Source organism: Brassica rapa, chromosome A02, assembly GCF_000309985.2.
Source record: "Brassica rapa cultivar Chiifu-401-42 chromosome A02, CAAS_Brap_v3.01, whole genome shotgun sequence".
NCBI classification, from domain to species: Eukaryota; Viridiplantae; Streptophyta; class Magnoliopsida; order Brassicales; family Brassicaceae; genus Brassica; species Brassica rapa.
Genome location: NC_024796.2, coordinates 17,895,566 through 18,039,744, shown reverse-complemented (window position 1 = coordinate 18,039,744; position 144,179 = coordinate 17,895,566). Strand labels below are relative to the sequence as shown.

At 33.7% G+C, this 144,179-nt stretch overlaps 12 protein-coding genes and 2 pseudogenes across 17 annotated transcripts in view; 5 read left to right on the top strand and 9 right to left on the bottom strand.

Moving 5' to 3' along the window:
• Nucleotides 1-4,763, top strand: part of LOC117131872 (protein FAR-RED ELONGATED HYPOCOTYL 3-like) — a 10,087-nt gene extending 5,324 nt beyond the window's left edge. Inside the window, exon 2 of the mRNA XM_033284803.1 lies at nucleotides 1-4,763. This exon is cut by the window's left edge and continues 31 nt beyond it. The gene's annotated coding sequence lies outside the window, so the exon portion shown is untranslated.
• A 17,733-nt stretch (nucleotides 4,764-22,496) lies between these two features.
• On the bottom strand, nucleotides 22,497-24,164 carry LOC103853555 (probable receptor-like protein kinase At4g10390). Its single transcript, XM_009130466.3, is given in 3 exon segments — nucleotides 22,497-22,845; nucleotides 22,848-23,306; nucleotides 23,413-24,164. Coding segments are annotated over 3 exon segments (1,002 nt in total). The 5' UTR covers nucleotides 23,744-24,164; the 3' UTR covers nucleotides 22,497-22,633.
• Nucleotides 24,165-41,365: 17,201 nt separating this feature from the next.
• Nucleotides 41,366-44,498, bottom strand: LOC103853553 (transmembrane protein 120 homolog). 2 transcript variants are annotated; one of them, XM_033284805.1, is made up of 9 exons: nucleotides 44,069-44,498; nucleotides 43,909-44,003; nucleotides 43,714-43,818; nucleotides 43,554-43,633; nucleotides 42,614-42,704; nucleotides 42,434-42,541; nucleotides 42,253-42,339; nucleotides 41,885-42,000; nucleotides 41,366-41,789 (listed from the first exon to the last, which is right to left on the bottom strand). In XM_033284805.1, exons 1-8 carry the CDS (start codon nucleotides 44,331-44,333, stop codon nucleotides 41,926-41,928), a joined length of 906 nt encoding a protein of 301 aa, XP_033140696.1. In that variant the 5' UTR covers nucleotides 44,334-44,498; the 3' UTR covers nucleotides 41,366-41,789; nucleotides 41,885-41,925. The 2 variants fall into 2 exon arrangements, with proteins under 2 accessions (XP_033140696.1, XP_009128713.1); XM_009130465.3 differs by having other exon boundaries at nucleotides 41,403-41,789; nucleotides 41,932-42,000; nucleotides 44,069-44,476.
• Nucleotides 44,499-55,350: 10,852 nt separating this feature from the next.
• On the bottom strand, nucleotides 55,351-58,505 carry LOC103853552 (probable methyltransferase PMT17). The gene is made up of 5 exons (XM_009130464.3): nucleotides 57,111-58,505; nucleotides 56,782-56,992; nucleotides 56,402-56,702; nucleotides 55,869-56,336; nucleotides 55,351-55,766 (listed from the first exon to the last, which is right to left on the bottom strand). The coding sequence occupies exons 1-5, from the start codon at nucleotides 57,756-57,758 to the stop codon at nucleotides 55,532-55,534; spliced, it is 1,863 nt and encodes a 620-aa protein (XP_009128712.1). The 5' UTR covers nucleotides 57,759-58,505; the 3' UTR covers nucleotides 55,351-55,531.
• Nucleotides 58,506-58,751: 246 nt separating this feature from the next.
• On the bottom strand, nucleotides 58,752-59,923 carry LOC103853551 (60S ribosomal protein L9-2). Its single transcript, XM_009130463.3, has 3 exons — nucleotides 59,483-59,923; nucleotides 59,280-59,402; nucleotides 58,752-59,062 (listed from the first exon to the last, which is right to left on the bottom strand). Exons 1-3 carry the CDS (start codon nucleotides 59,855-59,857, stop codon nucleotides 58,976-58,978), a joined length of 585 nt encoding a protein of 194 aa, XP_009128711.1. The 5' UTR covers nucleotides 59,858-59,923; the 3' UTR covers nucleotides 58,752-58,975.
• Nucleotides 59,924-60,161: 238 nt separating this feature from the next.
• LOC103853550 (subtilisin-like protease SBT3.10) lies at nucleotides 60,162-75,188 on the top strand. Of its 2 annotated transcripts, XM_009130462.2 has the most exons (10): nucleotides 71,300-71,392; nucleotides 71,481-71,572; nucleotides 71,673-71,770; nucleotides 71,854-72,009; nucleotides 72,089-72,756; nucleotides 72,854-72,915; nucleotides 73,007-73,252; nucleotides 73,325-73,439; nucleotides 73,510-73,702; nucleotides 73,808-74,379. In XM_009130462.2, exons 1-10 carry the CDS (start codon nucleotides 71,300-71,302, stop codon nucleotides 74,377-74,379), a joined length of 2,295 nt encoding a protein of 764 aa, XP_009128710.1. The 2 variants fall into 2 exon arrangements, with proteins under 2 accessions (XP_033140688.1, XP_009128710.1); XM_033284797.1 differs by having other exon boundaries at nucleotides 60,162-71,392; nucleotides 73,007-73,439; nucleotides 73,808-75,188.
• Nucleotides 75,189-77,995: 2,807 nt separating this feature from the next.
• On the bottom strand, nucleotides 77,996-83,826 carry LOC103853549 (subtilisin-like protease SBT3.6). 2 transcript variants are annotated; one of them, XM_009130456.3, is made up of 10 exons: nucleotides 82,720-83,826; nucleotides 82,534-82,625; nucleotides 82,347-82,444; nucleotides 82,087-82,242; nucleotides 81,306-81,982; nucleotides 81,127-81,215; nucleotides 80,784-81,032; nucleotides 80,569-80,683; nucleotides 80,302-80,494; nucleotides 77,996-80,241 (listed from the first exon to the last, which is right to left on the bottom strand). In XM_009130456.3, exons 1-10 carry the CDS (start codon nucleotides 82,816-82,818, stop codon nucleotides 79,670-79,672), a joined length of 2,340 nt encoding a protein of 779 aa, XP_009128704.1. In that variant the 5' UTR covers nucleotides 82,819-83,826; the 3' UTR covers nucleotides 77,996-79,669. The 2 variants fall into 2 exon arrangements, with proteins under 2 accessions (XP_009128704.1, XP_033140687.1); XM_033284796.1 differs by having other exon boundaries at nucleotides 81,127-81,982.
• Nucleotides 83,827-90,449: 6,623 nt separating this feature from the next.
• Nucleotides 90,450-94,763, bottom strand: LOC103853547 (serine/threonine-protein kinase BLUS1). Of its 2 annotated transcripts, none has more exons than XM_009130455.3 (19): nucleotides 94,174-94,763; nucleotides 93,837-94,091; nucleotides 93,642-93,766; nucleotides 93,508-93,552; nucleotides 93,303-93,384; nucleotides 93,172-93,240; nucleotides 92,911-93,081; nucleotides 92,762-92,827; nucleotides 92,610-92,678; nucleotides 92,241-92,521; nucleotides 91,991-92,112; nucleotides 91,818-91,912; nucleotides 91,689-91,745; nucleotides 91,507-91,605; nucleotides 91,362-91,413; nucleotides 91,229-91,284; nucleotides 91,089-91,156; nucleotides 90,953-91,004; nucleotides 90,450-90,802 (listed from the first exon to the last, which is right to left on the bottom strand). In XM_009130455.3, exons 1-19 carry the CDS (start codon nucleotides 94,342-94,344, stop codon nucleotides 90,764-90,766), a joined length of 1,974 nt encoding a protein of 657 aa, XP_009128703.1. In that variant the 5' UTR covers nucleotides 94,345-94,763; the 3' UTR covers nucleotides 90,450-90,763. The 2 variants fall into 2 exon arrangements, with proteins under 2 accessions (XP_009128703.1, XP_009128702.1); XM_009130454.3 differs by having other exon boundaries at nucleotides 90,464-90,802; nucleotides 91,507-91,611; nucleotides 94,174-94,751.
• Nucleotides 94,764-98,643: 3,880 nt separating this feature from the next.
• Nucleotides 98,644-107,119, top strand: LOC103853591. Its single transcript, XM_033285236.1, is given in 4 exon segments — nucleotides 98,644-98,670; nucleotides 98,779-99,007; nucleotides 99,010-99,361; nucleotides 99,363-107,119. Coding segments are annotated over 4 exon segments (774 nt in total). The 3' UTR covers nucleotides 99,529-107,119.
• Nucleotides 100,866-107,119, top strand: LOC117131876 (annotated as a pseudogene).
• Nucleotides 107,042-119,198, bottom strand: LOC103853546 (annotated as a pseudogene).
• Nucleotides 119,199-120,390: 1,192 nt separating this feature from the next.
• On the bottom strand, nucleotides 120,391-123,399 carry LOC103853545 (DUF724 domain-containing protein 10). Of its 2 annotated transcripts, none has more exons than XM_009130450.3 (5): nucleotides 122,416-123,399; nucleotides 121,850-122,332; nucleotides 121,586-121,678; nucleotides 121,367-121,507; nucleotides 120,391-121,293 (listed from the first exon to the last, which is right to left on the bottom strand). In XM_009130450.3, the coding sequence occupies exons 1-5, from the start codon at nucleotides 122,869-122,871 to the stop codon at nucleotides 120,679-120,681; spliced, it is 1,788 nt and encodes a 595-aa protein (XP_009128698.1). In that variant the 5' UTR covers nucleotides 122,872-123,399; the 3' UTR covers nucleotides 120,391-120,678. The 2 variants fall into 2 exon arrangements, with proteins under 2 accessions (XP_009128698.1, XP_009128699.1); XM_009130451.3 differs by having other exon boundaries at nucleotides 121,850-122,320; nucleotides 122,416-123,397.
• Nucleotides 123,400-125,771: 2,372 nt separating this feature from the next.
• Nucleotides 125,772-126,477, bottom strand: LOC103853544. Its single transcript, XM_009130449.3, has one exon. It carries the CDS (start codon nucleotides 126,402-126,404, stop codon nucleotides 126,030-126,032), a length of 375 nt encoding a protein of 124 aa, XP_009128697.1. The 5' UTR covers nucleotides 126,405-126,477; the 3' UTR covers nucleotides 125,772-126,029.
• A 17,004-nt stretch (nucleotides 126,478-143,481) lies between these two features.
• LOC103853543 overlaps nucleotides 143,482-144,179 on the top strand; it is a 4,227-nt gene continuing 3,529 nt past the window's right edge. Inside the window, exon 1 of the mRNA XM_033284822.1 lies at nucleotides 143,482-144,179. This exon is cut by the window's right edge and continues 3,529 nt beyond it. The gene's annotated coding sequence lies outside the window, so the exon portion shown is untranslated.

Genomic DNA, 144,179 nt, shown 5'->3' with positions numbered 1-144,179 from the left:
CTTTTGGTGTTGAGGATGAAGTGAGGCGCCTAAGGATGGAGGTGAATGATATGGCTGAAGAGATTGCTAAGCTTAAGAGGATTATTACCTCTACCTCTCGTCCATGAGATTCTCAAATCTCAAGTTCTTACTATGGATGTGCTAAAAATAAGAACTTTGCTTTGTATTCCCTATCTATTTCCAGTTTCGGTTACAAGTCTTTTTTTTGTTCTGTTAAGACTTGTATAAGTACTACTAGGTTTGTTCTGTTAAGTCTTTGAATCTTATCTAATGTTAGACTTATTATGTGGTTATGTTAAGAACTTTGTTTGTCTTGAGTGTTAGCTTAGTGGATTTCATTTCAATTGGTAATATGTCATATAATTATCATTCACCTAAAACGAGACAAATCTAATAACAATATTACAACACTAATATAACATAACAACTTAGTCATAACATAGTTAAAGTTGTAAATCCACATCACAATCGAGATAAACATTCAAACTTCGTTTGTCTTTAACAAAAAAAAATGATTTAACATAAAACATCCAGAAACTTTGTTTCACTCAACTCCACTCGACTTCACTTGGTTTTCTGTTTTTTGCCTTTCCCCACAGACTTCTGGGTTTTCTTTCTTTTGCCTTTCCCTTGTGATTCTGCTTCTTCAACCTCTACTACTTTGCCTTGTGCTTCCTTGACAAACTCCTCAAGCGGGGCCAATCTCCCATCCAGCTGGTCAACTTTCTTGTCAATTTTCCTCATCAGTTTCATTGTTTTTTTCAGCATATTCATAACATCTCCCAGCTGAATCGACTGCTCACCTACCTGTACTCCATCCCCTGTTGCATCTTCAATTGGTTCTGGCTGTTTTTCACGCCCAGCTACATCTTCGTCGAACATGTCTTTAAAAAAAACCTTCTGCCCTGCATCCAGACACTTCTCCCAACTGTCCACAGCTATATCAGATTGATCAACATCGTCTTCATCTTCCATAATCTCATCCAAAAGGCTATCTTTTCGTGAAGTTTTGGTGGGGATGATGCTGTCAATATCCTGTCACACACATAAATAATTTTAAAACTTAGCAATTTCTAATGTCTAAAAAGAAAATAAGTACTACCTTACTTCTACCACAGTTTCACTTTATTCCTACCCTAGTTCCCTTTCTAGTACTACCTTACTTCTACCACAGTTTCACTTTATTCCTACCCTAGTTCTACCACAGTTCACAGGAAGACTTACAGTTGTGTTACCCAGTTCCTTGTTTATCACAGAAAGTGACACCCCTGTCATTCCATTTCGTTTAAAGTAGGACTTGCACATCCTCGGACAGTCGCGACCAGCTCCAACCACAGTCTCTCTGAACGCTATTCCTAGCTTCGGAATTGCCTCGAATGCAAGAAGCTGTTACACACAACATTTTTGAATTAGTAAACAACAATGCTGTCAGACTGGTTTAATGGGATTTTGCATACCTCTAATGGAACACAGAAACCTGGTAGCGGCCATAATGTTTTCTCTTTCACCACCCCTCTAAAATGCTTCATTGTGTGAGAGATCTCCTTCAGCATGTAATCATAGGAAAATCTCCCCCACGGAAAGGACTTGCAGTACTCAAGATCATCCACTGCTCTCTGGAACACCTCCAATACATCATTAGCCTTGTGTCCAACCTTCGTTTGCGCACAAACAACCGAAGCTAAGAAGAAGAGAACCGCCATCTTCAGTCTGTCTTTGTGGGATCCCATGTTCACCAGCTTCTTCTTAACATCCTCTAACCTTCTCGGTTCTCCTTCCTTGAAATGACGATCAACGAACCTCGTCCCACCAAGCTCTTTGTAGCCGAGAGGATAGTTCTGGCAGAATAGCCCAGATATCAAACCATGTTCCCTCAGCCTGTAACGGATTGGAACCCCATTCACAATGAACCACACTTCTCTCAGCTTCTCGATACCAGCAGTACGCAACAACAACATCCACATTCCCTGAACCCTGTGGTTAGTCTCTATCTTCATGTGGAAAATGTGTCTGAATTGAGGATGCTCCGTGAACCAGCTCATCTCCGCGTTAGACAGCTTGGGTTTCAGATTTTTTAGCGTCTTAATCGCGCTAGCTATCATACACCTTGTCCCTAGCTTTATTTTTTTTCTGTACTCGGTTGGCTTGAAGAACATGCTGGTTGGTTTGATTGCCTCGATTGCCACATTTCCATTCAAACCCTGCAAGTTATACCAAAGTATTCACCACGTTATACCAAAGTATTCACCACGTTATACCAAAGTTATATCCAAGTCATACTAAAGTTATATCCAAGTTAGCTATATCTAACTTATATCCAAGTTATATCCAAGTTATATCCAAGTTATATCCGTTTACACAATTTCAGTTTACCTCTACCAAAACTAACATGTTATTCCTATACTTCCCCTAGTATTACTAGCATTAACACACTCAATTGAAAATTTGTTACATTTGTTACCTCTGGTTCAGTTGGATTCCCGGGTTCAGGTGGATTCTCATTGTCGTCTACATTTGCTAACTCTTCTCGGTCATTTTCTTCTTCAGAACCTTCATTCTCATTATCCTTTCCTTCTCCGTCTCCATTTCCTTCTCTGTCACCATTTCCTTCTCCAGAACCTTCAGTCTCTTCCTTCTCATCTGCTTCTTCTTGTTCTTCTTCAGCATCTTCATTCTCCTGGCTAGAATCATCGGAACGGTCGTCATGATCATTCTCTTCCTCTCCAGAACCGGCTTTCTGATTCTCTTCATCTCCAGAAGAAGGAGTTTCCTCATTCTCTTCTTCTTCAGATTAAGTCCCAATCGCCGGAGTTGCTGGAGGAGCTGGAGGAGATGGGCCAGCAGGACCTTTGTTCATTGTCACCGGAGCAGTTTCTAAAGCCACATCACTCGGCTCCGTTATCTCTGCTGTACTCTCCCTCGCGTCCTCACTCGTCTTCTCCGCCGAGACATCCGTCGTCTTCTCCGTCGAGACATCCGTCGTCTTCTCCGTCGAGACATCCGTCGTCACCTCCGTCGAGACATCCGTCGTCTTCTCCCTCGAGTCAACAATCTCCGTCGTCTTTGCCGTTCCCGTCGATTCAACATTCTCCGTCGTCGTCTTCTCAATATTATCGGAGGTCGTCTTTACAAACTTCACTTTCCAAACCTCTTCCTTCGTTGGATTATCCTTCCTCTTACCACCTCCTCTCGTTTCGACCACCATATCACAATCGTTGTTGGCTCTTCTGAACTCACCGATTGATTTTCAAAACTAGGGTTTCTTCTCGTTTAAAGTGGAGTGAAAAGAGGGGGAGAAATGGAGTCGAATGAATTAATCAATTGGAGGATTTAGGGAAATTGTAAAGGGTTTGATAAAACCGACAGATTTGGTTTGGTTTCGAAGGATGGGTTCGGTTTTGAGGGATTGGTTTGGTTTCCAGGGATTGGTTAAACGGTTAAACGATTTGGTTCAATTGAATTGACTATACATCCGGGTCGGGTCACTGCGGATAGGTTATACCCTGATACAACTTGTAAATACTTCATTTATTCCAGGGTTTTTTGTCATTTCCGCCTTTTTTTATTTTAAAAATAAATATTTATCTTTCTGTTTATATGGGTGTCTTTCTGAGATTGCCTCTCTAATTCTGGTCAGGATTATAGGTATAAATAGAAAATGATAGATAACAAAACCAGTGAATTGGATTTGGCAAAGTGGTTGAGTGGTGGATGAATTATAGCTCTAACCAAGGTTTGATACTACTTTTAACCAATTTAAAAATAAGTAATTTTATTAACTATTATTCTTTTAAGCAAAAAAAATCATGTATTAATTTCTAATTGACATGTAAACAATCTATTAACTCCACATAAGCATATGTAAGTATGGATATACCCAAATGTTGTTGATGTATGAAATTTGAATATATTCAATGTTGGTGTATGTTTTAGCAAGTGTATGTATTGATCGAGACTACGACTCTATGTTGATGTATGAAATAGCCGATTTCCCGTACATTAGTTTTGAGGTATATTAATATTCTTTTAGAACTTAACATTTCTTGTAGAAGTTGCAATTGGGGTTTATTATAGGTGATACTAGTTTAAGATCCGCGTCCTAGCGGAATGAACATTTTATGTACACATTATTTTACATATTATTATTTGCTTAACGTGTTTTTTACATATTATGAAACAATTAATAAATATATATTAAATAAATGAAAAACTACTGTTACATATAAAATTAAATTGACACAAATTCATAAATTAAAGAAATCACTTTTGTTTATTTACAATTATTTTGTGGTAATGGTTAAGTGGTGGATGAATTATAGCTCTAACCAAGGTTTGATACCCCTTTTAAACAATTTTTTTCCCACTAGAAAGTAATTTATTTCATTCAAAAGAAACACACAAGAGCCCATATGAAAATGGCTACAAGAACCCATACATGAGTGACTCAAAACATAAATTCGGAGATGAATGAACAATCTCCATCCATAAAAGCCCACATAAAGGCGGCTATTTAAACCCACACCGGAGAAGCTTACAGTACCAAGAAACCAAAACTGAAACTAATTTAAAAATAAGTAATTTTATCAACTATTATTCTTTTAAACAAAAAAATCATGTATTAATCTCTAATTGACACGTAAACAATCTATTAACTCCACATAAGCATCTGTAATCTTTGACTAACGGAGACAAAGTATGGATATACCCAAATGTTGTTGTTGATGTATGAAATTTGAATATATTCAATGTTGGTGTATGTTTTAGCAAGTGTATGTATTGACCGAGACCATGACCCTATATTGATGTATGAAATTGGCGATTTCCCGTACATTAGTTTTGAGGTATATTAATATTCTTTTAGAACTTAAAATTTCTTGTAGAAGTTGCAATTGGGTTTTATTATAGGTGACACTAGTTTAAGATCCGCGTCCTAGCAGAATGAACATTTTATGTACACATTATTTTACATATTATTATATGCTTAACGTTTTTTACATATTATGAAACAATTAATAAATATATATTAAATAATTGAAAAACTACTGTTACATATAAAATTAAACTGACACAAATTCATAAATTAAAGAAATTACTTTTATTTATTTACAATTAATTTTTGGTAATCTCCATTTTGTATTGTATGTAACTAAATTTAAATAATTTTAACATAGATATATAATATATTTTTAATATGAATATCTATTAAATGAAACTTCCTCATTATATAGTTTTATGATCATCTGAATTTAAAAAAAAAAATATTTAAACCATTAATAACAAAACTTTGAGTATGGGATTTTCAATACCTTATAATCTTTCTTGAATATTTAATGAAATTTTTAAAAAATTAAAAATATTAATTTTACAATACTTGTTCAATGCAAAATTTATAAATTGAAAATTTAATATATTTTTATATGTTATATAGTTTATATATATATATATATATATATATATATATATATATATATTAATCTTAAAATATATTAAATGTGATATTTTCTCATATGATTTTATGATCATTTATATCTTATTATAACAAAATATTTAAATCATTGATCAAAAAAGTTTCAATGTTAGACTTTTAAAAATTATTCGTAATTTATAGTCATTTTGAAAAATTCATAATATAACTGATATTACTCAAATTATACTAAAGACTGATTTGTACTCTCATAAATAAGATGTCAAATTGCAGTACTTAGGGATCAAATCCACAAGGAGCCATGATACACAATAGATCTAAACAATTTATGATTAAGCTAGGTGACTAATGTAAATAATAATATATAGGAAGAACAAGGCAGTTGTTCAATTGGTTGGTTTTGAGGTTTGTAAACAATATGAGAAAGTGTTAAATAATACACCGATAGGGTTGTCGATCGATGTTCCTTCCAGCAAGCTTTAGCGAGCGGGTTTGAATATGTTCACTAGGTTTCCTAGATCAACTTCCATCTGTTTCTAGCAATCCTAGCACAATAGAAATCATTTCAGGTAAAAGACCAGGCTTCCGCTTGCGGCTAATTATCCTAATATCAAGGTTCTAGTTAGCTACTCTAGAACACAAGCAATAAGAGAAACTTAATTGATTGATATCATTAACAACTCATAAATTATATATCTGAGGCTAATCCTTCATAATCCTATTCGAACCCTAAACCTAAAAAGGCGAACTACTCAGACATAGCAAATCAATTCATAACAAGATGTAAATAAAACTGCATATAATAAAATAGAGTAAGAAAACTGGAGTCTAATACAAAGCTCTGAAGGGTATTGGATATTCTCTTCAAATCTACTAAAATTCTAAAGGTTGTCTGCCGTTGAAAACTAGAAAGTAAGAAAGCGTATGTTGCCTAGAACAATGACATAGCACATAAGTATTAGGTTAAAACTTGGCTAGGCGTATTTCTGTAAATATGTCTTGACTTGGGTTTTACGTCGGCTAGAAACCTAGCTGAGCGCGCTTCGCTGTCGATCGATGTTTAGCTCTGATCATCGACTTTGAGACATGTTCGATGGTCAGCTACGAGCTTCCTCTCATTTTATCTCTAAAATTCACCCAAATCATCACTTTTCTCCCAAACACTCGTGGACATGTAAATATGCTAAAACAAATCCAATATATAATAAACTAGGTGTTTACCTGCACCATGTGCAATAATAAAAATTTTAAATTTAAATTATATTGAATTTTTTTTTATAATATTCTGGAAATTATAATTTCTACCAATGTTTAATATAAATTTGCATTTAGTTTAGCATAAAATAAAGATAAAATAAACATTTTGATTTATTTAAAATTAAATTTAAGAAATTATATATGTATATATATATATATTCTAATTATAATTTTAGATAGACTTTCATTTATTTATTTTAGTGCATATAAATTAATTGAATTTGTATAAATTTTTTTTTAAATGATATGAAATATTTATAATTATAAAAAAAAACTAAATAGAATTTCTAAAATTTTAAACTTATGTATACAAAATTTTGAAAATATTTTTTAGTAATAAAAGTTGTATGATCATAAAAATAAACTAACTAACATTTTGAAATTTAAATATTTTATACTTATTATATTATTTAATGTCAGATTTAAATATATTTATTTAATGATGATTATGAGTTATTTTCATATTTTAAAAAGTTTAACAAAAATAGAAATCAACATTAAATGCAATTGCCATCTCATATTTTGCCGTTAGCCATGTCATCAATTCTAGTATGACATGTCATCTTTTTTTAGTGAAATTGATTGTAGAGATGATATATGTCAAATCACTTCTCAAATAATATGTTTAGGGAATAGTTCCTTAAACACCTATATACCATGGCTAAAAGTGGGTAAAATCCATGCTATATCAACTTCCCAGAGTAGTCTTTATGAAAGAAGTTTGAAAACATCAGGGATTCACACAATTTTAGAACTCACTGTCATCACCTCTACAATGTTGCAAGCAACATCAAATCAATTCTAACTCTAGAGGTATTCTATATACCATATTCTAGCTTAGCAACCAAATCCATCTAACCAGCAACTTAGCTAATACTGTCTGACTCGCCTCTCTACTGATCTCATTTAGTACATATATAAAAAGGTGTAGGCTTTACCTTGGAAGTATCGATCAAAAGACACATAGACTCTTACTCAAACAAGTTTCTGAACACACATGTAGTCTTTTCTTGTTCCTTTCCTTTCTCTCTTCTCACTTCTCTCAGTCAATGTCTCCCTTCTTTAAAGGGTATCATTTATTTTTTTAATTGACTTAGATATTTGGACAGGTTTCCATGAATCAAACTCTAATGGTTGTAACCACAAGATCATGTTCACTTCTTTTTGACATTTTTCTCTTTTTAGAACTTTTTATGAATCAAGCCTTAATGGTTGTAGTCATCAAGTCATGTTAAAATCCTTTTTAAAGATGAAGGGGAGATAGAGGAGAACTAACACACAGACTTTTACCTTCCAGACTTACAAGAGGAATACGATCTAATGTATACCAAGCCATAAGACAAGCCGATTAAGCTCATTTTGGTTGGAGATCAGCTTTAGTTCCTTCAAACATTTTCATCAAGTGTGGATAATTGGCAGGTGATCCACTTTAGTATTTCTAATACACTCTGCAGTCAATAAATCTAAGAGTGATGCTAGAGAGTGGTTAGATAATAAGTGAAATTGTAAAGTTCATTATCTCTTTCTTGACTCCATAAAAACTTTTTTAAAAATATTTTATAAAACTCATAAAATAAACTAGATATCAGTAAACTTCCCTCATACGTAAATTACATTTTTCCTAGTGTATATCTAGTCGAAGGTTGGTGAGAAATAAATCATAAGTGCATAATTAACAAGGTAGAACGATATATCTGCCCGTTGGTGTTTGATGTCAATCGACAAAATAAATCATAAGTGCATAATTAACAAGGTAGAACAATATACCTGCCTGTTGGTGTTTGATGTCGATCGACACAATAAAGTGTCCGTCGATCGGTGCTGGTGTTGTACTGTCGATTGATGTCGACTAGGTCTCATCAGTCGATAGGCTGGGCAATCGTCTCCTCGGGTCTCTTTTTGTTTTTTTTTGACCTGCAATAGATTAAATGCAAAAATCGGTAATAATTTGAAGTAAAACTAAGAAACAATTACCTAATAGGGGGTTTGCCTCTCACTCAGCGCTTTGTTATAGTCATTTAGCTTGACTCTGGAAGTATGTTGGCTAGTAAGGAGGTGGATGACTACTTGTTGGGAAACAAGTGTGTACATCTTCTTTGCTCATCTAAAACCATGTACCAATGAATCTTCTTATGGCTTCATCTCCTCTGGTCCACTTATTTTTCAGTATATATCTCCTTATCAACCTCATTGACATGCATCCGGTTCTGAAGGTTTCCCATACAGCCTTGCTGCATTCTATGTCTAGCGTGAATTGTCTCTTTGACATCCTCCAATCTCTGGGAAAAGTCTTCTCTCATCGAGTTTTGAGAAAAATTAATCTCATCAAGCTTGTCCTCTAACAACTTCACTGTTACCAGTCTTCCCCGCGAAGATGTGTGCATATCGTCGATCGATGGTCGAGTGTAACCGTCGATCGATGCTTCTGGTCCGACTGCATTCTGCATCCGAATCATGTCCATCTCCTCTTTTAGCCCATCCATGCGTGTAGTCAGTCTATCAATGCTGTCATTGAGTGGGTAATAGACATCATCGAGCCTCTTGTAGGTGTCATCCAGTGACATCTCCTGGGCTCTGTAGATCTCATGTATTATATCATCAATGTCTGCTCTGCTGTAACTTCTTAGCTTTGGCAAGGTTCGGGTGAACTTCTCTGCATGTTCTGGTAAACAGATTTGAGCTTGTCCATGCATTGTAGCTCTTACCAGAATGTCTCTGATGTCTTTCCTAGACACATGAATGATTCTGCCATCTGGCGCTCATGCATATTCATGCTCGTCTCTGTATACGCCGTACTCATATTTTCTTTCCCACATGAATATTTTGTTGCTACTAGAATCATAGGCTCTATGTCCAAACTCGAAGTGACCATCGATCGATGGTTTACCTCTCCTATCGATCGATGTTGACTTTTCTGCTCTAGCGTCTGGCTGTATTCCGTGATGAGTTTTGATCAATGTCTTGTTGTTTCCGTCGATCAATGTTTTCCCTCTAGTCTCATGGGAAATCCTGAAAACTCTTGCTTCTTGCATGGCAAGGCCACAGTATTCAATGATCTCTTCTTCTATGTAGTCCTCATCATACTCATCTGGCTCCATTGCGCAGATCTTTCTCTTTGAAGGTGTAATAGTGTGAATTGTGAAGCTAGGTTGGTAGTAATCATTCTCCAAACTGTTGATAGATCCTTATGGAAAATTTTCTATCTCATTCGCAGGCTCACTATCGATCGGTGCTTCGAACTCTTTGTCGATCGTCGCTACAAGCTGAGCGTAGATCGATATGTCAGGTTGAGTGTCGATCGATGTTTTAACCTCCGATTCCTGTTCAGCTTCATGGTCGCAGTGGCATACTGCAATGAATCATAGATCATCTCCAATCTCCATGTAGCCCATCTGTTGCTTGACAACTCTCACTGGATCATAGTAGACAATAGGGTCTACGAGTGTCAGGCACAACTTGTTGGTATGCATGTTGCATACTGCTCATATAATAGCCATGAAGCCTCTCCCAAGTAATAGAGAAGAATTTCAGTTGAGCTTGATGTCCAGGACATGAAAGTCTACTAGAACTACTGCATTACCAATCTGCACCTCAAGGTTTCTGATGAACCCTCTTGAGTTCCTCTGAGAACAATCCACAAAAGTGAATGAAACCTCTGAAGGCTCTATCTTCAAACCTAGATGGTCTGCCATCACCTTAGGTAGAATGCTGACTAAGATTCTGTGTCGCAGAGCGCACTAGGGTAGTCAGTGCCTCCTATCAAGCATGGTACCACAAACTTTTCAGGATCACTCTTCCTCTTCAGTGTAATCCTCTGTCTCATCTTTTCTCTGACCTAGTGGAACATTCTCCTAATGTCTTCTTCCGTTTCTTTGGTCTCTCTGAAGAACATCCACAACCTGTGGGTAAAGTAAACCTCTTCAAATGGCTTATCCAATGGGATCCTTAGAATCCTCTTTGTGAAACTATCCATCCCCTTATCATTAGCTCCTCTCTTCAGATGCTTAGGAACCCTTTCTTTCCTCTTCCTCAAGGTCCTTCCCACAGTAGTCTGATCAACTTGCATAGGCTCTGGTGCATCTTTAGATTGCTCACTGATGTTTTTTATTGATGTCTATGAAGGTTGAGATGGGTTTCTGAGTGCATTTAATCGTGTTACAACGATTATTTGAAAGTTTCACTTGGTACCAGAGAGGTGTTCGTCGATCAATAACTGGAGTTGACTGTCAATCGCCGGTTGATTCTCTCCGTCGATCGGTGACTTACTCGCATCGATGTTTACAATAAATGGTCTGGGTGGATGAGGGTTCTTAGCTGTCAATTCTTCATGGGTCAGGATTCTCACTGTCTCGCATGATGCAACTGACTCCGTCGATCGATGATGAATAGAAGGTATCGATCAGTGTTTGTATGTGTCCATCGATCGATGTTCAACTCATGGCTTTGGTCGACGCCAATGTGACTTGCCGAAGCTCATAGAGCTTTCAACTTAGAATTTTCTCTCCTGAAGCTTCACCTCCTTAACCACTTGCCATAAATTATCTTATATGATGGCACTCACGTGGTACTTCAGTGCTTCATCTACTTTACCCTTGATGAAGGTCTCTTTCTTCTTAACATCTTCTCATGTTTGAACCACTTGTGTCTCCAACTTCTTCACATGTGTATTCAAAGTTTCAAACTTTGCATTCAGCTCTGTGTAGACATCATCTATCTCCCCATTGACATTCACCATAAGCTTCTGCTGACACTCAAGAACTTGATCAATCATTGCTTCTATCGCTTTCTCGAGTCTCTGGTGGCACGTTCTCATAGGAAGAGTTTCCATAGTTTATGTTGCTGTTGTTGTTGAAGTTATTATTGTTGTAGGGTTTCTGAAACTATGAACTCTGGTTGAAGTTACTCCTCTGTCTATTTCCATAGGAATTTCTGTTCCCACTATGATTCCCAGGTTTCTGATTCTGAAAACCAATACCACTGATGAAATTCACATCCTCTTCCAAATCTCCATCACTGTTGACATCTACAGCTTCTATATCCTTTGCAAAGCTAACGTGCTTCTTGAGAAGCTTGTGAACATTGTCCAGCTTAGCCTTAACATCGTCCAACTCCTCTTTTCCTAGGGTGGCCAATTTTCTCCTCTCAAAATCAGTATTCTTGGTGCTCTTACTAGACGCCAAGTTCTCAATTAGCCTCACAGCCTTTTCTGGATTCCTAGTGTTGAAGTTCCCTTTGCTAGCGGTCTCTGAAGAACATGCTGAGCAGCTGCACTTTATTGAATCGATGGTGTGGACAGTCTCTTTGATAGGACTTGAATCTCATCCAAGAGCTTCTAAATGACTTTGTAGGCTCATGAGTGAATATAGCAATCTTTCTTCTTAAGTCCTCTGCTCGTGACTCATCAAAGAAATTGCGCACGAACGCATTCTTGATTTCAGCTTAGGATGTGAGAGATCCTGGTGGTAACTGCTTAAGCCAACGCGAAGCTTCTCCAGCCAGTGAGTACATGAAGAGTTTGCATAAAAGATAGTCCTCAGAGACTCCATTGGCTTTAACGGCAGAAACCAGATCCTCGAACCGCTGCAGATGGTCTATAGGATGCTCGTGTGATAGAACACATGATGGTGTCTGCGCCACGAGTGTAAAGTATTGACATTTCAGCTCGAAATTGTTCCTATGAATAGCAGGATGACGAATAGCAGATCTGTTGGCGTAGTACTGATCTAGGTCGAGCAGCCTCATCTACAGCTTGAGCAACTGCATGGGCTTTAGCATCTTGATCAGGAATTACAGCCCTATGATCATCTAACCTCTGGCCTGCTGCATTACGCAGATAACCTTCCTGGTCATGCAAGTCTTCATTCTCATCCCGCTATAGGATTAAAGTCGCAACCATGTCTTGTGGAAGAATGCCGATCGATGTTCTGATGGAAGTGTCGATCGGCGATTGATACCACTCAAATTATCGTAAGGAGTGATTTATACTCTCTCAAATAAGAGGTCGAGTTGTAGTACTTAGAGATCGAATTCACATGGAGCTATGGAACCTAAGAAATCTAATATGATTTGTTAAGCTAGATGGTTTCATAGATTTAAATGTAAATTGCAGTTTTATATTGAACAAGTGTTTCTTCAATAGATTGATTGAGGTTTTGGTGCTTAAAAAGGAAATAGTTAGATTTAGGATTTTTATTCAAGATATTTGGGATTATAATCCTACAGATGCCTAATGAGTTGCATGCATGATAATGTAAAGCTCAACTACTTAGTTAACAAGTCCAACAGCATTCGTAATGTTTGGACTTGTCTATTAACTAGATCTAATGATCTCAACTATCGTATGTCGACCAATAAAAAGTATCGATCGGTAATCCTATAGGGATATCGATCGATACATCTTTCGCTCCGTCAATCAATTATTCAATGATGATATCGATCGACGCGCTTCTAGTTAAGCTTTATGTGCGGGTTGAATGAATGCTTACTAAGCTCACTAGATCAACTCTCGCCTTACTCATAGCAAGAAAATTAGCTCAGTTAAAATGTTTTCAGGATGAGAATGAAGCTCTCGCTTTTATCTATCAATCCTAGCGCATGTTCTAGGTAGCTAATCTAAAGACATGTATTAATGAACAATCCTAATGACAATTACCACAACTCAGCAATCTATAGTTGGGGTTAATCTCTCCTAACCTATTTAAACCTTAAAATCTAACAATGAAACTACTCAGACATGGCTAAGCGATTCATAACATCAATTAGATAAGAAAACTTTATTAGAATAGTAAATAGATAATAATGAAGTTCCAATCACAAATTATAACTTTGGATCTTCTCTCCATTCTACCAAAATCCTAGAAAACATTGCTGTGAAAATAACAAAACAAGAAAATCACATTTTGCCTCTAACATGGTAGTAAAGCTTATATAATTAGGTTAAAACTCGTTAGGGGTAATCTTGTAAATTGGTGAAGACTTGGGCTTAAAGATGGTTGTGACCAAATGGGGTTTATGCGCCTTCACTGTCGATCGATGTCAAGATATGAACATCGATCGATTATTCCTCTCCAATATCGACCGATGGTCGAGGTTGATGGTCTTCTCGGGTGCTTACTCCAAATATCTCCAAAATGCTCCAAAATCATCAATTATCTCCAAATCACTCCTGATCTTATAAATATAATAAATAGACTGTATAATATAATAATTATTAGTAAAAACACCTATAAACCATGGATGAAAATTGGTCAAATCCATGGTCTATCCACTCCCTCAGACTTACCTTTTTGCTTGTCCTTAAGCAAAACAAACAGGCAGTCTCTCGGAAAGAAGTTTTAAAACAGCAGAGACTCACATGATTTAAAACTTAGAATCATAACCTCTACAATATTGCAATCCACATATAAAAGGTCTTAATCATAAAAGCACATTTTACCATATCCTAGCTTAGCAACCAAATTCATCTAGCCAACAACTTAGCAAATCTTGTCTGACATTCCTCTCTACCAACCTTATTTTTTTGCATAAATAAAAGTGTAGGTTTTACCTTGGGGGTATCGATCATAGGATGCAAGGACTTTCAAACAAGTATCTTGACCTGCAGGTAAACATTAGTTCATATCTTCTCTCTCTACTAATTTTCTCTCTTAGTCAAAATCTGCTTATTTAGCAAGATCATTGACCAAAATTGAACAGGCTTCCATGAATCAAGCCTTAATGGTGGTTGCCACCAAGTCATGTTCACTTCTTTTTGACCTATATCGTAGGATTATTTGTGAAGCAAGCCTTAATGGTTGTAACCACCAAGTCTTGTTCTAATCCTTTCCCTATAGAATTCTTATGAAGCAAGCGTTAATGGTTGTAGCCATCAAGTCATATTTGAATTCCTTCTTAATAAATCTCTAATAGATATAATAATAATTTTTTTTCTATCTATCTATAATTTCAAAAATAGAGAGACAAAGGGTGATTATTGTATCTACACAATAAGGCTTTACCTTCCAGACTTGTTTGAAGAATCCGATCTCATGCATACCAAGCCCCAAGACAAGTAGTTGTGTCAAGTATAGTGTTGGGAGTCAGCTTTGGTTCCTTCAAACAATCTTAGCAAGTGTGAATAGTTGATAGGTTGATCCACTTTAGTATCTTTAGTACTATCTTCAATCCGTAAGTCTAGAATGGTGCTAAAGAGTGGTTAGATAACAAGCAAAATCTATAAGTTCATTATCCCCTTCTTGACTCAATAAAACTTTTTGAATTTTTTTTAAATAAAACTCATAAATAAATTACTATCAGTAAACCTCCCCCAGACTTAAACTACACTATCCCCAGTGTAAATTCAGTCGGAGTTATGGTGATATCTAAATCATAAGGACTCAATGTAACAAGTTAGAACGATATACCAGATCAGAATGGATGTCGAATGATGTAGGGATGTTGATATCGGTCGCGGTAGGTTAGACAATGTCAATCGATGTCGACAGCTTCTCGTCGGTCGATATTCACGGCAATCGTCTACTTGGATCTCTCTTTTTTTTTTCTTTTTAACCTTCAATAATTAAAAACCAAAATAAATAGTATATCAATAAAAACTAAATAAATATTACCTAATAGTGGGTTGCCTCCCACTCAGCGCTTTGTTATAGTCATTTAGCTTGACATTGGAGGTGATTGGTCTAGTAGTGTTGAATGCTGGAACTTGTTGGAAAACAAGTATCCATCTCTTCTTTCCTCTTGTTGAACCATGTACCAGTGAAGTCTCTCATAGCGTCATCCTCTCTACGCCATTTTTCTTTCATTTTGCAGTTGTGTTTTCCATCCTCTGCAATCTTTCTTCAAGACTCTCAAGGTTGAACTGATTTCTTATAAGTGTGGCGTAAATGTCTGCTGACATCTCCTCTCCATGGTAATGTGTGTCGGACTTGTCTGATGTCATCTTTGGTACTAGCCGGCCTCGGTTTGTAGTGTTGTCAACCGATGTTCGATGATGAATGTTGGTCGATTTGTTGTTGTGTCTGTCGATGGATGACGATGCTTCTGGCCGACGGGCAATGTAGCTCTGAATCTCCACCAATTCCCCTTGCATAGTGATACCACTCAGATTACCCTAAGGAGTGTTACTCTCATCAAAAGAGGTTCAGATGTAGTACTTAGGGATCGAATCCACAAGGAGTTAGGGCACAATTAAATCTAGTGTTTATTAATTCTAAGAGTTGTAAATGTTTAAATGAAATAGCAATAGTAACAAGCGAAGTATATAGTAAATGTAACTTGGTTGGAAATGATATTAGATGCATGGCCACTATTCAGGTGTTGGAGATTATAATACCTATAGATGCCTATTTGTTGCATGCATGATATGTTAGAGCTCAATCGCATAACTCAGTGATCAGCTGTCGCATGTTTCACTGGTTAACAGGCTAGATCTCGTGTCTCAACGGTTAGTATGTTGACAACGAAAGAGTGTGGATCGATGGTCCTATTGGGACATCGACCGATACACCTTTGCCTACGTCGACCGATAGTCAGTTGAGGACATCGATCGATGGGTTCTAGCCAGGCCTATGCGCGAGTATGATATGCCCTATTAAGATACTAAATTGGCGGTTAACCCTCTCTAACAGTCCTAATATGATAGATAGATGTCAAGATGGGATAACAAGGGTGCTTGAGTATGCAATCCTATGATCAAGTTCTAGTTAGCTAGGCTAAAAAAGCAATGAATACAAATCCATCATGAATATCACAACAAGGCATATCTATAGTTTAGGGCTAATCCCACAAACCTATAGTTTGGGGCAATTCATAACAATGAAATGAGAATTCATAGAATAGATGAAAAGAAATAGAAACAAGGAGTTCCAATCACAAGTGATCTTCTCTCCAAAACTCTCTCTTCTCTCTCAAAGTAAAACTGTAACTAAAAAGCTCTTCTGCCGTCAAAACACTTAGGCAGTATATAATCTACTAGGTTAAAAACTCGTCAGGGCATTTTCGTAATTTGGCTTGGCCTTGGGTTTTAAGTCCGCTTGATCCAAAATGTCGCGTGTCTGATGTCTCGACATCGATCGATGGTACTTGTGTACATCGAGCGATATTAATCTTCATCTGTCGAGGCATCTCCTGGTATCGATCGTCAGCACTGGATGCGCATCGATCGATTGTTCTTCCTCTCGTCGACCTCTACATGGTCAGCTCGGGTGAAACGTCCTTTAAGCTCCAAAATGCTCCAAAGTCATAGCTTTACCCGAAATGCACCTGAACCTGAAAACATACCTAGAAGAGTAGAAAACGTAGATATATATATAGTAAAACACTTATATACCATGGATGAAAACGGGTCAAATCCAAGGTATATCAACTCCCCTAGACTTACCTTTTTGTTTGTCCTCAAGCAAAACATAAAGACAATCTCTCTGAAAGAGGTTTGAAAATATTAGGGACTTAAGATTTTAAAGCACATAAATCTTTTCCTCAACAATTTTGCAACCACATTTAAAAAGTTCTAATCACAGAAGCACACTATGCAATATCCTAGCTTAGCAACCATCTCTAACACAACTCATCAATTCACGTCTGACATCCCCTCTACTGATTTCATTTCTTAGCATAAATATAAAGTGAATGCTTTACCTTGGGAGTATCGATCATAGGATGCAAGGATTTTAGACAAGTATCTGGAGCTGCAGGTAAAATTTAGTTCCTAGTTTTTCTCTCTCTAATTTTCTCTCTTGAGTCAAAGTCTGCTTCCATTGCAGGATCAGTGACCAAGATCTGACAGGCTTCCATGAATCAAAACTTAATGGTGGTTTCCACCAAGCTCTGTTCACTTCTTTTTGACTTATATCCAAGAGTTCTTTGCGAAAGCGAGTCTTGAAGATTGCCGCCTCCAAGTCCCGTTTCGAACTCTTTTATTGGAGTCTTTATGAATCAATCCTTAATGGTTTTAGCCATCAAGTCTTGTTCAGACTCATCCTAAGTAAACAATAGATCTTATTTTTTATTTATTTATTTTTATTTATTTATAACTCACTAACTATTCTAGGGTCGAACTTTAGAGAGAGAAAATGTGATAAATAATCTACACAAGGCGTTACCTTCCAGACTTTTCTGAAGAATCCGATCCATATATACCAAGCCCCAAGACAAGCGGTTATGTCAGGTTTAGTGTTGGAAATCAGCTTTGGTTACTTCATACAGTCAAGGCAAGTGTGCAGTTGATACGTTGATCTGCTTTAGCATCTATAGTGCTATCTGCAATCAATAAATCTAAAATGGTGCTAAAAATTGGTTAGATATTCAAGCTTAAATCAATATAAGATATAGTCCTTATTTTCAATAGCTTAGCATAATTTATTAAAATTTCTTTTATATAAGAATAAAATAAATTATATCAGTAAATCTCTCCCTAGACTTAAATTACACTGTCCCAGTGTAACTCAGCCGGAGTTATGATGGAATAGTTCATGATGTACAAAATGTAATAAGTAAGGAAGATACATCTGACCGGATTAGATATCGATCGGTGGGTAAATATTACATCGATCGTCGTGTGGTTGTCTATGTCGAGCGATGTCGACGTCCCATCGGCGGTCGATATTCAGGTCCTCCTACTTGGTTCTCCTAAATCTGAAAGAAATAAAACGAAAGTAAATAAATGCTAGCTAATAAAACCAAAATAAAATACCTAATAGTGGGTTGCCTCCCACACAGTGCTTGGTTATAGTCATTTAGCTTGACTGTGGTAGTGATTGGCTATTGGGTGGAGAAGCAGCTGCTTGTTGGAAAACAAGCATCCACATCATCTATGTACATTCTGAACCAAGATGCAATGAAACTTCTTGTGGCCTCATCATTTCTTTTCCATTTTGTCATCCATCTTCTCAAGTATATTGGAGATGTTCTGTAGCCTATCTTGAACGTTGTCAATGCTGACCTTGTGAACGTACATCCCCTATGACAACTTAGGCTGGCACCAGGTCATGCGACAACGGATCACTGAGTTAAGGGGTTGAGCTCTAACATATCATGCATGCAACAAATAGGCATCTATAGGTATTATAATCTCCAACACCTGAATAGTGGCCCTGCATCTAATATCATTTCCAATCAAGTTACATTTACTATTTACTTCGCTTGTTACTATTGCTATTTCATTTAAACATTTACAACTCTTAGAATTAATAAACACTAGATTTAATTATTCCCTAGCTCCTTGTGGATTCGATCCCTAAGTACTACATCTGAGACTCTTTTGATGAGAGTAACACTCCTTAGGGTAATTTGAGTGGTATCAGCTCTCTCAAGTAGTAGAGAAGAATTTCAGTTTACCTTGATGTCCAAGACATGAAAATCAACTGGAACTAGGACATTACCAATCTACACCTCTAGGTGTCTTACAATTCCTCTTGAGTTCTTCTGGGAACAATCCACAAAAGTGAACAATTCCTGCGAAGGCTCTACCTGCAGAGCCAGATGGTCTGCCATAACCCTAGGTAGGATGCAGACTGATGGTCCTATGTAGCACATGGCATGTGAAAATTCAATACCCTTCACCGTGCATGGTATTGCAAATTTCCCAAGATCACTCTTCTTCTTCAATGTAATCCTCATCCTCATCTTTTCTCTAGCTTCACATAACATTCTCTTGATGTCTTCTTCTTTCTCTCTATTTTACATCCACAATCTGTGGGTAATAATAGGCATCTTCGGATGGCTTATCTAGAGGAATCCTGAAGACTCTTTTTAGGAAATTTTCTTTTTCTTTTTCATTAGCCCCCCTCTTCATATGTTTCGCCACTTTATCCTTTCTTCTCCTTAGGGTTCTTCCAGTAAGAACCCTATCCTCTTCCATATGATCTTCTCCATCATCTAAAGGTGTCATGACGGTCTCTGGTGGGTTTTCTGAAGGTTTGGGTTTGGTCCTGAGTGCATTAAGACGTGCCACATCTATCTATGGCATCTGCATTCGGTAGGTAATAGGTGCTCGTCGATCGATAGGCGCTGGAGGTTGTCGATCGATGGCGGCCTCTGTTTGTCGAGCGATAATAGATTCTCCATGTCGACCGATGGAGGTATCAGCTTGTCAAGCGATTCTTACGTTATCAGGGCTGGGCAGATGTGGGTGTTTTGCTGCGAACTCCTCGTGAGTCAGGATCCTCATGGCATTGCACGATGCGGATGACTCCGTTGGTGAGTCATCGGTCGATGCTCTGGAGATCTTATCGATCGATTCGGACTGCACGACGTCGATCGATGTTCAAAGTCTGGCGTCGATCGACACCAATGCAATCCACCGAAACTCATTAGACTTTCCACTTCGAAATCTCCTTCCTGCAGCTTCTCTTCCTTCACCACTTGCCAAAAATCATCCTCAATGATAGCATTCACGTGGTATTTCATTACATCATTCGAGGCTTCCTGCCTCTTGACAGCATCTCCTGTATGCACAACCTGCGTCTCCAGCTTCTTCACATGAGTGCTCAAAGTCTCAAACTTTGTGTTCATGGTGGTGTAGAAAGAATCAATCTTCCCATCGAAGTCCACTGTCATTCGCTGATGTGCCTCAAGAACCCTATTAAGCATCTCTTCAATCTTTCTCTCTTGAGTAGGTGGCGGTGGCTTCTGGTAGTAGAAACTTCCATAATTCTTGTTGTTGTAGGGTTTCTGATACTGCGAACTCTGGTTGAAATTATCCCTATTTCCATAGGAGTTTATGTTTCCACCCTGGTTCCTAGAACCTTGGATATCCAGTTCCACCAATGTAGTTCACCTCTTCTTCTTCCTCTGCTTTACCAAGTAGACATGCTTTCTGAGAAGCTTGTGAACACTGTCCAGCTTTGCCTTCACCTCATCCATCTGATCATTCCCAATGATGGTGGCAGACTTCTTCCTCTCAAAATCAGTGTTCTTGGTGATGTTGCTAGATGCTAGGTTTTCAATGACCTTCATTGCCTCTCCTGGATTCCTGGTGTTGAAGTTCCCATTGCTGGAAGCATCAAGAGCCATCTAGTATTGCACCGCGATGCCTCTGTAGAAAGTACTGAGCAGATGTACTTCGTTGAATCCATGGTGTGGACAGTCTCTCTGATAAGACTTGAATCTAATCCAAGAACCTTTGAATGATTATGCAGGCTCCTGAGTGAATGTAACAATCTTGCTCCTCAAGTCTTCAACACGTGCTTCATCAAAGAAATTGCATAAGAATGCATTCTTGATGCCGTTCCAGGATGTGAGAGATCCTGGTGGTAGTTGCTTAAGCCAATGCGAAGCTTCTCCAGCAAGAGAGAACTTGAAGAGCCATAGGAGATAATCCTCAAGGACTCCTTTGAATTTTATAGCAGATATCAGATCCTCGAACCTCTCCAGATGGTCCATAGGATGCTCGTGAGACAATCCATGGTAGGGTATTTGTCCCACGAGTGTGTAGTATTGTGCCTTCAACTCAAAATCCCTCTGAATAGTGGGAGGACGAATGGCTGATCTGTTGGTCTAGAACTGATCTGGACGGTTGTAGTCAGCCAACGTGTTGGGTCGCAGTCTCATCTACAGGTAAAGTAGTTCTTGTAGCATTAGCATCAGACTCAGGGATTGCAGCCCCATGAGCATCTATTCTCTGACCTACTGCATTACGCAGATGACCATCTTGGTCATGCAGGTCACCATTATCATCTCGAACAAGTATCAGTGTGGCAACCATGTCGCGTGGCTCAGTATCGATCGATGTCTGGGATAGAGTATCGATCGATGTCGGATGGATGATGTCGGTCGATGGAAGATGAGTGTCTTCGGTCGACGGTGGTGAACGAGTATTGGTCAACGGGACTAGTGTATGGGTTGACGGTGGTTGAACGAAATCGAGTGACGAACCGGTGTTGTTGTCGATCGATGAGGAGAGCACTTCTTTGCGGATTGAACGCTCTAAACTTGCAGGATCTGGTGAGAATAGTAGTTGGGTTTCCTTGTTGCTTCTAGTACTGCTGGGCATGTACCTGAAAATCCAAAAGAAAAAAAAATTGTTTCAGAAACTTAACAAAAATTAGATCGAATAGGCGATCAAAGCTCCCTGGCAATGGCGCCAAATTTGATACCACTCAAATTATCCTAAGGAGTGATTTTTACTCTCTCAAATAAGAGGTCGAGTTGTAGTACTTAGGGATCGAATTCACAGGGAGCTAGAAAACCTAAGAAATCTAATATGATTTGTTAAGCTAGATGGTTTCAGAGATTTAAATGTAAATTGCAGTTTTATATTGTACAAGTGTTTGTTCAATAGATTGATTGAGGTTTTGGTACTTAAAAAGGAAATTGTTAGACTTAGGGTTTTTATTCAGGAAACTTGGAATTATAATTCTACAATTGCCTAATGAGTTGCATGCATGATAATGTAAAGCTTAACTACTTAGTTAACAAGTCCATCAGCGTTCGCAATGTTTGGACTTGTCTATTAACTATATTTAATGATCTCAACATTTGTCATTTCTAGTTTTGACCTCGTTCGCACATTATCGCAAATAATTTCTGATAGGTCATCCATCCTTCTATTATTCCAGGTCAAGTATGTTTAACTTTAGAGTTTTAAACTATGCACTTTTGGTGACATAGATACCAAATTCAATTTCTCTTAAACATATTTCCATATACCACAATCACATTGACATGAAAACAATATCTCTTTCTCTGATTTTCAGACAGCAATCACAAAGAAGACCCAGAGGCTGATCCATTAAGGATAGACTCCCTTTAAATTTGTATAATTAGTTTTTGTATGTAAAAGTTGCAAGAAGTGTTTGGCGTTTATGGTAAAATTCAGCTATTGACACCCCTCAATACAAGTTCGAATCCATCCTATTCACATCAGAAAACAAAGAGTATTTAGTTATTTACATAGTTTCACACAGCCCTATTCAAACAAAAATTTAAACGCCATCCAAATCATTGGATGCCTTCAAATTACACTCTTTTACCAGAACCAAGGAAACTCAAAGATGGGATCTTCTGTATGAGAGTTTCCGTCACTTGAGAAGCTGAAGGTCTTAGAGATGGTGGGCTGCTGATACAGAGCGCAGCCACACCAAGCATTGTCTTCACTTCATCGATATCAATGCTATCTCTTAACATCCTCGGATCCAAAAACCCTCTCACACTGTCTTCTGTAATGTCTATACATGAACCAGCATCTCGCCATTGCCAGCAGAAAGCGCTTCTTTTCCGGAAATCAACTCAAGAACTACAACTCCAAACCCATACATATCCATCTTCTTAGAAGCAACCCCGGTTCTTAAGTAGTGAGGGTCTGTGTAGCCCGGAGATCCCACCATCGTAACATGTCTGGATCTTGGTGAGATCGCAGAAGGCTGAACCATTGAAGAGAACCCGACTTTAGCTGACCCGAAATCACAGAGCTTAGAGTTGAAGTTTTTGTCTAGAAGTACGTTGGAAGATTTGATGTCCCCGTGCACGATCTGAGGGATACATTTCTCGTGAATGTGTTCAATGGCTTGAACTAGCTGAAACGCAATGGCGACGCGGTTCCTCCATGGCAAGACTTGTTTGCTGTTGCTATGTAGATTCTCCTGTAGGTTTCCTTGAGGAAGATATTCGAGAAGAAGAGCCCCATTTTCCTCTGATATACGAAAAAGAAGAACATCAATTCATATGCAAAAGATTCTAAGACAGGCTTAATCACTTGTGGTCTTGATCAAACCACAAACTGGTTTCAGAAGCGGTACCTGAATCGTCGAAATAGCCGAGAAGCTTGACGATATTGGGATGCTGAAGACGGAGCAAGATATCAAGCTCGAGTCTGAAGATCTTGTAAAGACGGTGGCTGCTAACGTGAACCTTGAGAGCAGCTTTGGCTGAGCTAGACAAGCGAGCCATGTAGATACTGCTGTAGCCACCAGAGCCAATCAGTCTAGAGAAATTGGAAGTGAGAGCCTCAACGTCATCCCAGCTGTAACGGGTGACGCTGGAGACGGCTACAGATCCTTCTTTGCTTGTGGGCTTGTCCGTGATCGTCTTGGTGACATCGAAGCGCACGCAGTTCAAAAAACAAGCCATTTGGAAATCGGAGGATGAAGATTATGATCGGAGGATGAAGATTATGTAGGTTTAGGGAATTGTGGACAATGGGTCTGTTAGATTTGTAATAAAGAAGAAGACTTTGGATCGGAAGGCAAAGTTTGACCGATTTTTAAATCTGCCATTTTTGAAGAATGTTGAAAGCTTCCTCTGAAGCGACGCTCTGAGTTCTGACGTTCTAACTACTACTACTCTTCCTTTTTAACTTTTTCTAATCATTCTTTTTCTTTGCTTTTGGTTTTCGCTCTATACACCGCATTTCTCACATTTTTGGCATTTTGGTAAATTTGTAAGCTTTATTAATAAATATCTCAAAAATAGTAATATCTATATATAAAAATTAATTTTATTTAATATATTTTCATTTTTAAAATAGTATATATAAATTTTATGTAAATTTTGTTAAATTATACATAGAAATAATTAAAAACATTATATATGTTTTTTTTATTTTTAAATTAATGTTTATATTTTATATAGAGAAAAAGACCAAAATAGCACTAAATCAAGTTTTTGTTCCCAAACTAGCACTCAAGACCAAAAGTCACAAAAATAGCACTCAAGGGGTGAGATTTAGGGTTTAGAATTTAAGGTTTAGGGTTTAGAGTTTAGGTTTTAGGGTTTAGAGTTGAGAAGTGAGGTTTTGGGGATAAGATTTCAAATTTTAAAAAATAAAAAAAAAAACTTAAATTTTTCAAAAGATAAAATGCTATTTTGGTCATTTTAGTTTTAGAGTGCTATTTTGTGATATAAACTTAGAAAGGTGCTATTTTGGAGATTTGCCCTTTTATATATATTAATATCTTTTTATTTATTTTAAGACTCCAAATCCGGATCCGGATATTCGCCAGATATTACAATTTTTAAAAGGATATCCGACACCAAGATATCCGAGAATCCCGGATCCGAATAAGGATATTAAAATTTTAGATCCGCTGGATAATGATCCGGATCTGGATATTTTAAAATAGTCCGGATACCCGATCCATCTCAGACCTACTATACACCACATTTCTCACATTTTTTGGCATTTTTGTAAATTTGTTAATAGGGGGAAATAGTTGAAAATAGTTAAATATAAAAGGTGATCGCGTCACCTTCGTTCAGATATGAAACCAATTTCAATAATCTTCAATGGGTACTTCCCTTTGGATATATTGTATACTAGGACAAGACATGCGCATAGCGAATGATGAATTTATAGAAAAATTATTTTAAAAATATCCTATGAAAAAGTGAAATTTATATTCTTAATCGAATAAATATTGTTGGCCCTTATACAATTTTTTGAAAACTTTTTTGTTAATTATGTAATTTGTTTACTAATGATCTGAATCCCATTTTAAAAAATATTTTAGGTCAAAAAATCACTTATCGCATAAGAACCTAACGTTTTGGCCAAAAATCTCAGATTTGCTATTTGGTTACAATGAAACTATGGCAGCTCGGTTTTATATCATGATTTAGCAATTTATAAGTTGTTGTTCAAAAAAAAAACAATTTATAAGTTAATTATGGTTATGAAAAGTTTACGTTCAAGTGCCAATCCTATCTATCTTCAATATTTTTTTCTTTTTTGTGCCGCTTTTTTATTTTGGTTATAGTTCGATATAAATAATGATTTTTGAGATTATTTTCATTTTATTATTTTGTTTTGGCCTGAGATTTAGAAAATGTTTAAGATTTGAAATTATTAAAGAGATACATACTTAGGTTAAGATAAGCGCATTGAGCAGAATAAATATTTTATATCTATTACTTATTTTATGTTTTTCTACATATTATGAAATAAGAAAATAATAATTATATATTAAATAACTAAGAAATCATTTCTATTATGTAATAAATGGGTGTTCTCATATAAATCAAACGACCGCTCTTGTTTATTCGCAATTATTTTAGGGTAAATAAATCAAAACAATCAATCTTATATATCATATATGATATTAATATAGATATATAGTATACTTTTAATATCCTCATTTATTAAATGAGGTTTCAACTTATATGATTTTATGATTAGTTGCATATTTGTGTAACAAAATTTTACACGGACGATTTTTTTTTAATCTTGTCACTTTGGGAAGAAGACATCTTGATAAGAAGATTCGAGGAGAGAGGGAAGAGAGAATTTTGAAAGATGGAGAAGTGTGGAGAGAATGGAGAATGAAGGCTTGCTGCTTATAGAAATAGGCAAGGTGACTTTCCGCAATAAAATAATCTTAGAAAAAGGTTTTCTCGAGAGAAAAAGGAAAACAAATTCCTAACCGTAGATTCCGATTAACAAAAAGTAAAATAACTCGCCCGCAAGGATCGTATCCGAAACTTGCAGGCTGGAGGGCTAATTGTTGGGGTCAAAAACAGTAATCTCGAAAACAACGTCCCGGATCTTCGTTTGAAACAACTAAAGTTCGGGAAAAATAAATCTTTATAAAAAGAAAGCCGCCAAAGGCAATTCGCGGCCAGAAACATCGCAAACAGTTTTCCCGAGTAAACTCTGGTCGCCCCCGGCGACCGGCATGACGTGAGGACAGGTCGCCCCCGGCGACCGGCTCATGCCTTCTCGGGTCTCCCCCGGCGACCAGCGCGTGAGGACAGGTCGACCCCGGCGACCGGCACGACGCGAGGACAGGTCGCCCCTGGCGACCAGAACGACGCAAGGACAGGTCGCCCCCGGCGATCGGCTCATGCATTCCCAGGTCGCCCCGCGGCGACCAGCTTGGCGTGAGCCCGGCTCGCCGTATCACTTCTGGTCCATTCTCTTCCGACTCTCCTAGCATCGAATCCAATCGAATTTACGGATAAGTTCAACGATAAAGGACCATCCAGGAACCGGTTCTAACCGGTTACGAACAACGGGAACGACCAGACCGGATGATAGTCGTCTTAGCTGTACGAGTGACCCAAACGGCCCAAAAACTATCCGGATAAGAACAGGCCTGCCAAGGATTTGTTCTTAGCCCATGAGGAAAGATGAACGATAAGTCCCCGAAGGTGATTTCAAAGATCCGAAGGTATACTCCCGTCAAAAGGGGCCGAGAATTAGGCCCAAAAGCGAGATGAACCGGCTTTGGAAGCATATATAGGGAGAGCCGAAGCAGGAGGCGCCAAAAAAAAAGAGAAAAGAAATAAACCTAGAGAACCCATGTTAGCTAGGACCTAGGACGTTTAGATGAGGGTGATTTCGACTCCAAACATTTGGGGCGTACTTCGATTCTACAATTCTCTTTGTCGATTTTTTTTGGCTAATAAGATTTTGGGTGATATCTTGTAACTTTATTCTTTGAAATCAATAAAACACTTTCATATATGTTTACGTCGATATTTTGGTCTATCTCCTTTTCGTTTTGTGTGGTTTTCGCAGAGATCCGAGACGTTTGGAAATTAGGGTTTTCCCGACTTTATTCATCAAACAAAAATCTACGGTGTGAATTTCGTTTCCCATAATAACTATCTAACACAGAATGAGTTTGGTATTTTCAGGGACCAAGAAGGCTATGCAAGAGCAATGGATGAATGACTGCTACAAATATCCATAGAGGACATTGCAGACATCCTTCAGATGGCTAATGGAGCAGAATATCTCTTCATGCAACAACGCAACACTCTAGAGTACCAGCAGAGATTTAGAAACGGGTAATATGACACAGCTGGTGGAGTAGATGATCGTTTCAAGCCAAAGTATCGACAACAATCGACATGAGAGTCTCACCATCGATCGACATATGTCATAAGTTTGGAAAAATAGCCTACGACCATGATGAAATAAGGATATTTCACTGAGAATAGAAGGATGAGTGTGGAGTCTACAGATATGAGCATGTACGCGCACAAGGTGTAGATGGACACATCATCCATGTATCCAAGGATGATATCATAAATCTTCAGGAAAGAGCCTCAATGGATGAGCACAACTACATATGTCTTCTAGAACATGCAAGGTCATTCACACAGACCAAGCTAGTACCAGAAATCTACACCAAGGATGAGATAGATGAAATGCTTTATGGAATCTGTGGAGCTCACGGAAAGAACGAAGATGACTTCCAGATGAAGCTTGATGGTTTCTACTACCCATTGAATGATATCATTAGTTGGTTGACTACATGCATGCAAGAGATGAGGCAAGACATAGCCAGAATGCAGACACATCGTGCGGCCGAAGCCACTACACCAGCATCGATTGACATAAACATCTCGCCGTCAATCGACGATGACCCATCACCATCAAATCCGACGAATTCTAAACCAGATTCTTACACCATAGTAGAGATTGATGGTAGAACAGATCTACGGGACACTGTGAGCATCAGAAGACAGACTTGATAGGAGAGATGTGATGACATCTATTTCCCATGGGACATCACCATCAGTTCTTTGACTTCTCAGACAGGAGCAATCCAGAGGGTGATAGTTGAGATTCAGAGATACATCGCGAGTCGTCCAGAGGCATCGACATCGATCGACAGACGCATCAAAATATCGACCGACAGTCACAGTAGAACATCGATCGACGAAGCAACACCAACAGACCGAGGAAAGCTAGTAACAAAGGTGACATCATACACGTATAATACAATCCACCATGAAGAGGAGCTCTTGGATGACACATACGCCACACTTGTAAGACATCAGTTCAAACTTGAATGTCTTGAAGACAGACTACAGAAGATAGAGAATACAACTGCAACAATGAAAGACAAATGACGCAGAGGAGATAAGGCAATAAGAGACTTCACTGGTACATGGTTCAACAAGATCAGAGAAGAGATAGAGACTTGCTTACCAGCAAGTACCTGCTTTCCACATTATTAACCAAATCCCCTCCAAAGTCAAACTAAATGACTATAACAAAGAGCTGAGTGGGAGGCAACCTACTATTAGGTAATTTTAATTGGTTTTCATTAGTTTAGTACTTATGTTTGTTTTTGAATTTTTGCAGGTCATTAAAAAAAGCAAAAAACAAAAAACAGATCCGAGTAGACGATTGTCACGAATATCGACCGATGAAACCCTGCTGATATCGATCGACAGAACAACACCTGCCGAGACTGATGACAACATCCTCACATCGATCGACATCTATTCCGGTCTGGTATATCGTTCTTACTTGTTAAATTGAGTCATTTTGCTTTATCACCATAACTCCAACTGAACTTACACTGGGGACAGTGTAGTTTAAGTCTGGGGGGAGGTTTACGGATATTGATTTATTTCATGAGTCTTATTAAAATGTTTTCAAGAAAAAAAAGTTTTTATTGAGTCAAGAAGGGGACAATGAACTTATTGATTTTGCTTGTTATCTAACCACACCATTCTAGACTTACTAGTTGCAGATAGCACTAAACATACTAAAGTGGATCAACCTATCAACTATGTTACATTTTCTGAGAATGCCTGAAGGAACCAAAGTTCACCTCCAACCTAACTGAGCTCAACTTTGCTTGTCTTGGGAATTGGTATACATGGGATCGGATACTTCAAACAAGTCTGGAAGGTAAAACCTTGTGTAGATATGTCACCCTTTCTCTCTATATTTCAAAAAAATTTAAAAAAATAATAGTAATAATAAATAATATATATATATATAACTATAGATGATAATTTAGGAAAAGAATTCGAACAGGACTTGGTGGCTACAACCATTAAGGCTTGATTCATAAGAAATCTATAGGTAAAGGATTCTAACAGGATTTGGTGGCTACACCCATTAAGGCTTGATTCACAAAGAATCCTAGGATATATGTCAAAAAGAAGTGAACAGGATTTGGTGGCCAAAACCATTAAAGTTTGATTCATGGAAGTCTGTCCAATCTTGGTCAATGATCTTGCAATGAAAGCAGACTTTGAATGAGAGAGAAACTATAAGAGAGAGAGAAAAAAACTCCCATTCACCTGCAGGTCCAGATACTTGTTTGAGAATCCTTGCATAATGTGATCGATACTCTCAAGGTAAAGCCTACACTTTTATTTATGCAAGAAATGATGTTGGTAGAGGGGATTGTCAGACATGATTTTGCTAAGTTGTTGACTAGGTAAATTTGGTTGGTAAACTAAAATATGGTATAATATGCTTCTGAGATTAGGATTTCCTAAGGTGATGATTCTGAGTTTTAAATATATGAGTATCTGCTATTTTCAAATCTCTTTTAGAGAGACTGTATGTATGTTTTGCTTGAGGACAAGCAAAAGGATATGCCTGGTGGAGTTGATAGGCCATGAATTTTACTCATTTTTAGCCATGGTTTATAAATGTTTTAATAATTAATTACTATATTTCAGAGTCTATTTAGTATATTTATAGGTTCATGAGTGATTTGGAAGAAAGTGATGATTTTGGAGCATTTTGGAGATAAAAAGAGAGAACATCCGAGCTGACCATCGAGCAAGACCAGAGGTCGACATTCAAAGGAAATAATCAATCGATGCACGCCTTGTGACATCGATTGACAGCGAAGCGCGCAGAAGCCCGTTTGGTTTCAGCCGACTTAGAGCCCAAGATTTCACGAAATTACAAGATTTCCCCTGATGAGTTTTTAACATAATATTTATAGCTTGCCAATGTGTTTTAGGCAAAGTGTGCTTTCTTGTTCTCTTGTTTTCACATGAAAAGGTTTTCTAGGATTTAGTAGATTTGGAGAGAAGATCCAAAGAGATTTGTGATTGGAACTCCATTATTATCTATTCTATATCTATGCAGTTTTTATACCTTATTATTTCTATGAATTGTTTAGCTATGTCTGAGTAGTTCTACCGTTAGGATTAGGGTTCAAATAGGTTATGAGGGATTAACCCCAACTATAGATTGCTAGTTGTGATATTCATCAATAGGATTGTCATTAATGTATGTTTCTACCTTAGCTAACTAGAACCTTGACCTAGGAATTGTAGGCACAAGTTAACACTTGAATCTCATCCTGAATCCGTGCTAATTGAGCTAGGATTGTTAGATTAAGTCGAAAGCTGATCTAGTAAGTCTAGTGAAAATTATTCAACCTGCGCGTAAAGCTTGACTAAGAGCGTGTCGATCGATATTCCAATAGAATAATGGATCTACAGTACAAAAGGTGTATCGATCAATATTCCTCTAGAATCATCGATCGACACTTTCTAATTGGTCTGACCTACTGCTGAGACCATTAGATCTGGTAAATTGACAAACCTAGAAAGCGAACGCCGATCGGTTTGTTTTCAAGTGATTGAGCTCTATAATATCATGCATACAACTCTTAAGCATCTGTAGAATTATAATCATGATTACCTGAATAGAAACCCTAAGTCTAGTTATTTCATTTAAGTGTCAAACACCCAATCAAACCAACCGAGCAACTACATTGCTCACAACTTGCTATTTACGTTTAAACATAATCAACCAAGCTTAATCACTCTGATTAGATTTATTAGGTTCCCTAGCTCCTTGTGGATTTGATCCCTAAGTACAATAATTGAACATCTTATTTGAGAGAGTAATTTACTCCTTAGGGTAATTTGAGTGAGATCAGTTAACATTTGTTGCTTCTGCAGCACGCCTAGTATAAAACCATCTCATTAGCATGATTCGAATGTACTCGATCAGTGCCATTATTGGATACTCCCTGGCTCTAGAACGAGCGGAGTCGAGAAACTCAGCTAGGTTTCTAGTCATTATGTTGTATCCTGCTCCTGAGAATTGGGACCTAGCTCAGTGCTCAAACCCAATACTGCCGCAGCAGCACACTTAGTATAAAACCATCTCATTAGCATGGTCCGAATGTACTCGATCAGTGCCATTATTGGATACTCCATGGCGCTAGAAAGTGCGGAGTTCAGATACTCATCTAGGTTGCTAGTAATTATGTTGTATCGTGCTCCTCAGAATTGCGAGCTAGCTCAGTGCTCAAACCCAATCCTCATCAAGTAATATGCACAGACAATCTCAATAACCTTAATCTCGTTGAAGTGAATGTAGAAGTCTTCCAACCGGTAAGCCTTTGCTATCAGGTAAATCAGGCAATTCTTCTTGAAGATGGTTTGAACGTTTCTTTGTACATCAGGCACGCACAGTGATGTGTCTTTGGTACACCTGCCAGATAACCATTGTCAATTTCAATATTATAAACAGTAATACATTCGATATTGAAGCTAAGTGAATGTGTATAGTCCAAGCGATCATGTTTATGATATGTTATAACTTAGCGACTAATAGTTTTATTTACCATAATACAATTGTATCACAATATGATTGTCATCTATATTTATCATGTTAAGACATTAGATAATGGCGTAGTTCTCATTACTTACCCATTTTATGCCAGAGTAAATCACAGTGTGGCGATCAGAGACGAAAACCAATTCTTCAGAGTCCGGAACGACACTCATAAGCTTGTCGGAAAAACAAATCCAAGACTGGTCATTCTTTCTGTCTACAATCCCAAATCCTATTGGGAATATATGGTGAGGAGGCATCCTGCGAACTTCCCCTTGAGGTGTGTTCCGTCTATAATAACAACCTTTCTCATGTAAGGGAATCCCTTGATACTCGCACCAAATGCGAGAAACAAATATTTAAAGCTCTACGCTCAATCTGGTGTGGGACTGTTTCAAATGCTATTATAGACCACGGGTTTTCATTAGCAACCTGCTCTAAGTATGATGGTAACGACAGGTATGCTGTCTCAGCGCTTCCCACACCTTGGTCAATAGCCGACTCTCTTGACCTCCAAGCCTTCCAATACGAGATTGGAACTTTATGGTCATTTCTCATGATCACCCCAAGTGTCCATGGTCTTTGACCTCTTCCACCTCATGTCCCATATTTGTGCCCCATCATATCTCCAATAACGGTTGAAGTTGCATGGCTCTGGAATGCCCAACGATCATCAACTGAGCAGGTGTGCACGTTCTCCATTGTATTTATCTCAAACTTTGGAAATCCTCCAATCTTAGTGGCATACACCCTCCACCCGCAGCTTGCTCCTTCTACACACTCGAGCAGTATTTTTCTCGGCTCCAACTTCTTCACTAAGTATCTTAACTTGTTGGATATGGCGTACAGAGTCATATGAAATTTGAAAGCCTCCTTTCTTGGAAACACCTGTCCAACATATAGCTGATCCTTGGAAAACATGTGTGCACCTTCTGCAGATGTTAAAATATTTCACAATATGATGTTTTGTCGGTTCATTAATAATTTAATTGATAACATATAATGTAAAGGATAATTTAGATGTTACAAATTCAAAAGTATTGCTCAGTTGTAGTTGCGTATACTTACCCAGAATTTGACAGTCATCTGATGCCTCTTTTAAAGGCAATCCACTTAGATGCCTCTTCAAAAGGTAACGGATAATTTAGATGTTACAAATGCAAAAGCATTGCTCAGTTGTAGTTGCGTATACTTACCCAGAATTTGACAGTCATCTGATGCCTCTTCTAAAGAGAATCCACTTACAATCGGAGGCACTCTTGCCTGGGAGGTGACATCGAACTCCATGTTTAGATTTCTGATGACGTTAACTTCTACTATGATATACCATGGATTTTACCAGGTTTTACCCATGGTATATAAGGGGATTATTGGTAAGCGTTGTAGCTTTATATTTTTTGCTGTATAATTTAATATGTAGATTTATTTGTTGTAACTTTCATTGTTGTAACTTTCGAAACCACTAATTTTTTGCTCTGAATATAAAGCTCTATACAGCCATATTTTGATTTTGCAGAGAATTTTTGCTGTAAGTTTTATAAATAAAGAAAAGCTCGATTGGTTGACATATATAGCTCTAGACTAAATTTTGGCTGTCCAGAGCATCTACAGTCACAACCAATCATCTCCTAAGTGTTTTAGAATATATATATATTATTAGAAATGAAGTACACATTGGAATTGTTTGGAAACATGAATATCAGTATAAATGAGAATTGTTTGGAAACATAGATAGCAATATAAAAAGAAGTATATTTTCCTTTTAGTAATTTCATTAATATAATTAAATTAATTATATTTCCATATTTCACTCAGTTTAACAATTTCATTAATTAAATTAGCTTAACAATACATAACATCGTTAATTATATTACCATAATAATAATAGTGCAGATTTTTATATATTAGTTTTTAATATTAATTTTGTGCCAATTATAAAATCAAAAAATTAAAATAATTGGGTTTTTCATATAGTTAAACGTTCGGTTTAGTTTACTTTACTAAAAAATTATTTTAGTTTCAATCGGTTAAAAAAATATATATCCAAATATGTAGTCACGTAATTTTTCACTCCATATAATTGTTTTACTAAATAGAAAAAATCTTTATGTTTCACTTAATTTAGTCAAACACATAGAAAGAGTCATTTTTATTAGTTTATAAAATCATTTAGGCATAACCATTGGCTTTCCATTTAGGTACGGGTTTTTCCTTTCAGTTATCTTTTTTTGTTTTTTTTGAAATTAGGTCCTACTTGAATATTTTAAATTTATATGTGGGTTTTTAGTTGGGTTCTTCTGTGTCTGGATGAGTTCGGTTCTGATGTATAGGAACCTAAAAATATCTAAATAACAAATGTATCTGCAACGGGTACGGATATTTGTACCAAAAATAACTATATTACGCGATTCGGTCCAGGTCTTATGAATACAATTAATTATATTACGACACATCTAAAATATATGACACTAATGATGAAAAACAAATATCAATGTATAAAAATGAAATAACCAATACCTACGCGGATGCACAGATCAATCTCAAGTATTTATTGTCTTTTGGATTCTTTTTAGAGTATTTACAGATTTAAGTATTTTTTGGAGTAATGTGATGATTTTGAAGTATTTTGGAAATAAAGATAGGAGAAACTCGTAGTTGTTCATAGTACAGCCAAAGATGATATTCAGAATCAACCGTCGATCGACAAACACTACTTGTCGTTGTCGTAGAAGAGGGCAACTTGTTTAACAGACAACATTTAATCAAAATATACTTTAATGAATAAATACAATTTTTTAACAAAAATTGAGATTTTTATAATAGCACGTAAATTTTATAATTAATTAAAATTGCTATTATTAGTAGATATGCAATAAAAAGAATAGAAAGCAAGGAAAAAAAAATGTCCCACCAAATCAACAACCGAGTCGTTTGCATAGAAGCATGGGTTCATGTATGTGCAGTCGATGATCTCATATGTATTTATAAATACTAATTTATTACACATGCGGTGATCACAGCGAATAGTCTAAGAATCATTGTCCCAATACTTTTCTTCTTTTTCTTTCTCTTTAAAAAGAATACAATTTTGGCTCTTCCATTAATAAATATTGTCGTCAAATCCGAATGTTAGATTCTCTGTCCCTTTCTTTCTTCCAAGACAAACGTAAAAGATGCCACTGTAAATTCAGTCCCCTCCCCCACATATACTACTACCAAGCACCAACCAATCACCGACAGTCTACTCATATAATTTAGTGATGAGATTATAACACTGAAGGTCACTTTATGAGTTTATATTACACTTGAAAACATTTTCAACTATTAGGATAGTTTTTCAGAGTGGAATAACCAGACTACTCTTAGTATCAACTTCTTCTTTTTTTTGTTACAACTTCATTTCTCTAATTTCTCTCCCGACAAAGAATAGCTAACCCTTTACCCATCAAAATATTTTTAATCGGAGGAAACTCCTCCCAGTGTGCCTCCATTGTCTGAAAATCAATACTTCCCAACCTCGTATTTACCACAATCTTAAGTGGTTCGTTTCGATGTAGTAATGAATCCTTTGAATTCAGATGAAACTCTAATCTATCAAAAATTGGGGAAAATCATTTTCGATGGTGAAGACTCACCAGTGGCTGTCAAAAATACCATAACCTCGCCGTAAATCTCCACTTTGGCGGAAGACGGAGCACTAAATCGAGGATTTTATCTTCTGTTGTGTCAAGAGGAAGAGTGATATGAAGAAAGAGGTGAACTTTTTGTCCCTTTGAATGTTGTTCCCAAAATTTCTGTAATTTAAGTGGAGCAACATATTAACAGAGGTGAGATGTAAACCACTTTTGGAGGCAAATAAGATCGAAGGTTCTTGATTAACTAGTTTTTATATTTTTTTTGGTATTTGAACATTTAATTGCTTTACGGAGGTGAAATGTGTCTGTAAGAAGATCAAAAGATAACTCAAGAACAAAGGTTCCAAGAAACAAAATGAGGTCGTTTCTTAAGAATCCGATAACAACGGGATATGTTGCTTGTGTTGAGATGTTAAGCAGTGGTTGGAGAATGATATCAAAATTTGATTCAATACGAGCACATGATTTTATATTTAAAACATACCTGATGCTTCTTGCTCTAGATTTCAAGGTTTACTTGGTGTACACGTAGATATATGTAATCTTGTGTACATGTGGATAGAGTTTCGAAGATGTACATGTGGATTGTGTGTGGACTGTACATGTGGACACAATATATTTTCATCTTTATAAAGATTTCTCTTTTTATTTACAAACACATGTCCATAATAACCCGTACACAAGTGGATATCTATATGGATGTGTATATTCATATCAGTTAGTATCCATAACCCATTGTCTATTTTAATTTGTTAATATGGCTATGTTTTCATAAAGAAACAAACATTAAGACTTTGATAATATGTGATAACCTACCAACTACGCAGTACTTGATACTTTGCTCGATCCTTTCTCAACATAAACACGAGTAATGGCTTCAAAATATTCAACCCTTTATTTAAATAAAATTTTATCTTTACAGAGTTTTAAGGAGTAAAAAACAGCAACATCAATTGAGAGCTTGCACTTGATCAGTTAAGAAAATATTGGTGATTCGTAACTAATTCATAAGTCAAACTGCTACACATTGGTGTAGTCACTAATATTCATTCACAAGTATAATATTCGGTAAGGGTGTTACCTTGTAACTCTCTCCGCTCAAACAATGTGAACTACATTCAACAACCGAGACATGAGATTTCGTGGTGACACCAGTTGATTAAAACTGCTCTTACAAACAAAAAACTCCTATGCCATTTATATCACTTTGAAGTTTACACTACTATCTTAGCGACCAGAAATATCCATTCATATTCTCAAGGTATATGTTTGTACATGTGTACAATCATTATTATGTACAATTGTTTTTGTTGGTGTACACATGTACAAAACTATATTTTTTTTGGTGTATATACATACAATACATTTTTGTTGCAGGTTTCTACTTTCTTTCTTTTTGGTCAACTGGACGATCATAGTAGTTCCGCTGCTGCTCATGAAAAGCGGTGGTGGAGGTGGAGGCTTGTGTGATGGTGAAGATGGAGGCTTATATTGCACTCTTCTTTATTACCATGTATATGTTGCTTTCTTCATTAAACGCTATTAAGCTTAAGAGATAATTCAGAGGAATTGATGTAGCTGTTGTAACATAAACATACTACTCAAACTACTGTGATAAGGTCGTACATCATAATCCCAACATCTGCTAGAGAAATACTGGACACAATATCACAACAGGGAGGTCACCAGCAATGTAATACAATTCGATAACATCAAAATATGCCAAACAACAATCCTCTAATAACATGCAACAATTTATATCCAAAACTGAACTCCAGAAAACCAGTAAGCAAATTCATACGCTTCCGTAGCATTATTATACTTTTTAAAAGAAGTAGGATAGCATTTGACTATTGTTGAAACTGTTAGAAAGTACAGAGGTATGAGACTTAGTGTCTCCAGATTCAAGCACCAGTGCAAAAACATTGCAAAAAAAAATTGAAACTTTATAACAAATTAAGATTAATTTCAAAAAAAATTTCAATTCTCTAACAAGCTAATACCTTTGGAATTCGGAAGAGGTGGGGAGGAGCATAGTAAGCATCTTCTTCGATTCTTCTTACAAGGAAGACAAACCAGAGTCACTATCACAAGAAAATGACTCCTCAGATGGCTTTACAAAACACAACCCCTGTTGATAACCCATCTGAAGAAGGAGACGACGAAGATGGAGTCCGAGGAGATCTTCCTCCGCTGCTTCTCAACGGATTCGACGGTGGTTCTGAGATTGAAGTTGGAGAGTTTCGAGTAAGGGATTCAGGAGGAGTAATAGGTGCTGGAGAATACGGCTGAGGAGGAGGAGGAGGAACAGAAGACGGAAGAGGAGAAGTGGGAGTAGTGGTTGGCGGCCGATGAGTAGAAGAGGTGTGGTTTTCTTTCTGAGTAACGTAGAGAAAACATATGTTTTTTTTTCTTAATTGCTGAGAGGAAGAAGGGTAAAATTGGAAGTTCATGTTTCCCTTTGTGTTGAAAGCTTGGACAAAGTGTCTGAGTAGCATAATGTGTCCTATTATGATATTAAAAGATGAAAACTGACTCTGGATGTAATTGTTTCTTTAGTGATATATGATGTATCTGTAACTTAGATAAAGAGGTTCGTAAATTGATGCATATCAAACAAATAGTAATACATATCATCCCGAACAAATACAGATCAAGTACAAATTCATCTAATCAAATTAATATATCAAATTATCATATTTAACTGAATGTCAAAATATAAAGAATGTAAATTAAAGATCTAAAACAAAAAAAAAAAGAAGAAGATAAAACTTGAGGTACCATTCTGATTAAATTATGTGATTTTATTGTTGCTGGTACCATTTTTTCTCAACATACATATCATACATTAGGTAAATTAATATATCAGATTATCATATTTAACTGAATGTCAAAATACAAAGAATGTAAATTAAAGATCTAAAACAAAAAAGGTAAAACTAGAGGTACCATTCTAATAAAATTATGTGATTTTATTGTTGTTACCATTCTTTTCTGAACATATATATTGTACACTGGGAACTCACAAAAAAAAAATTAAAACTTTGAATGTCCTCTCAATAACAAAAGTCAAAGATGCTTCATACCGATTTAATAAATTTTGTTTGTTTCTAGAAAGAGGACCTATTTCAAATTGGAAGATATGATGTCCAACCGTCACAATCTATGAAGATCTATAAGGAGTCAAATTGTAAAATTTTATTTATTTGGATAACCATAATCGACTAGATAATACTTATCGACTTGAGGTAAAGAAGATAATAAATGCAGTTCCATCTTCTTCTTATTTTATTATCAGCATAAATAGACTCAATTAAGACTCTGTAAACCAAAGAAGGGACTCCGTGTCTATGAAGACAAATTGGGTCGGTTGATTGTGAGCACCGCGTGCTAAACTATATGCCCTTGTGTTTTGATTCTGGGATACATATGTGATTGCAAAAGTTGAGAAACTTTCTTTGATCCGTTGTATTTCTTCGAGATAAGATGCAAAAGCAGACCATTCTCCTGGTTCATAAACTATCTTCACCAAATTAAAACAATTTGTCGCAAACATCACATAGAATTGTCGTAGATTTTTCATGCATTGCATTACCCAAATAAATGTGTGATCCGCCTGTAAAGGAGAACAGTTGTTCCTTATATTTCTCGCCCACTTCAATCCATCAAAACTAGCCATGGGCATTCGGGTATTCTGTTCAACCATTCAGTTCCGGGAATATTGGATAAATCACTCTTATACCCAATAGGTACTTATGAAATTTTAGTTCGGTTTCGGTTAGGTTTCAGTTCGGTTTCATTTTGGTTTTGGTTCGGTTTTGGGTACCCGTTTAATATATGAATCAAATCTATTTATATATATATATATATATACAAAATACATTAGTTAACATGTTAATTTAAGTGGTTTAATGGTTAAACACTTATATAATCGTGAATTTGACCGGCGGTCAAGTCACTAAAGTGTTGTTTTATAAGTATTTATTGTATTTTAATATAGAAATACCATATATATATATATATATATATATATATATATATATGTGTGTGTGTATAATATAAGAGAGTACATAAAAGATAATGCGCTCTGGTGGTATAACAATGTTTTCACTCTTCTTGACAAACCCGAGTTCGTGTGAGGTTGATGACATTTTACCTTATATCAAAAAGCTAAAACTCATTTTTCGGATATTCGGGTATCCTTTCGGTTCTCGGTTCGGTTCCGGTTCCAGTTTGATTATTCGGGTATAGAAATATAGGAACCATTCGGGCATTTGAGGGTTTCGATTCGGTTTCGGTTTTGAATAATTTGGTTTGGTTCCGGTTCGGTTACGGTTCTGGTTTTTTTTGCCCATTACTAATCAAAACCTTTTAGTGTTCTATATTAACCACTGCCAGCGTATCTATAAAAAAAAGAACTTCCTATCCTTCTAGGGGTAGTTTGATTTTCTTCACCTTTGTTTTGAGTGGTTGTAATATAAGTTCCATTTAGCACACATGAAAAACATTCAAAAATTCACCATATACCCTATATATTAAAAGAGAAACATTACAACATATTTTTGTAGCCACATGTCATCACCACAATTATTATTAGAATCCTTAGAAAAATATGTTGGTCCATATAAATATATAATAAGTTTTTTATTAAACTAACCATAAATTAATCATAAATGTTCTTCATTGTTTTCTTAAATAAAAATCGCGGAATTACCTAATGTGGCTAAAGTATATATGATAATTAATGATTTTGAAAAATAAAGATTTGATAAAAAATCAGTATATTCTCTATCATTTTTAATTCATTTTAAAATAAATTAAACAACCACATTAACTATATAATAAAAATTTAGATTTTTTGGTATATGTTATATTTTGAATTGAAAAAAACGAATATAAATGACTAAAGTTGTTAAAAATCTCACAATGAAATTTTTGTGATTCATGGTTTAAAATTTATGTTATAACAAGATACAAATGATTACGAAATTACATAAGTAGGAAGTCTCATTTAATAAATATTATATATATGCATATTAATATTTTTTTAAAATAAATTATATACCATATAAAATACATAAGTATTTTAATTTCGAATTTTATTTGAAATTTTTTGATAAACATTTTGAACAATTATTGACAACTTAATATTTAGATTTTAAACTTTGCATTGAATGTTTTTAAAATTATAAATTACTAAACCTATTAAACATCCCATAAATTTTTTATTGTTATCATTGATTTAAAATTTTTGTTATAAAAAATACAAAAGATCAAAAATAATATGAGTATAAAATATTTTTTAACCAATGTAAATATTAAAAATGTACTATATATATATGTTAATATCATTTAAACTTAATTTATAACATATAAAATAGAAAAAAATGTTTGTCTAGATAAACAAAATTTATTTAAGTATTTGTACCAATTTAGTTATATACGTAATAGTTACTAAATTTTTAATTATTCAATATATATTTATTATTTCATAATATGTAAAAAAATATATAATACTTAAAAATAATTTATATATAATATTCATCATGCGCAAGACGCGGGTCTTAATCTAGTCATAGCTTTATATCATAAGAGACTTGATGAAGCCTGAGAAAGCAGATTCAAATCCGACAAAACAGACTCGGAATCAAAACACCTAACTCAACGTCTCCAATCTGCTCAAACGAAAACTTAAACTTCTTGGTCGGTTTCTACGCCCACTCATACGAACTACTAAAGATAGACAAGAAAGCCAAACATAAGTATCAAACCATGTGTGAGTTACCGTATTCCCAATCCCACTGATGTTTCATGAGCCAAAAAAAAAAGGCCGGCTCTGTCTATTTCATCACAATCACCTGACACTTGCAGAGAAGCCTATAAAGTATAAGTTAAAAATTATACAAATAAAAGACAAAACCATCAAAATATCAGCTGCCACTTCCATATACAGAGAAAAGGATGTTCATAGTTTTCAGAATCCCAGGATGAGTTTCGTGGCATTGAAAAAAAAAACAAAATTTATGAAATGCGAGAAAGAGACGAGAGAGCCCAGAGTTGAGAACTATGAAGTGTGATTAAGCTCCGCTCTGCTTTTACTTTTCTTCATCTTTGCCTTAACCCTCGACTTTGCCATCAATGTCTCTACTGTGTTTATGAAGTTTCCCACAGCCATCACTACCAGAAGAATGCCACAAACCATCACCTGAAATATGACAACCATTGACAAAGTTCTCAACATATCTGTTACTTTCATTCACGTCCTCGTCGGCTTATACCAGAGTGCCGTGGAAAAAGTACCAGTGGTAAATAATGCACTAATGTTGCCAGAAGAGTAGAAATTAAACCTGCCATTCAGCAACAACTCCGGTTAATGCTGCCCTTAGCAACAGTACTCCAACGTATGCTTGAAACCCCTGCTTATTGCCAAAATTAATAAACATGTCAAGCCCAATAGGCTAAACAAAAAAAACTCTTAAGATCCCTAGCATAAACTGCACGAAGTTTCTTTTGGATTGGTGTGGAAAGAACAGAGTTCTATTGTTAAAAGCCAAAAGTAATGAAAACTAGTTAATATATGAAATGTCTAAGAAAGGGATATTTGACTTATAAAAATCAACGTAGGACAACATGGTATTTATAATCTCCAACGGGTTTTTCCTGATGACCTGTAAAATGAAGAGTATAGGACATAACAGCCATAACTGTCCATCAACTCCGGCCGTTTCTCCCCATACAACATCCATCCTCTTAGCCTGGAAAAAACATTCTCAACACAAATACTAGAGTTACTTTCCAAAAGCGGATACGATTTTTAGACTGAGGAAAAAAGTGCAGATAATAAGCCACCTTTCCCAGTGCTATGCGAGTGTATAATCTCTGGCGTTGGTATCTGTTTTGCAGAAGCATGGCAACACCTTGCATCATAGCCCATTGCAGGAAGAGATGAACTCCTCTCTGTAGATGATTAACCTCAGTCCTGAGATTTACTTTTAGTTTGCATAATAAGGAAATAACTCTAAGCAGTACCTGTTTCTGGACACAGTTTGGTTGCCCTTTGATTTCCCATGTGAGGCTGACAAGGGCCATCCCCATGGCACAGTAGTGATGATATAGCCACCTGCAAAAAAAACATATCAGGTTCAGAGTTGAAGTCACCCTCAACCCATGTGACTATTTTGCTAAGCCAAACGAAACACATCAATAAAAGTAAAGAGATTCTCTAAGTAATAACATATTAAACCCCCACCCAAAGAGGATTCCATCGAAGCTAAAGCTCTTTCTCCCTCTCTCTCTCTCTCTCTCTCTCTCTTTTTACACATGAAATAATATAGAGCTCTAGTTTTTACTAAGCAAAACAATATAGGCTACCGCTTCACCAAAAAATATCTACGCATATATACCAAATAAAAGAGACCCTTTGGAGGAGAGTATCAAGTAACAACATGTTCGACAAGGCACATGATGAGACAATACACTGTATTTCAAACTGATAATCCTGTTATTTACGCTAACTATGATATCACTGATTCAACAATAGATTCAGTGCACTCTGAGGAGCTACCAATAAACAGAACCCGACAGACAGTTACGAATAATTCTTATAAAGGTCAACACAGCCATCTTAAATGAGATTCAAAATGGATATTTGCGCACTAAGATAAGCCTTAGAATAATGAGATGAATCAGCAGCAGCATAGATGATATATAAGCAAGGTAGAGAGGACGGCACAAAAAAAAACAGAAGGAACTTAGATGCGTATAGTGAATATAGAACCTAAGGTCCACATGTTGCATGCAAACATTCTTACAAACAAAATGTTCTAGACTTAAAAGTTATTTTCTATGACTTCCATTGAACTAACTACACATAAGACCCAAGTTCAACGTATAGTTAGTATGACAATATTACTCTGAGATACACATTACTGAAGAGACCATAATGGAGTGAGCATAAGAGTAGTAGTACCATGGACGGATATCGCTCCCGTTGGCTCTTAATACGTTCTCTCGCATAGCCAACCCAGCATAGAGGAACAAGAGCCAAGCCTGATTTGATTTAAAAAGAAAAAAAAAACATTAATTAAGAAGTCATCGGTTAGAAAAGGCAAAACAGATAATATTAAGACCTCGTAGAGCTGAACAGGAAAGGCAGGCAAACATCCATCCCAGTAAAAAGATCTGAGAATCATGAGTGCTGCAGGAAAGAACAGAAAGAGAAGCGCAGTCTTGTCCTGCTCCATAGATAGAAACAAAACAGTAAGGTTGAGAAGAAATCAACATAGCCGCCACATGCAAGGGACAAAACACACTAACTAACTAACTCTGTAGCTATTGTACTCTTCTTTGACTTTGAGCTGAATGTCTTTACGCGAGGCTCGAACATTCACCGGCCCCAGAAACATTCTAACAAACCGTCCTGCTTCAATCAAAACGGGTCAGGAGCTAACCCCCAAATCGAAATTGGAGAATTTGAATGGAAACCTTGGGGTTTGGATGGGAGAAAGGAAGAGAGATCTCCATCAGCGAGCATGCATCTAGCCCGGTGCAGATCCTCCTCGAGCTTGGGATCGAGACTCTTGTCGGAGGCGAGAGTGGAGTGGAGGCGGCGGAGGGATGCGTCAACGGAGGAGGCTTTTTGACGAAGGGTAAGCTCTTGATGGGAAGAAGAAGAGATGAAGGAAGCGGCCGAGTCATGGAGCTCCTTCACCTCCTCCACCATTCGTTTAACTTCTTCTTCAACTTCCATCGATTGAGTGAGATCGGTTGATTGATATTTGGAGAGGTCTTCTTCTCTTCTTCTCGACAAAATGTTTGCATTTAGGAATTCACGAAAATAGTATCACGCTTGCTCTCTCACCCACACCTTTTCTTTCTTTCTTTTCTCTTTTCAATATCCTATTTTAAGTTTTGTTTTTATATTTTTTTTTTATTACTCTTATCTATTTTTTATTAAATATTTTAATAGTAAACAAATAATTTTAATTTTAATTTTTAACATTTCTAAAAAAAAATTATATCTAAATATATTCCAATCACTGATAAACAAACTAGACAGATAATAATTAAAATTTTAAAATAAACAATCTCTTATTTATTTCATTCTTTTACTTTTATTTTAATTGTAGTTAATATTATTTTTATTTGTTTGGTCAACCTACTTTAACTATAGAAACTAGATTTTGACCCGCGCTTGGAAAGCGCGGAGTTGTTGGATTATATTATATTACAAAGTTTTATTATATCGAAAAACATAATTTTTAACAGCTATATAATCTACAAATTAGTTTATTTGAGATTTTATATGTACATTTTTACGTAAGTTTTTTTCGACATGAGAATTATATCCGGATCAAAAAAACAAACCGAACCGACCAAAATTATAGGTTTAGTTCAGGTCCAAAAAAGATAACATATTGTGTTTTTTTTTGAACCGTATGTCTTTGTTTGAGTTCGGGGTCCTACTCTAGACCCGATCATAAATATGTGTTTATTAGGTATATTTGGATATTTTGAATATGTTTCCGGTATTATGGATATTATTTTTAAGTTTTTGGTTCAGATTAGAGTTTTGATTTCATGTAAATTTTTCAAACTAAAGTTTTTTTGGGTATTTAGATAAAATTTTGGGTCTTTTTCAGTTCATCGTATCAGATTTTGAATAAGATTTTAAATTTTTAGGTATTTGAATTTTTTTGGTATTTGTTTGGAGTTTCAAATACTTTTCATGTTTCGGATATTTTTCAGATTTTTTATATATTTCGAATTCTTTTAGGATCTTAAATATCCGAACAGATGTGGACTCATTACGTCCATATCAGGTCCAACAACCTTTTGATATAGATTTTTAACGTTATTGTACAAAAACATGGTTGATGAAATATTTTTCTGAGTAAAGGTATCATAAAAAATAATATTAAGATCTGTTAAAAATATTTGAAATATTGTATGTTTAGAATGATTAATGTATTATCAGAAAAATAATAAATAGTTATACATAACTCTAACAAGTTTTTTATATTAGATTTTTTAAAACTCTTTCCATTTTAATAGTATTGATTCGTTTTAAGTGAAAAGTATATAAAAATATAATATCTAAACAAATAATTTTCAAAATCTTGAATAATCAATACTGATATCGTGAAGTCGGGTTAGCTTTAATAGAACCAATGAATTTCTTCATTTTTGTGAAGGTAACATGAATATTCAGAAAAATTATTTTTAAATATGAAAATATTATCAAACTATAGACAGTTGAAAGTTTAGTATATGATATGAGATCTTAGTGAAAAAGTTTATATATGATATGATTACTTTATTATAAACGAAATAGGAAGTTAGAATGTACATATATATGTCTTGTAATTTATCTTGCTTTAAATTATATATTATATGATAAAAGTGATAATATAAATCATTAGTTTCAATGCTTTTACAATTAAAAATCAAAATGATAAATATAGTAATAGTAATGATTAGGATTTAGGAGTGAGATTTAAATAAATAAAAGAATTGACTAAATTTATTGTTAGAGAAATATATGGCAACATATTGTTAGTATAAATTTAAGTTAAGACCAAAAAATAATGAGTTAAATGAAAGGGTCTAAACAATTTTTATAGGTAGATTTTTTTAGATTCCTTCTCTTTTAATATATTGATATAGGACCAGAAAATGCAAGTGACGTTAAATGTCAAATTTGGATCCTGATATATAACGGTGCTTAATTGCCATCGTAAAGACGGCATTTGTTTGATTCCAAGTATTATTTTTGTTATTGCTTGAGTTTATTTAAAAATTATAAGAAATTAATATAGTCTTACTATATTTCTTTCTACTAAATCATATATAATTATCATTTTCTGTTTTTAATAATAAAAAATGTGTGTGTTATAGATATTAAAAACATAATAAAGTTTGACTATAAGTGCATTGTAATTTTTTATTTAATAATTAATCATTAATTTATAAAAATACATTTTTTTTGGCATCAATTATAAAAATACATAAACTATTTCACAGGTTTATCTTTTAAAAGTACTTATTAAAATGAAGGAATAATATTTTTACAAAATGATGAGCATTCGTTTTCTTAGTTCAGGTCGGGTTTTTTTTAACAGCAAAAAGCTAAAACGAAACTAAGTTGATTTCTGATCCAAGAGCCACTTCGGAGGAATTGAGTCAAAATAATTTATAGCAGAAGGCTTCTTTTTAATATTTCGTGTCAGTTTATCCGTCATTATGTTTTGTGCCATCAGAATATAGTAAATAGTAAAGGGATGAAAAGATTCCTTACATCGCAGAAACTCCTCCATGTGTGTAGTGAACGCCGGTTATTCTATTGGTGTAGACATCATCTTCACCAGTTGAGAACAGTCAGTTCAGGTCAGTTTAGATTATTTGATTTTTGGATTATTCGGATTGAATTATTTAAGCTCCGTCTAAAAACTGGACATTTTTGAAAGGGATAAGATCGGTTCAGGTAATGTCAAGTTCGAGTCGAGTTTCTAATTTTTTCATAAAACCTAAAGTGGAATCGAGTTTAGTTTGAATTTATAACCAAAAACTAAAAAAACTCTGAAAACTTGGAAAACCGAAAAGTACTTGATTTGATTTCAGTTTAGCTTTTAGATTTACAAAAATATGAACTTCTCGAGTTTTTCTAAATTTCGGTCTAATTTTAATTTTGATTTTTTTGTTTGGTTTGATTTTTAGATTTCACATAATATGCCGAGGACTAGTTTTACATTTTGGTCAAACAAATTTTCTTTTTTTTTGTCATATTTTTTGGTCAAACTATTTAAATTATAGAAAATAGGTACCACAGAACGGTGGAGTTAATAATAGCAGCCAACTAGTAATATAGTGAATGACAAATGTGGATCATGGTATATAACGTTGCTTTACTGAATTACAAGTGGCCTTTAATCCATCAGAAAGACGACATTTGTTCAATTCAGAGTACCTTTTGTATGGCTTGTGTTTATTATCTTTTCCTTTTAAGTGTAAAATCTATTTATATAAATAAAATGTTCTTTTATGGTGATTGCAAAGCATCATTTGTTTTAGATATTGAGAGGAATCTCTTATATAATGATTGAAAAGCATTTTAATAAATGACATATGATAATGCGTCACTAAACTAATAAAAACTCTCGACTAAAGATGAATCGTAAAAAAAATTCTAAACTAAAAATCTTACAAAATAAATATTTAACTAATTTCAAATTTTAAATACTATGACAGAAGATGACATACATTGACGATTTAGAAATTAAAAGTTAATAATGTTGAAAATTTAATTGAATTGTTTCTTCAGATTCAAAACTATTCAATGAATTTTATCATTAGAAATCATAAAACATTTTAACACTTTTATTTTCACTTATGCATTGTTTTAAATTAATTTATAAGCTTTTAAAAATAATTTATCAATCTTTATACACTACTTTATTATAAAATTAATTTGTAAATCCTAAATTAGTTATTATCAACACTACTTAAAACTCAATATAACTTAGAATTATTAAACTATTTGCTATTTGGCAATAGTGATATAAGAAAATATGTGTCTTATATTCTCATTGTCAAACATCAAATAATTTAAAATATTTTAGTTATATTAACTCTTAAGTAGTGTCGAAGATAATTTCATAAATTCAATCTTCCTATTTAGAGTAGGATGCCAATCTTCTTTTCTTATTTTCACGATTTCCGACCTTCAGATCAAAATTCCTCATTCTCTCAAAAATAATGCAGGGTTATTTTTTTTCTGAACCAATACGTTGTATTTTTCCCTATTAATCAATAATAAATAAAATTTGATATATTATTTTTTATTTATTACTTTTTTTGTTTATATAGTGTCACGAATAACTTTCTATGATTTTATCCTAACAAGTAGCAGAAATTTTATAAACTTATAAAATTACCGTGAAGCTGTATTAATCATTTGTTAGAGTGTTAAAATATTTATAAAGTTTTATAAATCGAATGTAAGATTGATAAAATAATGTATAATAATTTATAAATTAGTTATAAAGTTTATAAATAAATTTTGAATAATGTATAAATGATAATACAGATTTTAAAACATTTAATGATTTGTAGTCGAGAGGTTTCTTTATACAGGTTAATAAAAATAATACAGAGAAAATTCAGATATTTTATGGTATTTCAATATATCCCAACACTAGATTTGTCTCTCGGGACAATTTAGATTTCATTGTGATGATTTGGATCTTTTTACCGTTTTTAGCGGCTCTTTGAATCTAATCTGCTCTCGAGCATAAAGTGGTTTCAAGGTTTTTTTGTAATCAAATCGACATTACTTCAAAATGAAATTTATACTTTAGCAACAAAAAAAAGAACTGTGCTAAACAAATATCCTCTATATATTAGTAGAGAAACATTAAAAAAATTGTAACTTAAGTTTATAATAATTACAAAAAAACTTGATGAATTGTCATTCAATTAAAATGTTAATTTACCTTAAGTGACACCTTTTAAAACAAAAGTTGATCAAAATTTGAGTATGGGATTCAACCTCCCCATTGAAAACCACAAAATATGTCACTAACATAACTTATCAATTTCATTGTTCTCTATTTCCATTATGAAAGCAGTATGACACTCGGTGAAACTATCAATATAGAGCTTGGTCATAGGGCAATCAAAATATTAATTCAAAGCTTTGTCACCATCAAAAATCGTTGTGTCATTCGTCTGTAAAGCACTAAAGCAAATTCAAAGCTTCATCACCTACATATTGATAGTTCAACGTCGTGAGAAATCAAACTTTTCATATACAAACTATCATGTTTAGTGTAGTTCTTTAAAGTTCTTGGAAATTCACAAACCATTACATTAAATTTGTCCAGATTTTTTTTTTGATGAAATGTGAAATTTATTGATCAAGTAGAATGAATAGGCATTTACAAAGATTAAAAAAGCCTAAAATAAAACTTTACAATGCTGTAACAAAATTGGTTAAGTCTTCCTTCTACTAAGCTGTGACTTCAAACCATCTTTGCATCAGTCCCATCAACTTGTGATCCTTTTTGTAGCGCAGAGAAGTGATCCGATTTCGAATCCCCTTATGTATGATCCGGATCAATTGCTCCACTGAACCGTAGCCAGTGCCGTGTCTTCTCTCATTCCTCTCCTTCCACAAATGGTATATACAACTTTGGAATGCCATTTTCAGTAGCGTCTTGTCCACTACGTGCAGATTATTACGACAAACAAACTGCAGCGTTGCTGTCTAGTCAGGGTCAGTTCTGTGGCCACTCAGCCGATTCACCAATGTATTCCAAACAGTGAAGGAGTAAGGACATGCAAAGAACACATGATCCCGTGTCTCATCTCTTTCTCCACATAGCATACAGCTCTGATGAATTCCCCAAGCTCTCATTCTATCGCCCATTGACAACCGGTTCCTTACTGCAAGCCACACAATGAAGGAGAAGCGTGGAGTTCCTTGAGTAAACCAAATGCCTTTGCTCCAAAACACATTGCTCCTTTTCTCTCTGATTTGCTCTCAAGTCTTGGCCGATGAAAAATAAGGTTTATATTCTCCATCTGAGTGTTTCCACAGCACAACATCTTGTCCCTGAGAGAGGTGAGGGACCGGAGTACTAAGAATTCGTTCATAGAGATCATGGAAAAAATACTTCTTTGTCCTCTTATATTCCAAGCTTCCTGCGTGACTGCATCACACACCCGAGCAGTACGAGCCACGCCAAGATGATAAGTGCCTGCTGCTCCAGTTATGTCGATAAGTTTCCCTTGCTGCAGCCAGTCATCAAACCAAAAGAACGCTGTCTTACCATCATATACCTCATATCTGATGAACTGGTAGACCTGCGCCCTAAGTTTTAAGAGTTTTCTCCACATCCACGATCCCTTTCCATCCTCTTTTAGCTCCCAAAAAGAATTTTGTCTCAATAAGTAACGTTGAATCCATGAAACCCATAGTGAACTCGCGTTAGAGAAGAGCCTCCAAATCAAACTCATAGCAAACACAGTAGCGGAGTCGCGCAGCTTCCTTATCCCTAAGCCCCCTTCTTCTTTGGGACAACACAAATCCTCCCAAGCGACTTTAGCTTTGTGCGTCTGATTCGGAGAGCCTGACCACAAGAACGCACTACACATGCTCTTTATCTCATCTAGACAAGCCTTGGGGAGAATAAACGCTTGACTCCAGAAATTGACAATACTAGCAATTACAGACTTGATTAACTGAAGCCGGCCTGCATAAGATAGGTATTTATTTCTCCAGGACAGCATTCTTCCACGGACCTTGTCTATCAGAGGCTCATAGTCTGGTCTTGTTAATGCCTTGGTGGTTAGAGGCATTCCTAAATACCTCACCGGTAATGTGCCTACTGTAATTCCTGTGCTCGTAGCTTCGTTCATCAGAGGGGTTATGCTCTGCCCTGTAGCGAAGATAGAAGACTTTGCTACATTGATACCTAAGCCCGAGATATCTGCAAACTGCTTCATAACCTCCAGCACTCCTTTCAGAGAGTTAGCAGAACCATCCGTAAACACTATGATGTCGTCAGCGAAGCAAAGATGCGTGAGTTTCACCTCGAGGCATTGCGGGTGATAGCCAAATTGCTGAGCCTCAGCGGCCCTATTCAACAATTTAAAAAGGACATTGTTCAGGATTACATATAAGTAGGGTGAGAGAGAGCAGCCATGTCGTATTCCTCTAGCACTGGTGAAAAAACCCTCTAGGCTTCCATTTACAGACACTGAGAACGAAGCCGTAGATATACAGACCCTGATCCAATGAATGAACTGTATCGGCAACCCCATAGCTTTCAGAACTGCGGTGATAAACGACCACTTCACAGTATCAAATGCCTTGGAGATATCCAATTTTATTGTTGCTCTGTTGCTTAGCGTAGTTCTGTGATACCCATTGACAAGCTCCGAAGCTAAGAGGACGTTTTCAAGCAACAACCTTCCTTTGATGAACGCTGTTTGGTTTGGCTCAATTGCATCCGGAAATATCATTTTCAGTCTCCTTGCTAGTATTTTGGAGATGACCTTATAAAGAAGGTTGTAACAGGCTATTGGACGGTAGTCCTTCATAGTCCGCGCCTCCTCTGATTTGGGAATGAGGGATAGGATCGTTGCATTGATTCCTGTGGGCAAAAATCCAAACAGGAAGAAGGACTGTACAGAGATGATGAATTCCTCCCCAACAATTGGCCAGGCAGCAACAAAGAACTCCTTCGTGAATCCATCAGGTCCAGACACCTTATCATTTGGTAAGGCATGAAGTGCAGACTTGATCTCCTCTCCGGAAACCGGGGCTACAAGGCCAGCAGCAGTACCCAAATCACATCTGTATGTCAAGACGTCCTGTAGCAAGGGGTAAGAATCTTCTTCATTACCCTGATCTTGGACTTGGAGAAATCGCTGAAAGTGCTGACCAGCCTCCTTTTTTATGTCTGATAGCTTAGTAAGAGTTTCTCCAGCCTCATTAACCAGGATCTTGATAGTGTTGCGAGAAGACCTAGTCTGAACTGCTCGATGAAAGAAGACCGTATTCTGATCCCCTGCTCCCAACAACTTTACACAAGACTTCTGTCTGAAAAACGTTTCCTCAATACTTGCAAGCTTGTTCCATCTATCTGAGGCTGCAGCCGCTGCTGCAAATGTTATCGGGTTTGGATCCAGTAAGGCCTGATTCTGACAATAATACATTTATGTGAAGGCCTGCTTCGTTCTTCCCGGCAAGTCACCATAATGCGTTTTGTTTATCATACGCATCTCATACTTCAGCATCTTCAACTTAGCGTGGAATCTGCTCAGAGCCGACCGGGAGTGATGAATTGCTTGAGTTGAATCCCAGACTCTCTTAACTGCAGGTAGAAATTCAGCGTGCTCAGTAAGATAGTTGAAAAACCGGAAAGGCTTCCTAGCTTCATTAGTGGACCCTGTAAGATGAACCACACAACGGGCGTGGTCTGATATTCCTCCTGCCTCAAAGCTTGAAGTTGACTGGGGGTAGCTCCTTAGTCAAGCCGCATTGACCAATGCTCGATCCAATTTTTTCCCTAAAGGGTCCTCATCCCTCTTATTCCACCAAGTGAACAGCGCTCCTGAATACGCAAAATCAGTTAAGTTGCAGTCCCCCACGAGATCCTGAAAGTACCTCATACCCAACTGCAAAGAAGCTATGAAGCCTCTAGAGTGCTCATTAGAAGCCAGAGCTACGTTAAAATCCCCCATTACTATCCAAGGAACATCCAGATGACTATATGCAGCCTGAGTTCCCCTTATCTCATCCCACAATCTTCTTCTCTCTGCTTCAAAGTTCGACGCATAAACTGCAGAACAAATGATCTGCTCACCCGTCTCAAATACTTGAACTGCACAAGTGATGATCTGATCACTCATATGCAGCTTGGTGACAATAACCTTATCCGACCAGAAAAACCAAATACGACCCAGCGGATGATAGTCATAATTAGCTAAGGACGCCCACTCCGGTAGTGCTGAAGCCATACACTCTCCATATTTCTCATGTTGCACCCTCGTCTCCATAAAACACCCAAAATAAAACTTCTCTGCCTGAACCCATCTTCTAACCTCCCGATGTTTGCGCGGCATGTTGAATCCCCGCATATTCCATACAAAAAAAGACGTCATAACTTCCGAGAGGAAGTTTTCTTGGTGTTGGTGTTTATCCTTTGCACTTTGAGGTCTTTAGCTCGAGCAGGGACTTGCTTACTAAGTTTGAAGCTGGAGCCAAAATCATGTCCAGGTTTTTATCATTAATAACATATTGAACTATAAAATTCAATAATAAATAAGACCATATTTGACCGCTTGATTTATAGGTCCACAATATTCGTGAAATATAAATTTTGTGAATTTTTTTATGGTAAATCATTCTTCAGTAGTATTATTGACTATATACTTTTTTCCAAGTGCATGATTTTGTTTTATAGTTAGTCATAATCAATCCTTAAATTTGTAAAAGCACTATAGCCTAGTAGTTAAGGTTTAAAAGTTTCTACACCTAGGCCTGAGGTTCAAATTTCAGGCTATGCAATTTCTTGCAGATTGCACATTACATGAGGTCCAGGTTTCAATTTCAGGAGAAAGTGACTTATTAAACAATTATGCAAACGGTGGAAAAAAGGCTTACAAGAAATCTTCAACATGGTGCAAGTAAATCCGGTCAGGCGTAGGTCTTCGTAGGACGGCTCATGTGATGCAATTAAGCGTAGATCTTCATAAGGCAGGTAGTATTGTCGGTTGTCGAATCGTCTATGTAATTTTTCTCATAATAAATCAGCGTTAAAAAAAAATCAATCCTTAAATTTAGGGGATGTCTATATTTTTTTTGGCTTGGTATGCAAGTTTATATATGATTCAGAATTGTTCGTTTATAGAAACAAAATATATAGATTAAATACTACAGATTTAGTGTGTTATGCTAATATGTTAGTTTTGCCATAATATTTTAGAGACATTAAGTGATGTACATATTTTGTAAAATATATACGATTTCAACACATTTTATTCTGATGCATTGAATAGCAGATTTATCAAAAATGGAGATACCAACCTGGGATTTGTTGTCATATATGTAGATTTTTGAAGGCTTCATATACATCCTCACGGTTTTAAACTTCCAAGAGGGATGGGAAAGGGTCCCGTAAGATACCTTGCCTACCACCTATGGGAATCGAAGCAGGTACACTCGCAGCCTCCATCATTTGGTCTCTCTGGCGATCGCGAAACAATATCATCTTTGAGAAGAGAAATTTCACACCAGAGGAGACACTACAGAAGGCGCTGACGGATGTTCGAGAATGGAAAAGAGCACAACCCCTTCCAAATCCAAAGATTTCGAAACCGTTGATCAGACTCGAACCAAGCCCTAGAAACCCCGATCTATGCTCGATCTTCATAGATGCTGCATGGAACCCCTCCACGGGTGCTGCAGGACTTGGTTGGGTTGTTGATGATCTGGTCTCTCCATCCCAACATTCAGCGGTTGAAACTTCAGTTTCATCGCCCCTTATGGCAGAAACGTTGGCGGTTCGCTCCGCCATGATCTTTGCCCTCTCTTGCAGATTCGAGTGCGTCGCTATCTTCTCAGATTCACAGATACTGATCAACCTAATCACAAGGAAGACGATGAACCTCGAGATCTTTGGAGTATTAAAGGATATTTACCTTATATCTACCGCTTTTAAGTCTATCACTTTCTCTTTTTATTTCCCGCTTACAAAACGCTAAAGCGGATCTTGTGGCTAAACAAGCCATTTGGGCCTCAAACCCATTTTAAGTTTAATTGAAAGTTATGTTTGCACAAAAAAAAAAGCTGTATGCGGATCTTAATCACTTATGCATTTGTTTTGAGAATATAATATTACGTATATAACCAAGCATTGAATCAATCCTAAGGTTGTGAAAAAATCAATTCTAAGAGCATCTCCAAAGGCACTCTATTTTTTCCTCTATAATTTACATTAAAATAGAGTAACATCCAACTCTATAATATAGTTACTCTATTTTGAAGTGAAATATAGAGAAAATTATAGAGTACCATTGGAGATGGTCTAAGTGATTATGTATATAACCGATCAAATCATGGTCTATTACCAAGCATTGCAAAGTTTTTGAATCATTCATAAGTGATTACATATATAACCGATCAAATATACAAATATAGATATGTTATTATATTATATTATATATTTTTATAATTTTTCACTCAGTGCAATGCGCAGATCTTATCCTAATAAAAATAACATATAAAGTATGTGAAGTCCAAAGTCTTCTTGAAATTGTTTGTTACTACACCTGATTGCGTCATTAAACATGAGTTTAGAAAAGAAGTAGAAACAGAAATTTAGTAAAAAAAACACACACGAGAGGACATGGACTTCAAGCGACCAAAGAGAGTTGAGAACACTAGTTGTTGTTGTTGTTGTTAGAAGGCTGACCAGTCCAATAAGTTTTAACAGCAACAAGAATCTTCTCAGGATTGTACGGACCTTTCTCATGATCTACAATCTGAGTGTTCCACTTCATTCCCTTGGCTATCCTCTCTACTTTCGTCAACGTCTCCACATTATCTCTCATCACAACCGTTCCTTCTGGTCTCAGTATTCGATCCATCTCCAACAATATCAACGTCAAATCACACCTTACAACACATAAGAAACTCACATCAGAAGTAAAAAACTTAAAATAATATATAACGCACAAAGTTTTGAGTCGGAAGCTTATCATACTTAACGCTACTTACTTGTTTTCGTATAAGCTAAACAGTCCTCCCGCGTGAATCATATCATAAGTTCTTGGATAAGTAGAGAATCCTTCACACCAGTCTTGATACGTCCCAATCAGTCCACGCTCGTATATCACACCTAACGTTTGTTTCTCTGCATCGACCGGAACAACATTCATGACCCATGACGGGTATTTCAGCATGGACGCGGCGAATCCACCGAGGTAAGCGTTCATGTCCATTATGTTCCTGAACCTCCCATGTGAAATCTCTGGGACTATCTTCTTGTAATACGCTATCCTCTCTTTCCAAACCTCATTGTCTTCTCTGAACTTCTCCGCGTTGATGTCTTGTATCGTTCCTCTAATGATCCTAGGAGGAACCGCGAATGCTCGGTCTGGCCAATCCTCGAGCGCACCGTCCGAAGATTCCTCTGGATTGTTTGTTTCTGGTAATGGCGTTATGCAAGATTCCAAGTCTTTGTACCTAAAACAAAAGAGAGATCAATTGTTTCAACTCTTTTCCACAAAGTTAGACCAGATGGGAGTTACCAAGCGAAGTCTGCGTTGTTGTCCGAGGTGCACAGTGGAGGTGACTTGTTGTTTTGTTTGAGCTTCTTACACTCAATGTGATTGATGGGCTTTCTCCAAATGGCTAAATCGCCTTTCTCAGTCACTTTCTTCCAGCAAAGACTCTTTGCTACATCCTCTATTGAATCTTGTTCTTTCTTTAAATCCTCCTCTGTTCTTTCCCAACCTCTCCAGTACTGTTTCCAGTTTATAGGTGGACCGGAGAGGATCCAGTAACCGCCCGGTCTTAAAACCCGGTCAACCTCCATCAGGTACAAACCCTCTGATGAAAAAAAAGAAAATTAGTTTGTTAATGGACATGAGAAAAAGAGACTAGTTCCATTCACATGGGAGAGACTTACCATTTTTAAACCAAGGGATCAAACAACGAGAGCAATGAGCAAGATCAAAAGCTCTAGCTGGATAAGGAAGTCTTTTTGATCCCATGATCCCGATTATGGCAGGAACTCCACGTTCTAAAGCAAACTGGACCTGAGCCTCATGTGTGTCTCTTGGTGCAAAAGACACAGCCATAATGTCTCTCTTCAAGAGGTAAGCACCAAAACTCGCAACCTGATTCAAAACAAAAATCAATGAAGTGATAAGAGAATATAATATTACCAAAAAAAATGTATGAATTTAACATGATTACCAAAAAAAAAGAATATAATATTGAAACTGAACAACTTACACCACATCCAGTGTCAATAGCAGTTCTGATTCCACCAGCAGTAAGGGGAATGAGCCTAGCAATGTCATCAATATAAGCATCAGCTCCACGGGGGAACATAGTTCCTCCACCAGGGAATCTAAACCGGTCACCTTCTACTTGAATCCAGTTTTGGACTGCCTTCTCAACACTGAGCTCCTTGTGAGGGATGTTGTCATACCAAGCGTAGTCTCTGCTTTGAGGCCATTTGAATGGAATCTTATAGTTTGGTGGAGGAGGAATCAAACAATAGAGAAGCTCATCTTTTGAAGGACAGTGTCTTTCTCTATATTTCATCATGTTCCTATCGAATCTTCTTCCTCTTTGTCGATCTTCGCAAGGTGTGTATTCACTGAGGGATAAGTCACATGGTTCCAAGTTCTTGATGGTTAGGTTTGTTTCCTTGAACTCAAACTGATTATGGCTTTTGAAATCTAAGTCAGCTGACTCAGAAGAAGGATTTGATTGAGTCTCACATCCTATTTTGGAGTAAGAAGCAGGGACATTGCTGGTTTGCCATGCGCCTAAAACGTAAAACAAAATACATAGCCCGCTTACACCAAGAACCAAAGTTAGTTTCTTTCTTCTTGCTTCTGTTTGGTGATGAAGACCAGTGTTGTCTTTCGCCATTCTTGAGTGCAAATACTGAAAACTTTGTGAGAGGCAAAAAGAGTGATCGAAAAGAGATTGAACAATGGATCAAAGTTTGATTACAAATTATGACTTATTGGATAAGAAGGAGAAGGTCATGGTGGATTTTTGTAAAGGAATGTCACATGTGAATCACCTCCATCATAGAAAGCATAATTAAGATTACTGAACGATGGAAAAAAAGAAGATAAAACAAAATTAGGCAACAAAACGGGAGATTCTTTAGCAAAACAAGAACTAAAGGTCAGTTAGTTAGAGAGAAAAGAGGAGGTTGACCAAGAACAAGCCTCATTTTCCTCCATTGGCTCTTTTTTTTTTTTTTTTTTTTTTGAAACACTTTTTTTGTTTTTGAAACACCCTCCATTGGCTCTTTATTCTCGGTTTGCCATATATAAACATTGTTTCGTGAATTTAAATGAAACCTTAATTATGCATATACATATATATATACTGTACAGAAATCCATGTGAAGAATAATAGACAGGCTACATTTTTCTAGACAAAAATACACAGTGTTCTAACAAAATATTTCTCTGTCATACATACTAAAGAGAAACCTGGTTAAAAATGATATTGATTCCCTTTAGAAGCTATGTTTTATGGAACTGTGAGTTCAAACCATTTCTTCATTAACAAGGAAACCACTCGCATTTAACAGACTTTTAAGTATATGGAAATGGAGGCATACACAAAGTATTGAGGGTTGTGTATATACCTTGAAGCAAGGGAAATTCGTGGAGACTTGGGAGTAAAGTTGAATCACTATATCTATGAACCCTAAGTATCGAAACAAAAGGTTTGCTTTGCTTCCTATTTGACTGACACAACTCTACAAATGCTTTCTATATCTCCTGTTTTGTTGAGATAGACAAATCTTGTTGGAGAAAATCAAGGTTGGGAAGCTAAACGAGTATATTCTTAAATTTAGTTTTTTACTGGATCTCAACTCTTATGAGGAAACTAGAAAGTATATATTCTTTGAAGTTGAATAAAACAGCATATAACTGAAAACCAATTCCAAGTAAAGAAGAAAGATAGTCTCAAAAACTTTAAAGAGAACATGGTAAATAAAAACCCAAACATAAAGGATAATGAGTTTGCATTATCAATTGGTCCAGAGGAAACAAAACTACAAACCCATACGAGAAGTGAACAGAAAGCTACGACGACTATATCACTCTTCCACCATACTGCCTTCATTCTTCAACAGCGATCTTGCCCTTCTCGCTCACATAGATACCATCAAGAAACTTTCTGATATCCTTCTTCTTCACATGGCATTTCTACAAAATCAAACAAACAGCAAGATGAGAATATTGTTGACAAAGGAAAAAGACTGCTGCTTACAATTGCAAAACATCACCAACCACATCGCAATCAAGATTCAACACCATTACGTTTCATTTTTCTTAGTTTATATACAACATTATGTAGACATTACAATTTCATACATTGACCATTTTCATTTTATTATCAGGAAAACAAAAGAGCAGAGAGTACCTGGTTGATCAAAGCGCATGAACGTGAGACAAGCTCGATATCATTTCCCTCAAGAGTAATCTCATCCTTAACCTTCTCAGACCGAACAATGGTAACACCATCCAACATATCAACCTTCCTCACCTGTTCATACCATTTCATTACATTACCAAACAAAAGACAAAACCTAACAAATCAAGCAAAACAGAAGAGCGAAACGAAACCTTCTTCTCCCCAAGGAAGTTACGGATCTCAATAGACTTGTTGTTACCGGAGATGGAAGCGTTGATCGGAAAATGAGCGTAGACAAACCTCATCTTGTAAAGGAAACCCTGAGTGACACCGGCGATGAGATTGCTAACGTGGCTCAAGGCAGTCCTGATGGAAGCACTGGCTTTGCGAGAGCCGAACCACGAATCGATCTTGAGCTGTCGCTTGCCGGTGACGGCGTCTTTGATGAGCTGGAAATCGAGGTTGAGATGCTTGAAGTCGCGAGTGAGTTTCCCGCGTGGGCCTTCGACTTCGATAACCTTGGCGTGAACCTTGATGACGACGCCTTCGGGTATGTCCATCGTCTCAGATGACAAGATCGTCTTCATCTTTCGTGAGTGAGAGAAAAAGCGACGGCGGCGGGTTTCGGTGTGGAGTTTAGGGTACAAGAGTAAACCCTAAGTTCGCTTATAAATAGGTCACGTGCTCTGTTAGGTTTTTTCCCCTCTGATAATAATACTAAATGGGTTTAAAGGGCAATACAAAAATGGGCTTTAAGTCAACTAAAACCCATCGGATTCATTACTAAATTGTTGTTTGTCCTTGTCCTTGTATGAACCTTGATCACTAAACGAACAACACACCAACTAAACATTAATAACATCGACATTTAAACGAATAACACCAGCAGTCTTCGATTAGTCGTTGTTATTTGTCGATGATAGCAACTTACAAACGAACATTATGTGAAACTCTGTAACATCAGATCCTTGAAAGTTTATGATCACAATGGATATCTTGAAAACATACGTTAAAGAGGTAAAATATATTTATATCTATTAGATTAATTAATTTAAATTTAGAGTTGAGATCGGAGGAACCAGGTTTTGAGAAGGGTTGGGGCTTAGGAAAAAAATAATTAATTTTTAAAATTCAGAAAAAGATTAGATTTTGAAATAAAATGTTTTATACTGGAGATTATGAATATTTTAGATATATATATATACGGAGAGCATCGGAACAAATATTAAATGAGGCAAAATTATTCATCATTTTTGGAAACCAAGTTGATAATTCTCTAAAACAAGATATTAAAAATGTTTTGGATCTTTTAACTAAAGGAGGCATGGGAATACTGTACCTAGGATTGCCCAAGCAAAATTGTGGATCGAAGATGACAGTTTTCTCCTTTGTACAAGATCAACTCAATGAACGCGCCTAACACATGGTCATCACGATTGCTATAAAAAAAGAAAAAAAATAAGTCTAAGTAAAATCTGTGATTCAACCGGTTCCCACATTTGTGATGTCGTGTTTCCTTCTTCCATAAAGCAGTATTGACAAATTAAGAATTACAATTTCAAATTTTTGGTGGAGCTCAAAACAAAACATCACATGTTTACATTGGATTGCATGGGATGGAATTTGTACCTCAAAGAATATGGGGAGAACTAGAATTTCGAGATCTCCATGATTTCAATATAATGCTTCTTACAAAACGATTATGGAGACTAATTCAATTTCATCGCCCTTATTGGCACGTGTTTTAAAAGAAAGATATTACAATCATGCATCTCCTTTAGAAGACCGGCAGATGTATTCACCATCATCCAAATGGCAGCGAAACAAATACTTAAGTCGGGTTTACAGAAAACCATTGGATCCGGTCATGATATGAGGGTTTGGAGTGAGCTTTAGGTCCCAGATTCAGTTGCTCGACCACCTCGACCTGCCAACCACATTGTTTACAGAGTGCCAGACATACCATGGATTTTACCATTTTTAGACCATGACATATGACCTATTTAGAGTCTATTTTAGAGTGTTTTCAGGTTTAGGTACATTCTGGAGAACTATGATGATTTTGGAGCTTTTTGAGGTGCAGAACTACACATAAACGTCAGATGTTTAGATATGGATGGAGACCTTAATAGGTTGCGATTGAGCCCATATTTTGATACAGAATAGAGCTTTGGGTTATCGCCGGTTTGAGGTTAATCAGCATCTTATAGCAGACGTTATGCATGATTTACTGAAGAGTGGTACGTCTGTGATACAAGCCTAAGCTAACAAAGGCTAGATCACAAGGCAACAAGAGTTGTCAAGCTTGAATGGGTCGATTGTCGCCACAAAGGGTTGCGGAAATATCCCTTTGATAAGACCAGAAGCCTGCGCCTATGTGAATCCACACAAAGACAGAGACCTACACTTGTATCCTAGAATGAATCCACAAACTAAGGAGACAAGCAAACGGACAAGAAATCTAAAGGAATCCACCTAAAGACTAATTGAACAAAACAAAGACAAACTTTGTAAACTGAATAATACTTTATTGATTTCGTGCAAAGGTGATTTACAAATGAGACTTAGCTCTGTTTAAATAGAAAAGAACACAAATGCCTAAAAGAATAACTTGGAAAGAAATAATAAGTGAAAAACTAGCCGTTGGACTTAGTTGGTGCAGAATCTGTCCATGTATGGAAGTTGTCTTCTCTCCTTGTATCTTGTGAGTTTGGGCAGAAATAAATGCATCCGTGGGATCTCCTTTGATGTCTGGATAGTCTCTAAGTCGTGCCTGAACAGAAGGGGAAAGAGCCGTTGGTCTTTAATAACTCCAAGTGTGAATGCATCCATGTAAGGTAAGTTGACAAATAAGGGATTCATCTTGATCATGTGGCTGCTGGTGCATGGTAGAAACTCTCCCACTGCTCTTAGATGTAATGAATAATCTCCTGGTTTCCACACGTGAGTTTGAGTTGCACACTCCTTAAGCAAAGAATTACTTTCCTTAATTAGAACCAATTCGGATGCAGTGTAGATAGTCTGACTTGTAACTGGCATATCTCCTAAACCATTACTCTTTTTGGTATGAAACCAATTCGCTGCGTGCTCTGGTTGAGTTGAGAATCTATAGAAACTGGTTTCACGGTTAAATTCCTTATGGTTGCAAAGATATCCTTCTTTGAGTGCACCTATGTCGCTGCTGGCTCCAATGTAGCTTGTATGGTTGATCTCATGAGTTGGTGGTCCAGCTACTGACTTTAGGTCCTCATCAGTCTGTCTCGCGAAAGGAAGCTCTCGAGGAGATGAATGAATGTCGATCGACGACACATCCTTGATGTCGATCGACGGTGATGCCAGAAGACGGGTCGAGTCTATTTCATGACCGACTTAAGCCCATAAGCGACCACAATTTACAAGAATGCCCCTGGATGACTCTGGCTACGCTTTCTTTTACTTCTTTAATTCATAGTTTTAGGGTTTGAGAGGAGATCAATTCTCCTTCAGAGGAGAATTGATTGGAACTCCATTGGTTTTACCATTGATTTATTAACTGTTATATTATTGAAACTATGATTTGTGTTATTGCTTGCATGTCTGAGTAGTCATCTTGTTAGATTTAAGGATTTCATGAGCTTATTGTCAAACTGATAATCAATAAGGATTTCTAGGTTATCTATAGATCTCTACACCAGAATAGTTTGTAATACTAGGATCTAGAGTAGTTAGAAAGCATCACAGTGTGACTGATTATTTAAACCTAGAATCATAGGACAATTAAAAAGCACAAAAATGCAATCAATTAACAGAACCCGAACTCCAGTGGAGTTTTGAAGACTAACAAAACAATTAAGATCAATTGGTTTTGTGAACAAATCAACTAGCCATTTCTTTGACAAAGTGTTCAGTACTTTTTATTCGCCAAATAGTTCTTTGATGAATTAATGTGTATGTCATGTTATTGGTTCTTTAGGTGGAGTAGTAAAATGATGGGTCACCTATCAGAAAGTAAATAATGATATCGTGTGAGTGAGGTCAAAATACGGAAAAATGTCATATGCTGATTACAGAATCAGTAAAAAGATTTTCAAGTCTTTAAAAAAAATTAATGCACCGCCCGTTGTACGAAATGGGTATACATAACAAGTGGGTATGAAAAGTCCATTAACCGTGAGTGGTCAGAATATTAAAGAAGATTTCTATTTTTTATATACTTTGGCATGTAAAAATTTTGAAATTAAAAATTAAAAATTTTTATTTCTATTATTTGTGAAGTGATTTTTCGCATTCGAGCTCTCACATTAAAAGTAAGTCTAGTTAATATCGTTTATACCTTCAATGAATAAAATTTATAAATTAGTCAAAAAATAAAAATTTATTTGATTAGATAAGTGATTTTGGATAATAATAATTATCATCCAAAATATAAAAGATATATTTTAACTAAAGGATAATTACTATATATATATATTGTGTTATTATCTGAAAATATCTTTTAATAAAAATTTAAACTTAAAAAAACATAACTAAATACTGATCAAATAAATTTTTAATTTTATATAACTGAAAATAAAATATTGAGGATTTTTAAGATTTATTTATTAATAATGAATATAATGTACAAAAACTTTCAAAATATTTATAATACATAAGAATTTTGAATGAGTACATAAAAGTAAGTTATCATTACATCCTCCTATATATTAATTGAGAAGTCACTTTAGTGATTTATGCTGACGTGTCGCTCATAGAAGAACTCTCCAATTAATTGTTATAATTTTGATTGGTTGATGGTTATTTATTTTTCATTTATTTAATTAAAGTTTTTAAAAGGAAACTATCATAGAATTACCTAATCTAATCTATGTTTCTAAACATACAAACAATTAAGCATCTTAAACATAGATAAATTAACATAATTTGTTTATAGAAATAATTAAATATATATATATATTACATTATATAAATTGATAAGATACATATAAATACATATTATACTATGGAAACAATTATAAAAACGGTTTTATTATGTTTATATTAGTAGTGAATAAAATAAATCATAGATTTTAGAAAACTAATTAACATAAACTTAATAAAATTAATTAAATTTACTCATTCACTATAAATATAGTACAAAAATGTGTCAAATGAATGCAAAACAATCAAATATATAATTTTAAAAAAAATCCAGTCATTTTTTAATGACAATGTGATATCATATATGTGTTACCACTTTTAGAAATGATTAAAATATTTTTTATATTTTAAAACATAAAAATTATATGGTAAGTTATTTAAATGTATATTAATCATTAATTTTTTTATTTAATTCATCTGTTAATATAAACAGATTAATTAACATTATTATATGGTAAGTCATTTAAAATTATATTATTTGGTAATTCATTTAATTTATTTTATGGTAAGTAATTTAATTATATTAATCAATGTATTTTCCACTGTATTTTTCTATAGTTAATATTCTATTCATATAATTCATAAAGCTTGAATTATAATAAAATTAGCATGCTTATTTTTAATAGAAACAAATAAGACATAAATAAGAGAACAAGAGGGAAGAATAATAAAAATGTGTTTGTTGTGTTCTTGGTATTAATATTCTTATATATTTAATTTTTATTTGTTTGTCGATGTACATGTACTTTTTGTGTTACTATAAATGTGAACTAATTAGTTTTATCTGTTTTTAAATGTTAAGATAAATTTAGTAAGAAAGTTCAATAAAAATGATCATCTCTACAATTGTTAAAATCAAAGATGGAAAATACAATATAAATTAAAATTAAGAAAAATTATTTAAAAATTAATGAGATGTATTTTTACGCTATAATTAGAATTTAAAATGTACGATAATAAAATTTCAATAAAATTTATACAAATAAAAATATTTTATTTCATATAATATTAGATCTCACATTAATCATCATATATATTAATTTAGAAATCACTTTAGTGATTTATGCTGACGCGTAGCTAAGAGAAGAGCTCTCCAATTAATTGTTATAATTTGATTGATTGATGGTTTTTATTTTTCATTTATTTAACTAAAGTTCTTAAAAGAAAATTCATAGAATTATATAATCTAATCTATGTTTACAAACATACAAACAATTAAGCATCTTAAATATAGATGAATTAACATAATTTGTTTATAGAAATAATTAAATATCTAGATTACATTATATAAATTGATAAAATACATATAAATACATATTATACTATAGAAATAATTATAAAAACAGTTTTATTATGTTTATATTAGTAGTGAATAAAATAAATCATAGATTTTAGAAAATAATTAATCTATACTTAAAAATATTAATTAAATTCACTATATATATAGTATAAAAATGTGTCAAATGAATGCAAAACAATCAAATATATAATTCTAAAAAATTCCAATCATTTTCCAATGATAATGTGATATCATATATATGTTATCACTTTTAAAAATGATTAAAATATTTTTATATTTTAAAACATAAAAATTAGATGGTTAGTTATTTAAATGTATATTAATAAAGAAATTTTTTATTTAATTCATATATTACTATAACAGATGAATTAACATTATTTCATGGTAAGTCATTTAAAATTATATTATTTGGAAATTCATTTAATTAATTATATGGTAAGTAATTTAATTATATTAATCAAAGTATTTTTCACTGGATTTTTCTATAGTTAATACTATATTAATATAATTCATATAGCTTGACTTATAATAATATTAGCATGCTTATTTTTAATAGAAAAAATCAGACATAAATAAAATAACAAGAGGGAAGAATAATAAAATATGTTTGTTGTGTTCTTGGTATTTTATATTCTTATGTATTTAATTTTTATTCGTTTGTCCAGGTACATGTACTTTTTTGTGTAACTATAAATGTGAACTAATTAGTTTTATCTGTTTTTAAAATGTTAAGATAAATTTAGTAAGAAAGTTCAATAAAAATGATCATCTCTACAATTGTTAAAGTCAAAGATGGTAAATATAATGGAAATTGAAAGTAAGAAAAAATTATTTAAAAATTAATGAGATGTATTTTAACGCTATAATTAAATTTTAAAATGTACGATAGTAAAATTTTAATAAAATTTATACAAATAAAAATATTTTATTTCATATAATATTAGATCTCACATTAATCCTCCTATATATTAATTGAAAAGTCCCTTTAGTGATTTATGCCGACGTGTAGCTCATAGAAGAGCTCTCCAATTAATTGTTATAATTTGTTTGGTTGATGGTTTTTTATTTTTCATTTATTTAATTAAAGTTTTTAAAATTAAACTATTCATAGAATTATCTAATCTAATATATGTTTCCAAACATACAAACAATTAAGCATCTTAAACATAGATGAATTAACATAATTGGTTTATAAACATAATTAAACATCTAAATTACATTATATAAATTGATAAAATACATATAAATACATATTATACTATAGAAACAATTATAAAAACAATTTTTTATTATGTTTATATTAGTAGTGAATAAAATAAATAATAGATTTTAGAAAACTAATTAATCTAAACTTAATACTATTAATTGAAGGGGTTCTTTCAAAAATGACTCAAAATTTCAAGTCAACCCCAAAAATAACCTACGTTTTTTGAAATTTTGTTTTGTCCTATTTACCCTAGAAGCTCTAGTTATTCACAAAAATGCCATTATTTTTTTTCAAAAATAATGTTTTTACCTTACCATCTTCATCTTCACCAAATATTTACAACTTGCCATTGACATCAATACCTCCAGCACCAGGAACTACCAAATTGAGAGTGTTAATGCTCTAAAGTTTCGAACTTTTTCTCATCCTTTCTCATTTCCTATCCACACAAACCACATATCTTACACTCTCTCTCAAAATTCATTTAAAAAACTAAAGATTTTGATTACAAATTATATAAGGTTCATAAGGTCTCGATTCTTGGTGATTAACGAGTAGATAGCTGTTGTGGTGACGTTCTGGGTGATTGGAGAAACCACGCAAGTCATCTCACGAGTTCAAGGTATGAAATCGCGAACTACATTTTATTTTTCAGATATGTTCGATGAAGAAGACTTCTAAAGAAGTCTTCTGGTCAATGCATAGGTTAATTTTGCAATTGACCTTTTGCAATTGACCTTTTGTGTGTGTTCTAACTTTCCTTTGTAAAAAAAAATTCGAAATTCCCAGAGAAGTCTTCTCGGATAAACATGTTACTTTTAAATTTGACCGAAGTTGGTCAGAAATTTGACTTTTTGTAGAAGACTTCTATAGAAGTCTTCCTGGGAAAAACTTCTAAGGAAGTCTTCATGGAAAAAACTTCTACAGAAGTCTTCTGAAAGTCTTTCCTAAGTCTTCTCAATCTTGGAAGATGTCTGCGTGGGTTACTTTTGCAATTATAAAATAATAGTAAAAAATTTAATATCAATGAGAAGAGTGAAAGATGAGAATCATGGAATGAAAAATCTGCAAAAAAAAAAGAAGATAAATTAGTGAGAATACATAAGAAAAAGTGAGAAATGGATAAAATTTGAGATTCGAGAGAGGTTGGAGAGTTTTAGAGTGAGAAACATTACATTTTTGTTGTAGTCATTTGAGAGGAAGAAAGAGAATGTGTAAATTTTCTTTATATATGGAGACAAAAATTCCAATTAGGTTAATTATTTTCGACCCAGAAGACTTATCTAAGACTCATGGAAGACTTATCTAAGACTCATGGAAGACTTATGGAAGACTTTGATTTAGGCGGGAAATCTAAATTTTACTTAAATTTAGACGGGATGTGTCGGAAGACTTCTTTTTAAGTTTTTTGTGAGTCTTCTAGACCCTAAAATCAAATGACTATGCAAACAAAAACCTTTTTAAACTTAAAAAAACTTAGAAAGTGTTTAAATCAAATTATTAGATAGTTACTAAATATATATAGGTCAATTTGAAAAAGGAAAAAAATGAAGATAAGATTTCAAATCTAACCCTAAAGATACATACAATACTATAACATATGTTACCCAACCCTAAACCAATGACTCATGAGCCAATATACATTCACTAATCTATGTTGAAAATAATTCAATTTCAGATGAACTAAATTTACATCATTAAGAAATGTTTATTATTACATGATTTCAATTTTTTACCTATCAAAATATTTTTTATAAAATTATAAAATTATTTTTAAGATCTACTGAACGAGAAGACTTACAAAAAAGTCATCCTAGAGAAGACTTCTTTGTAAGTTTTCTCTAACGGAGGGTTATAATGATAAAACCGAATACAAGTTTTTTGTTTGTTCACAAGAGGGCTGTTGTAATTTTCACTAAGCTTTTGGGGTTACTTTTGGCAAATCTCCCTTAATTAAATTCACTCATTCACTATATATAATATAAAAATGTGTTAAATGAATGCAAAACAGTCAAATATATAATTTTAAAAAATTCCAATCATTTTTCAATGACAATGTGATATCATATATGCGTTATCACTTTTAAAAATAATTAAAATAATTTTATATTTTAAAACATAAAAATTATATGGTAAGTCATTTAAATGTATATTAATCATTAATTTATTTATTTAATTCATCTGTTAATATAAACAGATTAATTAACATTATTATATGGTAAGTCATTTAAAATTATATTATTTGGTAATTCATTTAATTTATTTTATGGTAAGTAATTTAATTATATTAATCAATGTATTTTCCACTGTATTTTTCTATAGTTAATATTCTATTCATATAATTCATAAAGCTTGAATTATAATAAAATTAGCATGCTTATTTTTAAAAGAAATAAATAAGACATAAATAAAAGAACAAGAGGGGAGAATAATAAAATATATTTGTTGTGTTCTTGGTATTATATATTTTTATGTATTTAATTTTTATTTGTTTGTCGAGGTACATGTACTTTTTTGTGTTACTATAAATGTGAACTAATTAGTTTTATCTGTTTTTAAATTTAGTAAGAAAGTTCAATAAAAATGACCATCTCTAAAATTGCTAAAATCAAAAATGGAAAATATAATGTAAATTGAAAGTAATAAAAAATTATTTAAAAATTAATGAGATGTATTTTTACGCTATAATAAAATTTTAAAATGTAAGATAATAAAATTTTAATAAAATTTACAAAAATATTAAAATTTACACTAATAAAAACATTTTATGTTAAACACTAAATTAAAAAAAAAATAAGTGAGAAAGTGTGATTTGGAAAAAAAATTATGAGAAAAATTGTTTAAAATACCATTTTCCTAATACATGTTTTTATGTTTACCTTAGCCAAATTTATTCTTAGTTTTAAAGAGATAAATCCTACTATATATTAATTGAGAAGTCATTTAATTGACTTTTGATTATGTGTCTTTAATAGGTTAAGTTTTAAAAATAAATTATAATTTAATTGGTGGTTAACATTTATTAGTTATTATTTAAACCTGATCTAAAAATTAAAGGTAATCCTAGAACTAATTAATACAAATTACCAAATAACACAAAAATATTACAAATAATGATTTATGGTAACTAATTGTAGAATTAGAGAAATAATATATATGTTTTATCAATTTCTTTATTTTTATGAATTAGTTATATATAATTAAATAAAATACTTTAGCATTGTTATAGAAATGGTTATATATTATTTTATAAAAGAATTATATTTGTAGGTAAGGAATTATTATAACTTTTATGTTTTTAAAGCCCACACAAAACCGTTTACAAAAGATCTTTCATGATAAAATCATCCGATCATTGTATTGGTCATATTAGAGTTACACAAAAAAACACGCTCTCTTTTTTTTTTTCTTGAGAGCTAGAGTATTTTTGGTTTTTCATGTGTTAAACTAAAATATAAAGTAATTGTACAACCAATTATCTGAATTAATTATAATATTCTTTTCTGTAAGAGAAAGATTTTTAATGACTAAGGTTTATATTTCTGAACTATTTAAAATTCACATATCTTCTAAAAATATATACTAAAATTTTTGATTATCCAAATATTTGAAATTAAAAATTAAAATTTTTAATTTTTAATTATTATTCAAAAATTATAATAGTGTAAAGATAATTTATATTTCTTTATATAATATAACTACCCACAAAATTGCGGGCAAACACCTAGTTTTTTTAATTAATAATCCATGTATTAATAAATAATTATAAAATGTTTATGTGTGGATGACAAAGCAACTTAAGGAAATCAACATAATCTCCCATACTGTTCACTGGAAGTTTCATATACTAAAAAGGAAAAAAAATCTTCTGTGAACTTCTCTTTCCTTCTTCATTGGAGACATAATATCAAAAAAAAGTAATACAAGTTGAACTATAAAAATCAGAGGCATTGATGTCCCAGAGTCCAGAGATGGAGAATAACCTACGAAATAAGGTCAGGTGATGCAAGAAAAAGGCAGAGGTCAGCTTTGTACATCAGAAACTGTCAAAATTTTCAGATTTTGCTTTCTGTCTCTTTCTTTGAGTTGTTTATTTCAACTTGAACTTGAATTTACTTAACAAGATAGAATATTCTATGAACATTATGTTTTATTATTTTCTGATTGGACTCCTTCAACAATATATACTTTTAACTGAATTAGACAAGTTCTCGTCTCAATGGATATCTATTCGTAGTTGCTTATATTTGAAATACTGTGTGCGATAAATTTGTCAAGAAACTAGTATATTGTTCTTAATCTGAGCAGTTCTCATCTCTGTATAGAGATTCATAGTTTCTTAATATTTAATGTTATATGGTTGAGAAGATTATTTAGTCAAAAACAAACTACTCTACTGTTTCTAATCTGATCAAGTCTAATATCAGCAGCGACCTAATCAGGGTTGGTTAATACTTAAAAATTCAAGGTCTGAATAAGGTTTGAAACTCGAAAACACGGGACCAACTAAAGAAAACAGAGAAAGCTAATGGTGCAGCACATCTTATATAAAGGCCTTTTGCTTCAGCAACAATTCCCAACATAGAATTATCACATATCTCTATATCTCCTTTCTCGAGAGAAAAGATGGGCCAAACCATAATTCTTGTAGCTATAATTCTGACTGTTGTTATGAATGCTCAGAGCACTTTCGTTGTAGGAGATGCTGCTGAGAGAAAGGTATTTGACATTAATGGATATAACTTTTTTATTAGCAAATGTAAACGCATCTGACATGAAGTGCTGTTGTTTCTTTCTTATCAAATAGGTTTACGTAGTTTACTTGGGAGAGAAGGAACATGATGATCCTGCTTCAGTCACCGAATATCACCATCAGATGTTATGGTCACTTCTTGGAAGGTATGATTCAGTGCATCTAAGTAGAAGTTTTTGAAGAACAGAATATTGAAATATATCTACTGAAAGATGGCATATTACTTACTTGATTGTTATGTTTCAGCAAAGAGTCTGTCCACGATTCAATAGTGTATAGTTATCGACACGGCTTCTCAGGCTTCGCTGCCAAGCTAACAGAGTCCCAAGCCCAGCAACTTTCAGGTAACTCTTCTTAGGTTTCTTGACTTCGCATAATCACAAGTAATTATTTGTCTGAACAAATCAAACGTCTTTTTTGAGAACAGAACTGCCTGAGGTTGTTCATGTCATACCAAATACATTGTACGAACTGACAACAACTAGGACTTGGGATTACTTGGGTCTGTCTCCGGGTACTTCAAAGAGTCTTGTACATAAGGCCGACATGGGGAGGAAGATCATTGTTGGAGTCATCGATACAGGTTTGTTGTATCTATGGAGAAAATGTCTTTAATTCTCTCAAAATATATATGTTTATTGATAGAAAGGCATCAAATACAGGAGTATGGCCGGAGTCTGAAATGTATAATGACAAAGGCTACGGACCTATACCGAGTCGTTGGAAAGGAAGCTGTGAATCCGGAGAACTCTTCAACGGTTCGATTCACTGCAACAAAAAGCTGATAGGAGCTAAATACTTTGTTGATGGCCTTGTTGCCGAAATCGGAGACTTTGATAGAGCAGAGAACGCTGAGTACGCATCCCCGAGAGACTTTAACGGTCATGGGACACATGTATCCTCAACCATCGGCGGTTCTTTTCTGCCTGGTGTAAGCTACCTAGGCCTTGGAAGAGGGACAGTGAAAGGCGGCGCGCCGGGTGTTCGTTTAGCTATTTATAAGGCTTGCTGGCTTCAGTCAGGGTCCTGTTCAGGAGCTGATGTCTTAAAAGCAATAGACGAAGCTATACATGATGGTGTTGATGTTTTGTCACTCTCTTTAGGATCAAAGGTTCCTTTATATTCAGAGACTGATGTGAGGGAACTGACCTCTGTGGGAGCATTCCATGCAGTTGCAAAAGGAATTCCTGTTGTTGCTGCAGCTGGTAATGACGGTCCCTCGGCTCAGACTATTTCGAATGTAGCTCCTTGGATCTTAACGGTCGCTGCAACAACTCTAGACCGTTCCTTTCCCACAGCTATTACACTTGGGAACAATATAACAATACTGGTATACCTATACACTCATGAGCAAAAATCTTTTTAAAAGTGTTGTTCTAAAGTTTCTAACACCCTTGTTCTGATGATTTTGAGTTTGTTTAATTCAGGGTCAAGCAATCTTTGCCGGTCCAGAACTCGGCTATTCCGATCTAACTTACCCACAGTCCGGGTAACATTGATTTGCTTACTGCATGTTTTGATCATTGATTGTTTAAAAAAGTTATGCCCACGAGTTATGATTGATGCCTGTCAACATGCAGTGATTGCCAGAAGCTCTCTGCTAATCCCAACAACACAATGGAAGGAAAAGTTGTGTTATGTTTCACAAGAGAAACAAGTGTCACCCCTGCGGTAGATGCTATAATAGCAGTAAGAAATGCTGGAGGTCTTGGGGTAATCATTGCAAGGAATCCTACACACTTGCTTCTTCCATCTCGTAACTTTCCAAGTGTTGCGGTAGACTTCGAGCTTGGAACCGACATTCTGTTCTACATACGCTCCACAAGGTATCATTCATCTCATTCACCAAATACTTTCATGAATTACCATAATATTTTTGGATTTTTCTCTCTCGCCAGATCTCCCATTGTAAAGATAGGGGCTTCAAGAACCCTCGTTGCACGACCTGTGGCTACAAAGGTAGCCACTTTCTCATCAAGAGGACCCAGTTCAATTTCCCCAGCGATTCTTAAGGTATATCAGCTCTTTTTATTTTACATGTCCATTCTCTTAAGTGTACCTGACTTTGTATGTTCTGATGCAGCCGGATATAGCAGCACCTGGTGTGAACATACTTGCAGCTACTTCCCTTAATGATTCTTTCAGTGTCAATGGATTCTCTATGAAGTCTGGGACGTCAATGGCTACTCCTGTAGTTTCAGGAATTGTAGTGCTCCTCAAATCATTACATCCTCACTGGTCTCCTTCTGCTATCAAGTCAGCTATTGTCACCACAGGTTCTTAGTTCTTACATCTTATTAATAATTTTTTTACTTTGACCAATAACGTTTTCAAGAAGTTATTGATTCTGAGAAACAATTTTTTTTTTTTTTGCATTGCAGCTTGGAAAACTGATCCATCAGGAGAGCCAATCTTCGCAGATGGGTCAAGCCGCAAGCTAGCTGATCCGTTTGATTACGGAGGAGGCCTCGTGAATCCAGAGAGAGCTGCGAAACCAGGTCTCGTGTACGACATGGCCACACATGACTACGTCTTGTACTTGTGCGCTGCTGATTACAGTGACATGTCCATATCCCGTGTCCTCGGAAAAGCAACCGTCTGTCCTACTCCCAAGCCTTCGGTTCTTGATCTCAACTTGCCTTCCATCACAATCCCAAACCTTAGAGATGAAGTCACTCTCACAAGAACAGTCACAAACGTTGGACCTCTCAATTCAGTATACAAAGTCGTGATCAATCCTCCAACGGGAGTTAATGTGGGTGTTACACCAACGACATTTGTGTTTAACTCTACAGCTACAAAGTTATCGTTCACGGTCCGCGTCACGACCACACATAGAGTAAACACTGGCTACTTCTTTGGAAGCTTGACTTGGAGTGACAACATGCACAATGTAGCCATCCCACTATCTGTGAGAACCCAGATCCTGCCACGATACTATGACGAGAACTGATGAATCATAATAAGCCTAAAGCAGATTTGTGAAAAGAATAAAGCTGATTGGTATAATAGTATTGTGTAGTTTTATTATTATTTGTTCTGTCATATTGTATAATTTATGTTGTTAATAAATCCCTAAATGGAATTGTCATTAAGAAATTTAGTTAGTTTATTGATTTATACTCACCAGTAAGATCAACGGCAAGTTTGAATCGGTGCCGAACGTGACTGGCCTGAGCATTTCCATGGATGAAGAAGATTGTAGGTAACTTGTCATTGATCATTATTAGCATTGAGAAAGTAGAATCGATAATTATTGATTGTATGTAACTTGTCATTGTTCCCAGTGTTGATGAGGTCGATGTAGACAATCATATAGAGTAGGATGCCATTGGTGTTGTAGATAAAAAGTGATGCATCGGCAATGGAGTTTGTAAGAACAGACAATGGCTGAACTAGAGATTGATGTCTTGTGCTGTTTCTGAGATATTTACTATCTTATGGTTGGTGAAAGAGAAAATGACGTATTTCAATCAGAACAATTTCGATCTTGCCAAATACAATCTAAATAGTTACTAAATGATAAATAAAATCTAAATAGTTACTAAATGACAAATACAACGTGAGTTTAATAAAGAATTAAATTTTCTGAAAACAAAAATTAAATTATCTTCCCGAACATGCTTCAATAACTCAAAATACTACTTTGACTAGCAAATCGTTAGTTGATCGATAGAATAGATAAAGCGACCTCGTTTTGTGTTTGAAAATAAAAATTTCTCAAAACTGTTATGGTAGGGATTCAAACCAGAGCAAGGACACCAACTTCACATAAATAGACTAAAAACTCGCCCACTCATATGTCTGTTTTTATGATATAACATTTTTTTTCTTGGTACAAAAATATAAAAAAATGAAATAACATCTTTTATTTGACGTTGTTGTAGTTGAAATATTTGTTTTTAAATTGTTACTATTAGGATTCGAACCCAAGCTTAGAGCATCTCCAAAAAGACTCTCTATTGTAGAGTTTACAAAATTATATATTTGAAATTTCAAGATGTTCTTCTCTAAAAGCAAAACTTCAAGTTTTTACAATATAGCTCTTATATTTGTCATAATTAATATAAATCCATCAAACTTTTTTAAATACCTAGCTTATAATATAAAAATAATACAGTAATATTAATTAATAAGACCTTACACTAAAATATAAAACTATAAATAAAAAACATAATTAAATATTACAGTATAAGCAAAATACTAGAGTATTCCATAAAACTATTTCTCTCATGCTCCTCCATCTTCGGTTATACAAAAAATACTCTATAACTTCAAATAAAAAGTTTTTTGCTCTCTAAAAAGAAACTTCAAAACTTCAAATTTGAAGTTTTGAGGAGTGAAACTCTATATTTGAAGTTTCACTACTCAAAACATCATATTTGAAGTTTTATATTTTTATTTGCATTTTGGTCCCTATAATCACATCACCTTTATGATTCAAAAATATTTTCTTGTTTATTGTTTTAATCCTTCAAAAAATTATTTCTCATAAATATTTTAAATTTTGTTTACAGATTTTAAATTTAATACATAAAATTAAATAAAACTTTAGAATAAGATTTAAAATATTTTAAGCTAGATTTAGACAACAATAATATACAAAAAAAAAACTTAACAAAAATATTTTTAAAAATTACATGAAGACATAACTCTTATACAAATTTAAATAGTACAACAACACTAATAGTCAGGTAAGTTTGATCCAGAACCTTCAAATTTTAAAATATTGTCCAAATTTGTTTTGTGTAACTGAAGATGGTTGTTGTTGTTTTTGATGTCTTTTCCGTACAATTCTTTCTTGTTCATATCGAATATATTCACGAGTATTAATATCATCGAAAAAATTAGTCTTTTAGCAATAATTTATGTTTCTCTTTTACTTTCTTGTTCCGATCTAATGTATTTACAAGTATCAATATTACCCGATTTCAACAACTTTTAGCTCGTAATCTACAAAGCAAAAATGAGGAGAGCCATTTTTACTTCAAATTTACTAATAGATCATATATGCATTACGAAAATCATTTTATGAAATAATATGCTATTTTGTTTTAAGTATAATATTAATTAAGTTATTTTTATTTAAATTTTTATATTTAATAGAATATTTTATTAATTAATACTGTTGTAATATTTTTATATATGTGCTAGTTATTTACAAAAGTTTTATGAATTCAAATTGGTGATGACAAATATAAGGACCATATTATAAAATATAAATAGTTTTGTAGTTGAGTTTAAAGTTTTGCTTTTGGAAAAAAATATCTTTAAACTTCAAATACAGAGTTTTGGAAACTTCAAGATAGAGTTCCTTTTTGGAGATGCTGTTAGTGACTAATACACCTGACACATTAACTACTCGTGTATTCGTATTTTAACAGTTATAATAGAACATTTATATACCTACTCAAATGAAGTGAATCATCTTCTTCCTCTAGACACCAAAGCAATGAATGTGGAAAACTTTCACAGTACTCTTATGACAGAGATCTTCAACACGATTAACAAGATTAGTTGGAGTAGAAGAGACGGGGCCACAGGGGAACCAAGTTCCATGACCATCGATTGAGGTAAAAGCCAAAGAGGACCTGACATTGTAATTTGTTCTCCTCGGATTGACAACATTGACAACGTCGGAGCTCAATGATTTTGTGGAAACATTCTCGACTCAAAGAAGCTTCTTTAGTCGAATTCATGGTTGCTAGAATGATTACGGGAAATTATCTGACAAAAATGTTTTAGTACATTAACTTATCTACATATTATAAATATTATATGCATCTGACGTAAATATAAGTAGACCTTGACCCGTGCGGTCGCACGGGTTGTTAATTTTAAATTTCAATTTGCGTATGTATTTAATGTATATTTGTAGATGTAGTCGTATTTGTAAATGTAAATGTTACATTTGTGCTTAATTTTATATTATTTCGTTTTAGCGTAAAAAGTATCATTATATTAGATATCACATAAACAAAGTCAACATTTATTAAATTAGATCCACGTCTAAAATATATGGTGAAAATAATATTAAATGAAAAGTACAAAAATATACAACTATGAATTAGCATGCTATTTATATATGATACATTAGCTAATAAAATTCGTAAGAAATAAAATGATTGCTAGTCTTCTACAAATTTGGAACATATAAAAAATAAGATATACACAGAAAAAAATTCTGTAACAATATAACTTACATTTATTTATTTACACAAAAAAAATAAAGTAAATCTTTGTGGGTGTGGGGTGGTGGGGGAGAGTGAGACAAATGTAATATTGTTACAAACTTTTTTTTTGTATATTATTAATGGCAATACTGTTTATAGTATTTATATGAAATATATAAAATAAAAGATTTTTACTGAATTTATTATGAATTCAATTTAGGAAATGCTTTATTATTTTTGAAAAAGACATGGAAAATATAGGATTAGGAGTAATTATTACATTATTAATTTTGGAAAAGACAAAGATTACTTAATAATAGGTTCATTAATTAATTCAGTAGCATAAAGTTGTAAATAAATTGCAAGTTTAAGGAGTAGTTCTTATTTGTACTTCTATTTTAATAATATAGATTTGTAAATGTAGTCGTATTTGTAAATGTAAATGTTACATTTGTGCTTAATTTTATATTATTTTTTTTAGCGTAAAAAGTATCATTATATTAGATATCACATAAAAAAAGTCAACATTTATTAAATTATATCCACGTCTAAGATATATGGCAAAAATAATATTAAATGAAAAGTACAAAAATATACAACTATGAATTAGCATGCTATTTATATATGATACATTAGCTAATAAAATTCGTAAGAAATAAAATGATTGCTAGTCTTCTACAAATTTGGAACGTATAAAAATAAGATATACAAAGAAAAAAATTCTGTAACAATATAACATACATTTATTTATTTACACAAAAAAATAAAGTAAATCTTCGTGGGTGTGGGGTGGTGGGGGAGAGTGAGACAAATGTGATATTGTTACAAAATGTTTTTGTGTATATTACTTTTTGTGTATACTATTAATGGAAATACTGTTTATAGTATTGATATGAAATATATGAAATAAAAGATTTTTAGTGAATTTATTATGAATTCAATTTAGGAAATGGTTTATTATTTTTGAAAAATACATGGAAAACATAGGATTAGGAGTAATTATTACTTTATTAATTTTGGAAAAAACAAAGATTACTTAATAATAGGTTCATTAATTAATTCAGTAGCATAAAGTTGTAAATAAATTGCAAGTTTAAGAGGTAGTTCTTATTTGTATTTGTATTTTAATAATATAGATTTGTAAATGTAGTAGTAGTTGTAAATGTAAATGTAAATGTTACATTTGTGCTTAATTTTATATTATTTCGTTTTAGCGTAAAAAGTATCATTATATTAGATATCACATAAACAAAGTCAACATTTATTAAATTAGATCCACGTCTAAGATATATAGCGAAAATAATATTAAATGAAAAGTACAAAAATATACAACTATGAATTAGCATGCTATTTATATATGATACATTAGCTAATAAATTTCGTAAGAAATAAAATGATTGCTAGTCTTCTACAAATTTGGAACATATTAAAAAATAAGATATACACAGAAAAAACTTATGTAACAATATAACTTACATTTATTTATTTACACAAAAAATAAAGTAAATCTTCGTGGGTGTGGGGTGGTGGGGGAGAGTGAGACAAATGTAATATTGTTACAAAAAATTTTTGTGTATATTATTTTTTGTGTATATTATTAATGGCAATACTGTTTATAATATTGATATGAAAATATATAAAATAAAAGATTTTTATTGAATTGATTATGAATTCAATTTAGAAAATGTTTTATTATTTTTGAAAAAGACATGGAAAACATAGGATTATGAGTAATTATTACTTTATTAATTTTGAAAAAGACAAAGATTACTTAATAATAGGTTCATTAATTAATTCAAGGGATAGTTCTTATTTGTACTTCTATTTTAATAATATAGATATCAGCTAGTGGTTAGTGTGCTTTGTCAAGGGAGTGTCTATCGTATGGTTCAAAATCCCTTGAACATAGTATTTGTTTTTACTTTCATCTACAGACAAAACAAAACGATGTGTTAGTTGACCGGTTGAAATACGCCATTTTGGTTCCTTTGAAAAGGAACTGATCTTTGATCCACAGTGTAAATATATAGGGTTACAGTATTAATACACGTTCACAGTTATTTTTTTGGTTCAATTCTCATCATAGTAATTCTGCAGAATTTGCGTTCTCACGGACAAAGGAATTATAACGTCATGCACAGAGTCACTCCACGTCAAGCTTCCAAAATAAAAACCAGTGTTGATCTTGTGTCTGGTCGAGACTCTGACATGATAAGAGAGCTTTTTAGTTTTAGAGTTGAATACTAACTTATTTGGCATCACGGTCACTTGAACTCCCAATGGTGGCTCGACCTTTACTTTATAGACTGAGCTGGGCGGTCCAACATTAGTGACCGTTCTCGTGAGAGTGACTTCTTCTTTGAGGTCTGGAATTGTAATGGAAGGTAAGTTCAAATCAAGAACAGATGGTCTGGGATTTGAACAGGTTGTTCTTTCACCGACAAGCTGAGAGATTGACGAGTCGTTGTAACCAACAGAGCACATGTAGAGAACATAGTCTTCGAGGTCCAAATCATATACAAGACCTGGTTTTACAGCTTTCTCTGGATTCACAAGCCCTCCACCATAGTCAAAGGGATCGGCTAGCTTCCGAGACGACCCTTCTGCATCAATCTGCTCTCCAAATGGATCTGTTCTCCAAGCTGCAGAGTAATTAAATCAGCATGGTCTATTTAGATTGATTGGATGAAGAAGATAAGAACCTGTAGTGACAATGGCTGATCTAATGGCAGCAGGAGACCAATCAGGATGGAGAGCTTTAAGAAGTGCAACAACTCCTGAAATAACAGGAGCTGCCATTGATGTTCCTGACAGCATAATGAATCCTCCGTCGTTTAAGGTGGTATTGGTGGTTGTAGCGGCCAATATGCTCGCTCCTGGTGCTGCTATATCCGGCTGTACTTCAGACAATTCATATGATTTATAAACAATTCTTTTTGAGTAAAATAATTTAATTGATTATGACATACTTTGAGAATAGCAGGGGCAATTGAATTAGGTCCTCTTGACGAGAAACTTGCCACCTTTGTACCAACGGGCTGTCCTACAAGGGTTGTAGATGGTTGTATCTTCAAAACAGGAGATCTGCAAACCACAAGTCCACAGAAAAATGTCTCAAATATCACCAATATACATTGTCTTTACTTACAATTCTAAGCGGTGAAGATCTTAGTCATTTAAATACCCTGTGGAACGTATGTAGAGAAGTATATTTGTCCCAAGCTCGTAGTCAACAGAAACGCATGGGAAATCATCTAAACATGGTTCGAGATCGGAGCCTGGATGTCTTGCTATGATTACAGCTAGACCACCAGCTTTCTTCACAGAACCTGCAGCACTTGATACTGAACCACTAGAAGATGATGCTGTGAAACACAAGACCACTTTCCCCACCATTGTATCATTAGAATTCAAGGAAAGATCCTCACAAGTGCTGCATTACAAGAACCAGTGTGGTGTCAAAGAACTGGGCTTCTTTATATTGCAAGATTTTGTGAATACTAAGAAACCAGAGATTTGAAAATTACCCACTAAAGGTTTCGTTGCTGTTCCCTGGATCCTCTGGGTAAACCAAGCTAGTGAAGCCAAGTTCTGGACCTGTGTACATTGCTTGACCCTGTAAAATAATGACCAAACTCAAAATAAGACACATATCATCAGAATATTTTCTTAGTAGACATATAATTTGACCCTGCAATATAGTTACCAGTATCACTTTATTGTTCCCAAGTGTGATAGGAGTGGGAAAGGACCGGTCTAGAGTAGTTGCAGCCACAGTGACAATCCAAGGCGCCGTGTTTGTCACTGTTTGAGCCTCGGGGCCAGAGTTACCACCTGCACAAACAACGGTGATACCCTTTAAGACGGCATGGAAGGCTCCGGTGGATATCCCATCGCGGATATCAGTTTCTCCATGCAGAGGAACCACAGAGCCAAGAGAGAGTGACAAAACATCAACACCGTCATGAATTGCCTCGTCCATAGCTTTCAAAATGTCAGCAGATGAACAAGTTGTTATGTCTAAATCATCCAGATACCAACAACCCTTGTACATTGCTATACGAGCACGTGGTGCCCCACCTCTCACAGTCCCTCCAGCTAGGCCCTTGTAGCTAATGTCCTGCACGTAAGAACCTGCCGCGATGGTGGCGACATGCGTGCCATGACCATTGAGGTCTCTAGGGGAAATGAAATCAAGTGATTCTTTAGAGTTGAAGCTTTTGTTCTCCTCGAGGAAGCCATTGATGAAATACTTAGCTCCTATGAGCTTTTTATTGCAGTGGGAGGAGTTGAACATCTCTCCTGATTGACAGCCTCCTTTCCAGTGGCTCGGCACCGATCCAATCCCATCGTCGTTAAATACTTCAGATTCTGGCCATACTCCTGCAATAAAAATCATAGAGAATCTAAGAAGAAGACTCTAAACCAACACTATATTTCAGAAATCTGTAATGAGCTGAGAGGAAATGTAGAATAAACAGTCATACCTGTGTCAATAATGCCGATGATAATTTGTTCACCCATATTAGTTTCATTTAGAAGATTCTTTGGACTGGAGGCAGAAAGTCCTAAGTAGTCCCAAGTCCGAGTTGTTTTCAGCTTGTAGAAACTATCCGGTATGACATGAACAACTTCAGGTAAATCTGTCACCAAAGATCAATCATTAGCAACGGAAGAAAACAAAACAAAAAAACAACTTCACACATTTGCAGACACAGGCTTCTGATGTGAGATTAAGACTGAGTACTTGCTATTTTCTTGGCTTGGGACTTGGTAAGCTTGGCTGCAAAACCTGAGAAGCCATGTCGGTAACTGTATACCATTGAACCATGGGCATCCTCTTTACTGTAATCATGGGAACAAAACACAAGACATCTGAGTAACACTTTTGACACATTACCATCATTGAGAAAAAAAAGTCTCCATTTACACACCTTCCAAGAAGTGAACACAACATCTGATGGTGAGATTCTGTGACAAACTCAGGATCATCATGTTGCTTCTGACCCAAATATACTATATGAACCTATTGATCATTGCACAGGAACCAACTTTGTTTTGGCAATTGGTCTCGGTTCATGCTGTCTGCTTAAAAATGAACTTTAAGAATTTTGAAATACCTTGCTCTCAGCTACGGCTCGTGCAACAAAAATGCTCTGCCCGTTGAGAAATATTATCAGACTTAGCACCACAAAAATTAATGTTCTGTAATTCGTCATTCCAAACTTTAGGTCAGAGAAAGAGAGAGAGATGAAACCATAATTAAGTGAATAATCATTTATATAGATGCTCTCGTAAAAGACGTGTTTTCCATTTCTTGAAATTGTTGCCAATATTCATGATTGTACAAAAGTTATTAATCAAAGCCAAGTAGCTAAAACAAAAGATATATCAAGATGAGTGCTTGGTCAACTAAAAGTCAAGTTTTATTGCAACAGTGTGAAAAGTCAAACACACCAACAGAGCAACGAGAATGATGATACACCTCAACAATTGAACAAGTTGGGTTGATTCCTGCTCAGTCTAACCTTCTGTGGTTATCTGAGTTGTACGCATGGTTGAAGTAGTCTGCACCACGATTAAAAAGATGGTTACATAAGTTAAACGCACTACAAGTTTCGAAAGATGGGAAAAAACTTGGTCAAAGTGCTCGCTTTAACTACCTCCAACGGTTTTGTAAATTTTTATTTTTAACATAGATTTTATTTATATAAAATGTAACATTACACATAAAAAAAAACATACAACCAAATGCAAATCTAAAATAAAAGATAACATTATAATACATTGAATATATAATTTTTGAAGAAGTTTTCTTCTAAACTTTCTTAATGCAATCTTCATGTTTGGATATCGGTGGTGATGCGACGGTGGTTTGGAGCATATGTTCAATGGCATATGTTCATTGCCTTATCTTTGTTACATTCTACGTATAAATCACGCGCTATTTTTAACTCATCATTATCCTTTTGTTCTGCAAATTAGAGATGGAATTATGGGTTTGTTTAGTTGTAAAAAATATCTTATATATTAAAACAGAAGTCACAACTTTGATTTATGTGTGAATTTTTTTTTTTAAATGAATCTAATGGACCTATTCCTAAAAAATCATGTTATATTTAATCTCTAATTTTATCATTTAAATTTGGGTATACCATAAATTTTTATTGGGCTATCAATAATTGGATTTAAACAATAGATGATCCATTGGATTTATAGATAGTATAAACTAAATATATATAATTTAATGTTGTAATACTATACTTCCATATGTCAATTATTTAAATATTTGTCAATGTTAACTTTTAAAATGATAAAAAAAAATTAAATAACAAAAATCATATTATCTAACAATGATTAATCTTTACTACTTTAAACCAATGATTTTTTTAAACTATATAGTTTATTTTAATAATTAAACAAAAACTAAATGTTTAATTATTTACTCGATAATACAATAGTGTACTAATCTTTATATATATAGTTATTATTTTAATAATGAAATAATATATATATATATATATATAAAAGAATATACAAATACATGTGAAAGTTTGAAACAATCTATTCAATGAAAAAAATATACCGTAAACTTATTATGTTTTAAAAATTGATAGACACATACATATATTATAATATATACTAATTTAGAATTGAAAACAAAATATTTATATTAAAATAAATAAAAAAAAACTGCGCGGTCGCGCGGATCGAGATCTAGTGGGTTTTAAAAACAAAACTTGACAACTTGGATTTAATGCAAGGGTCGACGAAGAAAAAACACACACAAAACTTTTATGACATTACCATCATTATATATGAAATAAAATCATGAAAATTTAATCAAAACATATAATTTTATCTATTTATACTAAACAAAATTGTAACTATATTTCGTTATTTAAAAAAATAATAATAACTGTTTAGAAATAAAGTATAAATTGATGCGTTAAAAAATTATGGCACAAGATTTAACATCACAAATTCAATACAATTATCAAAATCCTTTAGTAATCATTTAAACAATACTTTACATAAATATGATTACAAAGAAAAAACATAGATATCATTACAAAAAATAAATATAATTACGAAAAAATATATGAAAAATAAATTTCTAAGAAAGTGTAAAACAAAAAAAGGACCCGCCCTAGAATCTAGTATCTAGATTAAATGCAGATCACTTAGTATGCAGATGTAACTGTATTTTTTTATCCATTCAAGCTTTTAAAGCAGAACTAAGAAAAATTAAAAAAATATAAATTGTCCTTCATGCATATGACTATTTGTCTATTAATAAATGTCTTGCAAGCTTAAAGAAAAAATGGAGCTGGCTTAAAGCATGTGCCTAATTCTTGCCTTTGATTTTTTTTTTAAATGTTGCCTTTAATATTCTTTATTATCTTCTTCCATTTATTTTATGCACAAACTAAAAGTTCTCTAAGAATATGGTTTAGTATTTTATTTTTTCATTTTCAATGTAGGAGTAATATTTATTAGACAAAAGTATCATTTGTTCTTTATATATTATATTCAATAATATGTTCATAGACAATTATATATATATATATATATATATATTTATTTATTTATTTATTTATTTTACATATTCATAATTTTTTGTAGTAATGATTTATGCTGTTATTTATTATAATATAAAATTATATAACTTCACTAAATAATCATATATAATATTTGGTAAACTAGAAAAACATATTTTTATAATGTAATTTATTTTTATTGTTGGTAAAAATTAACATAAGTAAAATAAATTATACTTGTCTACAAACTAGAACTGAGTAAATAAACCAAATCTAACAATCCGAACCACATGACCCGGTAAAAGTGTATTCGAACCCGCCACTTGCATGAATTGTTCTTGTTGTGGATAAGCTTCAATAAAGATAGCTTAGGATTCAAGTTATTCATTAAGGAAAGTAGAATAACTTATAGATTAGGATAAAGATAAGATTCCTAGTCTCAATTGTATTAGGACAAGTTAAGAGCTCCTATATAAAGAGATCTATAATGTAAGTTGATCTCACAAGTTAAGAAAATAAATAAAACGAAGGAACTGTTTTATATACTCTGTTTCGCATACACATACGATCTTTGGCGACTTTATTTGGTATCAGAGCACAAGGTTTGTTTGTGTGATTGCGATTCACAATGGCTGATGAAAAAGCATTGATAGACACGAAGACGCTGGGAAGAAGAGATGGGATTCCCGGGACTGTTGTCTGTCCAATGCTAACCTCAACCAATTACACGGTTTGGGCAATGAGAATGAAAGTTCTTCTACGCGTCCATAAGGTATGGGAAGCAATCGAACCAGGGACAGATAAAGAAGAGAAGAATGATTATGCTATGGTGCTTCTCTTTCAATCCGTACCAGAGAGTTTGATATTACAAGTAGGAGATCAGAGCTCACCTAAAGATATGTGGGAAGCTTTGAAAACAATAAATCTTGGCGCAGATCGTGTAAGAGAAGCTCGACTGCAGACCTTGATGAACGATTTTGAACGTCTAAAGATGTCTGATTCGGAATCAATAGATACCTTCTCAGGCAAGTTATCTGAGCTTGCATCGAAATCGGCCTCGTTAGGACAGAATATTGAAGAACCTAAACTAGTAAAGAAGTTCTTAAATAGTCTTCCTAGAGCAAAATACATCATGTTGGTAGCCTCGCTGGAACAGATGCTAGACTTAAACACAATCAAGTATGAGGATGTTGTTGGAAGAATTAAAGCATATGAAGAACGTATCAGAGAAGATACAACAAGCGACCAACAAAACAAATTGCTGTTCTCAAATTCAGAAGGATCTAACGATCAGAACTCAAGAGGACAAGGAAGAGGCAATTATAGAGGACGTGGCAGAGGCAACAGAGGAAGAGGACGTGGCAGAGGAAACTCCGGAGAGTGGAACAAAGAGAAGAGAGACTACTCTCAGATCACCTGCTTCAACTGCAAGAAAAAGGGTCACTTCAAGTCTGTTTGTCCAGAGAAGAAAGAAGATAATCAAGAGCTCAACAAAACTGAAACAGAAGTTGCAGATACTGTGCTCTATATGCATGAGGTTGTTTTTCTGAACGAGGAGAAAGTCATACCTAGAACACTCGAGACAAGCAAGAAAGAGGAAGGAATATGGTACTTAGATAATGGAGCAAGTAATCATATGACGGGTGAAAGAGGTTATTTCTCTGAACTAAATCAAAATATTAAAGGTAAAGTGAAGTTCGGAGACGGCTCATGTGTGGATATAGATGGAAAGGGATCAATATTGTTTGAAGCTAAAACAGGGGAGCAAAGACTTCTTACTGATATCTACTATATTCCGGATTTGAGAAGTAACATTCTCAGCTTGGGACAGGCAACAGAGCAAGGCTGTGATGTTAGGATGAAGGATGATTATCTAACTTTGAGAGATTCAAACGGAAGACTTCTCACCAAAGTTCTAAGAACTTCTAATAGACTCTACAAAGTTCCACTTAAAATCGGAACACCTAATTGTCTTCTCGCGAAGATAAAAGAAGAACCGTGGAGCTGGCATGCGCGCCTTGGTCACATTAGCTTCAAGACAATACAAGCTATGGCAGCAAAGAACATGGTTCATGGACTACCTGAAATCAAAGAAGAGAATCAGCTGTGTGACTCGTGTTTGGTCGGTAAACAAACTAGGCATAGCTTTCCTAAAGCAACGTCCTATAGGACAACTAATGCGCTAGAGCTACTACACGCAGACCTCTGTGGTCCGATCTCACCCGCCACACCAGCACACAACCGCTACATATTTGTTATAATTGATGATTGTACGAGATATATGTGGACTATTTTGTTGAAGGAAAAGAGCGAAGCTTTCGACAAGTTCAAAGATTTCAAAAGCCTCGTTGAGAAAGAAGTAAACAAAACAGTAGGAAGGCTCCGTACAGATAGAGGAGGAGAGTTCACATCAAGAGAGTTTCAGGAGTTTTGTAACAGAAGTGGGATCAAACGTCATCTAACGGCACCGTACACTCCTCAACAGAATGGCGTAGTAGAAAGGAGAAACCGCACCCTCATGGAGATGACTCGAAGCATGTTAAAAGCAACAAAGGTTCCAAACTACATGTGGGGAGAAGCGGTTAGACATGCTACTTATGTTATTAACAGAGTCCCCACACGAGCACTTAAAGATAGTACTCCATACGAAAGCTTGAGAGGAAGAAAGCCAAGTATAGCTCACATCAGAGTTTTTGGGTGTGTTGCACACGCAAAAATTGACTCTCATCGTCTGAAGAAACTAGACGATCGATCACAGGTTCTTGTTCATCTAGGAATTGAGCCTGGCTCAAAAGCATATCGGCTCTATAATCCTACAACAAAGGCAATTGTGGTAAGTCGAGATGTTATTTTTGATGAAAGAACTTGTTGGAATTGGAAGGGAGTTGATAAAGAAGCCAACACAAACTCTGCCAACACAAACTCTGGTATGTTCAGTATGACTTGGGGAACTACACTTGATGAAGGTAACGGTCCGTTTACAGCTGGTAACCATCAAGAAGAAACCTCTGACGCAGAGTCAGATCAACAAGAAGAAGAGCCAGAGACTACACATGCTGAAGAAGTAAATGAAGAAGCAACAACACAAGAAACAAGACATTCAACTCGACAAAGAAATAAACCAGGTTATCTTGATGACTATATATTATTTGCTGAAGTGGAATGTGAGTTGTTACTTCTCTCGATCAACGAAGAGCCAAGAAATTTCCATGAAGCAAAGGGAAATAAGAGATGGACGAATGCATGTGAAGATGAGATTGACTCCATCAATAAAAACAACACATGGGAGCTCGTAGAGTTACCGCAAGGAGTCAAAATCATTGGTCTCAAGTGGGTTTTCAAAGTTAAAAGAAACGCAGATGGCTCTATCAATAAGTTCAAAGCTCGACTTGTAGCTAAAGGCTATGTACAGGAACATGGAATCGACTTCGATGAAGTGTTCGCTCCAGTGGCTCGACTAGAAACTATATGGTTACTAATTGGCTTAGCTGCAGCAAACAAATGGGAGATTCATCATCTAGACGTCAAGACTGCTTTCTTACATGGAGAGCTGAATGAAGAAGTTTACGTCTCACAGCCTGAAGGATTTGAAAAGAAGGGAGAAGAACATAAGGTTTTCAAACTCTCTAAGGCTCTATATGGGTTAAGACAAGCTCCACGGGCTTGGAACACAAAGCTCGACCAAATTCTCAAACAGTTAAGCTTCAAAAAGTGTTCAAAGGAAAGTTCTGTGTATAGAAAGGATAATGCTGGCAAGCTACTCATCGTAGCTATCTATGTTGATGACCTGTTCGTCACCGGCAACTCTAGTAAAGAGATCGCAGACTTCAAAAGGAACATGTCAAAGAACTTTGAGATGTCAGACTTGGGGCTGTTAACCTACTACCTCGGACTTGAAGTAAAACAAAGTCCAGACTGCATCACAATCACTCAAGAAGCATATGCACAAAGGATCTTGAAAGAAGCTGCAATGGAAGACTGCAATCCAACTTGCATACCAATGGAGTTTGGTCTTCAACTCTCTAAAGGACAAGATGAACCGGAGATAGATTCTACACTATATCGAAGAAGAATTGGATGTCTCAGGTATCTTATGCACACAAGGCCAGACATGGCGTTTTCAGTTGGGATCTTGAGCAGATACATGCACTCACCGAGGACCTCTCACGGCAATACACTAAAGCGTGTGTTAAGATATCTAAAAGGTACTACTGGATATGGCTTGTCATACAAGAAAGGAGGAACTAAGAGACTTGTGGGCTTCAGTGACAGTAGCCACAACACGGACCCTGACGACGGGAGAAGCACGACGGGACATCTGTTTTGTCTAGGAGAAACGCCAGTGACCTGGTGTTCACAGAAGCAAGACACCGTGGCATTATCCTCCTGCGAAGCAGAATTCATGGCCGCGACTGAAGCTGCGAAGCAAGCTATCTGGCTTCAAGATTTGATGAGCGAGATTACAGGAGAGAAGATGGAGAAGACACTGATTCGTGTTGACAATAAATCAGCTATCGCATTAGCCAAGAATCCTGTGTTTCACCGAAGAAGCAAACACATCGCCAAGCGTTTTCATTTCATTCGAGAGAAGGTGGAACAAAACGAGATTGATGTGGAGCACGTACCGGGAACAGAACAGAAAGCAGACATTCTAACCAAAGCTTTAGCAAGAATCAAGTTCAAAGAGATGAGAGACATGATTCAAGTTCAAGACCTAAGCAAAGATGGTTTGAAGCTTAGAAGGGAGAATGTTGTGGATAAGCTTCAATAAAGATAGCTTAGGATTCAAGTTATTCATTAAGGAAAGTAGAATAACTTATAGATTAGGATAAAGATAAGATTCCTAGTCTCAATTGTATTAGGACAAGTTAAGAGCTCCTATATAAAGAGATCTATAATGTAAGTTGATCTCACAAGTTAAGAAAATAAATAAAAGGAAGGAACTGTTTTATATACTCTGTTTCGCATACACATACGATCTTTGGCGACTTTAGTTCTCATGTCTTCCATGATCGTTGTCACCACTCCAATACAGAAACACATGCCCCTTGTGACGGACTCTCTTGTATGATCGATGATTTGGAACAAAGGAGGATTGAAGTTAGGGTTTCCATAATCCATCTGCACAACTTGGGTCACATAATTTTGTTTAGAATATGTAATCCATAACTGAATTTTATAATTTTGTACTTGAATTATCAGTTTCTTTTAGTTTCAGTTTCTTGGGGCTTGAACTCCAACAACCTGTGCAGAATATGAATTTATCTTCGGCGTATATAAGGAGCTAACTAAATGAATTGAAAGCTTTCTTTTTGAACAAATATGTTTATATATGATGAGATTATTACTAAATGAATCTGGTGGGTACAATACAAGTACATGTAACTAAGTTTCATTTACAATCCACGAAAACAAAGAGCCTATTATATTAGTTACTAATATAATTAATATAAGTTTTACCCAAATACCGTATGACAAGGAGCTTTCTTCTCCATTTATTCTCTATATGGCCGATGATGTCTGCTTCTGCACACAAAACAGAACCAAATATGTCCTCCTCTGGTACTTCTCTAGTATACAAAATATACTTCACTTCTGAGTAGCTCAGTGTTCTGGCCCCAGGCTACAATTGACCAGTAACTGATTTCAATTTCTGCTGCAGCTGTAGATAAACACAAGACATGCTTGATGAGTATGGTTCAGGGATAAGATTAACTCCATGTGGGTTTTTTTTTTTTAATTTTTGAGTTTCTATGACTAGCAATTTCTTTGAATCACTTGATGTTTAAAGGGAAGAGTAGTGTTAACTTACTCGGGTGTCTTTTGATTTCTCTTCTTCAAGTTCTTCTGTCAACTCTTTCATCCTAAAGAAATTGAACTTTTAGAGGCAATTAGTGAGGACTATACCACAACTGATCTCTACAAATAAAGGTTTGATTAGGAACGACCTAGCCCGAATTTCAGACATCTTGTTAAGCAGTAGCCTTTCCCTCTCGGAAGATGTTAGCTCAATAACCTGTCCAACACAAAGCAAAGAATGTCAAGCACGTGACTGCATAAGAGGTATATTCCAAGAACATCAACTTACAGCTCCATTGCTGTCAGATCCTCGAGGCAAAGGTGGCAACTTTCCATTTTGCGAACCTATTAACAAGGACGAGAGTTAAACTATCTGTCGCCATACATCAAACAAACAGAAAGGATTCACGTCTCTATCTTACCATCTGTTGCTTCACTAGCTTGTAAGCTGTTCAGTAGCTTAATAATAAGATCCTGAAGTTAAATTAAAGACAAAACAAAACTTGAGAGCTGTACAAATCAAAACAAACTCAATGTCTCAATGCAAATTTTCTTTTCCCCACACACCTGTTGTATTAAATTCTGCTGAAGCAGATTTTGAAGCTGAGGCATGATGAATGAGGGAGACACAGGATTACTTAACTCCTTGATGGGCTGACCCGTTGGCTGTTGCTGGGGAAAACAAGAATGTTATTGTTAGGAAACAGACATTCTGCTGATCAAGACAAGTCTTGTTGTAGTAAACTGACCATTTTAGATTCGAGTATCCAGTTCCCAACACTGGCAGATTTTCTGAGAGGGGATGCCTGCAAATTAAAGAGTATGAGTTTCTCAGGCAAGAAGAATCACCCTAAAGCAGGAAAAGGTCATATACCCACCCTTGCAAGATCTAAGTTTTCTGATGTTACTTGAAATCTTCCTTTGATTTGAACCACATTAGGCTTCGACTTGTCATCCATAGAATCACGGAAGCCTATTCAAGATGGACAACCACTCTTAAGTTCACTGCAACAAACATAATAAGCTGCATGCTGAAAATGTACTTCCTCACCTCCAGAAGATTTGATAGGAGCTGAAAAACTGTTTGCTGAAGCACGGTTAGGAAGATTCAGTGGTCCACTAAAGCTGGGTGCCCTCTGGGCCGATGGTGCTGGCTGGCGTTCACTCTCAGGCCTAGCAGATAGGAGGACACTTTCAAGTTGGATCATTTGAAATTTCAAAGAGAAAGGAGAAGAACATCTGATTGGTATAACACTGAGTAATCCAATAATCTTTAGAACAATAATTAGCTAATGGCAAACCTTAAATAGTAACCATGGCCCTTGTCTGAATCCGAATTAGTTAACAAAGTACCGGGTGAAAGTGGTCCACTTTGAGTTTGGCGTCTCACTGGCTCAGCCTTTCCCTGTGGAACGTTACACTTGGGACTAGGTGTTGTTTGTTCAGCAGAAGAAGCAGTTTGTTCCTCCACCTCAGGATTCAAATTTTTTTCCTTTGCTTTCATGTTATTATTATTATGCAACTGTTCGCCACAAAGTTCATCTTCTTCCCTACTCTCTGCTAGACTGACATCATCATCTAGCTATTTGCACAAAAAACAAGAATGTAACCACTTGATTAACTGATGGAAACCATTGGGTCACACTAGATATAATCAAAACATAGCTTACCAAAGATGCTTGTTCTTTCAAATCTTCAACATTGAAGTTCCACGCACTTACTCCTCTTTGGTATTCACTCTGACATGAAAAAGTAACTCTTTTTAGAAGCATTGTTGCAATTTTCGACTCTTGAGTCATACAAATTTCAAAACTTTTGTCACCTGTGATATAGCTTCCTGGTCAGCAGAGGCAATTCCTTTCAAAGCAAGCTGTGCAGCGTCCTTGGCCTGTCATTAGACAACTCTTATCAATCAGAGTCGAACAGGACGAGCAGCACAACAAGCTCGAAGAAGATAAAAGCATGCCGAACCTCAAGAGTTTTTACTCGTGTCCAGAGAGGTGGCAAATCAGCAAACAGCTTTTTGACACAAATCTCTGGAGGCTTTGCGTTCTTGAAAAATGAGTGTTTCAACAACTTTTCAGCGGTTGGCCTTTTTGTTTGGTCTTTCACCAGACACAATGCTACCATCTCTTTAAAGGACTGGGCTCAGCTAAACATCTTTTAATTAGAGCAAAGTCTTGCAAACGGAAGATAACATAAGAATCTACCTAGAAAGAACACAAGAAGTACCTTTGAGAACTTTTTGTCACGGTCATAATCAAGGCCAGGCGGCGCATTTTGAATAGTCATTAATAGTACCTGTTAAACGGGGGAAAAAGGAATAAGGTCTGTTCTCAAAACACATGAAAAGTATTGAATACCTTCATGGGGGGATATTTGGAGAAAGGTGCATGACCATGAGCCAACTCCAGAGCAGTTATTCCAAAAGACCAGATATCAGCCCTGTCAGGAAGATACAGAATAAGACCAAACCAACCAAAAGCTTTTATTTTCTAAAGATCTTTTTTTTAATATATATTTGAGAAAAGATAGTCGATTTGGGTCTGAAACAATCGCAACACTCACTTGGAATTGTATCCACTTCCTGGCTGCAAGACTTCGGGAGCCATCCTACAAACAGAAACAAGATATTACTTGTTCAATCATCGAGTAGAGAGAAGGCTAATGAGACCAAACTGAAGAAAACTACAATAACCAACCAGCATGGGGTACCAACAAATGTGTTTCTTGCACGTTGCCTATCTCCACTGTCAAACAAGCACGCAGAGACACCAAAATCACCTAGCTTAACCTCCCCAGTGTTGTCAAGAAGTATGTTTCCAGCCTAACAAAACAAAAGAGTGGGTTTTTTTCAATACATAGTGTGAAACAATTTCAAGCAAAGCTAAGCTGACCTTAACGTCTCGATGAATATGCCCTTGTCTATGAAGATAATCAAGAGCTTTAAGTGTTTCTTTCAGCATAGAACATATAGCAGACTCTTCAAACCCATCTGGATACGCTGCCTTCATGAGGTGTAAGCAAGAGCCCTGAGCCATGAACGGCATGACGACCCAGAGGTGATGGTCAACAGCAAACGAACAAAACGACTTTATAACGTTGGGGTGATCTATCAAACTCATGGTCTGCGCCTCCCTCCTTATATCATCCTAGTGAAAAAACAAAAAACAAAAAAAAACAGATTACAATACGAGGCAGCTGAAGGCATAAGGAGATCGGTAAGAGACGGACCAGATTGGAGTTGCAGCGATCGAGATCCAAACACTTGATAGCGACGACTTGTTTGGTAGGAAGATAAATTGCTCGATGGACAACAGCACTAGCACCGTACCCAACTTCTTCCATTAGCTTATAGTCTTTAGGGTTCACAGAGAAACCTTTCTTCTCCCCACCGCTCCACATCTTCTTACCACCAAATCAGACTCCTTCTTCACGGAACGATGACGTATCGAAGAACTAAAGGAAGAGGGAGTACAAGTACTTCTACTCTAGAGCCAGACCAAACCGAGACTCCATTGATATCTCTCTTTTGTTATTTTTTTTATTTATTTTTTGTTAGTTTCTCTTTTTTTCTGTTTCTTTCTTAATGGTTTATTTCGGGCTCGGCTCGGCTTCTAATCGAAGTTGACCACAACTAGAAATTGAGATTGGGAATTGCTGACGTGGCAATATTTAAGCCATTAAGATCATGACACGTGACTATGGTGAGAAGATTGACGCATCCACAACTTTATCTTTGTGTTTGGGCTACCTATGTCTCTCAGCAGTGACATTGACCATTGACTAGTGACTTTGGTTGGCGTTGAATAAAGATGAACGTATCCTTTGTCAACGATTTAGGATACATATTCATGGAATTATACTTTGCTTTACTAAACCAAAAAAAATATCAATTACAAAATTTGTTTTTGTAATATAATCTAAGTCAATAAAATTTGTTTTTGTGATAGTTTATATTACACCTATTATAAACTATCACAAAACCACATATCTAAATAATGTTAAAAAGGTATTTGCCGCGATTTCGCGAATAATAATGTCATAGAAAAATATATGTTATGTTACCAAAGGTAAATTTTAATATTTTGATGATAAAAAATTTCAGTATATATTTTGTAGAACAACTGTGAGTTTAAGATTGTTCAACAATATAATCTAAGTCAATACAAATATTTCTCTTGAATAGAAGTAATATTAAAATTGGTTCAGTTAATTGGTCCTAGGAATATTTTTATTTTGTTTTAACACGTGAAAAATGAAAAACATTCTCGCCTTAGAAAAAATATTTTTGTACAGTTCCAAGAAAAAGGTTGGAGACTTTTATAACACGTAAAAAATGAATAATTTGCTGATTTTTTTTACCTATGTTTCTTTCATTTTTTTTTATTTTTTTCAATTTATTTTAAATTTGTTTTAATTATTATTTTATGTGTGTTTTCAAAAGATTTGAAAAAAATAAATAAAATTTTAGAATTATCAACTATTAAAATTTTACAATCTTTTAAGATTTTACCTATGAAAGTTCGTGTAGCCAAAAATCACTTAAATAGATTATTTTTTAATAGATAATATAAAGTGTGATATAATTTTATACTCCCTCTGTTCCTGAAATAAACATTTTATTGAGTATCCACGCATATTAAAAATATAATAAATGTTTAAAATTAAATTAATTGTTTATTTCATTATACATTTTCTAATAACCAGCAACCAATTGTATTTAATCAATTCAAATATTTTCAATTAATTTTTCTTAAAAACATACAATTTATCAACATTAATTACTAAAAGTACCTTAAAATTCTAGAAAATCTATTATTTTGGAACAAAAAATAACACTAGAAAATCTTACTTTTAGGAACAGAGGGAATATGATTTATAAATCCTTATAAATATACATTTATAGAATTATAAATATATTTATAATCATCTACAAACAATTATTTATAATTTTATAAGCTTTTGTGGTTCACCTTATATACAAATCTTTGATTACATGACTTATAATACAATCTACAACTAAAAGATAATTTTTTATATCTTATTAAGGTAATCCAATATAAAAGTTTAAGCTATTTGATTTTAGAATTACTTTTTATTTTAGAAATTGATAATTATAAAAAAAATCCCAACAACACTATAATAATCTTTAAAATTTCACCTATAAACGTAGTAACCAAAAGTCACTTAAATGAATTTTTAATATATAATAAAAAGTGAAGAATAATTCAATATGATTTATAAATTATTATAAATATACATTTATACAGTTATAAATTCATTTAGAAGCATTTACACACAATTTTATAAAAAATATATAAGTCTTCTAAATGAATTTATAAACGTTTATAAAAGATTTAATAAAAGTCTTATAATTGATTTAGAAACTCTAATAAAATGATTTGTAAGTCATCATAATTTTTTTTAATGTATATAAGTAATTTCAAAATCTGTATAATTGGTTTAAAATCATGTGTGGGCTTTTAAAAACATAAAATATCAAATAAATCCTTACATACAAATCTAATTCTTTATATAAGAATTTTCAACCATTATATTTATTTCTATAAAAATATATTAAAGTCTTTTATACAGTAGTAAATAAATTATTTTTTAAAAATAAAAAATTTTGATGAAACATTGTAAATTATTTCTATAATTCTGCAATTAGTTACCATAAATCCTCTATATATTAATCATGGAGCATTACAACATGTTTCGTAGTCACGTGTCATCACGAGAATGATTCTTAGAATTGTTAGAAAAATAAGTTAGTCCATATAAACATATACTATGCTTTTTATTAAACTAACTATCAAATTAATTAGTAATATATAAAAGAATATTTTTACTTTCCTTAAATAACAGCTACAGAATTACCTAATATGGTTAATATATATATGCCAATTAATGATTATGAATAATACATATTTGATAACAATTTTTCTAACCTCTTTTTTTTAATTTTATACTATTAAAAGAAATTAAACAATCACATTAAGCATATAATAAAAAATTATATTTTTTCTCATATGTTATATTTTGATTTTTTTCAACGACTATAAATTACAAAAAATTGTAAAAGTCTCACTCTGAAAATTTTGTGATCAATGGTTTGACTTTTTTTTTTGTTCAAGCAAGATACAAATGAACATATATCGTAGGGGTGGGCGTTCTGATACACGTTCGGGTTCGTATCGGGTATTTCAGTATAAAGGTATAAAACCAATTCATGTATTTCTACACTTCGAGTCGGGTTCATGTATTTATGTTCGGGTTCAGATATTTTGGGTCGGGTTCAAATATTTAAATTTTGAAGAAAAAATAAATAAATTATTTATTGTTTAAGTTTTTTGTATTTAAAATATATTTTAACATGACTGGTTTTCTAATTTTTAAAAGATTAAACTATTAACATGTTTGAAGATAAAACTTTAAAAATAGAAATACACTAATTTAGTTGTTGTTTTGAAATTTTTGATACAATTTTTTTTAATGCAAGAAACATGAGCTTTGATAATATCAATAAACCCCTAAAACCCCCAAATTAAGTATATACTTATCATACCTGAGAATATACGTGAATCTAGTCATTCTCCCAACTGTTAACAACCTCAAAACAAACCAATCGATCAATAACCTTGCTCACCAATTCATTTACTGCTTTAAAATCCATAAACCAATTAATCTAGCCTATTTCAAAAACCATAATCTATTGTGTAATCCTAGAGTCTATGTGGATTCGATCTCTAAGTATTACATCTGAACCTCTTATTTGAAAGAGTAATTCACTCTTTAGAGTAATTTGAGTGATATCACACATAATTAATATGTAAAGTTAAAAAGAACAATGTATATATTAGTTGATTTTGTTTTGAACAACTTATTAATTAAGTATTGTAAATTTGATTGTAATGCAGACAAAAAGGTTGGTAATCTTTACGTGAATATTAAATAGGTTAGCCAAACTTTTTTTTTGTGTTGTTCATAATTACAAATATACATATGAATAATAGTTGATTCCATGTGATTAACAATAAACATAAATTAAGAATATTTGATTATATGTGCTTAACAATAAACTAACAATAAATATATAAATAATAGTTGATTCTATGTGTGCCTAAATTAATTTATTTTTTTATAATAACAATTTCTATTATTTTAAATAAATAATAGTTTTGAAATATGTTATATACCTGCATTTATTAAATTTAATTGTACTTTAATGAAATGTAGTATGTCATCTAACCGGCAAATAAATACAAATTATGGAAGAACAAAAAATTCAAGTCGTCCTACAGAAGCATCAACTCCTCATACGAAAACAACTTTAAGAGTAAGTTTTGACTATATTTACAAAATTTTAATAGTTATGGTTTTTAAATTCTATAAATTAACTACTCTTATAATTTTAAAATTTGTAGACCAAAGACAAACACAAATGGTCATAGATACAAGAAAAAACATTAATTCAGTTGTTCGACGAAGCACTTTCCAGGAATAATTATATTCTTAAAAATCCAAGTGCCAACGGTAGAGAGTATATGGTAGATAAGTTCAACCGAGCCTTCAACATGAATATAAGGTATGGTTCTTAAAAAAAAAGCAAGCTTGATGAATTCAAAAAAAAATATAAGGGATGGAAGAATCTTATGATTTATATTGGTATCTTGGTTGATCCTGATATATCTATGATATATGCATCTGACACATAGTGGAAAGAACGTGAAAATGTAAGCACACAAAATCTTTATATTAATAAAGATATAAATATAAATATAAACATATGTCAATATTTAGGTTCAAATTAATATGATGATTTTAAATTTTTAGGGATGCAAATTAAGAAAAAGTTTGAACCGAAAACCGCCAGAGTTTTCGGATGTGAAGGTACGATGTCTCGCATTACACGATGTACACTCACAATCTCAACATTTTGTACGTCAAAGAAGGAAATAGCTAACTAATAGACGTGGTGTTAATGAAGAAGGTGATGATGGATCTGACACTGATAGTGGTGGCATCCCACAAACACAAGAAGAAGAAGAAGTTGTGTATCGCGTTTAATTGATGATGATACACATCCTTTGAATGAACACACCAATGAAACGGTACAGCATCCTGGCCGCAGAAGTCTTCAACGAGGAAGACAAAATTCACAGTCAAGCATTAGGCGTGGAAGTGGCTCCCAAAGATCTGGAGAACACTCACGGCTTCCTATAAGAAGTGGAAGTGGTTCAAGTGGAGGTAGAAGAAGACAATTTTTTGAAACAACTATACAAGACACTATAGCTGGATATACAGAGTTTCAACGTCAAAGTTTACAACAACTTCATCCATGTGCTTTTGACCAAGAAAACTATGATGAATGGAAAAATGCAGAAGAAATATTTCTTGCTCTAAACATTTCCAAAAGGAAGATTTTACTGGACATGTCTTAATACTCTTAAAGAGTTAATATTTTGGCGTAACTATTCTCTTGATATAGCTGGAAGCATCGATGAAGATAAGTTACAATTACTGGAAGCTATGGCTGGTGTTTCACGTAACAACGAAGATGTGCCAAAACAGTTAGGTGCATAACAATCATTTGGAAGTTCATATGGTCAACAGTGGGGTACACCACCAACTGCTCAATAATGGGGTACCCCACCATTTTTTCAGCAATAGGGCACACTACCAAACGCTCAACAATGGGGCACACATCAAAATGTTTCACGATGGGGAACACCACCTAATGCTCAACAATGGGGTTCATCCCAACCAACCCAACAATTCGGACCACCACAAAATGTTCAGCAATGGGCACACCACCAAATTCTCAACAATGGGGGACACCACCAAATTCTCAACAATGGAGCATACGGGCAAATTTTTCATAGTGGGGTACATCACCAAATGCTTCACAGTGGGAAACACCACTAAATGCTTCACAGTGGGGGCTTTCACCAAATACTTCAGGGTGGGGGATTTCATCAAACTTTCAACAAGGCGGACTATCGAGGACGAATCCAACAAATGTTGAATATGGATTTTCAGTTGGTGGTGAAGAAGAAAGTGTGAGGAATACTCAACAAGAAAATAATACAGAAGTGGAAACTTCACCAAATGATAATTCTGGTCATATTTCTCATACACCTAGACCAGGAGGTTTATTCAACATATGGAGAACATCTATAAATATAAATGAAAGTCACCAAAATTACTCAGAAGACAAAGATTAATTCTTTGATAGTGTTTTTTGTATTGTAGCTTATGTTGTAAAATATTGATATATTTTTAGTCTTCTAATCATTTTTATTCGGTTAATATAGTTTATATTTACTCATGGCTTATTTTATTTCATGTTTAAAATCTCAGGCTTTTCGTATATGCCAGTTACAAGCACAAGACATACACAACCTAAGTTACGAAGAGAGAATTGAACTGTGAAATTTGGAAAATGAGCAGTTTGCAGAGTTACTTATCCATCCAACATTGACTTACTATCATTGCTATTTTGAAAGGGGACCAGTGCAAACTGATAAAGGTTTAGGATGGAGAAATATTTGGCGACGAGTACAAGAAGATGATGCTGCTTGTCTTCGGTTATTACGAATGTCACTGTTGTGCTTCTTCTCATTGTGTAATGTACTATAAACAAATTATGGTCTTAAACCAACACTTAATGTAAGTATTGAAGAAAGTGTGGCTATGTTTCTACATATATGTGGGCATAATGAAGTTCAGAGAGATGTTGGTTTGAGATTTGGCCGAAACCAAGAGATGATTCATAGAAAATTTATGGAAGTTCGTACGGTGACAAAACTATTGGCATGTGATTATATTAGAACTGCAACAAGACAAGAGCTAATGCGAGTTCTTGAAAGACTGCACTCTGATCGAAGATATTATACTTTTCCAGTGGATTCGTGGGAGCAATGGATGAGACTCTTGTATGCGTAATAGTGGAGCCTGAGTTACAAGGAATGTATTAGAATATACATGATAATTCATCTTTCAACATCATGGCAATCTGTGATTTAAATATGTTATTCACATATATATGGAATGGAACACTAGGATCTTGTCACGATACTGTTGTTCTAGCAATGGCACAACAAAATGATTCTTAATTTCCTTTGCCTCCACAAGATAAATATTATCTCGTTGATTCAGGCTATCCAAACAAGCAAGGATTTTTAGCCCCATACAGATCATCACGAAATGGAGTTGTGAGATATCATATGTCTCAATTCAACTCTGGTCCTGCTCTTATAAATAAAAAAAGAACTATTCAAACGGTATCATGCGTCTTTGTGTTCTGTTATTGAGAAAACTTTTGGAGTTTGTAAGAAAAATGGAGAATTCTATCTGATCCAAGATACAAAATATACGTACAAAAAAGAGTGGTAATGGCTACAATGGAATTACATAACTTTATCAAAACATTAAACTACCCGGATGAAGATTTTGCAAATACAACACTAGATACGAGACTGAACAACAGATGTTCAGAATGTGACTTTGTTGATAGAGAAGAACTTGATGCGGCACAAGGAGAACAAATGGCACAAATAAGAGATAATATAGCACATATCTTGTGGAAAAATCAAAATAGTCGATGATATTTTTATTGTATTTTACTTTATTTTTTTATTTTATATATGTAACTTAAATATTTAATTCATATAAATTTGATATTTAAATTTCTAAATTATACTAAAAAATTACAGCAATAGCAACGCTAAATAGAACTTTTTAATTATATTCAGTGTATTCAATATATATTTTATCATTTTATTATTTTTCAAATACTTTTTAATTGTTCAATTCCACAAACTATATATTTTCACCAATCAACATAATTCTGCACCGTTTATTCTACTAAAACTGCACTTGTCCTGCAAATCGCACGAACCGCAGTTGGACCGCACCGCACTACAATTCGGCACCGCTTTTTTTTTTACCAAAACTGTGGTTACCATTCAGACCCATAATATTTCATGAGTGTTTCCAATCTACGTTTTTGTACAATAGGAAAAACAATTAAATAATTTGACATTTTCGGTGGTGATTTAGTAGAAACGCTTTTACATTTTATCAAAATTTGCTCATCCTATTGTACCACGTCTAAGTTTGCTTTTTATCTTCTTTTTTTCTCTTTTTTACTGGATCTTTCTTCCTCCTTTCTTTTTAATTGGATCTTACCCTAAGTCTCTTTGCACTGGACGAATCTACATCAATTTAGATCCACTATGTCCACTCTTAAAGCTTTTTAGCCACTCTTGAAACAATGAATATCCACAAAATTGACTCAACAACAGTAAATGTCTATAAAAATTGTGTTTACCTATCAATTGCACATTGAAAGGTTGGACTCTAAAAAATCAATTTGAAGCTTCTCTCACATAAACAAACGCATGCTGAAAGTAAAAATGAAACAGTTAAAACAATACACAATTTTGTGTCAAACGAAGGGTTGCAGAGATAACATGTAGATGAATCCATGGATTCTCCTTAATGCCTCGTCGAGACTCCATTATCTTAACCCTTGAAAATTGCGCTGAGAAAACCAGTTAATGAAGCGTTTACACTCTTGCTTTTCCAACAGGAGTAGCTACTACATCCTAACTCAAATCTGTTTTGAATTTGGTGCCCAAAGATGGGAAAGAGCTCAGAGACGATTATGACCGAGGAATTTTCATGTCTTTACTTGGAGAATAGAATTAGGGTATTGAGATTAAATAAGGAGTGTATACTTTTCCTAATCTACATTCAATCAATTGAGAGTGTCTCTGTCGTTTGTCTAAAAAATTCTAGAAATATATAAAAATAGCGACAAAACTTTTGTGGAGGATGAGGGAAGATCGTGGTTTATGTCTTAAGGTTAGTGGAAAGGAAAATGTTGTTGTAGTTTTTTTTTGGGAAATTTGCCAAATATGATCCCGAACTTGATTTTAAACACAAAAGTATATCCCAACTTGAATTAAATGAAAATAATCCAAGGCTAGTAAAATTATAAGTAGCCTCTTATGACCAAACAAAAAAACATAATATACTTTTACGAATATAATCTATGTCTTTCATATTGTAGATCTTAAAAGTAATTTATAAATTATATTAAAAATAGTTTGATGGGAAAAATTGAAATCATGTAACTATAAACATTTGTAAATGATATAAATTAAAATATAGTAAGATTGAAACGTTTTCAACACAGATGAGTGAATGTAGTGAGTCATAGTATTCTTTGGTTTAGGGTTCGGTAACATATGTTGTTGTATTGTTTGTATTTTTAGGGTTAGATTTTGGAAGCATATTTTTTGAAAAATTAAAATTTATCCTATATGTGTTTAGTTTCATGTATATTAAGCACTTTCAAAGTTTATTTTAAGTTTAGTGAATTTTTTATTTTCTATTTTGTTAGTTATTTAAGTTTAGGGTATAAATTTAGAGTCTAGAAGACTTCCTGGAAGTATTCTTGGCGAGTAACATTTTTAGAGACATGAGAATTTCAGGAAGTATTCTAATAGAAGACTTCTCTGAAAGTTTTCTGAATCGAAAATATTTATCCTAAATAAATTTTTTGTCTCCATATATAGAGAAAATGTATACATTCTATCTCTTCCTCTCAAATGGCTGCAACGAAAATATAATGATTCTAACTAAAACTCTCAAACCTCTCTCTAATCTCTTTGAACTTGGATACATCAAACTTTAAATGAATTTTTCTTTTTTTTGTCTCATCTCACTAATTTATTTTGTTTTTGCATTTTTTTTATCACATGGTTCTCATCTTACACTCATTTAAAGGTAAATCTATAAATTTTGGATATCTATTTTTTTGTTCTATAAAAGTAGATATATATAATCTTCCAAAGCCATTTGAATGTTTTTGGATATGCAGGTTTTTCACATCTGGGCCAGACTCTGGAAGACTTCTGTAGGTTTTCTTGGAAGTATTCTAAAAAAATCTGACTTCTTGGAAGTATACAAAATTGTTATGAAAGAGGAAACATGGAAGAAGAGTCCATCATATGACTTCCAAGAAGCTCTTACCTTTTTTCCAAATTAACACTTTTCAACCGCTTTCTAATCTCTTTGAACTTATAAACACTAAAATTTATATCAATTTTTCATTTTTTTTGTCTCATATCTTTCTCAATAGTTTATCTTGTTTTTGCAGATTGTTTTATCACATGATTCTCATTTTTCACTCATTTAAAGGTAAATCTACAAATTTTGGATATCTATTTTTGTGTGTTTTATAAAAATAAAACTATCTAATCTTCCATTAATTTTCTCTATTTCGAAGTCATTAAAACATTTTTGGATATGCATGTTCTTTAGATCTGTGTTTGGATATGCATGTTTTTCAGATTTGAATCTGACTCTGAAGACTTCTGGGAAGTTTTCTCGAAATTCTTCTAAAATATAATGCACCAGAAGACTTCATGGAAGACTTCCTGGAAGTCTTCCGACGGGTCTTCTCTCATGTATCCTCTTTTATAACATATTTGAGCGTTTTGGTAAGTTTTCATGTCTGATATTTCCTCAATAGGTAACTTTTTGTTGCATAAAGCTATTTCCTTTTTTTTTTCAAACTAAAACTCTCTAACCTCTCTCAAATCTCTATGAACTTGGAAAAACAAAACTTTATATCAATTTTTTATTTTGGTCTCATGTCTATCTAACCTCTCTATGACCTCTTTGAACGTTTTTCGATATGCAGGTTTTTCAGAATTGAATCAGATTTTGGAAGCCTTCTCGGAAGCCTTCTAAAATATAATGCTTCTAACAGAGTCTTCTAAAACATAATTCCCTAGGAATCTTCTCCCATGTCTAGTGGAGTCCAAATTTATCTTTGTGGAGGAATAATCTCTAACTCCATGTGTAATAGTTATATTTATGGCATATTTTGTGATTTATGTGTGTACTCTTTTAGTTGTGAATTCTTTTGTAAATTTGAAAAGATGTTAATGAATTTTTTTAGTAAATATTTTCATGTTTACAATATTATCTTGCCAAAAATACTTGAATTTATTGAAGTTATTGATACAACTTCAACAGCAAAACAAAATAACACAAAAATTTTATCAAATATACTAAAACTAAAGGAGAAGACTTCTAAGAAAACTTAGTCAAATTCACAAGAAAATCAAACATTAAACATGTAGCACTTTCACTAGAAGTCTTTTGGAAAATCTTCTAGGAAGTCTTTGGAAGTCTTCTGGGAAGTTTTCCATGAAGTCTTCTGGGAAGTTTTCCATGAAGTCTTCTCGGAAAACCTAAATTTTAAGCGGGAAAATAAAATATAAGCGGGAAACTAAAATTTACGCGGAAAACTTAAATTTGAAGTAAAAATTAAAATTTTAAATCTCATCAATATACATGAATTAACAAGAAAATGTTAAAAGGCCTTTAAAGTGTTAGAGAAAATAAAAGTTTATTAAACATTGACGTAGAAGACTTCCACATAAGTCGTCCGCCAAAATAGGTCTTCCATTTAGGTCATTTTTGCAATTGAAAATTTACAAAGGAAGACTTCCATAGAAGTCTACTCTACATCAGACTTTTTTGGAAGTCTTCGTTTGTAAATATCGGCTTACTTTTATTTTTGAAAAAGATCTCAAAAATAACATAGAAGACTTACTGGTAATCTTCTAAGATAAACATGTTAGTTTTGACCGAATTATGTCAGAAATTTAACTTTTTCTAGAACACTTACATGGACGTCTTCCACCAGAAAAATAAAACTTAAATATTACATTTAATTGACGACTTCCATGTAAATTGTCTCAGGTTACTTTTGCAACTGAAAAATAAAAATTAAATATTTAATTTTAATTAGACGACTTCCATGTAAGTCTTCCGGCCGAAGAATTACACGGAAGTCTTCTGTGATAACCAAGGTTTGACCAGAATTTAGGAGTAAAATTCTGGAAGACTTTCGTGTAAGTCGTCTTCTGGAAGACTTAAATGTTAGTCGTCTAATTAAAATTAAATATTTAATTTTTATTTTTCAATTGCAAAAGTAATCTAAGACGTCTTTCATCGGCAGTGAGAAGACTTCCACCAAGAGTTCGGAAGACTTACATGAAAGTCTTCTGATGGAAGACTTTCGTGTAAGTCATTTAGAGAAAGTCAAACTTCTGACACAATTCGATCAATTGCAAAATTAACTTGTTTATCCTAGACGACTTACAAAGAAGTCTTCTCTGGTATTTTGAGTTTTTTTGCTAACAAAGAAAAGTTGCAAGACTTCGAGAGAAGTCATCTCTAAAAACACACATAAAGTCAATTGCAAAACTAACATCTGCATTGACCAGAAGACTTTCGTATAAGTCTTCTACGACCAGAAGACTTACACGAAAGTCTTCTGACGAACAAATATGGAAAAAATCAATTTCATACTTTCAACCAGTGAGATAACTTGATTTGCTTCTCCTAATACACAGAACTTCACCACGAATCAGACCCACTTGTTAATGACCAAGAATCATGAGTTGGAACTTTACAAAGTTTAGAATCAAAATCTTGTTTTTTTTAATGAATTTAGAGAGAAAGTGAAAGAAATGTAGTTTGTGTGCATAAGAAATGAGATATGAAGAGTTAAAATATAAATTTTGGTGCATTAAGAGCTTCAGATGGTTGTTCATAGTGTGTTGGTGTATTGATGGCAATGATAATATTGTAAATACTTGATGAAGATAAGGATGATAAAGTAAAACACTCATTAAAAAAATGTAATAGTATATTCGTAAATAATCCATACTTCAGGGGTGAATAGGGCAAATAAAAATTGCAAAAAAATCATGGGTTAGTTTTATGTTTGACTTTTTGTTTTGAGTCATATTTGAAAAAAAAACTTTTTCTAAACCATTTTTGGTTTTAATTGTTTTTTCTCAATTTTTTAAATAAGAATTATGTGTTAAATTTTGATTGGTGAGTTGATTTGTGCTTTAGTATACAAAAATTTATGACTATTAGGCTGAAACTTTTAATCGGGTTTCACCCCATTCCAATTATGCTAAAACGAGGGATTGACACATACATCAAATTGAATTGAATTGAATTGATTTTCAACTAAACTTAACTAAATTTAAGCTGAACCGAAGAAAAAAAATAGTTCAATTTCAGTTACAACATTTCAAAGCCTCACTACCAAATTATCATGGGGCGAAAACAAATCTCCTACTAATAGATTTATTTTTTCAATTTATACACAACACTGCTACTAAGCATATGAGAACGAAAAATTGATGCACATGCCCAAACTTCAGAGCTACAAATGCTTTTGTCATGTCTCAATTGAATTGAGTCGCAAACGCGTTTTAAGTGTAAAATGGGCAACCTTCAACAACAATACCTGCGGCAGTTGGACAGGAGGCCAAAGGACAACCATCGAGTTCATTTCCCCACCAATCAAAACTCACATTCTCAAACCCCAAACACATATAAAGCAAAACACCCATAATGCTAAACCAGCATCCAGTGCTCCAGACAAAACATAATTATACCTTTGCCATAGATTTGGTCTGTACCTAAACACAACAAAGCCAGAGAAAAATCCGGCAAGAAGCCATGACGTGTAGTTCACGGTTGTAGCGGATGGCATCCAGCGTATCGAACTTATTAGAATCGGCATGTTTACAAGCTTGATCCACTCCTGTCTAGGGAACATTCTTGAGGCCAACAATACAAGAATTGGGGCAATAGCGCCAACGAGGAAGAACCAGTTAACGGATTTGTATAAACCAAGATCTCCAAAGATTCTATGCGGACCAATAAGTCCCCATATCACGGATGCATCGTAGAAGACTTTATCGTGTGGACATGTCCAAACTGAATTAGAATTACATATGTCTGGGATGGTCTCCAGTTGCCACCAAGCCGTTACGAGGTACACCAAACATGAGAGGAGTGTTCCAACAATCTGAAATAGATCATAAATAGATCATATATGAGATTATAACTTGTAACATTAAAATGGTATAATATAGTTGAAAATATAGATAGTAACCTGCGCCATGAACATGATTCTAGGTGGAATCTTCATGTAATGACCGAGTTTGAAATCTTCGAGAAATAAGACGGCTTGTTTCATGCTTATGTATCCATATACTTTAAAGCACATATTTGCCACAGGGTATCCTGGATAGATATATCCTATGATATATTCTGTAATAATGTTCAATCCTGGAGCCTAGGATCCAGAAATTGACATAGTTATAATCAATATCGTTTTTCAGCATGTGGAAATGACGTCTTGGTACATAAAATTTGAGAAGCTTCTTATTAAAACATATACTCGTCCTTTATGTTATTGGTTCTAAATTTAAAGTGGGTGGTGATCTAGTGGTATTTAAGACTCACTAGTTCAGCTTTATTTTTTTTTCTTTAATAAAATGCTATTGTTTTACCTGGTTGGTGATAGCGGTGAGAATACCAATAGGAAGTGTAAAGATAATGGCGACTGTACATGCCAAGAGAACACCCCACCATGGCAACTGAAGTTGGTCTTTGTAATACTCACAAGCAAAGATTGTGACTCCAATATTAATAGCGAGAATACACCAAAACCACCACTCTGGTACTTGCTTGTACCTTTGCATTAGCCTTGTATGTACGTCCATTTTCTTCTCTTTGAAACTGTCCATACTTTGTTCCCATATTTCCCTGAAAAAAAATCCACTGAAAACATTAACAAAAGGAAGCAAAACTATACATGTCGAAAATTCAGACATAGACGTAGAAATTTATGATTGCTTTAATATATAATGTAATGTTGGAGGTTATACCTTCCATGAAATAGAGCGACATGCATGATGGTAGAGCTTAGAGCGGCAAAGCCAATACCATAACTAATGGCGAAGAAAGTGCAAAGATACAAAGGGCCTTCACGTTCGTAAGCTTGAAGGTCAAGGTGGAAATTGGAATCTATAATGGATGCGATATTGTACTTTGAACCTTCGTTTGTGAAAAGAGAGCTAGAAAATAAAGGGAAGGTCTTGGCTTTGTACACATCGAGCCAATAGCATATAGGTATCAAGACGTAAATAGCCAACACAAATCCCACACCCACATTAACCGTTGCAAACCTGTTAAGAAAACATATGAAGCACATTTCTTGTAATACTGAACTAACCTGAATTTAAACCAAGATCAAACCGAATGCCCATGAATTTATGAATTGGCATTCGGTTTGAGTTTCTGGCTTAGTTCATTTTGAGAGTTCATGAGAGTAGACCGGAGTGAGTTAGGGGTTAGGACTGACCATGGACTAGCGAGTGGACTACCCAAGTAAGAGGAAATGGTTGACCAGTCGAGTCCTATGGCTCCAATACCTAACCCGTGAAGACCAGACCCTATCTGTTGGGCCATGACTGATGATGGAAAGAACCAGCAAACCCACGACAATGACGTTAACATTTGAAATAAATATCCCGGAAACACATAATACGCGAAACTGCAAATAAATGCTATCAAGAAGAACTGTGTACGTGTCAGCCCTCCTTTAGCCCGTTCTTCTTTCTCGTGCAATGCTCTGTTATTTTAGCCGTACACAAAACAATTTAGATTACGTTTTATTGACATGGACTTGGGGGAAGTAATCCAGTTGGAATCTACAAATTATTGATAGAAAAAAAATATCATTCATTGTTATTAGTTGAGAAACATTACAACATTGTTTTGTATCCACGTATCATCATGAGAATTAAATTCAGAATTCTTAGAAAATATGTTGGTCCATTTTAACTTATATTATACTTTTTATTAAACTAACTATTAAATTGATAAATAGTGTACAAAATAATTTTCTCGCACTTTCCTTAAATAAAAACTACGGAATTACGTAATATGGTTAAAGTATATATGATAATTAATGATTATAAATAATAAATATTTGATAATAATTTTGGTATCTTAGCTCTTTTTGTTTAATTTAAATTATTAAAAGATATTAAACAACCACATTAACCATATAATAAAAAAAATTTAATTTTTTCCTATATGTTATATTTTAAATTTTTAAAACGACTATAAATTACTAAAAACATTAAATGTCTCACACTAAAATTTTGTGATCAATGGTTTAACTTTTTTTAGGTAATAACAAGATACAAATGATCATAAATCGTATGAATACGAAATCTCATTTACTAGACATTCATATTATATATTAATGTAGTTTAAAATTAAACTATATAACACAGGAAAAATACTTAAATATGATAATTTTGAAATTTGTATTGAAAAATATTGAAACCTTAATATTTTAATTTTAAAATTTGCATTCAAAAAATCGCACATTTGAAATTTTGTGTTTATCACATGAGTATAAATTTTCAATAAAAATATTTATATTAAAATATACTATATATCTATGTTCATGTTATTGAAATTTAGTTATATACTATATAAAATAAATAAACTGATTATTTTGATTTATTTACGAAAAAATATCGTAAATAAACAAGATGTATTATTTATTTTTATGTGTTTACCCTAATTTAATTATATACTGAATACATATAAATAATAATAGATAAAAATTATAAAATTATAATATTCATCCCGTGCGGATCTTAAGCTAGTCTACTTGTATTGCTTAAACCACGTATATATAAATAAATAGTTCTTGTCTTTGAAACCAGATAGCCACAAAAATGTCACTATTATACAATTATAAATTTCAAAGACAAATTCAGTAAAACTATACAATAAATAACATAAAAATTGGATCCCATATTCCCATGTGTGCTTTTACCTTTTATTAATCTGTACTCTTGTGTTTATAAATGAACTTTATAAAAACTTAATTCATTTACTTTACAAAGTTATATACCCAAATAAAAACCTTGGTTATCAAAATTGTTTTTCATAATATATCGAGGTTTTAAATCTTTTGTATTATTAATAAATGTAAAAACAGTTTTAAAACCTTGGAAATACCCTAAAATAACACTAACAAAGTTTTTATCACAAATATAGACTCTAAAAATTAAAATGACCAAAATATTTTATTAAAGAGGTAAATATACACTTAGGCCAACTCTATCGGAAAGTATCTTTAAAACAGGTTCCAATATCAAAAGTAATAATAGTTTAATCATGTGTAATTTTGGAATTAAAAAAGTTAACCATTCAGAAGTTGCCAAATGACACTTGGACGATTAGCTCCATTTTAAGAATTCAATCTACTCTCTTTTGCTTTTTTTTTATTATTTAATATTTTTTTGTTTTAAAAATCTAAGTTAGAAGCTGCCAATGTACGTGCTTTTATATTCTTAGGGTTAACTAATATAAACCTTAGGGTTTAAAATTAAGGGGTAGAAATTTGAGTTTTAGGTTTAAAATTTATAAAATAGAAAATAAATATTAAAATTTTGAAAGTAAAAATTTTAAAAATAGTTTCAAAAAGTATTTTCGAATTACAAAAAAAAATTCAAAAAAAAAATTTATAAAAAAGTTCGAATTTGAAAACATATAATCTAAAACTATAAATTTATTTTTTATTTATTTTATCTAGGGTATTAGTATCTTTTTACCTATTAAATAAAACATTTTGATCATTTTCCTCTTTGTGATTTATTTTTGGGACCAAAACTTGAAAATAGTTTATTTATGAAAATTGCCCTAAATTATATTGGAGGGAATTGAATATATTATCTTCTACTTACTATAATATAACTTATATGTCACGCGATAATATATTCAACACAGCTTTTTTTTAAAGATATTATCTTCAACACAGCTTTTCAAGCGATAACTTATATTATCTTGGAATACATTTTTTCCATCGTTTTCAACACAGCTTTTTTTAAAAAGGTCCAAAAACACACTACTAACCTAAAGAGAGAGACTTGAACAAGATTCGCCGGCCACCACATCGCCGCCGGTTCAACAAGATATTTCCTGAATATTCCGGCCCAACCAAACCCTAACACCTAAACAGAAATCACTCTTAATCTATCAGAAACAATAATTCGATCCAATTCCAAACTTTTTTTTTTTTGGTAAAGAAATGGAAAGCTTAAAAATACGAACTTGGGTGGTAACTATAACAATGAAAGAGACGAAGAACGTCATGTTCTTCATATAATACGCCTTCACAACAGTGATGATGTGAATTGCGTAAACAGATCCAGCTCCGGCGTTAGCGAAAATAGTGATCAACACATGCTCTTTCACATTAAACGGGCCTGACGTTAATCAAAGAAAAATAGATAACAACTTCTTACAATCTAACCAAAATGGATAGATTGATCCAGGTTACTATCTCTTTATTCTTTTCTTAGGCTACCTGGATTCAACGTGAATTCCCATTTTGACCCCTGGAGGAAGACTCTGTCCGTGATTTTAGCCGCCATGAGACGCCCGAGAGGTACGACGGCGATTTGCGCGGAGATGGCGGAGATTACAAGAGGCTCTCTTCTGTACCAGAAGAACTGATTGAGAAACGACAAGAGGATGCAAGAGATACTTCCTAAGAACCACATGCGGAATGTTAGGACAGGTAACGAATGGTCGTCTGTCGTCGGAACCGTGAGTGCTACTTCTCGGATTGGAGAGTTCTCTTCTTCTTCTTCTGCTTCTTCCTCGTTGCTGGAGACTGGTGTTTCCTCTGTGGTTTCGCATGATGAAGACGATGACGCCGACGATGGGTTTGTCGGATCTTTGGCTTTTGTTACTGTCAAGAAATGTTTGTTAGTATTTCGTTATCCATTGAGGAACTGAAATTATAAGAAAGATTAGAATTTGTAATTACGCAGAGGAAGAACTTGTTCTGATTCTTCCATGTCTCTGTTTCTTCTTCTTATTGTTCTGTGTTCCTTTTCTTCTTCTTGTTTTTATATATTTAAATCTGACAAGCTTTAGCTGCCTATGTTCTAAACGTGCTTTTGAATAGTCTGCTCATTTTTAATGGTTTATGGACAATATCTAAATTACAACAAAAATCAATCATACACCTTTTCATGTCAACTAATTTTTTTGGTAAGTTGGAAACGCGTCATCATCCAACAACAACTTCTACATCTCTGAAAATCAGGTCTTTAGATTGAGAAGGTAGATCAATTCTACGGTGTCGAAACTATCTTCACCAACTTTAAACAGTTTGTTTCAGAGCCTACTCGTAATTATTAAATTAGTGCCTCAATTCTACATGTAAACCGCGTAATTATTAAACCACATCTTGTAGTTCCGGTGAGGTCGACGGATGATATGCATGGCGAGTCAAGATTGGCTGGTGAAGGTCGTCTGCCACGGCGAACTTCACGGCTCCGGCAAAGTTCACAGAGGTTTCTTTGGGTCGCGCTCCCCATCGCCTTCATGTGGTTGCCGCCAGAGTGGTTACAACTGACCGGGTGAGCTCGAGATACACATTATTGAAGGCGGTGAGCAAGCTCCAAAGAAGGTGACGGCGGATGCTAGGGGTCGGCTGAAAAGTCGCTAGATCTAGGGTTTTGCTTGGTTCCGGTTTTCTGTTACAAAGATTTGACTGGGATTGTTTTAGAAGATTTTTGAATTGATGACAACAAAAATAGTGTAAAACTTAGATATGTCTCATCTTAAAAATTAAATTTTGCTACATAGGAGCTTTCTCCAATATTATTAGGAATGATCGTCAATCAACATCATATCTGAACAAACTTTAAGAGAATGAAAGACTTCTTCATCTGTATGTAACCATTAAGGTAACTACATGAAACTCTTTGCTAACATTTTTGTTTATAAGAGCTTATTAGTTATTTTACCACACTTATTAACTTCATGTTTTAAGTTGCAGAGAGGAACATACACATTTCCCCTTGCGGAATCATGCAAGATAGTTAAGGGTGTCAAAATGGATAAACCCACCAAACCAATCCATACCCAAATGGATTGAGTAGTTTATGGATCATGAGTTTATCCAACCCATTAATTAAATGGATTGGGTTAAACCATAGCCCATATAAATTAATGAGTTATTGGTTTTAATGGGTTTGACCCATCAACAATACTATTAATAAACATTATTTAAAAATTTATTATATTACAAGAAAATTATCATTAACTTATTAACATTTAAAAACAAAAAATGCTACTCAGAAATTAACAAATTATATAATATAACTCATCAAAATATTGACAAAATATATTTAATACAATAATTCAAACTCCAAAAATCAAAACTAATAATATTGCAACATAATCCAAAACTCTTTAAATGAAAGGTTCTGCGAAACAACAAGTTTTGAAATAAGCACAAACATATGACCATAATGAAATAAGCACATATGAACACCAACGGTCCTTAGCAAAGTTCAGACACTTGTGTGATTGTGATGTCCACTGGCTCAGTTGGTTTGTATGTACTCGCAAACACTGGTTGCTGAAATAAGCTAAATAAAAAGACGAGGTCAATCTTTATTAATCACAAAAATGCATAGCGTCCAGGGAGAAACTGATAAGAAAGAGCCACACAACATAATCATTCTTTTCCTAGACTTTTAAGATAGCCATTGGGTTAAATGAATAGAGACAAAGTGGTCATAACATGAAAGGAAAAGAAAAGAAAAGCAAAACAGAGCTAGATGCATATCAGGAATGGTGTACCATAGAGTAGAGTGCTTAAGCTAATTCTTCACCATTGGGGAGCTCGAGGTAAACCTGAGACAACAATGTGAATTCAAAGCCTATTAATATCCCACAGAGGGACAATTACAAAGAGAAACTTAACCAGGTGAAAAGAACGGTTCTTGAAGTCATCATAGTAATCAACGCCAAGAATCTATTTCTCACACTCATCAACAAAAACACTAAGCTAAAGGAACCAAAACCAAGAACTTATCTAATCTATTGAGAATTTATTAAACAGAAAGGCAACGTGTTAGAGATCAAGAACAATAAATGAGACTTACTCTGGTGGATGCGTGATCACGTCTTCCACATCAGTTGGACTCGATCTAATTACAACAGTCTCACCTTCGCCATTATCATCTACAATTTCACAAGACAATAGTGTTACACTTTTATACACAAGATCAGTTTATAAGACAAAAGAATGTATACCTTCATCATCAAGCATCTAACCATATATCCAAGACCGAGTACACAGTAGAGCTTGGACATTACTAGGCAACAGTCGACTCCGATATTTGTCTATCACACGAGATCCAATACTAAATAAAGATTCAGATGCCACAGTGGTGATGGGGATGCTAAGGATGTCCATTACCATGTATGTAAGTGCACCAAAGCGATTTCTGTTCTCTTTCCAATAATGCAAAACCTTCAGATCAGGATGATTCCTCATATCTAACTTTGGATCTTCAAGATACATATCTAAGGTTGGCTTTCCTTCTTCCATATAATCTGGAACATCATCTAGTTCAAACAAATCCTGTAACATTTGAAATTTAAGAGGTTACTATATAACCAACAAAAGTTTTCCTTCTTCCATATAATCTGGAACATCATCTAGTTCAAACAAATCCTGTAACATTTGAAATTTAAGAGGTTACTATATAACCAACAAAAGTTGAATCAATAACTAAACTAACAACTTACATCTCGCACGTCCAAGATCCCTCTTCCTCGTTTTGCAACACGGGAATTAACACTAGAAGAACTCACAACATGAGTCAAAGGAAACGTTTTCCTATATTCTTCGAAGAGATCATAAAGCTTCTTCTTGAGGTGTTTTATTTTTTCTTATGAAGTAAATGGATCAAGTTCATCGTAGCAACGCTTCAAAAGCATGAAATTCATCCTAGGATCCAGAACAGCACCCATTGCAAGAATAACACTATATTGCTCCCAATACTTATCGAACTTTTTTCTCATCATAAAAATCATGTCTCGGATGACACTATCATCATTGTTCCTATTAACTTCCAATAGACACTGAATTTTCCAAATATGTCCAAAATATAAGTTGGACATTGAGTAGCTTGTCCCGGACATTAGAGTGGTAATGCAATAAAAAGGCATTAAAAGCTCATGAATAATCTTTGCCCTCTTCCATTCTTGACTAGAAAGGTAATGCTTGTAGGCTTTATCAACTACTTTAAACCTATTTAAAGCACGCTTGTACTTCAAGGCTTTCTCAAGCATCAAGTATGTCGAGTTCCATCTATGTTGAACATCCAATGACATAACCACCTCGTCATCACCTTCTACACACTCTGAGAGCGCTAGTCTTCTAGAAGTCGAAGCCTTAAAATACTTCACAGTGTCTCTGATCTTGGACAATGCACCACTAATAACACTTAGACCATCTTGCATTATAAGGTTTAAGATGTGTGCACAACATCGGACATGAAAAAACTCTCCTTTACACAACAGATTTTCATCTTAATTCAGCCAATCCTTCAAAATTTCTTCGATACAATCGTTAGCTGTAGCATTATCAAGAGTTAAAGTGAACACTTTTTCTCAATGCCCCACTCCTTCAAACATTCATGAACTTTACTAGCTAAAGCATCACGGTGTGTGGAGGAAGCAGATTACAGAATGATAAAATCTTGCTATGCAAAATCCACTTTTGATCAACATAATGAGCAGTCAAAACCATGTACCCATCTCCAGAAATCGAAGCTGTCCAAAAATCAGAAGTCAAACACACCCTACTAGGAATATTAACTAACTCAGCCTTCAGCTTCTATTTTTCTTTCTCCCAAGTTTTAACTACATCAGCTGCAGCAATGTTTCTAGTGTAACACTTATAATCCGGGTTCAAATAACTAAGATAATCTCTAAGTTCCTCATATTCAACAGCAAGGAAAGGAAGAGTATGACAAATAATCACTCTACTGAACTTTTCCCTATCAAACTTCCTTTCCTTTCTTTCAACATCCAAACTACTTGAGCATTTCTTAGAGTGACGAAGTAAATTACTTGTTCCACTCTTTGGCAACCATACATAGTTCTTTAAACATTTTTTACAATATGCTCGCTCCTGGCCATTCTCATCTTTTTGTATTCTAAAATAATCCCAAGCAGTTGATCTCTTAGTTCTTTTAGGATGATTAGAACTTACTAGAGCATATCAAGTTGAAATAGTTTCATTGTAACCAAATAGTAGGCTTGAGATTCTTTGGCTTAAACATTAGGTTCTTATGCAAAAGTATTTTTGACCTAAATTGTTTTTTAAAATAAGATCATCTCATCAGTAAATAAATGATTTAATTAACAAAAAAGTTTTTAAAAATTGTTTAAGGGCCAAAAATATTAATTCGATCAAGCATATAAATTTTATTTTTCCATATGATATTTCTTAAATAATTTTCATATAAATTTACCCGCGCAAAGCGCATGTCTTATCCTCATTGGCTTCAGGTAAGTCAAAATCCATATGCTTTTCCATGCTATGATATTTTTCAAGAGGCTGGCTCTGCATAAAGAAAAAAACATTAAGCATTGCTTCACACTTCATAGTTAAAAAGCCTTGCTTTCACAACCTCTTCTGTGTCATCATTTGCTGACTCCTCAAGTGATGAGCTTTGAGATCACTGAGGTGGAGGGAAAAGTGTATCCGTGCTGATATCTGGTTTCCCACCAGACTCATCCTTTGAGTTGATGTGAGCGATCTTGAGACATAAACTACATTGGATACATGTTCTCCTTCCAAGACATTTGTCCACCAAAAATTCTTCTAATAGTTTCAAATTCACTAGTCATCATTAAATCTCTGTTTGTGATAACTCCTAGTGTTTTCTAAAGCAAAAGAAATCATAAAGTTCAATGTTGAAATGCAAGTGTAAAATCTCTACGGAGAGTCATCATCAAACTTGTTCAGTATGGCTTACAACTTGTCTCAAAGTTCGAGGCAAACCACCAAAAAATAAAAACTTAATTCACCTTTGGCTTTACCTGATCTCATCAGAAACTATCTCCTGGTTTACAGTATCTGATAGTTGCATCAAGAAATAGTGACCTCGGAACCATTACAAAGAATTCTATACCTCTTAATACACACAAAGAACGAATAGTTATCAAAGCAAAACAGATTTTGTATTTCCATTGGTAAGAATCTCAGTACAAATAAAGCTTGTGTTTCTCTTCAACAGACTCACGAGATGAGGTCAAGTTAACGTAACACACTATACAAGTAGCTGATGGAGAGAAAAAGAGGATCAAAACCTTCAATGCAAGGAGACGAAGCACAAAAGCACTTCTTTTGTCGACCTCGTGTTCGAGCAGCTTTTGAACAACGTCTCCATCGCTGTACTGCGGTTCCTGTAGATGCATAATAAGAGCTGGAACTGCCCAACATGTGGGTTTTCTAAATACAATGTTCACTATCAAAAAGTCTTTCTCTTATCTGAAACTATTCAAATTAAAAGTAACCTTCTTTGATTTTCTTTTTATAACAAAAGGAATAAAATCCATGTGAACCAAATAAATAAATAAAAGCCCAAAATTAATTCAAAAACCCAGATTTATAAAGGGTTATAATTTTTTAAAACCTCAATGTTTACTATAGAAACTCTTTCTCTTAGATCGAACTATTTAATAACAAGTCTAAACCAACTTTCTTTGAATTTTTGATAACATTCAAAAAAATATACACAAATGAGAAATATACAAGTTGTGAATGTGCATAAGAGCGGATATTTTTGAGGTTTTGATTCTGGATTCTCCCTAAACGGACGTGATTGCTCTTGTCGCCGGCTACATGAAAGAGAGGACACTGAATCTCGTCGAATGATGCTCACTCCACGGAAGACAATGGTTCGTAAGAGACTTAGGTTAGTCAAAGTCAATTTAGTAATTTACCCATTAATGATTTATGTATTTATGAAAATGTCTCCCTAATAAAAGTGAACATTAATAATTGTACCAAAAGTGAGGTAAAAGTGAAATTCACTCAATTTATAACTACTTTATATAAAACTTGTATTTATAAGTAAGATATTACTTTATTATTTATTGTTAGTGAAATTCTTGTTTTTTTCTTTCAAATTTTTTAAATATTTTAATTAAAAAGACGAAGGCTATATTTAAATTTTAATCAATTTCTAAAAAAAATAATACATATATTCTTCTTATTTAAAATAAAATTTCATTATAAATATAAATTTAAAAATTAATTTAATAATTATACAAATAATAAACATCATATCTATCTATACTATTATTTGCGAAGTGATTTTTAGGATTTCAGGTCTCATATTAGAAGTTAAAGTATTTAATATCGTTTACACTCTAATGAATAAAATATATAAATTAGTGATAAAGTAAAAAAAGTAAAAAATAATTTAAAATTATTTAATTTGAAAAATAATTAAAATTAGTAATGAGAAAAATCATCCAAAATTTTAAAATATATATTTAAAATAAAAAGATAATTCCGATATATATATTGTGTTGTTATCCAAAAAATATTTTTTAATAAAAAGTTAAAAATTAGAAAATAGAAAACATGGAACTAAATATTAATCAAATACAATTCTTAATTTTATATAATTGAAAGATAATATTAGGCCTGGGCATTCGGGGTCCCAATCGGGTTTCGGTTTTATCCAATCGGATTGCGGTTTTTCGGGTTTATCAAAATCAGCCCCATTCGAATTATATGAAAGTTTGGTTCGGGACCGGTTCGTGTTCTATCGGATTCGGGTCGGGGTTAGTAAATCTTCAAAGAACTGGTACAACCCAATATACTTTCAGGTTCGTGTCCCAATTGGTTTTTGGTTTAAAAGTACCTGATTTTTATCTATTTTATAACCAAAACATGAGTAAAATCGGTTCTTCAGTTTTAAAATACTTGGTTTGTACATATTTTGTAATCAAAACTTAAGTAAAATCGATTCAGAAATAAAGAACATCAACTGTGATCATTCAAAATCAAACGAAAAGTAAACATAACCAAATAAATAAAAGCATAAAACGAAAACCAAGTTCTCATGAAATGAGAAACATTGTTTAACGAAAACAAAATCAAAATCTAAATACTTCAAGATTCAACGGCTATCATCAACCATCAACATTTCTGTAATAGAACCACTAACCTTCATGTAATATATAAGTATTTTAGACGTTCAATATTTTTTAGTGTATTTTGGATACATATTAGGAATTGAGATCATATATAATATCTTTTTGAGGTTTTGAATGTTTCGGATTCTATCGGATATCCATTTAGATTCGGGTTCGGTTCGGCTAATATCCATAACCCGAAATACCACAAAACAAAATCCATTCGGTATTTACGTCGGGTTCAGATTGGTTCGGATTTATTTTTATCGGATCGGATTCGGTTCGGGTTTTCGGATTTGGTTTATTTGCCCAGCCCTAGAGAATATTGAGTGATTTCTAATATTTATTTATTGATAATGAATATAGTGTGCAAAGAAATTTTCAATAAATATTATAATACATAAGAATTTTCGAATGAAAGCATAAATAATAAATTGATCATTATAGTCTTTTAATTACTAATGCATGTATTAATAAAGAATTATAAAATGCTTATGTCTGGCAAAACACTCGTTCCCAATAATTATACAAAATATGTACCGAACAAGAGAATCAGTCTGCCCTGAGAAGATTAAAGCATTGGTACAAAGTAAACCAGTTCTTACAACCTCGTTTCTTGAGACAAGGTATCAAAATCATAAGGCAGTAGTCTTTGATTTGTCGCGTTAAAAACATCATTCATCCGTAAGGCTACAAAGGCCAACTAAGTCTTTCTAATTACATATAATCTATAGCTTTTTCTTATCTGCAATACAGAGCTTAGCTGGGAGGTCATATAACATTTTACCATGGAGCAGACGCAGTTGTGTGAAACTGAAGCTTCACATCGTCAAGCTGTTGGCCAATCGTTGCTTCACATGACTTACTCTGTGCTATCTCTTTGTCTGCCTCTTCATTCAGCTTTTGCAGCTCCAGAATCTTGCGTTCGTTCTCAACCTTGGTGCTCTCTTTCTCTGCAGTCACTTTCTCGCAATCTTCAAGTTCCTCCATCTTCTTTGCTTGCCTATCTATGAGAGACAACAGCTTACTAATCCGCAACATAGGTACTTTTACATCGAACCCATGCTTCTCTAACTCGGTAAAGGAATCACTGAGGCTATTTAGTGAGCTTATGGGATTGTTGAGTTTCAGAGATTTGACTTCCTCAAGTAATCCAGAGAAGGTTAGCAACATACCCACCGCAGACATTTCACGAGCGTCTTCTCTAATCTCCAACAATGGAGTGAAATGAGGACTCTGTGGGAATGTTTTAAATACCTCCATTGATTCAACTGTCTTCCAAATCGGCAACTTCTTCTCAAAGGGCAAAACCATTGTTATATCCCTTGCTTCAGTTTCCTCAACAGAACTAAGCTTTTCTTCTCTCTTCCTCTTCCGATTGTTATCTTCCCTAGTTCCCTGCATAAGAGTTAAAGAAGAATAATAAGCCATCAGCTAACAAACTACCAAGAAAGTGGAGGATTAACTTTACATTCTCTCGTGTTTGCATCAATGGTGTTGCACTTATGCTCGGAGATGGAGTTACAGGTGGACTGTTAGATACTGGAGAGAATGTATTACCAGAATCACTTATCTCATCTACCAATCCTTGAGTTAAAGGCGATTCCATCGGCTGCAACAGAGATCAAAAATCAAAATAAGAAGATAAAAGATACAAAAGATGATGAAGAATGTGAAGTATTAACTTTACATTCTCTCGTGGACTGTTAGATGCTGGAGAGAATGTACTACTAGAATCACTCATCTCATCTACCGACCCTTGAGTCGAAGGCGATTCCCTTGGCTGCAACATAATACATTGATAAAAAAAGAAGATAAAAATAAATACAGAAGATGAAGATGTTTGCTGAAGTTGTAAAGCTGAAACGGCAGTGTCATTTATATAAAAGTCTTGCAAAGGCAGATTAGTCACTGACAACAAATTTAGTACAGACTGAAACAAAGTGTATAATACCTTCCATACGCCGTCTTCCCACACTTTGGAAGGTCTAATGTCCGAGATTTTGAAGCTCAACAACTTGTTTGTAGCCTCTAAAAGCACTTTACACCGTCCACGAAACACTCTCCCAATCACTCGCCCTTGACGCCATGATGTTCCATGGAACACCTCTATATAGTCCACCAACTTAAGCTCCTCAGCCGAAAAAGGAGGCGGTCTAGGCCTAATACTACGCATGTCAACCTCTTTGTTGGGTCTTTTCTTGATACCCTCAAAGCTCGAGGGATTAACACAAACCTTGACGAAGTATTTCTTCTCATCCTCTTCTTCCTCCTCCTCTTCCTCCTCTTTTTCTTCCTCATCCTCATCCTCATCATCAACAATCTCTTTAATGATTATTGCAGGAACCCAGACGACTTCTCCTTTATCTATCTTATCACTCACTTCCACCATTGCTCCAGATATAAACATAGGCTTCTCATGCAACTGCCTCAAGAACTAACAGTGAAGTTAATAGAGACAGCATTATGCTTTGACAACCAAACCAAGTAACAATTTAAGACAAAGATTCAGTTTTTTACCTGTACACTTCGTCCAGGTAAGACCCACCATGTCTCATCAACCCAGTCGAGATGTACCCTCAACTGCTCTCTCTTAAACAGAACAATATCAGATGGTGTATCGAACAACACCAGAAACTTGTCATCTCCAACCTGTTTGACAACAAGACCAACCCACCACTCATCTTTATGATCAGCGTCCACGATGGAGCCTTCCTTTATCTCGACCCGATCTTCGTAGCGATCGGTCGGAATGGGACGAAACGAGGCTTTGTGGGTGAAAACGGTAAGAGGAGCCAACGAGTCATCCTTAAGCACACGGACACAGCGTTGTCGGAATCTGGATTTGGGTTTGGTTTGCCGTTCTAACTCGATAGTGGCACTGTACCACACTTTTTTGAAGCGATTATTTGTGTAAGAGATTTCCACTTGACAACCTTCCATCAAGGATAGTCTTTCGCTAGGTAGAGACCTCATACTTGATTACTCACTCACTCACAGGGCCACAGCAAAAGAATAAATTGAACCTTCTCTTTTTTTCTTGTAGAAATACTCAGATTGGAAGAAACTCTAAAACCCAAGAGATAAGTAAAAGACCAGTAAGACCCAACTACCCTAGGTGGTAGTCAGACTGAGACTATAAACCCGGACCTAGCGAGTTGCCAAGAAATCGAGAAATTAACTAAGAATTAATTAAAACTTATTTTTGTACTTTTATTATATTTATATATGTATATATCAATATATGCGTAATTAAACAAATAAGTCGACTTCTCAAAATGAGGGAAAAATATGTGAAATTGTAATCTATATATAATCTCTTTCATAGTAGAAACTTAGTTAAGTATTTGAACTTTTTAGTAGGCCTAAAAATATCTTCATAGTTTGCTAATTTTTTTAGTCAGACTGATTAACTTAATATTGGGCCGACTAATTGCTAAATTGGCCGATTAATCGGGTTATTGAACCGACTAACTGGCTGGCAATTTTTTGGTCAGAGTACGATAAAGTCACGGCGGCTTATGTCCGATCAGCGATTAGACGGGCGCCTAGACGGCTAGGCACCCGAATTTTTGAACAGGGGCAAAACCAAGTAGGGCTTTAATCTGATATTCAGTTGGAATTTTCGAAGGATTAGGAACGATCTCACAGTTCGATGCCTTATGGAAATGTGACAAAAGCATTGCCCATGACTTATAATTCTTTATGAGACGAAGTACAACAGGCTCCTATTGCAAAACATTCAGGCCGACTTAGGATTTGATCGTTTGTTTATTGTTAAGCCACTTGGCTTCAACAAATGTTTAGCTTTGTTTTCTATAGATGAATTTTAAATAAATGATTTTTTTTTCAAACAACAACAGAATGATTAACGTTGAGGCAGTCATTGATGGAATAAAGTCTTTATGACGTTTTTTATGGTGACCATGTGTTAGAATGTAGAGATCAAGTTTGGGAACATCTTACGCGTTTCTCAACGACACGAAACTTGACATTGGTTTATGATTGGAGAGTTTAATGAAATCACTGATCATAATGAAAAGGAAGAAGGCAGACGATGCGTTGATAGCTCGTTTGCCATTGAAACAGATGCTAAAAGACTATGGTATGTTGGAGTTTTCATTTACTGAGAATATATTATTCTGTGTAGGAAAACGAGCAGGAAGAACAGTTGTTAGATGCCGATTAGACAGAGCTGTTGGAAATGAAAACTGGGATGGAAAGTTTCATCATTCTGTTGTCATGTACATGTGGTTATGGGGATCAGATCATTGTCCGGTCCTACTAGATATTCTCACTAAACCAACAAAAAAGAAACAAACTTTAAACTTGATAAAAGGAAGTTGGATAGTGAGGAACTAGGGAAAGTCATTCTTGACGGATGGAAGTGTTCATATCTCCCTCCTGACTCAAATAACATGGAGCATATTTCGACATATTTCGACCTGCCGCAGAGGCTTAAGCCAGTGGAATAGATGGCACAACTTGAATTTTGAAAAACTTGTGTAGGATCTAAAAGAGAAGATCGAGGGTTTATATTCGAACGATAATGCTACGACTGAAAAAATAGCTGAGGCCTTAAAGGAACTCTCTGATGCTCTTAACGCAAAGAAGATGTTCTTATCCACATCACTAGTCAGAGTAAAGTGAATCAAATAAACTCAAACTTTTACACATCTAAAATTGCTTCATCACTGAGTCCATATTGACATCACTGGTCAAAGTAAAGTGAATCAAATAAACTCAAACTTTTACGCATCTTAAATTGCTTCATCACAATCTTATTGTGTAGATTGAATAGTAATAATAATAAAATAAATAAGAGTTGAAACTGGAACTACACGATAATCATCAACATATCAAATTTCAAGTGATATTCATTCCTCTCTGGAATTTACTTTTCTCACACGTACCGTCAAAGGAACTTCCCAATATCTTTCTTATACATTGTTTACGCCAATCAAAAGCAAATTCTTATTCTTCTTTAGCAATCCTTGACAAGTAAATCCAAAAAAGAAACAGAGTAATGAATACTTGGATACTTCTTTTTTCAAAAGGCCGAACCCTACAACTGATTGTACTTGGTATAGCAGGCTTTGTTGAAAATCGTTATGCCAATTTTTTAACACAACCTCAAATCTCAATTTAGAAGAGATTGAGAAAAGCTCATGCTAAGATGACAAAACATTAAATATACATCAACATCAGCGAGTCTTCTTTTTTTTCAAAGATCCTAAGACAGATGATCATCACCTCACCTAAAAAAAACACAGCTAAGGCAACTCGATAGACACTTCACAGGCGGGGAACAAAGAGAAATAAATGCAGAGGTAAGGCTAAAAGACAATCTAATGTGGTCCTCAGAGTCATTAATCGTGCGTTCAACATAGCAACTTTTGCTTTAGCAATTGGAACGATGAGTGTAAATCTCATTGCAACTCATCAATGGAAAACCAAGCAGCACCAAAACAATCTACCTAAAAAGCATGCTTTTTCTTTAACAAGGCGAAATAGAAAAGAAAACTGCATTCTTAGTAGCTAAGAGCATCTCCATCTCCACTCCATAATTTACTGCAAAATGGAATAAAAAATAAAGTAGTGAAGAAACAAAAAAGTGATTACTCCATAAATGGAAATTTTTTTATTTTTTGTTCATACTCCATTTTCCACTCCATTTTTGGAGTAAATTATGGAGTGGGGATGGAGAGGCCCTAGACTTAAAAGTCAGATCAAGTTTAACGACCGCTCGTATATACACCAATAGGAAGCTAAGAAGCAAATGAACACTTGCATTCTTACAAGACAATGTACATACAAATCTATAAGCATGCTACTCCTAAAATCCTTATTAACTCAAAAAGAGACCACCTAGGAAGATAAAACCAGATTATGCGTGAAACAACATCAGAATTTCAACAAACAATTAGAAAACAGACGAATTGTTCTTCAGCACAGTCATTCTCATACAAAGAAACTCTACAAAAATTCAGATTCCAAATCCAAAACTAAATAATCCTTTCAGAGGCAAGCATAATCAGTTTATACAGAGACATTAGGACAAAAATGAAAAAAAAAAAACAAGCATGGAATCTGGCATATACAATCAAAAGTGGTGAGCATCATGCATCCCAGATCTAAACGATGTCGTCAGGTTGAGGAGCGGCGGAGAGAGCAAGAGGACGATTGTGGGATTCCTCGTTGTCGTCGTCATCATCATCGGAGGTCGATAGATTGACGCAGGCGCAACGCTCGAGGGAGGCGAAGAAGGCGGATATGAGGGTTGTGCTGACCCAGCTCGCCGCCTGATCGAGCTTTTCCAGGGAAGCCGTGCTCAGGTTAGAGGAGGTGGAGTTGATGCTACTGCTGTTATCCATGGCTTCTCGATTCGACTGAATCTTCGGAAGATCGGGACCTTTGCGTAGGGATTTGAATCGAAGAGAAGGAGGAGACTGGGGATTTATTGACGATGCGGGAGAAATGTTAGACCATTTCCATTTATGATATTTCATAAGGTTTCAAAATATTATAAAGGTGTTGTGAAATAATAGCAAGGTAAAAGAGTTTAAATAAATCTACTTAAAAAATATTGGTGATGATTGGTTCGACTGTAGTTTTAAAAGTTTAGTTGTAGATGTTTAACTGTAGATGTTAAGCTGTAGATATTTTAAAATAAAATATATGAAATATGTGTTGTATATATATAAAATTATTATTTTATATCAATTAAAATAATTTATATTAATATTTTTTAATAAATTATCAAAATTTATTGTAATTAAAAATGTGATATTTAAATATCTTAATAATTTTAAAACACTCAAATTCAAAATTAAAATATTTATAAAAGTTTTTATTATGATTATATAATTTATTTGATATTATAGATATTTTGTTTTTCATTTGCAGATTCTACAGTCTATAAAAAGACGATGTATGATTTTTGCCTAAAATACATAAAAAAAAGTTTTGCTTTATTTTTTTTTGCTGTATCTTTAAAAATAAAGCTAAAGCATGATTGATAAAACTAAATAAAAACTTGATGTAGACTTTAATTTTTAAAAGTAAAGCTAAAGCTATAACATGGTAAAATTTAGTAATTTAAAAATAAATAAAGCTAAAGTAGGGAGATAAAGCTTAACCAATCACCCCCATTGTTTAGACCGTTTTGTTAACTAATAATATTTTGATATTATTTTGATTTAAACAAACAGTATCATTACCATTAAAAGGGAAAAAGTTTTAATAAATCTAATTAAAAAAGTTATTGGAACTATTTATATTTATTATTATTTAATATTTAACTGTTTGGCCATTTAATAGTTAATCTAACTATAATCATGCAATATCAATCAATATTTTGTACCCTATATTTTCTTCTATAATTAACTGGAAGTTATAATTAAACAAATTAAATATATTTTAATCACATATCATTTTTCCACCTTGAGATATTCACTTTCTTCCGTATTATTATTATACTTACCATATGCAAAAGTTGTTCTGCGATATGTCAGTTATATATATATATATATATATTGATTATAAAATTAAGAAAAAGTGAATTACTCATGTGAACATGAATTTGAATAGTATTTAATTACAAATTTAATTTAATTAATAGATAAAATAAGCCCAATGTATGCTTCTAAGCCAAAAAAATAAATAATCTACGTTAAAACCTTTAAAACTATAATAGTATTGATCGTCACAAAACTTATAAATTAAAATACATAGCATAAATACAATGTAATTATTTGATACGAAAATTCAAAGGTGTCGGATCACAAGTTAATAACAGATTTTTGGATTTTATCGTATTTTTAGTTAATAGATTTTCATTATATCCAAAAATTGTAAAACATACCAATTGGTAAAACCTCTCATAGAAGAACATAAGTTAGTTTGGATTATATACGGTCACCGGGTTTAGCGTTCGATCACGGGTTTGGATCAGATAATTTGAGGGTTTTCAGTTTACATATCAAGTAATTTGGATTGTTCGGATAAATAATGATAATTTAAACATTTTGAATAAAAAATATTCGGATAATTTGTTTTTCCGGGTAATTTGATTTATAAATAGTATTGTTAGGGTATTTGGTCATTTATAAATTAAATATAATTAATATATGTAAGTATATAATTTGTATTTTAAAATTCAGAAACCCATTTGGTTCTTAGTTCGGTTTCAATTTTCTGGTTACAAGCATATATTATCTGCTTGGTTATTTATGAAATTCAGTCCAATTTTTGTTTTGTTTTTTTTTATTTGGTACAGTTTGATTCGATGTTCTGGATAAGTATGCTCAAACTTATACACTATCTTATAGAAATTCATTTAAAACAATTATTTAATTTCAAAAACAAACCCACGCTTTTTAAGCGCAGGTCATAATCTAGTGTTACCTTAAATTTCTCTAACAATCATTTAGTCAAAACTTTTATTTATTGGACATATATCTTTTTGTAAACGAAAAGATTATACCATATATATACGACCACATAAATTTGGTTCACTAAAATATAATATCACGTAGAGTTTATTATACTCTTCTCTAAATATGTCTTGTTAACTTCATAATTAAGATAAGTTTAAAAATTATATATTATGTTAATTTTATTTTATTGATAAATAACAATTAGTATTTAAGATAAGTTTAAAATTATCAAAACCCCAGCAAATCTTTTTTTTTACTGCTCAACAAAAAACCTACAAATCTATAATATTAAATTAGCCAAAAATCTCTCAAATAAATCTTAAGTTTCACCAACTGAATAAATGTAACTTTTATAAAATGCACAAAAATATAATGAAAGGTTAGATTTGGGCATTCGGGCTTTCGGGTCAAATATAAATCGGTTTCTTTCAGGTCCAAGTTCTTTGTGTCTTGGGCATTCATATCCATCTAGGTATTTGAATTTTTTTGTTCATATTGATTCCTTTTAGTTCCAGGTCAGTTTGAGTCAATAATTCAAGTATCCGTAAAATTTACTATGTAATTTGGCTACGTAATGAGTCTAGCTCCGTTCGAGTATTCATGACCCTTTCATTAAAAAAATCCAATATTTTAAATATATTTTTAAAATTAGAAATTTACCCAAAACTTGAAACTATAACATAAAACGCGAATCCAAAATTTACAACAATATTTTTATACTCAGAACATATATGAATTACTCAAATATACATAATATGAACAAAACATTCTAGGTATTTTGCTAATACTTGAGAAGCCCTAAGAAAAATGCCTTTCTAATTCTAACTATATAAATGTATAAAAAAAAAAAAAGTATACAGACAAGGTGAATGACTATACAATTATATATTCACATGCAATCACATCCTGAAAGTATATCTAGTTAAAGTTGGTTTAAACCGTTTAAAATGCTTTCAATATGAATGATTAGAATTATAATATAAACTAGATCTCGACCCGCGCAACCGCACGGGTGTTTGTTTCCATTTTTTTTATATAAACATTTTGTTTACAATTCTAAATTGAAATATATTATAATATATATAAAGTGTGTTTATCACTTTTTAAAACATAATTTACCATATATGTTTTTTATTGAATAAATTGTTTCAAACGGTCACATACGTCAGGTTTTTTATTATTTTTTTGGATTATTATTTCATTATTTAACTCGTAATTATATATAAATATTGGTAAATATTTTTTTATTATTACCTCTAAAATATTGTAATATTTCGAAATATGATTCTTAGCATCGTTATTTATAGATGATTAAATAGTTAGGGTATTGTAAAGAGTATATTCTTTGAAATCTATAATTAATAGATATTAAATAGTACGATATTATGTATTAGTTGTTATGGAAAATATAGTAGATTTGTTGAGTAGTTAACGGCAATTAGTGAAATCTGACACATATGTTTGATATATATCGTTAGAATATTAGAAGTTGCAAGTCTCAAGCAAGAAATCTAGAAAAATCGTATCTATTGAGATATTTTGCTCTTATATATTTTCAAGTTAAAAGATATTACAACTAATTTGATTTTATTATTATACTTGCTTTTCGAGAAAAAATATATTTTTGACTTTGATCACAAATTTTGTAGCTATTTCAAAACTACCGATTGGTATAGGTTTATTTAGAAGAACAAAAATGAATTTTATCACAAAACTTATAGATGGTTTTAAATCTAGTATGGGTAAGGATTAAGATATGTATAATGTTGGTTTAACTGGTTAACCGACAGTATAGTCACATCAAAACCAAAAGAAAAAAAATAATTTGAATCAAACTTATGATTGATATGGATTTATAATGAAGAAAATATTAATTTTGAATTAGATCACACAACTTGTAAGTTGTTTGAAAATTAGAATGGGTAAGGATTAAGATATGTTTAATGTTGGTATAACTGGTTAACCGGTAGTATAGACACACCAAAACCAAAATATGAAAATAATTCTAATCAAACCATATTGCAAACATCACGTGCTTAACCAAAATATAAAAGATAATTTAATTCAAAGATAAATTATGGTGGTTATGTAAACCGTAATTAAAAGGGTACGGTTTTAGTATTAAGTGGATTAGTTAGCCATATAGTAAACCGGTTTTATATACTAAATCTAAAAATAATTAATATATTTAAATATAAAAATCTATTTCGGATATCTAAAATATTTTGGATCGTGTTTAATTTAGATTTTATAAATACCAAAAATCTGAACCAGTTTAGATGTTTAATAAAAAAAATCGGGTTCAGTACTACTTTTTTTTTATCGGAATCTGTTTGTTTCTTTGGATTTCGGTTTTTGTGTCAAATATAAAAACTAATACCATAGGCTTGAATGCTTTAAAAAGAAAAGGAAAAGAAAATGAGGATTTTATGGTAACAACATAATAATTTAGTTGCCGTAGGTTTGATTTATTAAAAGTAAATAAGCATAGATTGATTATGTGAATTTGAGAATAACTGATTTGTGAATTTAAAATAAAATAGAACACGTTTATGGATATGTTTTAATAGGTAAGATTTACTTGATTTAGTTATGCTCATCATTTACTGTTAAAATATATATTTAAGATACATTATGAGGATTTTATGGCGGATTTATAAACAAATATAAAAAGTTTATGACATATAAATCATTTTGTTTAGGTATATTATTATACTGTAACAGATTTTTATTTTTTCAAAATTGGTGGCTTAGGTTGTATATATATATATATTTAGAATCGGTCGTATAGTCAACATTATTATGAACCGGTTAGGTACGATTGGGTTTTTTTAAATGAACTAATATGAATTTATGATCAATATGAATCATGTATTAGGAAATCCAACACTTCAATGTTATGATAGACTAATTAAAAAAAAATTCATATTACATTGATTTGAGGTACTTTAGTAACTGGACTGGAAAGTATTGAAAAACAAATTTGTATCCTCATTCGTTTGTGATGAACGATAGATCCAAATTAGAGATCACAACAACTCTTATCTGTTAGAAGGTCGTGACACCATAAGGAGTTCATTTTAAGATAACAGAGATTTTTAAAAAATTAAGGTGATTCATTTTAATAATGGTTCTGTATGTATTTATTAGGTGATTTAATCTATACTATTAAAAGGGAAGGAATTTTAAAAAATCTACCTATGAAAAGTTATTGGACCCTTTCATTAGACTTAACTATTTTTTTGGTCTCACCTTATATTTCGTTAACTATGCAATAGTCAATTATCTTATATTTCTCTAACTATGCAATAATCAAGTACCTTATATTTCTCTACTTTAGTTTAACAATATATTCTAAATATATATATTCTAAATATATTGTTATGATGATTTTTGATAAGAATATATTATAGATGCGATTGAAAATTTATATTATTAAAAGAAAATATTTTTAAAAATATTTATAAAAGAATTTATAACATCTATATAAAACTCTTTATTTTTTATCCTACCATTAACTACAATAACTATAAATAATTTAAATAAATTATATTATTATTTCTTATTTTGTATGATACACTTCTCTAATTATTTTTCTTATTATCATCCAATGTTATTGTTGTTATTCAATAACGTTATATACATCATATATTATGCTCAAAGATGGATATATAATATTTAGATATCAATTATTAAAACGAAAGCATATATCATACATCATATTATATCATGTCATCTAACATTATATAATTCTAAATATTTACAAAATCAAATTTAATAAAAAAACACTTTAGCAAATCATTTGTTAAAACAAAATTATATATATTTACGTTAAATTATTTTTTATTACATTAATATATTAGAAGTTTCATTCATCTCTTAAAATATTATTGAAGATTATTTTTTTCCTACCATGTAAACCAAATGCCGGGTCACACTTGATTGCAGTTTTTTTCGAAGTTTACATGCTTTAAATTAACGAGTTTTCATTAAATCTAAACCAGCTTATGTACAAGTCATCGTGTTTACTGGTTCGACGACGGGTCCAAACTTGATATAAAAGTATTGTTCTTATCTAATTGAAAATAATTTATTTTAAAATAATAGACGCACTGAGTCTGATCAATCCATATAATTTTTTTTGAAAAAAAGTAATCAAATGATTAAAAATATAATTACATAATAATAATTTTGTTTGACATAATAAAATTTTGTAACATAATAATGTATAACAAGACTAAAATACTAATTCATATCATATATTTTTATCAACTGAAAAATAATCCGCGCTTTTAAGCGCGAGTCAAAATCTAGTATTTCTGTTATAATCTAATCTATTAAAATAGAGTCCTATTTGAATTTTACTGTGGCATACATTATTTTTGGACCTATTCCACAAGTTGGGACTAAATACACGCGTTTCATATTTTAAAAAAGATTATGACATATAACTTAAATTAAACCAATCTACCACTAAATTATTGTTTCGGTTAACTTAAATATAAACCAAAATATAAAGTCAGTTAACCGAAATATAAATTTCGGAAGAAAATAATTTGGTCAACCAAACTATAAACCAAATAAAAATGCTTTCGGTTATGGAATACTATTGAATAATAGAAACTTTAGAATCTCTTCTACTAATCGGTTTATCTTCTCTGCTTAAAGAATGGCTTGACTACTGAAAATAATTAGACATAAATGATTGTTTGCTTGCTTCTCTGCTTAAACAATGGTTTGACTACTAAAAATAATTAGACATGAATGATCGTTTGCTTGCTTCTCTTCAGTTCAGGAACTATACCTGCATCAAACCATAATCAGTTCAGTTCTTATTTGTCCCAGTTTCATCTGACTCACCGTTATAAAAATCTCTATACTTATATTTGGTTTGAATAATAAACACGTGATAAAAATGTGCTTAAATATCACATTGTGTTAATATTTTATAACCAATTTCTAAACAATATACAAATCTAAAACTAGATAAGTTAAACAACTTATTTTTCAAACAATTACAATCTAAAAACAGTATATGCCTAAAGAATATTTATTTAGTTTCATTATCTGTGTTATAATCAATATCATAACTAATAAAAATGTGTTCAAATCATATATATATATATATATCTTTTTTTTGTCGAACTTTCAAATCATATACATATCTATAATCTATCGCAAACAATATAAGGAATAACAAAAATATTATTTTATTCTTAAAAACAGAAAAATAATATGCCATCCGACATATTAATTTGATTAGTTACTAGATTTTATACTAAATAAATATAATACCTAATCTACTCGAAAATTATGTAACAAATAACAAACAAATATGTATCGATTTGGTATATATCTAATCTATTAAAATAGAGTCCTATTTGAATTTTACTGTGGCATACATTATTTTTGGACCTATTCCACAAGTTGGGACTAAATACACGCGCTTCATATTTTAAAAAAGATTATGACATATAACTTAAATTAAACCAATCTACCACTAAATTATTGTTTCGGTTAACTTAAATATAAACCAAAATATAAACTCAGTTAACCGAAATATAAATTTCGGAAGAAAATAATTTGGTCAACCAAACTATAAACCAAATAGAAATGCTTTCGGTTATGGAATACAATTAAATAATATAAACTTTAGAATCTCTTCTACTAATCGGTTTATCTTCTATGCTTAAAGAATGGCTTGACTACTGAAAATAATTAGACATAAATGATCGTTTGCTTGCTTCTCTGCTTAAACAATGGTTTGACTACTAAAAATAATTAGACATGAATGATCGTTTGCTTGCTTCTCTTCAGTTCAGGAACTGTACCTGCATCAAACCATAATCAGTTCAGTTCTTATTTGTCCCAGTTTCATCTGACTCACCGTTATAAAAATCTCTATACCTATATTTGGTTTGAATAATAAACACGTCATAAAAATGTGCTTAAATATCGCTATGTGTTAATATTTTATAACCAATTTCTAAACAATATACAAATTTAAAACTAGATAATTTAAACAACTTATTTTTCAAACGATTACCAATCTAAAAACAGTATATGCCTAAAGAATATTTATTTAGTTTCATTCTCTGTGTTATAATCAATATCATAACTAATAAAAATGTGTTCAAATCATATATATATATATATATATATATCTTTTTTTTTGTCGAACTTTCAAATCATATACATATCTATAACTAACTAATCTATCGCAAACAATATAAGGAATAACAAAAATATTATTTTATTCTTAAAAACAGAAAAATAATATGCCATCCAACATATTAATTTGATTAGATACTAGATTTTATACTAAATACAATATAATACCTAATCTACTCGAAAATTATGTAACAAATAACAAACAAATATGTATCGATTTGGTATATATTCTGTTCTTTAAAACAGAAAAAATATGCCATACGAATTGTACCTGACTCACTCATCTATTTAGCCAATCATCATTATAAATAAGAATAAATATTCTGAGCCATCCTTAACGTTTTCGCTTTAAAATTCACAATGAACTTACAACACAACTTTCGGTGGAGATTCTTTAGAACTCATTCTTGCAGAGCAAAGGGTAAGTTTCATTATTTTCTTCTATAGTTTAGTATTGTTTGTGTTACATCTCTAATATAGTCTTTTAAATCGTTTTTACATATTATTCCTGAGTTTGAAAGAAAAAAATATTACCATTTCATATATAATATGATGTCGTTTATGTTTATCACTGAAAATTTTATTTAAATTCAGTGATCAGAGTCTACCATGTGTAACTATCATATAGGATCATCCCTTTTTAATTTCTCACTGAGTTATTAAGTTACTTAATTATTGTGGTCAAACTTGACATATGACAAGAGCATTAGCTCGAGTAAGTAATTAAATGTGATAAGTGAAACAAAACACATCACGAGTAACTAAGGAACACATGACACTTACCCCCTTGCTTCAACCATTTTATTTCATCCTATATTTAATTTAGTGAAACCCATTTTAAATCCAAACAATTTGATCGATCTAAAACAACCTATTTCTAAACCATTATACAGAATGTATTGCACTGAAAAGAATCATATTTTGTTTGAGAATATAAAACAATTAGTTTAGGATTGTATACTAACCTCTGTATGTTTTAGATCAAACCAAGTTCAGTCCCCATATATGCGAAGCAACAAGCCAAGTGTTTGAAACAAAAACTGATAAATGTTTTTTTAGAAATGAAATAAGCTCCAGATTGTTGTTCCTTTAGAAAGGAGGAAATATTCGAAATTGAGAAGCTGGCCTGAAAATTAGTTCGTGAAAAAGGAGGAGAGTTAAACAAAGTCTGGACAAGTAACCAAATAAGAGTTTTTACTGATTCGTTACCTATCGGAGACATCCGGAATGGTAATCAATAGTCTAACCAAACAAAAACAAAAAAATTCAAACGATTTAGATAAGATGAGACATGAATCAAGGATTATAATCATGGAGAACAAACATTAGAGAAGAAAATGAGTATTAGCTGAAACAAAAAAATCATTACTTTTGTCGCTACCTTCTCGGTTGGTTTATGTAATCTTTAATCTTACTAAATAAGAAACCTATTACTTTAGTTTTTAAAAACGTTTAAGAATATACGGATTATAAGAATTAGGGTTGACGATTATTACCTTGAATCTTACGGTTATGGACTTAAACCTCATGCATGTGTTAAGAAACATGTGACAATCAGTCTTAAGTCTCAATTGATTTCGTCATTATATCGGTAAATTTTGTTTGATCGATGGTCGATACGTTACGACGTGTTAAAGCTTCAATAACCAAATTAAACCAACCAATTAATTATGAATACTATACATTTAAAACTAACACTATATACAATCTATCTTCTATATTAAAACACACGGCAATACTATACATGTAGAAAAAATATAATATCCAAAGAAAGATGTTTTCAAAATACAAACCACAAATTTGATAATAGTATAATATAGATTTAAAAAAATTCATGAAGATTTGAGAAACAATTTCCGCGCACAGCGCGGGTCCGTATCTAGTTCTGTTCTTTAAAACAGAAAAAAATATGCCATACGAATTGTACCTGACTCACTCATCTATTTAGCCAATCATCATTATAAATAAGAATAAATATTCTGAACCATCCTTAACGTTTTAGCTTTAAAATTCACAATGACCTTACAACACAACTTTCGGTGGAGATTCTTTAGAACTCATTCTTGCAGAGCAAAGGGTAAGTTTCATTATTTTCTTCTAAAGTTTAGTATTGTTTGTGTTACATCTCTAATATAGTCTTTTAAATCGTTTTTACATATTATTCCTTAGTTTGAAAGAAAAAAATAATACCATTTCCTATATAATATGATGTCGTTTATGTTTATCACTGAAAATTTTATTTAAATTCAGTGATCAGAGTCTACCATGTGTGACTATCATATAGGATCATCCCTTTTTAATTTCTCACTGAGTTATTAAGGGGGTGTTAGTGGGACTTACATTTTTATAGAGTTGGTTGATATTAAAAGTTGAGAGATTTGTTAAATTTGGAAAGAGATGTAGAGAATTTTGTATATTGTGAAAATCTATGAAAATAAAGTAATGTAATGATTCTAAGAATTCAAGGTAAACATGTAGTATTCTCAAAATCTTAATTTGTGAGTTAAAATGATAAGAATTCAACTCCCAATAACACTTACTTTAATAGATTTGTAGAATCATTAAAATATAAACTTTTTGAATAACAAATGATTTTGTATAGAATTATAGAATCATCAAACCAATAACAATAGATTTTAATGAGAATATGAGAATCTATAAACCAATAACACTAGACTTAGACTCATTATAAATCTCATCCCCACTAACACCTACTAAGTTACTTAATTATTGTGGTCAAACATGACATATGACAAGAGCATTAGCTCGAGTAAGTAATTAAATGTGTAAGTGAAACAAAACACATCACGAGTAACTAAGGAACACATGACACTACCCCCTTGCTTCAACCATTTTATTTCATCCTATATTTAATTTAGTGAAACCCATTTTAAATCCAAACAATTTGATCGATCTAAAACAACCTATTTCTAAACCATTATACAGAATGTATTGCACTGAAAAGAATCATATTTTGTTTGAGAATATAAAACAATTAGTTTAGGATTGTATACTAACCTCTGTATGTTTTAGATCAAACCAAGTTCAGTCCCCATATATGCGAAGCAACAAGCCAAGTGTTTGAAACAAAAACTGATAAATGTTTTTTTAAATGAAATAATCTCCAGATTGTTGTTCCTTTAGAAAGGAAGAAATATTCGAAATTCAGATGCTGGCCTGAAAATTAGTTCGTGAAAAGGGAGGAGAGTTAAACAAAGTCAGGACAAGTAACCAAATAAGAGTTTTTACTGATTCGTTACCTATCGGAGACATCCAGAATGGTAATCAATAGTCTAACCAAACAAAAACAAAACTTTTCAAACGATTTAGATAAGATGAGACATGAATCAAAGATTATAATCATGGAGAACAAACATTAGAGAAGAAAATGAGTATTAGCTGAAACAAAAAATCATCACTTTTGTCGCTACCTTCTCGGTTGGTTTATGTAATCTTTAATCTTACTAAATAAGAAACCTATTACTTTAGTTTTTGAAGACGTTTAAGAATATACGGATTATAAGAATTAGGGTTGACGATTATTACCTTGAATCTTACGTTTATGGACTTACCAAACCTCATGCATGTGTTAAGAAACATCTGTGACAATCAGTCTCAACTGATTTCGTCATTATATCGGTAAATTTTGTTTGATCGATGGTCGATACGTTACGACGTGTTAAAGCTTCAATAACCAAATTAAACCAACCAATTAATTATGAATACTATACATTTAAAACTAACACTATATACAATCTAACTTCTATATTAAAACACACAGCAATACTATACATGTAGAAAAAATATAATATCCAAAGAAAGATGTTTTCAAAATATAAACCACAAATTTGATAATAGTATAATATAGATTAAAAAAAATTTATGAAATTTTGAGAAACAATTTCCGCGCACAGCGCGGGTCCGTATCTAGTATTTTCTTAAGGTGATGAACTATGGTCATTAGAGAGCACGACAAGTTCATATATGCTACATAGTTCTGACATAGTTAGGAGTTCACTCATGATATGATGACATATTTTAATTTCTTTTATGTGATACGTGTATCATTTCATAAATTGAGCTGATATATAGGATAGAGTTGTTATGATATTCGATTGATATTACATTAAATGATCCATTATGATTAAAAAATGTTATTAAGAAATAAATGAAACATCTAAAGAGTCCATTTTTAAAAATATGACACATGAATTAAGGTTGTGACTTCTGTTTTAATATATAAGATAACTAATCCACAGTCTATTATGGCATGAAAGTATTGAAAAGAATCTGAAAGTTTCTTACTTTCTTTTGTCAAAATTTCTTAAGCAATTAAGAAATGTGTTTTTTGGTAACTGAAATTAAGTAATTTATTATGAAGCTAAATATAGATAAATCAAGAATACAGAGGTAGCCAAGGAACGAGTCTTTAGCATGTCCTATGAGTGCGGTCGACCATAATAACCAACAAATATTTTTACAAATTATTAGTTACCAACATCACAGATACAAACTTTTCAAAAAAAAAGAAAAAAATTCAAAGAAATCTTTGGAGCAATAAAAGTCACTTATAAAGAAGAACAATATATAAACTCTTTTTTGAAAAGACATTATATACACAAAGATATACTAAAAAGGGAAATGGCGGGACCAGAACAAGCAGCGAAGCAGTCCAGTGAAGTGTTGTGCCAACGGAGATCGTTAGGGATGTGTCCGGTGAGAGCAGCAGCGGTAGGATTTGTTATAATTGGTGGACTTGGCTACATGGTATTGTACAGCAAGAAAAAGCCAGAAGCTTCAGCAGGTGACGTCGCTAAAGTTATGTCAGGTGTCTCTGGTACTACTGAGAGTACTCGTCCTCGTAATTAACGTTTTGATATATTTTGTTTGAATCACATATAACAAAGTATTACCTTCATATACTAAATCATTTAATTTTTTAAGCATTTATATTTGAATTTGTTGTTCAATTATTTTTTACGTCAATCCTGTCAAGTTCAGTTATTTCCTCTTACGGAATAGTGTGTATAATCATCATATGTATTGTTTTTTTAATTAATAAAACTGAACAGATTATAAAATTACATTAGAGAACTCGTTTCTAGCTCGCCCTAATAAGTTTCTCTTACACCTATCTAATCGACTCGATCCACCTAACAAGCGAGCTATAAGCGGAATCGATCTCGTTCTCAACCGGAGGAAAACACTATGGAATTAACACAGAGTTACCCGCATTGTCGGTACTCTCCGAGTCTAGGAGACTGTACAGTCATCCTAGTTAGCCTTCCAACCAAAGTAACTGAAAACCAATTTTTTCCGCAATCAAGAATCTATCCAATCAATAGACTTCACAAAACCAGAATAACGGGAGAGAAGGGCACTCATCCACTGAAATACCTATACACCGGTTGGTCACCACACCTTCCGAGCAAAACGATGGGCTCTGAGGAGACAACATCAAAAACCCGAGCTTCAGGACCTGCATAAGAGAAGAACGCGACATGCCAGCTTAACCAAGCAAATAGATCAAACACTTGATGGACGCATTACAAGTAAGCCTCCATCGACGAGAACGGCCCAATGACATCAGAAGTGCATAATAACCGATGACTTACTCTGAAGAAGAGAACCTACTCAAGTCTCTATTGCGTTCCGATGAGAACCCTACTGGAGAGGCGATACACTGGACGAAAACAGACCTGAAGAAGCACAAACCTCAATGCAAAGAGGCATCCAGAGCTACTCGGATTGATACGAGAGGCTGAAGACCAATGGGAGAGCAACCGCAAAGAAGAATGGGATGCTGCCATAGACGACAACACTGTAAATAAGCCACCAATGATGCTGACGAAAACTCACAAAGACCCGATAACCACACAGCTACACGAACCCCTGTGTATGAACTAGAAGCCAAAGCCACCACCTTCCTTGAACCAAAGCTCAACCTCCCTACAATGCAAGACACCAAGCACCAGGAGTAAAAGGAAGCTTTGAACTCCACCCACATCGAAGACCAAACCTTCGCAGATGAAAGTACAGAAATAACGACCACCGTTGCCGATAAGAGAACCAGAGGGCAGATATGTCCAAATACAACATGCACTACCTACTTGAGAAGCTCCTAAGCGACCTGCAAAGTAAAATGAGATCCAATCGGAGCTTCAATCCAGAATAGCCGACTTCGATCGCTAACTGCCAAGACCACCTCGCTTGTACTCTAGATCTGGTACCACCCTCCAAGGATCCAACCTCTCTGGAGAAGATCGAAAGCACCACGGTGAGGCACCAACCCACAGTACAGAGCATATCGACGAATAGGAACCAAGAGGCGATACAAATCTAAAAACAAAGAGAAGGAAGAGAGTAAGAGGCCTTCAGTGACAACGCGCGCAACTGTCGGTCACCAGAGCTAACACGCGCTCGAAGACGAAGAAATGGAGGAGAGACTATGGAGAGAAATATAGAGGAGACAGATTTTTAAGTTCCAAATTTCATGTATTGTTTGCTATACACTTGCACTGTACTTTATATAATGGTGCAAAACAAGTTTTTTTATTGTAAGTAGGTTAGTTGATTTGTCTCGTCTCAAAAATATAGCACTTGTAGCTGTATGGTCCATTCACATATATGAACCATATGGATGATATATATAGACTATTTTTAATATTATGTTTGGAAGAAAGTTTTTTAAATAAGAGTACTTTATTACACACATACAAGAAAAACTGAATGATATTGGGTCTTTGTTGCATTCTACCTTTAATCCATTCGCCTCTTCAACAGCTTCATCTCGTGAGGCAGACGTACCACTCTCCAGTAAAATGGGAATAACTTCTGATCTAACCGTTGGATTGACCTCAAACCAGTGGTATTGGAAATCTAACTCGAAGCTCTATTGTTTTTAAAAATATGGGCTCAATCCCACCAGGGGAAGGTCTCCATCTATATCTAAACATCTGACGCGCATGTGCAAGTTATGCACCTCAAAAGACTCCAAAGGTCCCAAAATCACCAAAGTTCTCCAAAACGTACCTGAACCTAAAAATACTCTAAATATACTCTAAACCCATATAATATACAATAAACAATCATATACCATGGCTAAAAATATGTAAAATGCATGGGATATCAACTCACTCAGACTTAATCTTTTGTTTGTCCTCAAGCAAAACACACAGAGTAGCATTATGAAAGAGGTTTGAAAACAGCCGAGACTCACATAATTTTGAACTCATTATCATCACCTCTACAATGTTGCAAACCACATCAGATCAATTCTAACTTTAAAGGTATATTATATATATACGATATTCTAACTTAGCAAACAAATCCTTCTAACCAGCAACTTCACTACTAAAAAGTGTAGGCTTTACTAACTCCTCTACTGATCTCATTTATTAGATATATAAAAAGTGTAGGCTTTACTTTTTGGACTATCGATTAAAAGACACATAGACTCTTACTCAAGAGAGTTTCTGAACACACATGTAATCTTATATGATCCCTTTCTTCTCTCTTTCCCTTTTCTATGAATCTTTATATCTCAATTCTAATGAACAATGATGCTGATACAGTCCATCTTATTCATCTTCTTTTTGGGTTTTTTTTCTCTATTCTTTTTTTTTCTTGACAAAGTGTAGACGAATAATGGGATCACATGAGACACTCCTACCCCTCGCTTCCAACGATGTGTGATCATTCCATTAGAGTAGAATAATGGAGTCACATGAGATACTCCTACCCCTCTAAACCGCAGGAAATGATTTCAATCTTTTTATAATTATAGATGCCGAAGAGAGAGAGAAAGAGAGAGAGAGAGAGAGAGAGAGAGAGAGAGAGAGAGAGAGAGAGAGAGAGAGAGAGAGAGAGAGAGAGAGAGAGAGAGAGAGAGAGAGAGAGAGAGAGAGAGGAATCAGAAACACACATACATTTACCTTTCAGACTTGCAGGAGGAATCTGATCTATTGTATACCAATCCCCAAGACAAGCAGATTAAGCTCAATTAAGTTGGAGGTCAGCTTTGGTTTCTTCAAACATTCTCAACAAGTGTGGATGATTGGCAGGTGATCCCCTTTAGTATCTCTAATACACTCTGCAGTCAATAAATCTAAGAGTGGTGCTAGAGAGTGGTTAGATAATAAGTAAAATTGAAAAATTTCATTGTCCCATTCTTGACTCAATAAAAAACTTATTGAAAACACGCATTACCGTGAATTGTTCATGCGGTACGGAACAAGGTCACGAAGACACGATGATGGGGTCGCACCCTGGAGGCCATGTAACTGCATGCATCATTAGATGTTTGATCTTGGAATATCTAATGGAGATGATGGTTATATTTATTTCCCCACTAGGCTCGGTTAGCCTTGGTAGTTTTCCCGGTTTAGTATATATATATATATATATATATATGTTATAAGTATGAGTGAATGGCTGGTGTCGTGGAGAAGATGTTTAAGATAAGATTCACATCGATGGAATGATAAGGCTTCTATATGTATTTTTATTAGTTATGGAATACAATTCCACTGCATACAAATAGAGTTGATTGCTTGAGATATTATTAATATACGTTGGGGTGCGGGACTAGGCTCACTGAGTAAACTAGTTACTCATGACTCATTTGTGATGCAGGTAACCAGTAGACGGGAGACCTTACTCTAGGACGGGAAGGAAAATCATTAGCCAGCGGTAGTTTTATTATCCTTGCAAAGTCATTTTGATATATCTTATGTATAAGATTTGTGGACCGAAATCCTTGAGGTTAATTTATAACAAATTTTGAAAGATGCTTTTAAATGATATATAAAGAATGTTTTTAAAGTACAGGTTCCATATGATATTAGTCCTTGTCCGGACGAACTAACTATCGGGTATTGCTTTTTCGGGTTGAAAAGCCTAGAGTGATATCTGATAGGAGCGTTGGTGTTCTTTGGTTGTTAGTCTAAGGTGATCGGAAGTATTCTGAGAACCTCGGATCGACCATCGAGGAACATCGGCCGTGTCATTTCCGGTCATCTACGATCGGGGGTGTCACAAAGGTGGTATCAGAGCATGGTTATACGATGCTAGAATGGGACTTGTTTCAAATGTTTTTCGAGTCAAAATGAGTCGCAAGGATAACTAGGATATGTTGGGTGGTTCCTTCATTTTAGGATAGATAGTCATGGGTAGTTACCTAACAGTGATCTTTCATAACATAAGCACCGAGACAAGATTGAACGAGTGACTGTATTTACCGATGTTACTATCATCAGGATCGAGTTTGCTACCCTCATGGTGGGGTTCACTACCGTCCTGTTAGGAGTCAATAACCTCATGCCTTCCTGCCGTTCTTTTGAGTTCTAATGGGGATGCCAATTCTTTAGAGAGATATATAGGACATAGTTGACACATCAAATACCTCTCTGGGCTCGTGTGTTATCGAAGTCAAGTCTATCCAGCTTATACTGAGACGTACAAGCACCAGAGCCGTACAAGCCTGAATTGTTCAACATTTGTTTGGATCTTAGCGTTGGAGGAAGAGATGGTTCGACTGTAGTACAAGACAATGGACACACATGCACCTTTCTGTTGGCAACAATACATCCTGAATCTTATGATGGAAAAAGTAGCGGGACCACAAGATATTGAAGAAGGACTAAACCGTTCGAGGTATACTTTGCTTGAGGCAGA

What these genes read in the sequence shown, in the direction of transcription:
- LOC103853553 (XM_009130465.3), bottom strand. Translation starts at nt 44,333, where the DNA reads ATGGAAGTTGAAGAAGAAGTTAAACGAATGGTGGAGGAGGTGAAGGAG. An exon ending in TTCCTGTTCAGCTCTACGAG is followed by an intron (nt 43,634 to 43,713) that starts GTCTTAATATTA and finishes AAATCAAATCAG; the next exon opens with GCTTGGCTCTTGTTCCTCTA. An exon ending in CTCGCATAGCACTGGGAAAG is followed by an intron (nt 42,340 to 42,433) that starts GTGGCTTATTAT and finishes TGTTTTTTCCAG; the next exon opens with GCTAAGAGGATGGATGTTGT.
- LOC103853552 (XM_009130464.3), bottom strand. Translation starts at nt 57,758, where the DNA reads ATGGCGAAAGACAACACTGGTCTTCATCACCAAACAGAAGCAAGAAGA. An exon ending in CTATTGACACTGGATGTGGT is followed by an intron (nt 56,993 to 57,110) that starts GTAAGTTGTTCA and finishes GTTTTGAATCAG; the next exon opens with GTTGCGAGTTTTGGTGCTTA. An exon ending in GATCCCTTGGTTTAAAAATG is followed by an intron (nt 56,703 to 56,781) that starts GTAAGTCTCTCC and finishes TTTTTTCATCAG; the next exon opens with AGGGTTTGTACCTGATGGAG.
- LOC103853551 (XM_009130463.3), bottom strand. Translation starts at nt 59,857, where the DNA reads ATGAAGACGATCTTGTCATCTGAGACGATGGACATACCCGAAGGCGTC. An exon ending in ACTTCCTTGGGGAGAAGAAG is followed by an intron (nt 59,403 to 59,482) that starts GTTTCGTTTCGC and finishes TGGTATGAACAG; the next exon opens with GTGAGGAAGGTTGATATGTT. An exon ending in CATGCGCTTTGATCAACCAG is followed by an intron (nt 59,063 to 59,279) that starts GTACTCTCTGCT and finishes TTGATTTTGTAG; the next exon opens with AAATGCCATGTGAAGAAGAA.
- LOC103853550 (XM_033284797.1), top strand. Translation starts at nt 71,300, where the DNA reads ATGGGCCAAACCATAATTCTTGTAGCTATAATTCTGACTGTTGTTATG. An exon ending in TTATGGTCACTTCTTGGAAG is followed by an intron (nt 71,573 to 71,672) that starts GTATGATTCAGT and finishes GTTATGTTTCAG; the next exon opens with CAAAGAGTCTGTCCACGATT. An exon ending in TTTCCCCAGCGATTCTTAAG is followed by an intron (nt 73,440 to 73,509) that starts GTATATCAGCTC and finishes GTTCTGATGCAG; the next exon opens with CCGGATATAGCAGCACCTGG.
- LOC103853549 (XM_033284796.1), bottom strand. Translation starts at nt 82,818, where the DNA reads ATGACGAATTACAGAACATTAATTTTTGTGGTGCTAAGTCTGATAATA. An exon ending in CCAAGCCAAGAAAATAGCAA is followed by an intron (nt 82,243 to 82,346) that starts GTACTCAGTCTT and finishes CTTTGGTGACAG; the next exon opens with ATTTACCTGAAGTTGTTCAT. An exon ending in CATCGGCATTATTGACACAG is followed by an intron (nt 81,983 to 82,086) that starts GTATGACTGTTT and finishes TTTTTATTGCAG; the next exon opens with GAGTATGGCCAGAATCTGAA.
- LOC103853547 (XM_009130454.3), bottom strand. Translation starts at nt 94,344, where the DNA reads ATGTGGAGCGGTGGGGAGAAGAAAGGTTTCTCTGTGAACCCTAAAGAC. An exon ending in ATCGCTGCAACTCCAATCTG is followed by an intron (nt 94,092 to 94,173) that starts GTCCGTCTCTTA and finishes TTTTTTCACTAG; the next exon opens with GATGATATAAGGAGGGAGGC. An exon ending in TGAAAGAACAAGCATCTTTG is followed by an intron (nt 92,522 to 92,609) that starts GTAAGCTATGTT and finishes TTGTGCAAATAG; the next exon opens with CTAGATGATGATGTCAGTCT.
- LOC103853545 (XM_009130450.3), bottom strand. Translation starts at nt 122,871, where the DNA reads ATGAGGTCTCTACCTAGCGAAAGACTATCCTTGATGGAAGGTTGTCAA. An exon ending in TACCTGGACGAAGTGTACAG is followed by an intron (nt 122,333 to 122,415) that starts GTAAAAAACTGA and finishes CTTCACTGTTAG; the next exon opens with TTCTTGAGGCAGTTGCATGA. An exon ending in GGGAAGACGGCGTATGGAAG is followed by an intron (nt 121,679 to 121,849) that starts GTATTATACACT and finishes ATTATGTTGCAG; the next exon opens with CCAAGGGAATCGCCTTCGAC.
- LOC103853544 (XM_009130449.3), bottom strand. Translation starts at nt 126,404, where the DNA reads ATGAAATATCATAAATGGAAATGGTCTAACATTTCTCCCGCATCGTCA.